This window comes from Sinohyriopsis cumingii, chromosome 11, assembly GCF_028554795.1.
Source record: "Sinohyriopsis cumingii isolate HCF-2022 chromosome 11, ASM2855479v2, whole genome shotgun sequence".
NCBI lineage: Eukaryota > Metazoa > Mollusca > Bivalvia > Unionida > Unionidae > Sinohyriopsis > Sinohyriopsis cumingii.
This window is the reverse complement of record NC_142971.1, coordinates 102638981-102783159: the sequence shown is the minus strand read 5'-3', so window position 1 is coordinate 102783159 and position 144179 is coordinate 102638981. Positions and strand designations below refer to the sequence as shown.

Genomic DNA, 144179 nt, shown 5'->3' with positions numbered 1-144179 from the left:
AAATGGTACGAACAGCTGCCTCGCTTGGCGCTCAGCATTAAGAGGTTAGTGTTAGGACTGGTTGGCCTGGTGTCAGAATAATGTGACTGGGTGGGACATATGCTACATGTCTGCGGCATGATGCCCCAGTGCTAGACATCACTATAAACTGTCACATTGCAGACATCGTAGCGATATGACTGAAAATTTTTAAAGTTACGTTAAAAATCCAAATCACAACACATTTAGAAGTTGAATACATTAATAGTTATCTAAACAAGAAGCCTTTTACCTATTAACCCAAAACATAGTCAAGAGGACTTTATGCTAACTTTATGATTGGTTTGGTAAAATTTACATTCCGATAAATACTCATTTAATCTTTATTATTCCAAATTTCCTCCTTCCTGTGATCTGATCAGAGGATTTCATGAAGAAATTTGATGTTAGGCAGCACGTAGTTTAATTGCATTGGCCACTTCTTATGTCGCCAGAATATTAAGCCACAGCTTCACTAGCGAAGTGTAGTCTCTCAACTTCGTTCATTGTCAATGTGGGACAAAGTACATCAACGACCATTTAATAAGACGCCATTGGCTGAACAGAATCAGAACAAGACTTCATGAGGGTAACAGTTGCGTTTGTTTTTATTTAGCAACTTACTGTACATGTTCAGCATTCATTGTGTTCGCTTTTTTACGCATTTCGATTTTTATAAACAAAAATCGTGTCCACATTTAGTGAGATCCGCTTCTCTTAGGTCATATAACCATGCCATTCAATAACAGCTGATTTAAACATTTTATTGAGACAATAATGCAATATCAGAGAAAAGACATAGTTGCTCGCAAAGTGTGCAATATGCATTTTTCGGCTACATAGATTAGCATTTGAGTCGATAAGGATTATGCGATTACAGTGTTTGAACTGCTATTCCAAGATTTTCGTTAGTTGAAAACATTGGTTTGAAGTCACTGGAGGTGGGTGGGCTGCTTTTAAGTAAAGGTAGAAGCCAAGTCCGATAGACGTTGGAAGCCTTAAGTGTACTTTACTACAAAACAATGGCTTCGTATTCTGAGGCTACTGTTTCGCTGTTCGTTATAGTTATGGGCAACAGATTACGCTTCTTCATCCTTCCTTAGTAGTTTTGTTTTCGTTTTCTCGCTTTGACAAACCCATAAACAACTTTGTGCGAAAATACATACATTCCATGATGCCCATCAGGTCGACAGCCAACCTTTAACTGTTAAAGGAATGAAGTGCGTATAGTTGTTGTCAGTATTTGTGAGGAACAAAACCCAAAATAACTTTTGATATAAGGGAGTTAGAGCATATCCATTTAAATTAACATGGACTACACTATGATAGTTTAATGTGAGCTTATGTGACACCGTAACATGAAATCCTGGAATTCAGCGTGACTCATACTTGATATCTTATCGGGACGCTGACAAATTTGTATCCACTAATTACATGAGACACTTCCTTGCATCCAACAACGACCAATGACAGAACAGTAACTATGAAAGCAATTATAAGAAACAACAGCTCCAGTCGCATTATAACACTCGCTTTGGTACATATCTTAAATTTACCATGTCATTACATAATCTTGATTGAAAATACCTGAGACAATTTTGCCATGAACATTTTAATTGTACAGCTCTGAAAATTATGCCTAACCTAATCTTTAAGTAACAACTTTCCAAAAATGCTCTCAAATGTTAACATAACATTCAATCAGAAGGGAAAGGTGTTGATTCCTTGTAGTTTGGTTAATTTATCGTCTTGTATGCTCAAGGATGGGATCAATTACATGTTAGTTCCATTAGTTACCAAACTATGTTGAAAATAAAAGAAGAAAGAAAAACGCATGAATTGCCTTCGTTCAAATGACCGCCTACGTTATTGGTCTGGTACCTCCATTATAAAAACTGGCTGCACATTTTGGGTAATAAATCTTTACTCCAACCTTGAAAATCAAATTCAAAATGTATAACATGTAATATTTTGATTGGTCAGAAAATTTTCGAATAAGATTTGAAGTGTAACAAGATTTATCAGAGAAGAACCAAAAACATTTTGTGACGACTGAAGATTTTATTGCCACGATGAAACTATTACGTTGTATTTATTCATATCCCGTGAATGTTGCACATATATTTTGAATAAAATAATAATATTAAAAATGACATTGAGTAGTGCTCACATGGTGTACGGCTGTTCCTGAACTCGTGGTCTGGATGTAGCCTATACGGCTCTTTACGCATATGTCCGGTCTGGTTGCTATATTTGTTTTAACTTACATTTAATGTAGATATAAAATTATAGTCTTACCGAACACTTTTTATATGAATAAAAGAATGTATTCGTTTGGTCAGGTAGATTTTATATGAATAAAAGAATGTACTCGTTTGGTCAGGTACATTTTATATGAATAAAAGAATGTACTCGTTTGGTCAGGTACATTTTATATGAAAAAAAAGAATGTACTCGTTTGGTCAGGTACCTTTTATCGCCTGAAAAAATACAAGAAAACTACATACGTACAAAATAAACGACCTGGGCCGAAGTTCTTTAGCCTTAAAATTCCCGAGAGAAAGTAGTGTCGTTCCGCGGAAGCCTAAAAAAGAATAGTGCTTTCCTGGTAAATTAAGAAAAGGGGACAAGGTGGCTGTCATGTAAGAAAAGACAGGGTTTAGTGCTAGGACGCACAATTTTTGAAAGAAGACAGCATTAAGGTACGCAATTCTATTTTTGATTATTTGTTTAAGCAAATGTGATTGATATGACTAAGATCCATATTATGTATCGTTTATTCAGTTTCATGGAATTCTGTTGATTGCAGAGTTGTTATGTATATCTTTAATTTTACGGTTACTAGTTTATCGATAATATTGACGATTGGATACTATCTCAATTTTATATGTGTAGGATTTCATAGGTTTATACGAAATAATTTTCTGTGTCTGTTAGGACGATACTGAATATCGTGAGTTAACGATAATCGCATATTTATATCTGATTTTGTAATTTTTAAATAATCTTGTATGTTATGGATTGCTGTGAGCTAGAAGGTTTTGCATTTTATGCAGTAATAATCGAGCATGTGGCAGAGTAGGTAAAGAGATACCGTAACATTAGATATACCGCTAACGTGTTAATTATGGCCTGTCACTGTGAAGCGAGGGTGTTGATCTATCGGATTAGTTCAAAATTTATGCAGTGTGGATAGATAGTATGCTTCTGAGTAACGTAAATGAGGGAATTTATGTACGTGTAGAAAGTGGTACATATAGAGATTTAGGGTTAACTTTGTCCTTTAAGGAACATCTTTCTGGGGAGAGACGGGACAGTCCGAAGACAGAAGTCTGAAAAAAGGAGTGACGGTTTCGGAATAAAGGACTATGAAGTCCACGAGGTGTGAAGCGTAAAGAATATGAATGATCGAGGAAACAGGAAGACGTTGATACACGATCAAGGAAGGAATGTGATGCAATCAGTCGTGAACATTGCGCTCTTTTTTTCGCTCATTATTATGATGAAATAAATCTAAATTAGACACTGCTATTAAATTCTGTTGACATAACTTATACTGAATTGGAATTGCCGCTATTAATTTGTTTTGAATAAATTTGTTTATTTTTTTGTTGTTGTTGTTGCCTAAGGTGGCTCATATTGCATTATTTCTTCCCAATAATCTTGCTCAGTTCTCTGTTGAAATTCTATCTTTCCGCTCCCACCGGGCTGTAATATTGAGGGAGGTCATCCCCTAGATAACGCCAGCCAAATCCAATTAACCACCCCTCTTGCTAAGAGGGCGACGTTACAATTATTTAGTTAAAGGGCTATATGTCTGGCACGAGGAATTGCTAGCAGACTTCTGAAAATGTTCAGAATAATTACATAAAACCGAAATTAAATATCTGGATCTCTACGTTCTGGTCTCAGAGGGGTATAGTTTCTATATAGAAATAACCCCAATGTAAACTTAATGGAAGTAATGGAAGCATATTCTAGAAACATAACGTTACATAAAGGTTGTATGGAGTTTGTGTCAAAAATTGTGAACACGTTTTTTAATCACATCTTCCGTCCAGATATCAGTAACAGTTTCTTCAAAAAAATAACATTTGCAAGAGAAAATCAGGATAAAAAAACAACAAAAACCAAACAAATCAGGTCAATGTTAGGGTGTTGATATGGTCACATTCGTATGAAACTTTTGATCCACTTGAAATGAAAAGTGATACAATGGTAAAATTTCATTTTATGCATGATATGTGCAATTTTTGTATTATGTACTAAATGTCCTTGGGCAGACAATAATTTGTACACCATAAATGATCATGTATTAATTTGTACAAAATGCCTTTAATAACGCTATATTTTGTTTCATTTGAACTAAAAAATACGGTGAATTACCAGAATATGTACGTAAAAATTGTCAATCATCATGTATAAATATTTTGTAATCATAACATGTTTTGCCATGCCGATATGACCCTTCGTAGTGTTGTGATATAAGTAAATGTGAGAATCGTTTTCATCGCATATGTTCATGGCCGTGTTCATGTTGTGCATTAACCCATCACAGTGAGCTCTAATTAGAATTATGTTAAATGAGTTAAATGTATGCCTCGATGCCTTTCACTTATTGCCAAATAACAATCGTCAACTACTACTACTACTACTATTACTACTACTACTACACCTACTACTACTAATAATTATAATAATAGCCGGCGTTAAGACATTATTGTTTTAACAGTTCTTATTGCTGTGCAAACCTGCGTCTAATACATGGACAGCTATATTAGATACTATACATTAATTCATGCCCAGGCTATAATAGGTATTACTACACTAATTGATGACTATGGTATAACTAATTGAATGTTCATGTGTCACGGAATTGTATAAATGCTTTATCTATAAATCTTGGGCTTGCATTAGTATATGTCTGTCTCTGCCTCTGTTGTGTTTGGCCCTCTACCATCCTTGTCCCTAGACAGGACCTATACAATTTCCCCACTGTCCCCAGACAGGCCCATCGATGTTCAAGGTCCCCTTGTCGCTAGTTAGTCCCATGTTCTATTCATCTAATAATAATATTAATAAGGACTTTGTATAGCGCCTAATCTTTAGAAGCTCTAAGCGCTTTACAACATTAGACAACACCTATAAGATAAAAAAAAAAAACATATATTGATATGATTACAAACACAAACACCATGAAATTAGAAAACATAGAGAAAAAACATGCTGAGAATATTTAAGGTAGAAAAAATTATTAGGTCTTTAAGTTTGTTCTTGCAGTCGAAATAAGTGAGTTTTGAGAGCACTCTTGAATGTGATCACTATGTCTTTGTGTCTAAGTTCAGTGGTCATTACATTCCACGTTGCTGGGCCTTGGTATGCAAAAGAACGCTGTCCATATGACTTTGTTTTCACAGTGGGAATAATGAGTATACGATTGTCAGAAAAGGAGCGTAAGTATTTTGCTGGTGTATGCACATGGGTGCGGTCGAATAGGTATGTTGGACTAGAGTCCGACAGTGAAACGTAACACAGAGAACAAATTTTGTGTTTGATTCTGGATCGAAATGGATAGCCAGTGTAGGTTACAGAGCAGTGGGGAGGTGTGTTCTGATCGTGTTACTCTAAGTATGATCCGAGCAGCTGTGTTTTGAACCTTTTGAAGTTTCTGGAGCAGATATTGAGTTACAATATTGATATTGAGTTACAATAGTCCAGTCTTGAAAGTACTAATGAGCACACAAGTGTTTTAGTGGCATCAACAAAAAGATATTTGCGAATTGAGCTGATGCGTCTCAGCTCAAGATATGCAGACATGTTGGTGCAATGTGAGAGTACTGTCCAGAGTAACACCTAGGTTTCGTACTGATTGTGTGAATTTAATGTTGGTGTTGCTGATATTTATTGTTTAAGGTATAGGATGTGAATGAGAAAGTCTTTGTGTTGTGATTAGAATGGCCTCAGTTTTATCATCATTCATCTGCAGCTTGTTACATGTCATCCATGATTTCACATCAGGAATGCACCTCTCTACACCTTGGATGGTAGCATCAACTTCAGTTGGATGGCTAGATTTGTATATTTGGGTGTCATCAGCGTACAATTGATGAGACACTGGATGATGATCTATGACACCTGAGAGCGGCTAAGTGTATAGAATGAAGAGAACAGGTCCAAGAACAGTCCCAATCAATTATCTCTATACATTCCTTACCTTCGATTACCCTTGTCCCTATACAGTCCCAGCCTATGTTAAACGTTCCCTTGTCCCTCTATAGCCCCACCCATATTAAATTTCCCCATGTTAAATTCCCATTGTCCGTATATCGTCCCACCCATATTAAATTTCCATTGTCCGTATATAGTCCCACCATGTTAACTTCCCGTTCTGTACGTTCTGTACAGACGACCAAATTTGACATAGAAGTCCCATTGTCCGTATATCGCCCCATGTTCAATTCCCCTTGTCGCTAGACAGTCCCAATCCCTTGTCGCTAGACAGTCCTTTACATAAATTTACATACAACAACAGATGTTATGGCTCATCGATTTCTAGGACAATAAAAATATTTTCCAGCATCTGCAACAAGTTGAATTAAACTAGTTGAAAATTAACGAATTTAAAGATTTAAATCCTGTAGAAACAGCCATGTAAAGTTTTGCAAACACAACGGTTTTTGTGTTTTATTTGTCTTGTCTATTTTTGTATTTGCCTTTGAAAAAACTCATTAAGAGTCGAAAACGCTCAGACTAGTTAGATACTAGTTTTGCATTGTCTGTTGTCAATTTATTGCATTTATCTTAATCAATCCCTGACACACGTGATCCCTTGTCGGATCCAGTGCACTTGAATGGACTGCTATTCGCCATATGATTTGCATTATATATACATATATGACAGTTCTTCAACCAGGGGCTTTCTAATTATCATGTATTTGCTTTATTCAGTGTTTGCTTCATCTTAGAATGTAGAAATTTGTTATAATTCCATACGAGTTGATTTTCTTCTTTTTTTCTCTCGACTCTATTCAACCTGGTTAGTTGCATATCTTGCACGTGAATAGATTTCTTATCATCCAGTGCTTTTTGGCCTAATAATAAATAACTACTGACTTTGTTAAACACTATTTTCTGAATTTTAGTTCCAGATAATAATATTATTATCTCATTTTTTCTCAGACTTTTAAAGGTTTCTTGTTGGATGTTAACTACTTCTGAATTTTTTCAAATATGTTTAATTTTTGCTTAATAATTTCAGTTATTTTTATGTCAATTGCTGCGTTTATTGTTCTTTCCTCGTCTCTTATTTCATTGTGGATGTTAGACATTTATGACTTTTCAACCATATTTTTGTGTTTTACTTTTTCTTCATAATATTTAAATTCATGTTAGTGCTTCTTGAACATCTCCCATTCAAATTCGCCACATTTCAGTTTTGTTATTTTTCAAACCACCAGCATTTTTTTCCAACATAGGTTTGCTGACTGTTTAAAACTTTACTTTCCTAAGTTGTTATATTTTTCATTTTTAATAAATATTTATATTTCATTTTCACCTTCTGTATTTATTCATACTTTTGTTCATGTCAAGTTCTCACATCCAGCTTCATTTCCTTACCATCTTCCTTGTGGAATGATTGACAAGGCAGTGGTAGTAACGGTTGACTGACCCTACTGAAATTACATTTTCCTTCTATTAACTTTTTTTCATTCTTCCATGAAATTGCTTTTGTGTCCTGTATTTGTACTTTTCTTGTTCACTAATAAAATAACAGTTTTCATGGAACCTTGCGTCACTAACACTTCGAGTCCTTAACGAGAAAAGCTTTGTTGCTTTTATTACAATATATTTCCAAGCTAAATGATCTTGGTTGCCTTTCACTTGAACGCATTCTCCATTAATTGTATCTAATTTACACAAATAAAACAAATGACCAAATTGCATTTTAGCAAGAATTATCAGACTGATAATATTTTTATAGCGTTATATATACGCAGTTATAGGGAGTTTGGTGCAACTATGAACATCTATGCTACCTAAAACAAAATGTTTTAGTTCGCCTTTGTTGTTATATGTATGTGACTGTCCGATATGTCCGATATAATCCTATGTCATGCTACTACTTGCCTTTTGACACGATACGCTATTAGAAAACTGAGCAATGGATAAAATGTAATGATGAAACGCGTCAACGTTTAAAAATATCAAAACTGAATACGAAAGTGCACAAATTGTTTGGCTAAGAAAATGGATGATTCTGGCAATTTAAGCTCAAAACTGATACCTTCCGTACGACACATTTATTCGTCATGATACTCACCGATATGGATTGGCATGGTTGAAACTGAATCCCAATATATCATTATCAGGTCAGCATAATCTATATTGCTAAAAACAATAACGTGATCATCCGTTGTTTGTAGCGTCTTTTTGAGAGCCTTTCCCTTTTAGGCTCCACCAGAATTATACTGGTTTGACTCGTGTACCGTTTCCTAATCTTACCGGTTCTGGCCGTTTAGGTACCGTACCGTCTGTGTTTCACAGTCGTATTATTTCACATGTTCAGAAGGCGTTTCATATTAATTTAGTACTGTAACTTTACCGTTCCATCTAAACGCGAGCGAAAGTGAAACAAAATTATATTGGTACTCTACGTAAGACCTTCATCCTTTCATCTGCTTACTAGATTGAAAGAATAAAATATGGAAGATGATATTCGTTACTTCTTCTCTACAAATCAGTTCCAATTTATTATTATCAACAACCCTCAGAATTTCAACCGAATTAGCAATGTGCCCATAAGTATGACAATCTTTTCCTTATGCATTTCGCAAATTCGATTTATGGTTTGGAGCCAGTTGTTAGTTGTTGTTCTCTACCAATGACCCTAAACTTTTCGAAAGCTCTGGGGTTAAAATAAAATTGTGTAAGAGTCCTCCCTACATTTTTGGAAGCTCTTGGGAGAAGAACATATATCTCAAACCTACATCAAAGACATCAAACATAAAGTGACGTAATTTTTAATTAGCAAACCAACCTGTGCTTTTCAGTACAATATTGAATTTATTCATTCCTACACAAAGTCATATTCTTGTTATGGACAAGAAATTCTTCAGATTACTTTGTTTTGGGTAAATTTGATTCTTAATTAATATTCCTCCAGCAAAACTTATGGGACAGAGCGCATTACATGCACGACCATGTATTTTTTGTTTTCTTTGGTTTATGGGCAGTCAAAATACATTCTCCTATAATCGATTTTGCCTGAGTGTGTTCGTTAACACGTGTTAAACACGCAACCGAATACTGAAAAGAATACATTGTAGAAAGAAAATGATTCCCGTTGAATATGCTCGGGGTTAAGTTAATCAAACACTATTAGACAATAATCTGAACGCAAAAAATACAGTAGCAGAAACGAATCTCTTAATTGTACATTATTCTCACTTAAAGATGATAAAAAAATTTAAAAAAAAAACAAAGGTGAAAAGATGTTTTATTCGCAATACATTATCAAGGTTTACCCAGTTAAAATGCTCAGAGATGGAAGAAAATAAATTCAAGCCATGTACATTTTTATGGTCCAAAACAAGCCATTTACACCCGTGGATACACTTTCGAACAGTTTATCATAATGACAATGACAAATTCCTTATTACACTCAGTTTACAATTCGCAACATACGAGGAAAATATTAGTCTCTCGTTTTGCATGTATGTACACCAGCCATTAACGATGTAACAAAAATTCCCCACAGTAAATGCAGTTTAACTTAGATAGACATGATTTTTACATTATTACAGTTATTACTTAATGGAATAAGATCATGTCATCAGTTTTCCATGCAAAGCTCACATTCTTTTATGTATATGCAAATGTTCTCATCTTCCCTCCACTATAGGTACGCAGTACGAAGTGATTACTAAATTCTATTACACTGGCCATATCTGTATGTATGTATGTATGTATGTGTATATATATATATATATATATATATATATATATATATATATATATATATATATATATATATAATTATAATGACTTTGTATAGCGCCTAATCTTTAGAAGCTCTAAGCGCTTTACAACATTATACAACACCTATAAGATAAAAAAAACATATAATAATATTATTACAAAAACAAACACCATGAAATTAGAAAACATTATAAAAAAACATGCTGAGAATATTTCAGGTAGGAAACATTATTAGGTCTTTAAGTTTGTTCTTGCAGTCGAAATAAGTGAGTTTTGAGAGCCCTCTTGAATGTGATCATTGTGTCTTTGTGTCTAAGTTCAGTGGGCAATTCAGTCCACGTTATATATCACAAATAACGTTCTAATTTTAATTCTGTTTTAAAAGTTCTATGAAGCAATCATATACTACAGGTCAACAAATGGGTATCAGCAATAACGCTTTCTTCCCCACTGACAGATCGTGATAATGAAGAGTTAGCGTTGTTATGGCATCGTGGTTTCGAGATAGTTTGATTTGGCAATGTACTGTTGATATCCGCTACCGGCAACAGTTTAGTAAACATTTCAGGATTATCAAGCAAATTCAGATTTTGAATTTCTGACATTTGACAAATGTCTAGGGGAAATTAGGAAACCAAAGTATTGGAGAAAATATTTAACTTAGCAGCCTATGATAATCAAAGCAGGCGGTATTTTGAACATGTATTTGCGCAATCAAATACCTAATTCGGATACTACTCTTTCCATGCATTCAAACTATATACCCATATTTAAACCACCCAACAGGACAAGATGTTCTCGACCAATTTACACTTTGCCAATTAGAATCAGGACAAGAGTTTATCGACCAATTTACACGTTGCCAATTTGAATCAGGACAAGAGTTTATCGTCCAATTTACACTTTGCCAATTTGAATCAGGACAAGAGTTTATCGTCCAATTTACACTTTGCCAATTTGAATCAGGACAAGAGTTTATAGACAAATTTTTAATATGCCAATCTCAGTTAGTAACTACAAAATAGTGGATAGCTCCTTTTTCATTACAATGACTAAAAGCAGTGTAAGAGTGACTGCATACATCATTACAACGACTAAAAGCAGTGTGAGAGTGGCTGCAGGACTCACGATACTAATTCAGTTCCCATAGTAAACCTATCAATAACTTAAAATTTTTGATTGGTCATGATCACCCCTATGTTTATCAGTATAAATGAAACCTGGATGTCAGCTTCAATGTAGAGGAAAGGATGAGCCGCGGCATTTTCTGGACCAGCATGTGTTTGAAACCTGTGCTTTCAATTCCGCACCAAAGAATCAGGTGCTAATTTTAGTAATGAGTGTTCAAAACTCAAGAATGTTAAAGGAATGAAATTCCATCAATAAAACAATGTCTCTATTTTTTCACTTACAACTAGGATAAGCTATCAAAAGATTCTTTTTCCTACAACATAACTTACATTATTAACCAATCCTGGTCAGTGTAACCCATATTTACTCTATTTTATGTTTACCCATTTCCAGGCTGGTTCCCATTTTTCCGTACCATTAGTACCGTGTGTCCTGCATAAATCATTACAACGACTAAATGCAGTGTGAGAGTGACTGCATAAATCATTACAACGACTAAATGCAGTGTGAGAGTGACTGCATAAATCATTAAAACGACTAAATGAAGTGTGAGAGTGACTGCATAAATCATAATTTCAGGAGTTCAAAAATCATCTACTTTTTATGTGTTACAATTCACAAACTTTTATAAGCAAACGTTTGTTTCAGCGGCTAGACTTTAAATAAGACAATAATGCTCTCAAACTTGACCCTTGTTACTAGTAATATTTGGACTGCATGTTTCTGAGCCAACAAATTCTCACTCTCTCCGACTGCGCAAAACAAACCGTCTGCTATATAACAGATTGACGGGAGCAAACCGCAGATTCTCAACTTTGATCAAGCATTATTATAACAGTCACTTAAGAAAGCACAACATGAAAAGTGAAACAGTCATATGGATAATAAACATGCCCCATTCCATGTTACATTCTTTATAAATATGACTGGCGTCGTAGACGAATGAGCATAACATATTTGCGTGCTCCATTAAGAACTTCCCTCAGTGGAAACTGTCTGTATTGCAAGGATTTAGTACTGGTTTTGAACATGTCTGCATAGGCAGACGCCTGTTGAAACTTAATCAGACTATAATCTTTCAAGTTTGTTTATACATTTAGAAGATGGTCGTCTGTACTAAATCTTAAGATCAATCAGGAGATTATAATGTTTTTCAAAAAAGCTTTAAGTATGCACTTGCAAGCAATTGCAATTACGTGCTCTTTAAATGCAAGGCACCTTTCTCAGAAGTAATTTGTATATTCGTTAAGCGGATGCGTTGTGTTTCTGGTCCTGAGTTATAATTTCCTTTTTGTTCCAATAGTTAGTACAATGAATATCATTGTTTCGCTCTGATACATAGTTCTAGTTGGGGTAAAACTCTTTCTTATCATCAGAATTCAAAGATAGGTTCTCCCGAAACGTCTTAAATCAAACCTCTTTCGGACACATAATTACCTCGAGAAACACCATATCACTCCAGTCTTAGGCAACTCATTACTGTAAGTGATATGACACAATGCTATGTTTGGTTATATATTAAATACCATATTTAAAGAATGAAAGTCACTGTTTGACTGTGAATAATTACCGGAAATAACAACGTAATTTTTCAGAAGAACCTAAGTACGAGTATGTTTTACGCAGTTGAAGGCTTACACATAACACCATTTTCATTTTATTGATGTCGCTACCCAGGTACTACTGGAGGTAAAGAGGGTGATCTCACCGGGCCAGATTTTTAAAGTGCTCACTTGGAAAGAAACTGTTTTAAAAAACGAGAACACGCATCATATCATTCTCAATTTTTTAAAAGTCTCCATTTATATTGTTCATATGAAGGAAGCACGATTAGTTGTTTTTACAATGAAAGTGTAGTAATTGGGCCAAACATCAACATAATTTCTACGAAAATTGAAAAATGGTCGCCTCCCTGGATTCATTTCGACCTAAGTTCTAGACATCAGAATATGCTAACAATGAAGTACAAATGTTATCCATTCCCAGGATTAATCTCGAGGTTTCTCTTTAATATGCATTTTAGATTTCACTGAGCTATAATTAATCTTCCCACAAATCGATCGATCGAAAGATGCTGCTGACGATGCTGATAGTAGGGTATTTAGCAGGAACGAATGGATACAACCCAGACATAGAGTGTACAGGGTACACAATACAACTGAGTGGCATTCATTCCCCAATCAAAGTGTTGTACTAAGCAATAACATACCCCACGTCAAGTACTAACTGGCAGGGCCGGCACGCTCTCACGGAGGCCCCGCGCGTAAGTAATTTTTAAAGATATGCTATAGAGAGAAAGTAATTTTAAAGTGAGATAAGAAAATTTTAAGTTCGATTTCATAACAAACTTATTTAAAAGTTTTTTTCCAAATGCCGTGCTAACAGGAGCCCCACGATTAAATCCAGGGGACCCCACCAAACTGATCTAAATTAGAGATTTTGCCTAAAATGTAAGAATCCATAACTTTTTGAATTAGGATCAATAAAATAGATTTACATTTTAAATATTTTGAAACCTTTGTTGTAATTATTAGCATGGTAAACAATTGTGAGAAGTTTTGAAAAGCTAATTATGTAAAGTTTGTAAGTTTCCGGCTTAAAATTTGGATCATCTCTATCCAATGCATTATCTTTTTTAAACTTTCTCTTATTCAAGATTTAAACATGAATAACATGCCTGCTTTGCTACAGTATAGCATGGACAGTTCGCAGTGTACTACAATTGGTTGATTAATAATTCTTAATACGTGTTACACATGACATTTAGAGATTGAAATGTTAGGTACCAACTGCGTCAATGATGAATAAATCGTTAATGTGGAAAATATGTTTGCACCTTTTGAGAAATTGTTGAAGGAAATCAAAACTTTATTTTCATAAACTTTTTTCATTTGACACAAGTCAAATATTTCCCGGTCTGATGGCATGCTGAACTGCGAAAACGTAACCTTTACCCTTTTGCTCATAATAATGTATCCATGTTCATATCTGGACTTTATTCATTAACTTATGTTAACATATGGTCGTTAATGCATGAATCATCACCGTATCAACAACTGCTCCAAAATTCTGAACCTTTCGTTGAACTTTGCACACAGAACCACAGGAATCAACCTTTTCTGTCTACACCACCTTTGTGGGATGGATAATCTGTTTAAAATCTGGTAAAAGTAATATTGCTAGTAGTGCAATACTAGACATGAATCTTATCCTACAAATCATAAAAGACAAGTCTTACCTTGAGTACCGTGTCTCCGTCTCATCCTGGCTCGCCACACCCACTCAAGTAGCACTCTGTATGACACGTCTGTCATAATTTGAGTCTAACTGAATTCAGTATTCCTGAATGAAGTCAAATGTTTCCGGTTGCGAGGCACAAGCAATTAAAATGTATTTGATGGTATCTTGATTTGTACGTACTTGTTTAATCCATACGAAAGTTTGCTGCAAAAAAGTTTCACAGTAATTAACAGATTTTCAGAGAAACTTGGGGACATCAAAACGGGTGCTTTAAGAACTAAGTGAAAATATTAACCGACCAAAATATTTTGAAGTGTTTACTTTTACTGGCGCCAGTTGAGAACATCAGTGTAGAGTTCTTCAAGAACACTAACTAAACAAATTCACGTATTTATTATTCTAGCTAATAGAACGACAAAGGTGTAATCAACGAATGAACTGTTTTTATTGCCAAAAAATTAATAAGCTGCATATAATAATAGATTTCGTTATCATAACCTCCATGGAAGAATATCTTGTTTCACTGCTGAAATCGTGAGAAAGCAAGTTTGCTACAACTTATTAAAGCAAGGAGATATGAGTAATTCTTTCAAAAATAACAATGCGGCAAGTCTGAAAACTGGCCAGGTGCATTACAAACAAATAACAATTACAAACACAAATTTTCTAACAATATATATATTTACATAGTCTTGATATTGATTCTAAAATAAAATATTATATATTCGAAGTATATCGCAGAAAAGAAGGAAAATGTTTATTTTGAACTATTTACACTTTGGTAAATCATTTATTTTACTTTGTCAAGAAAAACTTGCAAGCAAGTCAATTATTTAAGTGACTGGAACGGAGGAAATGTGACATGACATGGCAATGATACCGATGTGTGGCAAAGCCAACTTTTTACCGGTTAATATTCATTGCGCAGTTTTCATCCAAAGAGAAAGATCATTCTCTTAGATAGTTTTAAGACACAGAATCCTAACAATATTATTAACAGTATTTATATATGTCTCTAAATTTGCAAATGACAGGTAATGTAAATTGGACATTAAGTAGTATGAGAAGGATATATATATATATATATATATATATATATATATATATATATATATATATATAATCTTTCATCTTTTTTTAACTTTGTATCTCGTTATATGTTAGTGTAATGTAACATTCTGTGTTGGACTTGACCTTCTCCAAAATTAAGTTCATTTCCTAATTGACATGAATCCTTGCTTTTTTTTGTAAACAGCTAATAGGTAGGTAAAACATTCTCTTTGCGTACGGGTTTAATATTAGGATCATTGCTAATAGAAACATGCATATTTATTTGAGTACGAGTCTGGGTTATTGTATTTCCATCATAAATATACCAGGTCTACCTGACATATTGCGTATTCTATATTAAAATTGTAGTAACAGACCTTCTGTAAGTAAGATTTTATTTTGTAACCATTAAGAAGTTTCTAGAATGTTCTTTTTCGTTATGTAATAGTTGTTGTTTTAGAACATGATAATTGTGACCTGAGGTCAAGTTGATGATTATATAGTCTTGTTAATGGAAATATATAATTCGTTCGTGCTTTAAAATCATAGAAAATCAATTGTATTGTTGTTGTGTCCATAAATTCATTTGGGCTGGAATTTTATTTATTCAAATTGTTTACTTCAAATGATTCTAGTCTGGAAATACAAAATGCTCTTCAAAATTAACGTTCTTGGAAATAGAGACCTGAATTTATAGCGAAATCTCAAGTAAGAATGAATTCTTGAATTGTATTAGTGTGATTCAACAAAAGACTCCTGGCACATCAGCATTATACGGGCCACCACAGGCACATCAACACCTTTTGCGTTAGATTCGATTTGGATTTCCACTAAATTTTATTCAGAACATTAATTATTAGAACTTGTGTCTTTTATTGTAGGCTTATTTGGGAATTAATTCGCAATGGCGTAAGTTAACATTTTCGCTTTGTATTCTAGGGAGATAAATTATTTGCTGAATTTTACAATGCTCGTTGATTCTCACTCTTTTCTATTAAGACCATGTGTGCGTGTCTGTCTGTGTGTGTCTCTGTGTGTGTGTGTGTGTAAAAATAAAATCAAAACCGTTCATATCTAAAAATAGATAGTGTGACGTTTGCTATTATTCCTTTGAAAATGTCTAAATGATAAGTGGTATTGCATCAAAATATTAGATGACAATAAAATTTCAATTTTTAACTAATCACGGAAAGTTTGAATACTTTCGCTAAGACATTTACAAACAGAATGTGATAGATTTAAGAAAGAACGATACAACTCTTGAGTCGGAGGGAAGAATTCTTTTGATATGCTTATGAATACGTCGCGGCCTGGCGGCATTGACGTACCCCTACGCTAAAACAAACATAGTATTTTCCGCCGATACAGATCTAAACACCTAAGCAGTTTTGCATATTTGTCCGGTTTATATGATAAACGCACTGTGGTGTTTTTCTTGTTTATAACGAATTATGTATTTAACACAGGTTTCTTTTTAAACTGAGTCTACAGTTTCTCTCTGAAATTCTTTTATTCTGTATCGTGTCTGATCATGTCTTTATTTACACCGTTCAGATCAAATAAACGAAACAGTTGTCACATAACCGTTAGATATTTATTCTACGTATGTTCGTATGTCTCCTGACAAGCTGATATATGTATAACTGTCAAATATGTTCACCTACCTGTTGACCATTATTTTTATATCAGTTAATCAACTTTAAATCTGAGTACGTGTGTCTGTATACTTTAGCGTAAGTGACTTTTAAATAACATACATTGTAAATACGTTGAGGGCCACGTCGACGACAAAATGTGTAATCGTCATTCACTGAAGACTTTTTTAAAAATTATTATTATTATTATTATTAGTAGTAGTAGTAGTAGTAGTAGTAGTAGTAGTAGTAGTATTCGTAAACAGAACATTCTGCATAATTTGGAAGGTAGATTCCATTCCTTCTCTGCTTCTGCAGAGTCAGTACGAGATATGGTTCACTCAGACTGTCCTCTATTTTCCAAGATTATCATCATCTGCAAAATATCTTTCTACGGTTTTCTTCGCGAAATGACATCATTTTCATTACTTTCTCCCACTGCTTTTTTTCCTTAATTTAAGGAGAATATTGGTTTCACATGGAACTATGCAATCTCTCTCTCTCTCTCTCCCAATGTATCTACTCTCTCTCTCTCTCTCTCTCTCAATGTATCTACTCTCTCTCTCTTAATGTATCTATGCGGTTTCTGCTGGTGACGATGATAATGATGATAACGACAACGATGATAACAGCATTGCTTTAGCCATTTCTGCCACTTTACGACCAATTTTTATTTTAAAATGGAGTCACGTTGTTTAAGTTACTTTTTAGGTTATATTTTAAAATGGAGTCACATTTTTCAAATTATTTTTTAGGTCATGCTTTGTACGAAAATGTTTCTGTTCATCTATAATGTCACACATACATATATGTATCGATGAATACATGCTTGGTTGAACAGTCTAAGTCAGAAAAACGTTTCTTTCGTACAGGAAGGCATGCATCTATCCATTTTTGTATCTCTTCCTTCGAAACAGGTCACAGAAGGTATTCTAGAAGGCTTGATGTGTCACCTCGAAATTAGAAGGGGCTGAAATGTAAATGATTATAAATTTTGCTGTAGATAGTCATAAGCAAATTTTCAAACACTTTGATCAATGCATACATTGCTACTGCTGCTGCCACTGCCACTACTAAGAATGCCTAAGACACATTAATCCTACTTCTTGCATCTTTGTCATCGCATTCTGGAACAGTATGTACTCTTGCTCTCAATACAACTAAAACTGTTGAGTTTTGGCTTTTGTTAACGGTATCACCATTTACATTCGTAGTAATCGTTTATTTTTGGATTAATGCGAACTTCTTTTCAAAAAGAATATTTTAAAATTCGTGTAAATTATAATGAACATAATATTCATCTTAAGAGAGAAAACATGATCATATCACAAGTCGTTCAAGGACCTTTAAATTTCCGATAGGCTTCCAATGATCTTAGATGTATAGTGTTTATCTCCCAGTTGCCTCACATGTAGCTCATAAAGCATGTTAAGTGCTTCGTTTGAAAGAAAGACGCTTTGATAATTCAAATGTAACTCGCGTATCATTAAAATATCTTCGAGGTCTTGTCGGTCAAATAGAAAACAACTGTCACGTTAGATGAAACTGAAGCAAATATCAAAATGAAATTTAATTGAAATGTTTCCACATAGGGGCGATTATTTATTTGAATATTAATTTAAGAGTCCGTTTCCTTTGTAAAAGTACTAAATACAGGAAGATACAACTGTAAAGATAGACAAACATGTCGATAAAAAAGGAGGCGGAAGGACAACAGATGTACATTTATTATGTAACGTTTTAAATAAAACCCTTGATTTTCAAGAAAATGATCGTTATTGTCAACTTTAAATTCGCGACCGTAAAATTGCGTCAAAAATGATTGCAGCCTTTGAGACTGTGTTATGCCATATACAAAATCGCCCTTTTTATTTATATCTATCAACGCTAGACAACAAAATCAGTAGTTTTACGGGTCATAATAACTTAGGGAAGTGCATCTATGCTTTGTAAGATGGAATGCGCAACTTTATGGGCCGTGTAATGAGTAGAAAATGGATAGCAAAAAATCAAGTTCACATCAAATTTATAGAGTTCGCTCTTTCAGGACTCTTATTAGGTTTGTCCTTTCATAGTTTTTTTTCGTATGGTGCATGTATGGATTACGCTAGTGTACAGGATAAATAAACATTCTCTCTGGAATATTTACTGCTTACGACCAAAGTTCTAGACGTTGTTTGAGGGAGTTCAAAGCATGGTATTACATTTACTTGACATCATCCTTTGTTTTAATCTCCCATTCAATGTCTCGGCCTGGAAAACAGTTCAGTCAGCAGCTCAATTCTTTCAAACAGCTAATTGAAACCATTGATGTAAATCGAAATTTGGCATCATTATCTGTCGACCAGACACAAATGCTGAATATTCTTCTCCTCAACATTGCTGGAAAATGTTTCATTTATACTCTCTATAGTGAGTACACATAATTTATTTTCATATCAGTCACTAAATTTCCCTCCATAGAGTGCGCATTTAAAATATTTATCAATGCACTGGAATCGTTGTTTTCTTTAAAATGTTAAATTCACATTGTTCTAATACTGACTTTGATACAGTAGGAACGAATCAACATTTGACATAATTCACAATACATAGTTAAAGTAATTCAAGTAGTAGAGGCATGGATATTAATCAAACGATAATCCAGCCTCTAATGACATGTTTCTGATCTTAAATCATAACACGCTGCAGAACATTAAAACATCGTTGAAAAAAGACAACCACCACCCAAATGCAATTTTCAGGCATAGATGAAAACAGTTTGTTATACTCTTTTAATTTCCTTGTTGTGATCCATGAAGCTGTATTTCTTTAAGGATATTATTTTCTTGATACTTTTTCACGCATTAAGGTCGGAATTTCAAACTTTGAACAAATGTTCTCAATATCTTTACATTTCTCTAGTTTACCTAGGAATAAAGAAAGACCGAGCGCAAAGATTATTTCTAAAACTAATGAAAATAATAATGACGAATAATCATTGTCTTTTCTTTTCAACTTTTTCAATAATAGTAGATCACCTGTAAACATGCAACGAACACACCGTTATTATCATTTTTCTTTTTTTTTTTTCTCTAATGGATTAAATTGTTTGTCTTGGATATAGTTGGATAAATATCTCCTCACTCCAAAAATTTAATCTAATAATGTGTGAGCAATCTAGAATTCCCGTATATTTTGACTTTCTGTTTCCGTTTCAATGGTTCTAGTGAATAATATTCAAGTGCAAGCCTATGCCACACAGTAAAGGCCAAATAGTGCAATTGCTCTATACTGACGTTTGTACCAGGTTCAGAACACAATGGCTGCGTTCGACTCCGGGAAAGGCAAACATTCTGAAAACAACGTAACCATTGAACAAGATATAACAAGCCATTCTTTTTCCCAGTCCAACCATAGAAAGAGGCATTCATTTTCGGATGTTTCTCCCATACCATTAGGTAGTAAAAGGCCAACTAGCAACGTTCAAGAGTTTGTACTTTCCAATATAAACTCCTCTGTTTGCATATATACTGTCGGAAGTAACCTCACTGTACTACTCATGCGAGAAATGGAAGAAACGCTAACGCCTTTGATAAGTTTAAAGCGTGAGAACGGTCGTAACATCTTTTTCTAAAGTAATTAATAACAGTAATTAATAACACAAAAGGGGCAAACAAGCCAACTTATAACTGTCCCTTGTCGCGATAAGATTTTAGTCCATCTAACCGTAACTACTATGTTATGATCTTGTGTTCATTGGAAAGGCCAGAAAAGGCGAATCCAAATGACTGTTATATTTTGTGCCTTATCGGAAAAAGGCCTAATTTTATTTTGCACCATATAATCCAGAGAAGGATCATGAAAACCTAGCAATAATACAACATTGTTTGTTGCGATCTTGCTAAATTAAAAGAGAGGGAGAGCTATTTTCCTAAATGATATATAGCCATGTATTTTCATTCAGTAAACGGACAATGACAATGCAGATGACATTAAAATGGAGAGAAAGAGCTAAAGAACATTTCGAATGTTCAGTTCAAATTTATTAACTACTTACAATATGATTAAAATCAGATATCCACTGTCCTACTTGAAGATCGGACAGCAACCGCTTAGGGGTCATGTTCTGATGACCTTTGTCATAACCATAATCGCTAATGGTATCAACCAATCAGATGAAGTATTATAACTTCGCGTTTGAAAGTGTAGCTTAAGAGCGTTAATGTGCACCGAACGATTTTATTCACTTTCAGAGTTCTGAAAGCTGCATTTCCATTGGCTAATCCAAAGGTCACCAGAACATGACCCCTAAGATGTCGTTGTCAAATTTTAACGTAGGACAGTGGAGATCTGACTATAATGAGACTTTAAAGACTTACAGAACATTCAGCAGAGGCTGATTCAGTGTCTTATAAAACTTACAAGAACCACAAATGCATAACTCTCACATAATTCATAAGCCATGGCTTTTGTTTTGTTTGTTTATTTTTTGAATGTCGGGTGTATCAAACATACCAAACTGTAACCATAGAATGGGATATGTGGGTTTCTGGTGGGTCTATGTTGTTCCAATTAATAGTCTAAGAAAGCGAAATGCACTGCATGATCAAACGGCCCCGGGTGGCTGAGTGGTGGTAGGCTCTCGCCTTTACAGATCACCAATATCTATCCATTTTCAACGTAGGTTTGAGTCTCAGGTTAGGTTAACGTGGGTATGTGAGAAAGCTTGCCAGCAGTCTCCCGTGGGTCAATGGTTCTTTTCCTGGTTGTTCCGGCTTATTCCTCCACTAGATATACTGGCAGCAATGTATAGCCTATCATTTACTGACAAATAGCGGTAACCTACAACAACAAATGTATGAACAAAGGGAAACAACCCACGTCTTGATCGTTTCCACATTCCATCAGAAAAAGTTCACCACAACGAAATCAACAAATCATGATTATTTTTCTACCTTTAATTATTTTTATCTCTGTTTTTCATTTGTCTCTCTTTTGCGCGTACCTGGGTAATGTTGTCATTAAAAGTCTTTGCTTACAGTTATCTTTCTCTAAAACAACAGTTCATAAAGTGTAAAGTGCATAAAGTACTTTTGTTATTGCCTAGTAGGGGATAATTTAACGTTACATATAAATAATAGGTGATCATTTAATAGTATACAGTGCCACAAAATGAAAACTTAATGTTATACTGTGCTAATAGGTGATAATTCAATATCATACAGTCATAATTTAATGTTTTACATGAATATTATTTGACGCTTGTATGTGAAAGCTTGTGTATTCTGGAAATAATAATAATAATAATAATAATAATAAACATTATGGTTTTTATCTTATTACAGGCAGTATGCAGAATAAGTTCCAAGTAATCTACGATCTGGCCAGAAATAATTTTGTCACTCAGTGCGGTAACTATGGTGTCATCCCCATGGATCTACTTCCTGCACACAAATTCAAAACTTTTATAGACAGTCATGTGCGGTAAGTCATGGTGTCACCTCCATGGACCTCCTTCCTGCACACAAATTCAAAACTTTTATAGACAGTCATGTGCGGTAAGTCTTGGTGTCACCCCCATAGACCTCCTTCCTGCACAAAAATTCAAAACTTTTGTAGACAGTCATGTGCAGTAACAACAAAGAAAATTGTTACAGCAACTGAGGCGGCTCAAAAATCTCTTGAGACATTACCTATTGATATTGTTGGTCGTCTTCAAGCAGCTCAACCACCACCTCAGAAACATCCTCAACCACAACCTGACCCACCAAAAGTTATAACTAAAATTATAGATAAATTCACACCTGAAGGTATTACAGCTAGCAAAGACACAGAGATATCGTGATAGAGATAAATATGTAAAACCCGAAGCAGCAGGGGGGGCGAATCGGACATTTTGTCCAATCGTCATTTGGTTTAATTAATACTTTCTGCACTCAGCGGATCCGGTGTCGTCAGCGCCCGGTAAAAAAAAACGACGTCGTCGTCGGGGGTCGTCCAATCGTCATTTGGTTTAATTAATACTTTCTGCGCGCCGATCCCAGCGTCGTCAGCGTCCGGTAAAAAAGCGCGACGACCGCGTCGATGTCATTGCCCCCCCCCCCCTGCTGCTAAGGGGCTATTTACAATGAAAATTATTTACAACTAACCGAATATTTGGTCAAGTCCGATACGATATCGTGTCCGAGGATCATGTAAATTTATCGTTACAAATCCATGTGGGGTCGACTGAGCATGACTAAAAAAGTTTCGAAAACCATTAAAGTCCATATCACCGCCGCACCATGTCTGCCAAATATTTCGTAGCGTGTGTGTATCAACGCCGTTGAATACAGCAAGAATATTACAGTTGTCTCTGATTACTTTTGGAATCTGAGTGTATCGTTGAGTGACATATATCACGTCGGTGTTTTTATGCCTGCCTCTGGAAAATATCCTAGCTGGGTTTTTTTGATTGTCTAACATAACATCATCGTACACGACTAGATTGTTAACGTCGCCATCAATATCATCAATACCTGGTGCATCATTGATATCTGTAATAAACTCAATAACATTTTTTTCAGCGATCGCTGATGCATTCTCGTTAAAATCTTTCAACACCTCGTAGCATCGTTGATCATCCACGCTAGGGGCGATTAAATACAACTTATCCCACTTCATCCATCTCATTATTAAATTGAGTAACAATTGCGTCTTGCCGGATCCAGATGGTCCGATGATAATCATCCGGATCGAGTTTGGTAACGCTGCAACATGCTTAACTGGTTCTCTTGTTTTAGTCGCCGAAAAATCAATTATATTCATATCTCTATACATAAATTATGGATTTATATTGTGTGAAGTGTAGAGTGCGTACTGGCACAAATGATATGACAACCGTTACAACAAGAAATAACAGATCGGCAGTTACTGGTAAGTGTGCACGATGCGGTACAAAAAAATTTAGATTTATTTCTATTAGACCCGGGGATGCTTTAAAAAAAAGCGAGGAGGTGATATTGCAGCCAAGTTATCAAAACTCCCCGGAACACCGTGGGCAAAGTATCCAGGAGAAAAGCACCTCCCAGGATATAGCTACTGTGGCCCCGGAACACGATTAGATATCAGACTCGATGATCAAAATCAGCCCAAACCCGGTGAGTATCCAATAAACGCTATCGATAAGGCGTGTCATGCTCATGATGTTGCTTACTACAAAAGTAGCGATCTGCAACAGCGTCATATCGCGGATGTAAAATTAATTCACGCGTTAAATGCTATTCCTGATAAATCATTCAAAGAAAAATTGGCTTCATGGTTGGTAAAATCGGCTATGAAAGGTAAATTAATGATTGGAAGCGGAGCTTCTCGCGCTGGTAATTGAAAACGCTAGCGTTTATAATAACAACATGGAATCCATCTATTATTCTCCGAGAGGATACTGGAAGGGGAAGGCCGCAATTGGTAAACTCGCAAGCGCTGCAAAAGTAACAAAGGCCACTGCGGCTAATTGGTTATCCAAACAGGCTATATGGCAAATCTATCTACCGCCACCTAAACAAATCAACTTCTCGCGCTTTGATGTTACCGTACCCAATGAAGTTCATCAAGCTGATATACTATTTCTGCCGCATGACAACGGTTACAAATACGCGCTAACCGTAGTTGATGTTGCGAGTCGATACAAACAAGCAGAGCCGTTAAAAACAAAGTCAGCAACTGAAGTAGCCGATGCGTTTGAGCGGATTTACCGAAGGGGTCCTCTGCGCTGGCCAAATCTATTACAAGTTGATCCTGGCAATGAATTTCGCGGCGCTGTTTTATCAACGCTGAAACATCATAGCGTCGCGATACGACGAGGTCATACTGCGCTACATCGTGATCAGGCAATTGTTGAACGATTCAATCGGACTCTTGCTGAACGGTTATTTGGGTATCAATACGCGAAGGAATTCATCCAAGAAAAACGATCTCGTGAATGGGTCAAAAGGTTGCCAGGCGTAATTTCAGCGTTAAATAACGAGATTACCCGAGCAATCAACATGAAGCCCAGCGACGCGATTAAAAAAAAGTATATACCCGGAAGATCAAAAATAGATAGCGTTTCCAAGCCGATTTTCGGCGATGTCACTGTTAGATATCTGTATGAACCAGGAGAGCTTGAAGGCGGTAAAAAAAGAGCTACTGATCCTATTTGGAGTGTTACCACACATAACATATCAACGATAACACGATCAACTGGTAGACCACCGATCTATAGACTGGATTCAACTGCCCCACAGCGGGGGTTTACACGCGAGCAACTACAAGTGATACCTGACGATACTCAATTGCCCCCGCGTGGTCTTAACTAGCGCCGTTGCGTCTATTGCACTCAAGACAGGTCAACCTCACATTGTTTTTGACATGACCGAGACTGTTATCGATCCTGTCCACGGTAAATTGGCGAGCGTCTTTATCCGAATAACGCCAGCGCATTACACAATTGCAACTCGCGCAGTGATTATTCTGTTGTTGTCGTAACGCAATTATTAATTCGGCATCAATATCAAAACGCCGCTGTTTTTTTTTATCCTGTTGGCGGTAACCCGAGAGTTTTCTATCAATGACGCTAGCATCAATAATGTCATCGTTGTCACTGGCTTCGTCAATAACAATTCTTCGAAGCTGATTCATTCTCCGTACTCTGGACACTGCAAGATAGACTAGATTTGACCATTCGATGCGATTATCAACCATCCAAACAATTGTGTCCGTGATGGTTAATCCCTGCGAGGAATGTATTGTCGTTGCGTATCCTAGCGTCCACGGGGATTTATCAGCACGTAGCGCGTCCTCGACGAAGCTGATATCAACGAGCACAATATCATTCAGCACAAGAATTTGTTTTTTTTGTCCCTGACGCTGTCGGGCCCGGGATTTCAACTTCAATGTTCTGCCGCCGTGTGTCCGCGGGTCTATAACATAACGGCACTGGGCGCGTTGGAAACTTTTCCTTATGCAACGCAAACAACTTCCGCTGAAGTGTGTCTCTGACTATCTTTCTACTCGCTACAATCAAATCGTTTGGTCTCCATATTTCCCAGAATTCATTTAACGGCGTTTCCGGAATCACCTCGCGGATTATTTCACATTGAACTCTATCCGGCTGTAATCTGATTAATTTTTTAACCTCGCGCAGTTGTTCATCAAGTGCTCGGTAATCAGTATCGGTTTCTTCATAATAGTCCACAAAACCCTTTAACCAATCATGTGGACCCTCGCCGACAAATGGTGGTGGTTGGCCATGATCTCCGCACATTATCACCGCTGTATTCGCGCGCAGCAACCACTCAAGAAACATTTGTAAAACATCTAACGAAACAGTACATATCTCATCCCAGATGATAACCTCAGGAATAAATTTTTCCCCCATTCGATCAGGAGTCCACTCACCGCCGCTGTATCGAAAAAAGCTGTGATAAGTAACGGCGTCAACATTTCGTTGTTTTATCTCTCGCGCTAGTCTATGGGTCGGTGTAAGCACGATTATACTTGCCCGCGTTCGAAATAATTCAATTGCCCGAGTCGTCTTTCCTGACCCGCCACAGCCGCTTAAATAAACTGTTTTATATCTACAAATTGGATCAGAACACGGTGGTGCATTAGACCATTCTGATAGATTATCACCGCGTAAGTAATTATTTTCAACGGTGACATCTGCTGACGGGGAATAATCGCGTCGTATTTCATTTTTAATTCTCCATATACCCCAACTCTCGTCCGGACTAGTAAACTCGGCTATGTTTCCCTTATACTTTACGTCTATATAAAATGAATCAATCGCAACTCTAACCGCGGTGTCGGGAAATCTATTTATCATCGAGAATAAATTGATAGCGGCGTAACCCAGCATAGACGCCCTCAAATGTGGATATGCCGGGCTGTCTCCATCGCTGTAGGTAACAACTGTATCCAACCTTGTTCCATTGGACAAGAAAGCTGTTTTGCAGTTCACGTATCTATTTTTTGCCACTGCGTCCTTGATTACGAAATCATATTCTGCGTCATCTATAATCAGCCGTGAGCAATATCGTTTGTAGTCGCAGTTTTTTCCACCTTGTGTGAACTTACCAATTATTCTTCTACCGAGATCTTTTGCCTCGCGGTTTCGTTGGTTGAATATCTTTTTGGACCATTCGATGATATATTCCTCGTCGGCATCAATGTGTTTTCTGGATTCGTCAATTATGCTATCTAGACGCTCTGGTTCTGGTAACCAGACTTCAGTCTGCGCCCGGTATGATATAATCGCGTCACTGACAATCAACGATACAAGCATGCTACAATCAATCATAAACCGTAGCAGCGCTATTGGAAGCCATCTCTTTTCAGCCATGTGTCTACCGATCCAAATATAACAACAGCGATGAAGTCCTGCTGCGAATTCAAATGATACTATGCGAGCGAATCCGGTTAAATCAAAATCAGGCAGTGGTCCATTAATAGCAACACGAGTCATTTCATGTCTGGGGTGTCCAAATCGTTTAAAGTACTCAGCGGCGGATCCATACCCGAGAAAACTCGCTGGATAACAGGCAACCATATCAACGGAAATCATAGCGTCGCGGTTGTATTCAGTGTTCCATAGTCCACCGTGATAGTATTCCAAACAACTGGATTGTACATCCGGTAGAAATTCCTTGCGCGTTGGTCTCCACGCATTTTTCCTTGCTGCAACATGAGCCGCAACCGATGGAATCGTAAAACAATTTGTTAGCAGTTGTTCATCATGCTCTTCAAATTCCATGGCGGTGTTTTTCATCTTGTTGTGAAACGCTTCAGTGCGATATAATTCACCGTTTGGTCTTACAAACTGATCAAAGGTATCCACATCGTTTTCAGCGCTGCGAAGTAACCACACTGATACAGGGTCGTTTTTACACAAGCAGGCAATAGCATCAAATAGTTTCCTCTCCGCGAGAAAACCATCCTCTCCCAGGAATTCCCCCGGGATATACTTTACTGTTCTATCCCGTGGAAATATTGTGACCGCGGGCGTCCACGCGTGTTCGTTATGATCAATAATTTTGATTGGGGCTCCCTTTGATTTATACTTTGATTCGTATAATACTTCACCGGTTATCGTTGTAACGGTTATTGGAAATCTCAACGACGTTTCTAATCTCGCTATGTCGCTGATGGTTGCTCCTCGCTCGCGCACTGTCTCCTCCCATTGGTTTATTTTGCTACGTCGTAAATCGGTCAGTTTATTTCCTCGACACGCATTTGTAAAATGCTCTATTACTCGTTCTGCTACACAATTTATCCCCGTTGACTGTTTCATCGGCGCTAGTTTTCCGATATCAGGTTTCTTATTTAACGGGTATATTCCATAGACAACTGCTGTTTCAGGATACGCTCGTTCATAGTATGGTCTGTCAATTCCGGTTAACAGCCCTGGCTTGGAGTCGCGGCTAACAATGACTGATTTCTTGTCGCTGAGAACCGGTTCAAATTTATCACGTATGATCCAATTACCTGATTCCACCCGGACAATGAATTTTACTCTGAAAAAATACTTTTTACCGTCAAGGTGTGATATTATCGTTGCCGCGCGTTTGTCGTTCATGGTAGCATCAACAACGCCATCAATTCGAAATGTTGACCAACTATGAGATGCACCATCACGCTTGAATTCATTGATACAATCGCGTATTTTATTCAACAGGGTTCTATCGTTTATTAACGCTTTTGGTGCGTCCTTGAGGACTCTATCGAAAATTAAACCTAATATTTTTCCAGGGCTTAATTGCTGCTAATCTCTCGAACTCCTCCATATAATTAAAACAAGTATTTAAATGAAAGAATATAGTATAATGAATCACTGCAAATGGTTGATGATTGGGTCGACAACCCCGTGCAATAAATCATGTAGAGGTGAATTCTGCGGGTATCATTTACAAAGCGTTCGTAATGGTTCAAATGGCCCCCTCCCTTGCTTGGTTTGCCACGTTGGGGTGCGTGGTAAATCACAATTATGTATCAACTGTGGCGGCAAACGATACAGGGAACTAAAACGCTATTATGACAAGCGAATAAAAAACGCCGTCATTGACTCCGTCAAGGACAAAATCATCAAAACTCCTCAGGACTACATTGAAAGGTTTATAATTAAACCAAATAATGAATTAGACAAGTAGTATTATTATACAAATGAACCAAGAATTTCAGCCGCATCCTGTGCTCGTTAATTACGAGGCATCTCGCGACGGCGTTGTTCGAAACCGCAGACTAAAAAAACCAGTTGGATGGAAAAATAATCACGGATATTTGATATTTGGTGCTGGGAAAAAAATCTATCTTGTTCACAGGGTGGTATATGAAACGTTTAAGGGGCCAATCGAGGATGGTTTCGTTATTGATCACATTGATTCTGATTGTCTAAATAATTCTCTTATAAACCTGCAATCCATTACTCAAAGTCAGAATAACAAAAAAGGTAAAACAGGGAAACACGCAAAAAAAGCAAAGAGTGTCAAATCGTTTGATACAATAACGCACGAAGAAAAAATATTTCACTCTATGAATGCGGCTGGTAGGTACTTCGATATTTGTAGTAAATCAGTTCGAGATGTTGCAGAGAATATAACTAAAACAGCGATCTCAAAAAAGACCGGACACAGAATTCGATTTTCATATATAACATCAAAGGGGAATAACTCGTGATGGTATATCACCGAGTGACGAAGTTACCGACAGTGTGAATGCTACAGTCTATTACAATTAATAAATTGTCTGTTTTAAAGAAAACTGATGGAATAAATTGTCTTTACAAACAACTGTAATATTCTGTTTTATGTTTCATCGAAGTATTTAGTGTTGTTTAAACGCTATTGATAGTGTTTTTTAAGTAATTTAACAAAATACAATAACACACCTTGTGACTGACGCGGTTGTATTAGTCACCTTATATATAAGACGACTCGTTATAAGCCTGGGGGTTTCGAAAGCCGATTCGATCAATCAAAACTAACCCACGCTCTTGACCCGGGCGTGTGGTTGTCTTTTGTTCACAATCATGCAACCGGGTTAATTTAATTGGGTTGCTTTTGATTGGTCGAATCGGCCGTAGAGTTCCGCCCCGCCGTTTTATGTTTGTGCTGTCTTGTGCCGTCCCATCATTTCATTGTAAATATATCCATCCTTAATTAAGTACATGTAGTGATGTCCCCCAAGCATATCTTCTGGGCGGTCTACGATGACGTTTGTCACCCTAGGCCTCCCTCCCGGAGATGTATGTTTCGGGGTTCCCTTGGGCTCAGATGGATGCGAAGGCACCCAAGGGGTTCCAAGATGTGAATGTCACCGATGGGCCTCTCTGACGTCATAGGGCGCCAGCGGGGTTGCCAAACGGGTGTGCCGTTCATTTTTTTTATATTAGAAATAAAGATGTTTATAAGAATATGAATATCGAAGACATCAATAACATTTTAACCGAGATTTCAAAATTAAAAAATCAAGGAATTGTATTATCTGATAAGCTTGATAACCAAAAAATATTGTCCGATTATGAAATTATTAACGAGCAATCAAAGAAAGGTCGATATACCTTGCCACGTGAGTATTCTTTTATAAAGATCAATGAAAACCTGTACGGCAATGACGTAAATGCATTTATTGGATTGTTTACTACCGTTGAAAAAATACGACAAAAACTCGGACAGGCTTTTGAACGACGGCGGGAGATTTCTAGTAAGATCAAAAACATTAGAAGGATTATAGACGAAAACTCCGTGGAGCCTGGCATGTAGCGTACGGAAGTGAATTTTTACGTTGTATACATTTTTTTTTCCCCGATAGGTCGTGGTAACGTGCGTCTGACGCTGCCACAGGGAAATTAGAAATTACGGAGCAATTTGCAATAATGGTAGGCGAATCACTTACTACTCGGCTAGCCAGAGAGCGGCTAGCAGCGTTTAAAAAGTTCATACCGTTACGAGACAGGGTCCGAAAACAACTTCAAACGCGGCAACAACTACAAACTGATTTTGCTGTTGGAAGTGAACAACTCTTTGCCCCGGTAAAAAGCGCAACTGTGCCCGTCCTCGGTGCGCTTGAAAAGATAGCGGCTCAGACCGAGCAAACAAAAGAGTCTCTGGAAACACTTCCTGCGAAAATAGCGGTTGCTACAACACACCAACGGAGGGAGAGGCCGCCACCACTCGCTATAACGGACCCACAAGAACCTTATGTTACAATGGCCGATGAAGAAGAACTAGGCGCCACCGCAAGAGAACCAGAAGAAGAAATACCGGAAGAAATACCGGAAGAGGGGAATATACCCCGTAATGTACTTAAAAAGAGCACAATAGATAAAATTAGAGCCTTCGACAGCTACGAAGGATTAGTTAATTTTACTGCCATAAATTTTGATAAGGATTCACGAGATGAGCATATCAATAGCGGCTACGAGAAAAATATAAAGTCGTTAAAGGATTGGACAAGAATAGTGTATTTGGCAACTAAACATAAAAATGTATTACCACCGCGTGATAATAATTATATAATATTCCACGAGAAAGTAAAAAGTAAAAGACCAAAGCACGGAAAAGGATACTCTGTTGGTAAAGACGTTACTTGTCCTGGTAATGTTCTCAGTGATATATCACGGCTGGAAGTACTAATCGGAGGAAAACGAGCCGGAAATAACTCTCCGGAAATAATCAATGAGGCCTCTGATATTTGCAGGCGGTTATTTGCCGGTGGTATCATGGACATTAATGTATATCGAACGCTCATAGACGAACTTGTGGACGGTTTTGATGACCACGGTCATTACAGCGATTGACCAATCACTAATTGGAAAACACTGGTGTTTTTATAATAAAGATGATTATACACTACAACCATGATAAACCAGTCAGCGTCTACGTGGTAAACTCACGATTGCCTGTATACCGCGCGTGGTACGGAGACGGTCTCGGTAGCACCATTGCGGGGTTATTTACAAGAATGGCTCCAAAAGTGGCGCCGTTAGCCAAACAATTAGGAATGAAGGCTATTGATGTTATTCGTGATAGGGGTATTAGTGCTATTGGAGATGTCGCCGGAAGGGCGTTTTCTGCCGCACGAGATAAACTAGCATCGTTGGTGAGAAAAAGAAAACAGAAACCACCGGTGATGCCATCAACGACAGTGATGCCTGAAAATGTCAGTAAAGTAATAAATAACGCCGTGGAAGAAAAACTAGAGTCGTTGGCGGCTCAGTCATCCACCGATGCAACAACCAACGCGCTCATGAACGCGATAGCGGGAAGTGGCCTTAAACAAAATTTAAAGAATTTACGACGAAAACGACGTTGATGAAAATCGTAGATTTTCCACTCAAAGAGTTTCGCAATTGAAAACATCAACATGATAAATAATAAAATGTTTGCGCGAACCGCTGATCCCGCGTTTGATATGGACGCCCCAGTGCGCAGGGATGATTCTGTCCGTGATTATCAATTTTATTCCTATCAACCACCACAAGCCGACCTACGATCGCGAATTGAACTTCAAGTCCAAGATACCAGTAAATACTTTTTGCCGTGTGAAGCGTTTATCGAAATTGAGGGAGAACTTGTAACAAATGCTGCCGATAATGCACCATACGCAAATGACGGTCGTGTTCGAGTTGGTTTTGTCAACAACGGTATCATGGCGTTATTTGAGAGTGCCAGATATCTTATTGACGGGCGAGAAATTGAATCAATAGAACGCGAGGTTGATGTTGCAACGACGATAATTGGGCTAGCGAGATACTCAGATGATTATACAAGATCGGCGGGCCCATCTATGATGTTCGCAAAGGATACCACTAATAACGCTGATCATATTCAGTACATTAACGTGCTGATGAAAGAAAATACCGTAGTTGATAATCAAGCTGAAGCAGCCAATCCAGACCGCAGAGCAAAACCAGGCGCTGATTTCACTGTTATAAAAAGTACTAACGATAATTTTAATCTAGGGTTTGCAACACGAGTAGCAACATTACAAGGACAACGCCGACAGTTTTCATACGCGATTCCACTCCATCACATATTCGGATTTTGTAGAAATGTCAGAAAAGTTATCTATGGGGCTAAGCATACAATCGCTCTAACGCGAAGGGGCGATGATAACAATGCAATATGGCGTGCTGCTGGTGTCGCTGCCGGTAAAGTCGTTTTAACTAAAATAGCATTGTGGATGCCGGTGTTGACTCCATCAGTTACCACGGAAGCACGATTGTTATCATTTATGGAACAGGGGGGAAAATCGTTGTTGAGTTGGCTAGCGGTAACAACTGATGCTAAAGAGGATAATGTCGCTGATACATTTACATGGCACCTGGCATCAAAACAAGGCGTTTCAGCCCCGCGTCATATATTTATAGCGCTACAGAATAGGGATCGATTGGGTAATCAAGAACGCAGCCATATGATATTTGATCGATTAGGAGTCAGGGAGGTTTCGCTGAGAATAAACGGACAACAGGAACCATCCGAGGATATACAGCTTAATTACGACAACAACCATATTGCTCGCGTGTATCATCGGATGCTGTCATATATGGGTCGTGATCAAAACGTCGACACCGGTTTGCAAATATCACAACTTGATTTTAAAAACCTGTATCCGATTTATTACTTTTCGCTGGAACATCTTGATTTAACGAGACAGTCCGTCGTTGATATACACTTCCGAGCTCGTATAGCCCCGGGTGGTGTTGATTATAGAGCGGTTGCTGTCATTCTCAGCGATAAATCAATGCTGTTGGAAGGTGTTGGTGGACGAATGAGAATCGTTGATGCACCAGTGGAAAACATGTAATTGAAAACACAAACGCGTTTACAATAAAAATGTCGTATAGTGTTGTCGGTGTAGAGTTGACCGATGGTCAAGTCAAGAAATTACGATCAAAGTCGGCTAAACAATGTGGAACCACAATAACGTTAAAGCCGTCACAGATGGCAGGTGGTAATCATAAGATATCGTTGACGGCGCGTCAAATAAAACATTTCAATGATGCGATGAAGAATAAAAAGGGTGTTCAAATAGATTTTTCGGCCGCAGCGATTAAAAACATGGAAAAGACCGGCGGGATATTTCCGTTGTTAGCTGCGATTCCAGCGTTGATTGCCGCGGCGGCCCCAGCAGTGGCGAAGGCGGCGGCGTTAGGAGCCGTTGGTACCGCGGCGGGAATGGCATTGAAGAAGGCAACCGGGAAAGGCTATAAAAAAAAGAAACGAGGACGACCCGTAGCCGGAAAGGGTCTAAGACTACCGGGAACCCCGTATTCATGGTACTCGGGGAAGGGTCTAAGACTACCGGGAACCGTTTATTAACGCAAGAGTCAATGACTCCTATGTCTAATTTTGATTTAATAGATGCCGCAAACGCGTTAGCGATAAAAAACTTCAGAGGTGTTTTTATGAGGGATCAATTACCGACAAAACCAAGGAATATTGAAACCGGTATAATTAACCTCGATAAATCCTCCGGAGCGGGAACTCATTGGGTTGCATACGCAATTGATCCGCGTGCGATCGTCTATTTTGATTCATACGGGCTAGCCCCGCCAAACGAGTTCATGCGGTATATCCGGGCGTGTTCAGCCCCGGTTTTTTATTCCACGCTGCCAACACAGCAATTAAGTGACCCACCGATATGCGGACGTGAAGTATTAAATGTACTCGCGGAGATTTCATCATCGCGGAAACCACCTCATGTGGTTGTAAACGAATACACTAGTGGGGTCGTAGAGGCCCGGCGGGTTAATTAAAAACACTGTTTTTTTTACAATAATAATGATTGATATCTGGGGACGACCGGTTTCGGTGCTGAAAGAATCCACGGAAACGCTCGCCACCGATGACATAAAAAAACTAATCGAGGATGAAATCGCTGATACGTTAAATCTAACCAGTGTTGACCCGGGCGAAATAGTTGTATTTCAAGATCGTCAGGGTAAATTAAAATCCAGTAATGTGTCGCTGGATGACGTTTTAACACGACAGCGTAATGCCGCCGAGAACACTATCGCGCTATATACCGGCGACGGACGACTTAAATCAGGTGAATCCATCTTGACGATAAATGGAAAAATAAATACACTGGGCGACAATTATATATCCATGTCGAATTCGTTAAAAAATTTCTATGATAAATTTAACGCGCAAGCAAATCAGTTCGAGGGGATACAAAAGTCTGTCACCGGTATACAACTCACTACTGCTAGTTTTTTTGGGACCCCGACGGTGACCGAACCGAATCTTGTAGGGATAAAAAATAGTATTTTGGAGTTTACAACGCTGTCGGGCCAATTTACCTCGTTACGAAAAAATATTAACAGGGTTGATGACGCCGTTGATAAATTCTTTGGTAGAAAAAATGTCAAACCGGATGAAATTACAATAATTATAAATGATATCACTGCGTATGGACAGGAAATAGAAACAATCAAAACTGATGTTGCAACGAACAAAAGGAGTGTAGACGTGCATGAACGGGAAATAGAAATAATCGGCGCTAATGTTGCAACGATCATAAATAATGTAGACGCGCATGGACGAAGAATAGAAACAATCAAAACTGATGTTGCAACGATCATAAATAATGTAGACGCGCATACACAGGACATAGAAATAATCAAAACTGATATTGCAGCAAACAAAAGGAGTGTAGACGCGCATACACAGGAAATAGGAACAATCAAAACTGATATTGAAGCGAACAAAAAAAATGTAGACGCGTATTGGCGGGGAATAGGAATAATCAAAACTGATGTTGCAGCGAACAAAAAAGGTATAGACGTGCATACATATGAAATAGGAACAATCAAACTTGATGTTGCAGCGAACAAAAAAGTATGACCGAGAATACACAGGAAATAGAAACAATCAAAACTAATGTTGCAGCGATTAAGGGGAATATAGACGCGCATACACAGGAAATAGGAACAATCAGAGCTGATGTTACAGATATCAAAGACAGACTACCGGAAATGACAAAAATTAAAATCCCTCATGAGAACACCATCAACACAGTATACACGATTCGGCATGGATCATTCACTTGGACTCCTACACAGAATATAGTAAATATTACCGCAACTGTTAAGGGCATTTATCGATTGACACTGGTTTCAATGATGCAGTTTAATATATTATCGTCGAGTTCATTCGGGTTTAACAATACAATATCAACAATTATAGACAAGGACGCAACTGAACCGTTTACAATTAGAGCCGTTGACAGAAATTTAACCAGGGCAAACATTACATGGTATGTGGAATTTGTAGCGGATCTAAGTAATTAAAAACACTAGCTCTTTTAAAATAAAAATGACCACCAAGGTAATTGAATCAGAGGTATCACCGACGTTACATCAATATCGATTCAATACCGTAAAAGAATTCTCCGCGAATTTGAAAACACTTTCCGAACAATACCGTGTAAAAATAAAAAAATACCGTCGAAAAATAACCGCCATCGACGCGGTCGTGTACTCGGTGTCAGGTATAGTAGCCGGTACCGGTGTTATTTTATCCACGGTGACCATGATGGCCCCGATCGCTGTTCCAATCGCTATCTCCGCGGCGACAACAATTGCTGGAGTCGCCAACGCAATCACTAGAAAGATATCATCGTGTTCTCAGAACAAACTCAACGAGTATACAGTAAAACATCAAATAGTATCCGACGCGTACTCGAAATTATCCGGGTTGATCTCGTTGGCGATAGATAATTCGTTTATATCCGATGTTGAATTCTCCACGATGGTCCAGTTGTATGACTCCGCGATGTCAAAAATCGAGGATTTTCAACTGGAAGCTGGAAACCACGTCGCTGAAACCACTTCAATGGGCTCAAAACATTCTCCTGAAAACAAGCAGGTTGTTAATATTCGGTGTTGAAATTAAACACTAGAAACAGCGAATAATAATAATGTCGCTGAACCCCGAAGGGTTTCAATTACTTCAACGGATCGCGGAGAACACCACTCCGGTACAAACAAGTATGATATCGATAACATCAACGAAGCCAGAATTCAGTGTAAACTTCCCTTCTCCGATTCCAGTGAAGGAAATAGCGCTGGAAAAATTGCGAGTATATCACAGTTGGCCTAATATCCGAGCGGAAGCATTTAACGGACAACAACCTAATAACTCGCTGGTTTTTGCATGGACAAATAAACCCAATGGGACCCCAGACTGGAAGGAGGTTACAATACCAACTGGGTCATACCAAGTAGAACAAATCAATAAAGAATTTCAACGCAGGATAAAATCGATCACAGGAAAAGAATCAAAAATCGCTATTACGGTTCATGAACCGACGTTATCGTCGACGATTGAAATAAGCACACCGGGGTATATGGTTGATATTTATAACAGTTCAATAAGAACCATACTAGGTTGGCCCAAAGTCCGCGGGAATTTCACACGAATGCGCAATCGTATCATGAAATTAATCCCAGTTATCGAGATAATTTGTCTATTATGAAAAACGCGTTCTTACCCAGCAGGTTTATATTTCAAGACAGGAATACCATTGAATGGTATTTTATGTATAAGGAAACTCCTGAATCGCTCGTCATGGTCACAGTTAATTTAAATGATATCGATAGTTTTTTTTATCGAGATTAATCGTAATTACCGATTGCAACTAGAACAACTACGGAAAACAAAAGCACAAAAACACGTTGAGGTGTTAAATCAACTTATATCAGACATGGAATATATCAATGAACGAATCCTTAAAATAATATCCGATAGCAGCGATGATAATAAACAAAAATTCCTAACCGAGTATAATATCACAGAAGCCGATTTACCCGATTTCAAGTTTCCAGGATACAACGCGCCAGAACTAAGAAAGTCTCTTAATGATTTTTTCGGTCCATCAACTATCCTCAGACACGATAACGGAGAGGGTGGTAGGCATATTGCCCCATACAACGTAAATATCGCATCGGTGATAGCAATCAATCTAGTGTGCGATGTTATCGAAGGGAGTTACCAGGTAGATACCAAGCAATCAAATCAAGCTGAACAGGGGTATATCCTTTATTCATTTTCACCAACAGCCCCTCCCGGATTCTTAATCGTTGAGAGCCCGATTAATCCGGTCTATATGCGATGCCATAATCGGTTTTTAACAAGAATTAATTTTAGACTTACCGATCAGTCAAATAACCTAATTGATCTACAAGAGGAGGAGTTAGTAATCACTCTGTTTGTAAGATCATTGTAAATAGCCCCTTAGCAGCAGGGGGGGCAATGACATCGACGCGGTCGTCGCGCTTTTTTACCGGACGCTGACGACGCTGGGATCGGCGCGCAGAAAGTATTAATTAAACCAAATGACGATTGGACGACCCCCCGACGACGACGTCGTTTTTTTTTACCGGGCGCTGACGACACCGGATCCGCTGAGTGCAGAAAGTATTAATTAAACCAAATGACGATTGGACAAAATGTCCGATTCGCCCCCCCTGCTGCTCCCGAATATGTTAGAACGATGATATATGTCTATTTAACTAGGGATGTATATCGCATCGCCACTGATACTTCGTAAATCAGACCTGAGGAAAATGTTAATCAGTTTAACATTTTTAACCAGAAAGTAGGTGAGCATGTTTGACAAGCCATGCAGGAAAGGATACAAAAAGAAGAAGAATAAAGTCGAAACTTAATGAATCTAAACAATTAAGAAAACGAAAAGAAAAAGAAATAAAGTCGAAACTTAAAGATACTGAACGAGCAAGGAAACAAAAAGAAGAAGATTTAGAATCTGAAGAAATTAGACGAAATAAGAAGGAAACAACTGGAAGTGGTCTGAGCGATTGGGTCACTCGATGGTGCTAACCCAGAATTCAAAGTCGGTCAATGCTAAAGGATGGAAGCAGAAGATTTTCATTTGCAATTCCACTGTCATATATCTTGTATTCACATGGCAGATAGCATCACAGCAAGGTGTCTCTGCACCGCGACATATATTCGTTGCTTACCAAACTACTGAACGAGTAAGCTCACAAACATACATTATAATGATATTTGATAAACTTGGTATTACTGAGGTTTCATTGAGAATAAATGGACATCAAGAACCAGCTGAGAATATATTATTGAATTTTGAAAATAATTGTGTAGCACCTGCATAGCATCGTTTGATGACATTAATGGGACGTGATCAAAATATTGATTCCGGTCTGCATATATCACAACTAGATTTGACAACGCTGTATCCGATCTATTACTTTTCGCTGGAACACCTTGATTTATTTAGACAAACAGTCGTTGATATACATTTTCGAGTTCGTGTGACAAGAGGAGCTATTGCTAATTACAGAGCAATCGCTGTTATACTCTCAGACAAAACAATGATGCTTGAAGGTACTGGTGGACGAATGAGAGTTACTAATTGCCCCAGTAGAAAACATGTATTTGGATCGCGAGAGATCAGTAACTAAATCGCTCATGATATTATAATGTAATATCATCATGTTTGTTGTTACTCTGACTCCTGGTTAAATTAAAAAACTACAATCAGTATCAAAAAGAACTGTGGAATAAAAATATCACTAAAAAAAGAACAGATCGCAGGTGGTCCAAATAAACTATCACTGACTGAACGTCAACTCAAGCACTTCAATGTCGCCAAACGATCAAATAATGGTGCTAGACTTAATCTTTCTGCGGGTACCATTAAAGACGCAGTTAAGACGGGTAGTATGTTTTCACTTTCGCAGCTATACTAGCGTTGATAGCCGCTGAAGCCCCAGTTGTTGCAGAAGCAGCTGCACTTGGTGCTGTTTGAACTGCTGTCGACATGGCATTAAAGAAAGCAACAGGACAAGGAATAAACGCTTCCAAAAAAGGGAAAAGTGTAAGACTGCCAGGAACCCCTCAGTCGTGGTATGGTTGCGGTATAAGACTCCCCGGGACACTTCGTTGATGACTCCCATAACCAATATAGATTTACTTGATGCTGCTAAGCGATTAAACATCAAAACCTTCAGAGTTGTTTAGTGCATGATCAATTACCAAAACAACCAATCAATGTTGAAACAGGCATCATTAATCTTGATGGAAGTTATAGTCCGGGTACTCACTGGCCTGCATACGCGGTTTGATCAACGTGCAGTTATTTATTTCGATTCGTATGGGTTGTCGCCACGAAAAGATTTTTTAAAATATGTTGGCGGACTTTAAAACACTCCGATCTGGTATTCAACGTTACCAACACATACAATAACTGATCCGCCAATACGTGGCCGTGAAGTAATTGCTGTACTCGACGCTGTATCAAGGTCCCTGACACCATCTCATGAAGTCGTACACGCGTATACAAGTAAACAGTCCAACGTTTAAAAAAGGGTCTTAGTGAATAAAGAATGGAAGATATTTACGGAAGTTCTTCCCGCCTTAGTAAAACTCAGGAAGGCGACTTATCAAAATATGCAACTCTTAACGAGGTCAAAAATCAACTCGCTGATCTTCAGAGTCTCGCACATTTGGACCAAAATGAAGTACTTGTTTTTCAGAATAAACAAGGACGATTAAAGACGAACAATATTCCGTTGACAGATATAATTCTGTGGGTTTCAGATGCGACCGTAGATAACTTAGCCGTATTTACTAAAAACGGTAAGATTAAAAACTCTGATGAATCTTATTTAACACTCATGGGAGAGATTATTGGACGCATCAGAATAATTGGAGATATTATGTATGGCGATTTCAACATGAGTAAAAATACAATTATTACTGTGAGAGAACCAAATCAGACGATGATGTGGCAACAAAAAGATACGTAGACAGCTACAACACCACGATTAGAACTGAGATCAATGATGGTTTACTAACTACCAGTAATACAATGACTGGTTCTCTCAATATTGCTGATAAAATTACTGGTCTTAGAGAACCAGAACCAAACGATGACACTGCAACGAAGAATTACGTCGACAATAACAACATCCCGATGATGACATAGTTAATGACAATCAATGATGGAATGACCATATTTAGATCTGAATATTCTACTCACGCAAACGCGTTTACAACTTTTTTGCAAAAAAATAAATGGAATCGTTGATGATTTCTTTAGAAAGGCAACAGTTATCGGTATTAAACTCTCCGAAATCAAAACGATTGCCGACAGTGTAGTATATATAGTAGCGTCTGGATCAGTATTATGGAAACCACTCAATAAATCCATCAAACAGCGCGCTGAGGTTACTGGTATATACAGGATCTCCGTACTCGGCGTTACAAGATTTACGATATCTACTACAATTTCACGGCGTTATCCACTAACTGGATCTTCTGTATTGTTGGTAGTACTAGATCAAAAAGATGAGGTAACATTTGTGGTGGAACCCGAAGACAAGAAGACAAAGGCATCCCCGTGTTGTAGTATTGGTGTCTTGAATAAATAGTTAAACTACCACCTACTTAGAATATAATAAATCAAAACCCAATCGACGTACAATATTTCAAATACGAGCAAGTGTGTTCGTTTCATAAACAACTGAAAAATATCATCGATGTGTATACAGAAAAACAAAAACACACAAAATAGGAATCGGTGTCACCGTTATAACCAGTGTTGCTGGTATTCTTAATATCATCTTCAAAAAAATATCCTTTTGCGCAGTTGATAAATTATACAATAAATTTGCATACAGCGACTCTAGCATACTCCAAATTATCTTCGTTAATATCATCAAGTCTCAGCGATGGAATAATATCAGATCCAGAACACACAGAAATTGTTAAGATTTACCATGAGGCAATGGCTGTGTCAGGATCTACAAAAAACGATATTAGACCTCCGATTTAACAAATAATAATAATGTCAACATCGAACGAATTATTACAACAGATCGTCGCTAATACAACACCGTTGAAACCCGCGGTGATATCAGCAAGCTCAACCAATCCTGAGTTCAGCGTGGTTTTTCCAACTGCGATTCCAGCCAAAGAAATTGCACTAGCACAACTGCGAGTATATCACAGAAGGCCAAATATTAGATCAATATTAGAATCCAAAACAGTTATCACTGTTCACGAACCAACACTATTAGCGCCGATAGAAATAAATTCGCTGGATTATGCCCTCAATATATGTCAGTCATCGATCAAAACTGTGCTAGGATGGCCAGAGGTTCCACCGGTTTATCAAGGACTGCCAGAACCTAAGCGAGCTGATTTTATCATAGATAAACGAATAATTTTAAAACGTTCAGAATATCGAATAGACAACTATGGTTGAAAATTGAATCACGGGTAGACAGTGAAATGCCTTTTTTTCACTACAGCTGATGGTGAAAGACTTCCTAATTTATCAGAATTTATATATAACTTTAGCAAAGAAGAAAATTATTACATCGATGAAGAGCATATTAACTCATTTTCCAATTAGATTAATTCTGAATATAATAGAGTACACGGCGATCAACTAAACCAGTTTTCCTCAATATCACAACACTAAAATGATGAAAACAACAGATCATTGAAACAATACAACATCAAAACCGGGTTGCATCAGATCTCAAGTTTGTTAATAGATTAATCATTGAAACAATAATTTTATACCGACATGTAATGTTGGTTTCTTATCCACACAAAAATATTATCACTAATGGAACTATTTCTCGTTCTTAAAGGATTTTATAAATTCTGTTACTGAGCCTACGAACTCACAAGCAGTTATTTATGTGGTATTATATATGTACCAACACACGAGAGTTTTTGTATACAACATGGAGGTACTCGGAAGTGCCGTCAAGACAATATTGGCACGATCCACCCTTGACAAAGTCAAAACAGAAAAAATTAGTGTTAATATAATTATTGATGAATACGGCAATGAAGAATGTTTTATAAACGCAAGAACAGTAAAATGAGCTGCAGCGAGAATGCATTATTACAACTGTGTGCGATAGATATCAAATTCTGAATTATGCACATTCTTGCATTGAATTTGATCAGCTTAAAACTATTATAGTCTGATTCTGAATAAATATTAATTGCCGAATAAAAAAAAATATTGCAATCTGATTCAGAATAAAAAGAAAGGCTAATTTCATCAAATTGATGGGTATAGAATCCATAAGTATTCAGATTATCAAACAAATTCATCAAAATGATGGGTATATTACCCAAATTACATCAAATTATTAGTCGAATTCATCAACGATTTTATATTCAGATTTTAGAATGATTTTATCGTTGTTAATAATATTTCAGATTAATGGTTAATTTCACAGATTTTATAGGTATATTGCCCATAATTTTTTAGATTATCGAACAGTTTCATCAAATTCATGGGCTAAATGATATTAAAATAATAAAAAATCTCATCCTTGACAAAGTCAAGGCAGACACACACAAAATTTCATACAATAATAATTTCACAAATAACAAATAAATATATTATATTTTGATTCAGTATAAATATTACACGCGTTATTATTATGTGTTAACACTTTCACTTTCACAATCGATAATGATGTTGTCACCGCTTTTACAATGGATCGTTTCACGATCTTTCTGAACTGCCTTACGCGCGTATTCACAATCATTTTTGTTTCGTATTCGTGAGACAATTCTGATCTAATCTTCTCAATCGCGTGTGCGCGTGACACGAATTGTTCAACTTGTTTATCTTTATCGCCAAGGATCGTAACATAGACTGCTGGATCAGCTTAATGAATCTGTGATCAGCTTAATGAATCTGTACTCTGCGGGTAATGTGTATCTATCTTCAAATAATCGTTATTGTAATGATTCAAAATCACAAATAATTTTTTCAGGATTAAGTTTATAAGAAATTTTTATACCGTAATGTTTTCATTTTTGAATTGCAGAAATAATAGCATTAATATTTTCGAAATTCATTATATAATAAATATCTGTTTAAAATTTTTAAAAATATTTACACAACACATATTTACAGTATACATAATCTCAACTATAGTAGCATATTAACATCATTATATCGTATCAGCATTATATACAAGTTTAGCTCTAAGGACGGCACCCCCCTTCCCATGCGAAGCCATAGATTGCGAAACGACATTCTAGCAGATTCAGCGGGTAGATATATAATCTTAATTCTAAGGACTGCGCAGTATACAATCTTAACTATAGTAGCATATTTACAGGAATATATAAAATCTTAGCACAACACATACTCTTAACTAAAGTAGCAGATTTACAGTATATATAATCTTAATTCTATAAACGGCACAACACTAACTTAATTCTTTGGATGGAACAATATGTACAAACACACAGATACAAACGGGGACCTTCTCTACATTCAAGAAATTTGCACACCCTCAGCCATAATCAACCCCAAAAGAGCACCCACCACGTGGTGACATGGTGGGAGAGTGTACTTGTTTCTGTTGAGCTTCGAGCAAATGGGACGATCCCCCACATTTTTAATCAAAAATGGCGAAATTTTCGCCACCTTCGACATTTGTCAGTAACGACATTGGAACACCAAACCTGGAGTATGAGAATTCGCCACGCTAACACTGCACCACGGACCATTCTTATCATGAAGTTATCTCTGCTGGATTCCTATAAGTGATCATTATACTGAATAAATCATAATTGTTCTAAACTGAAGCGTGGATTTAATTCAATTTTTGAACACACCGTATAAAATATCTGCATTTAATAATAGCACATACATTTCTGCCGGATGTCATTGGGAATTAAAGTACATGTAGGTCTGTACAGCTATATTACCTAGAGATCTAAACATAACTTAGTTGTATTGCACGCAGCTGATGCATGCTTCTTGTTTTTTTTTTTCTGAATTTATCAGGGACGAAGTTAAAAGGTGTAAATATCTTTCTACTAATTTTCACTGTTATAAATTACGCTGCTCCACTGACAGCTATTTGCCACACTGACAATTAAGTTACTGAATATAACACTTACGATGACACAAAACAATAATCGCGACAGTTATATAATAATACGCAGCTACAAGAGGGGTAACTGCTTAATAACTCTACCGGAGATAACTTTGCTTGACAGAGCTATCTCCCTTCACGATTCTTACTGTGTGTAACACTGAAATGTTATTTTTTGTTTATATTTCTTCGAAAACGCCGGTTTGTATAATTTATCCGAGACGCGTTGTTAGGCACGGAGGATCATATGATCATAAACGACATTGTACAAGATTATAATTGGCGATACAACAAAGAGAAACACATTTATAAATCAAAGTAATGTTAACTTATCGGATGGAACTAATTAGGTACAGTTGTGAGTTACACTGATGGTGAGTCACCACAGTTTACTCATTTAAGATCTTGCGTACGTTGCGATAAATTTGTTATCGATGATAAACATATTTCCTGATACCGCAGTTACAGTCGCCACAGATTCATTTTACATCAATAAAAAATACAGGATTGTAGAACAACTACATATAGGCGCCGATGTATCATGGGGCGAATGGAGAATATAACGAGAAAATATACTTACTTATTCGGAATCTGCCGACGTTGAATCTACGGAAATATATTACAAAAATAAACAATTGTCAGAATTGTCATCAGTACCATCTGTATATGATCCTGTGACCAGACATAAAACAGTTTATCTCAGTGAGCCTGGGGGTTCTGGTGAAACAATACGTGCAATCAAATTATTTCGAAATTTTGATATGGTTGCTTTGACTCGCACACATAGGCTCGCCAGAGAAATGGACGAACGAGGAGTTAAATCACATACTTATCACAGCTGATGCTGACCTGTCTTGAGTGTAATCGACGTCGGGGTGCCAGTTCACTAACGTGAACGCGGTGGTATTGTGTATCCTCAGGAATTACTTGTAATTGTTCACGTACAAATTCATGTTGAGGAGCAGGTGAATCTAGTCCATAGATTGCGGGTCTACCCGTTGATCTTACCACACTGAAAATTGTATGTGTCCTCACACTCCAAATAGGATCAGTTGCTCTATTTTTAACAACTTAAAAGTTAACCAGGTTCATGTAAATATCTTACAGTCACATTAACTAGTATTGGTTGTTTTGAGAAGGAGTCATGTTGTTGTATGTGTATATGTTTTGTGTGATCGCGCGGATGGTTTTCATTGAAGTTGTACGAGTAATTTCATTATATAACGCAGCAATCACACTTGGTAGTCTTTCAACCTATTCATGAGATCTCTTGTTTTTCTGAACTTTGTTTAGGGATATTTCCTGCGCATACTAATATCCAAATAACCGCTCTGCAAGTGTTCGATTAAGTCGTTCAACAATTGTCTGATCGCGATGAATTGCGGCATACCATCGTCTGATCTCTACGTTATCAGACATGATATTGCAGCAAAGGTTCCTTGCCAGGATGAACCTGTAGCAACTATGGCCATCGCAAGGGTCCTGGTTTATAAGTTCGTTCAAAAGCAGATGCAACTTCAATTGCTACTTTAGTTGAGAGTGGTTCTGCTTCTTTATACCTACTTAAAGCATCAACGACAGTCAACGCATATTTGTAAGTACGTGATTGACGTCTACCAGTTCTAACGTTATCGTCTGGTAAAAACAAAATATCTGCTTGATGAACTTCATTATGAGTACTGACATCAAAATGTTCGTACTGAATTTTTTAGGTGGTGGTAGGTAAATTTGCCATATTGCAGCAACAGAACGTGTGACATTTGCTGCATCAGCAAATTTACTAATCGCCGCTCTACCCTCCAATATCCTGTTAGGCTATAATAAATCGACTCCATTATTATAATAATAATCGGCCGACTAATTATCAACCCTAAGCACTAGTTTTCCTTTCATCCCAGATTTTACTCGGAAGCTAGCAAGTATTTCTCTTCTCTGAGAGTATTATTTTTTATGGAATTTACCGAGTGAATCAGCTTCACATCTGCAATATGTCGCTGTTGTAAATTCTTATTTTTATACGCTACATCATGAACGTGAGACGCTTGATCAATCGCATTTATTGGATTCTCTCCAGGTCTTGGTTGATCTTTCTCGTCACGTCGGATATCAAGTCGAGTTCCAGACCCAGACTAATTATATCCAGGAAGATGTTTTTCTCCTGAGTATTTATTTAGCCCATGGAGCTCCTGGTGATTTTCCCAGGGAAGCAGCGATATCACCACCTATAGACCACCTGTATATGTTTGTACCACATTTCATACACTTGCCTGAAAGTGCGCTCTTTTTTTTTTGTTGTTTTATTATTGTTGTTAATCCACTGGTGGGGGTGGGTGCACTGCATCAAACACAATTTAAATCCATATTATCTATTACATTTGTACAAAACTGATATCATTGATTCCTCAGCGACGCGTAAGCAAGAGCCAGTCAAGCATCACCCAGCGCTACCAAAATTATATCAGAGCAATTATCATAGGTTCGTCTGGGTCTGGTAAGACGCAATTGTTGCTTAATCTAATATGAGATGGTTCAAGTTGGAATAGTTATACTTAGTGATACTATCCGTAGATGATCAGCGATGCTACGATGTACTTAAAGATTTTAATGAAAATACAAAAGTGTTGGACGAGGATGGTAATGATATTATTGATTTTATCACCGATATTGATGAAGTCCCATCTGTGGATGACCTCGATGGATTTATTAATAATTTCGTAGTATACGATGATGTGATGCTGGTCAAACAATCAAATCCCGCTCGGATATTTTCTGTGGCAAACACAAAAGCATGGATGTGATTTATGTTACTCAGCAATTTACACAAATACCTAAAGTAATCAGAGATAACTACACTATTTTAGTTGTGTTTAATGGAGTCGATACTCATACTCTGTGAAACATTCATCAGACTTGGTGTTAAGGGCATATGGATATGATTAAGTTCTAAAACTTCTTTTCAAAAGCATTAGCTACCCCACACTGATTTATCACTATAAATTTACATGATCCTCAGTCGCGATATCGTGTAAGTCTTGATAATAATTTCGGTTAAGAGACAGTAACATTGAGGGTGACTACTAAAACTGAGTGTCCGAGTGGGTAAACTAACACATATAAACATTTGAAAACACAAACTTCAAAAATAAAATAACAAATTGAGCTTATCCCATTACTGAAATCCCAGTCGGTTAGAGGCTTTGGTTTGGTGTTATTGACCTTGTATTTTCATTTTTCGTAGGAAGCTTTATTTTCGCGAATGGGCCCTTCTAAATTTTGTAGGGTTCACCCTTCTTGCTACTCACCCCCATGGACAAAATTTCGAACATTTTATAGACAGTCATTATGGTGTCACCCCCTCTGATGGTGTCACCCGGTGCGGTCCGTACCCCTTAGTGACGCCACTGGTGTCATAATTACCCTCTGAAGCGACAAAATTTTCAAGAATCAGTCTGATGCAGTAGTAAACGATCAAGAAATGATTTGGATCGAAATATTGTGTAAACATTTATTATTTCTATCATTGTTACCGATCATTCAACAACCAGCTGTGCATGCAGTTTATTTTTTAGTGCTTGTATGACTGATATAAACCGTGTTACCCACATTCAAATGAATACGGATCTGCTCACAAAGGCCACGAACGAATTTTGAGAAAGAATTTTTAAATCTCATGAAAATCGATGTGTTCTGCAAAATCATGGAGAATCTTTAAAAGCGGAATGGTGTCGAACTTCTCCTTTGTAGTGAACTAGATAAACTTTGAAGGCTAATTGAGGACCGGGCATTTGAATCCTGGAAGCTCTTCGATGGTGGACTCAGTGCTAACTGTGCCGAACACAGTAAAAAATCGAAACTGAAGCTAACAAAGCCTGTCTGCGTTGTGTTGGACTTGTGCAAACTGCTGATGTGCGGGTTTTATTATAAAAAGACCAAACCGAGATACGGTGACAATCCTGAAATGATATACAGGGATATGGACTCGTTGTTGACGCATACAGTGCCGGATTACCCATTAAGGACACTAAGCACGTGCTTAAGGCACCAGCCCAACAAGGGCACTAGAAAAAATTCAAATTAATACTCGATGATAAAACTGAATGAATTATATATGACCATTTCGATCTGCATGTACGAGTATTTTGATTTGGAGTGATGGCAACACTGTAATGTTCCCACTCTTTTAGCTTTTAATACTGTTGTTTTTAGTTTCACATTTTGTAGAAGGTGGATACCACGATATTTTCAGTGCTTAGGGCCCTGGAAGGCCTTAATCCGTCACTGGATGCATATTGCTGTCAATGATGTGTACGCTGACATGGATGAGACATAGCTGGTACGTGAATTTTAAACCAGCGAGTATTTCAAAGATCATTCACTGCTTAGTAATGGATATAAAATATTGTTGGTAAAATATAAGATAAGTTCTCGTGTAAACGTATCAAGAATAACGTGGTACTGTGCCCCAAAACGTACTCGATTGTGACTGGATCCAGTAAAAACACCAGGAAGGCGAAAGGAGTTTCGTATGCAATAGTGCAAAAAGATGTTCGGCATGATACGCATGTGTAACAGGGAATTACTCCATACAGAGTTAATTTCATTTATGAATGAAATGGATGTCCTGCCTCTAAAAAGAAGAGATTAACTTCAACAACATTTTAGCCCTTTGTGGAATAATTCTCTTTTACACAATTTTGGCAGAGAATGAGCACGTTCGTGCTTTACTTTATAATGTATCGTAACAGTCGTAAAGTCGCTTTCGTTCGTGTCGTCTTTGTCTACAGTGCTACATTCGCTTATTCATTCTTTTCGCATTTCACTTATTTGTTTTAATCAGTCACAGCACGTACCTGTATTAAGCTATTTTTAGTTACAATAACTCAAAACAGTTTTTATCCTCATTTAAACTGCACGTGCAGTCTATACCTGCACCGTAGTTTGCCGGTTGCTGTCACAAGGAAAGGACTGTTCGCCCTCAACTCCTATTATTCTTTGAAAATGACAAATCTTCGACCGCTTCGGTGGCCTAGTGGTAGAGTGTCCGCCTCGGATGCCAGAGGTCACGGGTTCGAACCCCGGCCGAGTCATACCAAAGACTTTAAAAAATGGTACTAAAAACTGCTTCACTTGCCGCTCAGCATTAACAGGTTAGTGTTCAGACTGTTCGGCCTGGTGTCAGGATAATGTGACTGGGTGGGAAATCATGCTACATGTCTTCGGTATGATTCCCCAGCGCTAAACATCACTTTAAACTGTCACACTGCAGACATCGTAGGGATATGACTGAAAAATTGTTAAAGCTACGTTTAAAATCTAAATTACACACACACACACACACACACACAAATCTTCATAATTCCAAGTTGGCCATTTGCTGTTGCGAAAGAAAGACTGTTTGCCCTTATTCTCATATCATGCACTGAATTTGATATATTCCAAGTTTGCCATTTTCTGTCACAAAGGAAGGATTGCTCGCCTTTAATGGTTATTATGTACTGAAATTAATAAATATTCATATTTCCATCTTTGCCTTCCTTCTGTCAAAAAGGAAGGACTGATCGTCTTTACATTTTTTATTATGTACTGAAAATGACAAATTTACATATTTCCACTAGTATGCCACATGGTGTCAGAAAAGTCATATAACCATGCGACTTGCTTTCCGTCTTCTTTCGAATGTCTCCAGTAAAGATTTGATTTCGCAAGCAGAGAAAATCTTATTCGGTCAAAGAAACATCGGATGGGTGTATATCGTTGCACTAAAGTAAGTTTGTCTCCTCATGAAACAAAACGGTTGATATTCCCTAACTGATTTGCAACTTACGCGTACGTTCACGCGCATATCCCAAAATAAACTTTGGCGGTAGGTCCGTGTTTACGTCAGCGACTCGCAATTCCTCTCATGTAAATGCTTTTGTATGTGGTGCTAAATGGTAACGTGTTGGTTGTCTCTGAGTATCGATCAGATCCGAAGTTTTAAATACATCAATTGACCATACCAATAGAAAGGAAATTATACAAAGTCGGCTGGCCTGTCTATGATGTTTTATTAGCCCTCATCCCATAATGCATGTCGTAAACCGTATAAAATTGGGCAAGCTCGAAACCGTGCACATACTGCAATATAGATGTATATGATTTAGTCGCTGGTACCAAAATCATTGGATTAGCACAGCGCCGACTACAACTTCATGAAGGCTAGTTGATATTTTGTGTGCGATGCCTTTCAGTCATATATTTGGTTCGTACAGTGATATTAGCAAGGTTAAATTTGGAGCCAAACACAGTCATGTTAATCCATGACATGGCCTGATGGATGTGCTGCTAATGATAAGGCTGAGTCGTCAACATTATCATTGTGGAGTCCTGCGCATATCCCTTCATTGACCACAGCCTTACATATTTATCGTTGATGAGTTAATGAACGTCGTCAGCGCTGTAGTTTCTCGCGCACACCAAAGACCCAAAGGAACACAATGTTCAGGGACAATTTGCATGACGTATAGCCTCAGTGCACATGTTAGTGGCGTTTCAAGCCTACGTCAATACAGAAGTGAAGCAATAATTGATGCAAATAATGTCAAGGTGCCCCCCAATAACACTGGACAACAAATTTTTACAAAAGTCATGTTACTGAAATAAAATTAGTCAATTCTTATCAATTTTTATGTGCTGAACACGAATATGACAGTCAAATTGCAAAATTGGCTCTAGTTTTTTTGTAATCTGCAAGAAATTAATGTTTACATAACGAAATGCATTCCAATAGTAAAAGGTCAACTGTAATAGCCTACCTATAAAAAATCAAGTCATTGACTACATCTTAGATTTCTTCGCCTGTCTCTTGTACAGCTGTTCGGGAGCATCTCTGAGGAGTGTCCAGCAGTAGTCAGCCAGCATTGTAGTGGACCATTTTCCCTGGTATCTTTGTTCCATTGTTGCGATATCTTGATGAAAACGTTCGCCGTGTTCATCACTAACAATACCACAGTTGCTAGGAAAGAAATCCAAATGGGAATGAAGGAAGTGAATCTTTAGAGACATATTGCAGCCAAGTTTCTTATACTTCATCAACATGTCTTCTACTAGTTCCTTACAGTTTTCTGCCCTAACATTTCCGAGGAAGTTTGTAGAAACTAGGCGAAAAGCATTCCATGCTTGTTTCGCGTCACCTTCCAGCAAGTTGTTGAACCGGTCATCTTTGAAAAGCTCTCGAATCTGAGGACCCACAAAAACTCCCTCTTTAATCTTTGCTTCGCTGAGTCGAGGGAATTTTTCATGCAGGTATCGGAATGCTGGCAAAGTCCGGTCAATGGCTTTAACGAAGTTCTTCATCAAACCTAGTTTGATGTGAAGGGGTGGTAGCAAGATTTTCTGAGCCTCAACCAGAGCTGGGTGTTGGATATTCTTCTCTCCAATGGCTACATTCTGCCTGTGAGTCCATTCCTTCCTCATGTAGTGCATTTCCCTTGCTCGGCTATCCCACTCGCATAAGAAACACATGTATTTTGTATATCCTTGCTGCAGTCCCATTAAAAGGGCAACTACCTTCAAATCACCACAGAGGTGCCAGCTGTACTTGTTATACTCAATGGAATTCAGTAGCTGCCTTAAGTTATCGTATGTCTCTTTCATGTGGACAGCATACGCTACTGGAATAGATGGAAGAATGTTTCCATTGTGCAAAAGCACAGCCTTGAGACTCAGTTTCGAAGAGTCCACAAATAGTCTCCATTCTTGTGGGTCATGAGTGATTTTTAAAGCATTCATGAGGCCCTCAATATCGGAACAGAATATCAGATTACTTTCCTTTCTGAAGAAAGGCTCCAATTGCTGGTGGCGCTTTCGATATGCAGTAATTGTGACATCTTCTTCTAGAAGATTCCATTGTTGGAGTCTTGATCCTAGCAATTCTGCCTTGTTCTTTGATAAGTCCAAATCACGAATCAGGTCATTTAGTTCTTCCTGTGTTATTCTGTGTGGGGTTGATGATGCACCACAGTGAAAATCTGGATCACTGCATGCTGATGGACCAGGAGAAGAACAGGTCGACTCACCTTTGTCTTCGTCAGATGAATCAAGAGAATATTCTGCTGGAGGTTCTGGAATAGGAAGTCCCTCACCATGTGGAACTGGTCTCAATGCAGACGGAATGTTTGGGTAGACTATTCTCGACTTCTTTCGCTTCGTTATTCCGCCGGAAAGAGGAGGAACCAAGCAGAAGTAACAGTCATTTAGGTGGTTGCTTGGCTCTCTCCACACCATTGGGACTGCAAACGGCATTGATGACCTTTTGCAATTCAACCACTGTGAAAGCTGTGTTGTACATGTAGCACAGCATATATGCGGAGCCCAAGGCTTGTCTTGGTCACCAACCTTGCATCCGAAGTAAAGATGATATGCCTTCTTCACTTGAGAATTGATACTTTTCTTCTGGTTGGCAAACGTCACTTCCCCACAAATATAGCAAAAATTGTCCGCGGTATTAACACACTTTCGAGGCATTACTGTTCTTTATTGTACGTAAATGGATAAAATAATAAGTTTTATGTAACAGTAGCTTGAACTGTCTCGCACAACGTCTAAAATATTTTAAATGCTGAACCTATCTGATTGGGCTTTATATAGTACACTGCTTACGTCAGCTTCAGCAGCCGCCTGGCATTAGTATAAAAGGCCTACACATGTATAGTACACTGCTGACGTCAACTTACTTCAGCAGCCGCATGGCATTAGTATTGCATTGCATCAGAAAATGATGCAATCAACTGTGGATGATGTGAGCATGATGGTATTATGCAATGTTACATCATTATTCCGGATGTTGCTGCAGTCCTACTGGAGAAATTTACACAGTGAAACATAGAAAATGAGGTATATGAATATCTTCAAAACGAGAGCCAATACAAATTTTTCACGGTTATATTCGTGTTCGGCACACCAAAATACTACAGATTAGGGCCTTTTCAAGTCAGTAATGATTTCACTGTTGACCAGTGTAACACTTGTAATAAGTTCATGGAGAAGAAAAATACAAACAAATCGATGGCTTATGAATTGCAAATGTTCGACTTGTTTTCGATTCTCCTGAAAATGGTTTTGACCAACCGAAACTTCACAACTTAAAAGTGTGCAAGTCTGGATGTACTTGTTCTTCATAATCGGAAGTAGTAGCGGGTGGAGGCAAATAGTGATGTTAATAATGATTAATCGGTGTCGAAATGTGTTAACATAAGTAATACTAATGAATAAAACCAAAATTTGTATTACTTACGAGTTTCTCACATATACGGAATTAGCATCATTAATTGCCTGAGATAACATTCAGTTTGAAGGAATCAATCTCTATCCATACGGACACTTAATTGTATTTGGTGTTCGCGTTGAAGATTAGATTTATCATTAAATATAAGTGATGGATTCTGACCACGAGGATTTTTTCAACAGAGTGGTTGATGACCTAACAAAGGATATGGATAAATATATGCTTCAGATATATGGTATCAAAACACCATGTTAAACGCTGAAATATAATCTTTATAATGGCCATATAGATAAATATGTGGGACCATCCTGAGGCACCAATACCAACTTGAAGCAAGTTTGAACCCACGCATTATCACACTAAAACGCTTAATCACCGTTAAATCAGCCCGGGTTGCATTCCTCGTTGATTATTTTAAACCAACATTGACGCAGACAAGAAGAGACAGATCTTGGACAGTTGTTGTTGTTGTTGTTGTATGATTTAACGCCATTTTTCAGCACACGATAGGCTATACATGGCGGCCAGTATTAATGGTGGAGGAAGAACCCGGGAACACCCCGGAAAGAACCAAAGAACCACGAGAAGCTACTAGCAAGCTTTCTCACATACCCACACTGGCCGAATCCGAGACTCAAACCCACGCAGACAGAGGTGAGATGGCAGTGATCCGTAACGGAGAGCGCTTTAGACTACTCCGCCACTCGGGGCCCCGACTGTTATTCAGTAAGGACGCACTTATCCGTGTAAGCAGTTCTTGTAAAAGGCGAACACAGTCGTTTCAGTCACAAACCAGGGGCACAATCAAAATAATTCTTCATGAACTTGGTGTTGCAGAACTCACAAGTGCCCGAGACCTAAATATTGTCAAGGGACGTATTTTTTATAATCATGTTACAATTGTACAATTAAAAAAGAGTATTGCTTAGAAGTGAGCGTGCGTGTTGCACCTGATCAAGGCCATTTGGCCGAGCAATCATACTTCGTGATTACATCAGTAATAGAAGAAGACAAAATTATGGAAGACTGCTACGATTCTGCGGTTTTAAAATAAGTAATATAAAAGAATGAGAAGCAATGAGTTTTGTAAAATTCAACAAATAATTGATTTGCCTAGTGTTATTTTATGAGCACTTTGTATTTCCAGAGGAGAATATATTAAGTTAAATAATCTGAACAAATAAAATTCAAGCCCTACTGAAATAGTTGACACAACAATAATACAATTGATTCTGCTCAGATCTTAAAGCACGAATCAATAATTTCTAGAAAACAATATTTGACCTAATAGAAAATAACCTTCTAGAATATTCCTGTTTTTCAAAATAAAATCTTAGCTATAGTTAGAATATAAAATGTGGTACGCACAATGTGGTGCGCACAATGTCCTTGCCTGAGGCCAAGATAATAATAGCAATAGTAAACCCATACACATAGAGAATAGTTTAGTTATGTATTCATAGTTACAGAATTAAAAAAAAATCAGTGATTTAGGTGAAAAAGAAAATGACCTTGATTTTGGGCAAGGTCAAGTCCAACATGTAATGTTACATTATAAACACCATATCATGAAATTTAAAAACAACAAACTAAAATAACCTAGCTAAAGAGTAATGCAAATTATATATATATATATATAACACAAAACTCGTTGTTATCAGACGTGACAAAGTAGAACAACACCTACGATATGAAATGGCCAAAAAAAGTTGCTATTTGCGGAATCGCTGCCGCAACCACTGTAGGTCTGTATGTAGCGGAAATTACGACTTCGTTAACTATTATGGGCCCACAATTTGGAATTGTTGTCAATACTAACCAGTGTGACTAGTTGCGCTAGTCAAATGATCTCGGCTACACTCGTGAATACGTGTCTATTCAGCACTTATCGTGGTGGTACAAATTAAGTATCAATACAATTGCTAAGCTGTGCTCGGAGACTATATGCCGACAGTTGATGTTTTCACATAGGCAGGCATTCCAAACATCTACACGAGTGGTTCTCACACTTATCCAAAATGCTCAACAGCCCGCCAGGGAGAGTATTCAGTCACGGATGCCTGGAACCGGTTAAATGGAACCAAAGCTATTAGATCTGGATAAATGAATATTAGAAACGGAAGACAATCTTTCAGAACCATTAAATAAGTTCGTACTTCAGCTGTATTATGACCTTTATTTTAAAAGTCATAGAACATTGTATTGAACAACGATATGGAAATGAAAGCAAGCAAATTGCAGACGACATTGTAAATCAAATCCTGGAAGAAACGGAGTTTTAAATAGCCAGCCAACAAACCGGTCAATCCACAGATTACGTTGTTCTCGGTCGGTGTCTGTAATACATTTCCAATAATAGTGGTTGCTTCGTTTACAACACAAACGTTGATGCAAATCGTGACAATGACCAGTGTATGTCCTTAGAATTATCATAACGTAATATCGTCCACGGCTTTAAGGATAGTTCAAAATTACTATCATTTATACGCTGGTCACAATTATTACTTCTGGTTATGTACCGTGAATGTAATCCTCATCTTTTTTAGAGCATTTTTCCTCTCTCATTTAGTTGGTGATACGCGATGTAGATTTAGACCTTCTTGGTATTGCTTTAAAGGTAATTGTTTGTTCGTTAGGATTTGAGCTTTACGATATGATTGTCCGTATGTATTTCGGCGACACTTTACATTGAATAATAAGGGGTCGATGCTGAACCGGAAGTGAAGTATGTGCTCATTGAGTAACAGGAAGGGCGAACAGACCGTTTTATAGAACAGTATATTTTTCAAAATAAAGCTTCCTACGAAAAATGAGGCAGTGGTGATTCCGACAAATATGTTTCAGCATCAACTTAGCCAAGGTGGATGGTAAACAGACCAGTTTCTGGAGCAGTTATTTCGTAAAAATAAAGCTTCCTACAAAAAATGGGGTGTTGGTGGGGATGATTCCGACAAATATTTTACATCATCAGCTTAGACAAGGTGGAGGGTGAACAGACTAGTTCGTTTTTAAAAATAAAGCTTCCTACGAACATGAACCGAGACCTCTAACTTGTGGGTCAAATTTATTTACCCGGGGCTGTTACCCTGTGTTTGTAAACAAAAGTAACGGTCAGGTGGTGTAATTAAATCATTAAAAATATCAAATAATAATGAGCAATCCAACGCTAACCATGGTATCTTGCACAACTAAACTAGCTCGACAGCGACTAGAGGCATTTAAAAATATATTCCAGTCCATGATGCTGTCAAGCAAAAAATACAAGAGCGTCAGGAGTCTCGGGTGGCATTTACAGAAGGTGCAGAAGAGTTGTTTTAACCGGTTACAAAGGCTACCGTGTGACTTCTTCCCACGTTGGAGCAAACCGATAAAGCAACTGGAAAAATAGCAGTACGAGCTAAACTAACAAAAAGGATATTAAGAGAACTACCAGATGAAATAGATGCTACTTATCAACCACACATGCAAGAAGTACTTGAAGGTATTGACCGAGCTCGTGCTGAAATAGAAGATATTAGGGATCTTATACCAGTAGCAGAACCAGAACCAGAAACAGAAACAGAGCCAGAAATAAAATTAAAACAAGCGAGAGAGAAAACTGAAGTGAATGATAAATTTACTGAAAAAAGTATTGCTCTCATAAAAAAATTGACAGCGGGGAAACATTATCTGCGTTTGCCATGGCAAGGTTTTATCGTAGAGAAAAAAAAAAAAACTTTGAAACCCGAGTACGCTGATGATGTAGGTCTTGAAACCTGGTACAAATGGATATATCGCATACACTACGGAGTTGTTCAGGCCCGACACAATGATACGAGATATATTGCATTAAATAATGGAATAGATAACTATCTTGCACAGTTACAAGCAACAACGACAATTACAACATCAAGCACAGGCATTATTACAACAACCAGGCAAACAAATCCGGAAACGAACTTGCCACTGGCAGTGTAAAAACGAAAACGTTGCCCGATAAACTTTGTCCCAATAATATTCTCTCCGACGCCGAACGACTAAAAATTCTAATCGGTGGAAGACGAGCCGGCAATAATTCCCCAGAAATCATTAATGAAGCAGCTGATATTTGCCAGTGATTATTTATAAGCGGTATCATGGGCATTACTGTTTACCGGTCCCTATTCGATGAAATCGTTGATGATTACCGCAGTGATTGAGAGTATGCTATTAGATCAGTGACAAGGAAATAAGATGATCATATATTATACTCAACGTGGACCTGTAATGGTCAGGGTGATACATTCGCGATTACCAACATATAAAGTTACCCACAGAGATGGATTCAGCGATGCTGTTCAGGATGTATTAAGAAGATTAGCCCCAAAAGCAACACCGATTGCAAAGCAACTAGGAATTAAAGCTATTTACGTTGTTCGTGATAAGGGTATTGATGTTGTTGGTGATGTTGCTAGTAAAGCATTCTCAGCAATCAAAGATAGACTAGATTAATACCCAGCCCCCAACGGTCCGACCTCAGCCAGTAAAATTGCCTAGCACCAAAGTTGTGCTTTTAAATGTCAGTAAAATAATAAATCAAGCTGCAAATGAACGGTTGAAAGATTTAACCGGTGAAGAAGGTTTGAATATGACTGCAAATCTGGTAGCGGGTAGTGGGTTATCTCGTCGTCGCCGATGTTAAACGTTGATAGGGAATTGTTTTAAACAACAGCAAATAAACATATAATGTTTAAACATGTATCCGATCCAGCATTTGACGTGAACGCGCCAGTACTCAAGGATGAGTCTGTGCGTGATTATCAATATTATTTTTATGAAGCACGAGAACCAAACCGGCGTGGACGAATCGAGCTACAAGTCCAGGATACATCGATATATTTCTTGCCCGCCAAGGCATTCGTTGAACTTTTAAAAATCGATGCTAATCATTATGGTGATGAGCAGGGTGGATTTGTTAATAAAGGAATTATAGCATTATTTAACATTGCACGATATATTATCGATGGTCAGGAAATTGAGGTTCGTCATAATGACGTTGATGTTGCTACGACGATATTGGGGCTATCCTGATACAGCGATGATTATTCACAGTCTGGTGGTCCGTCAATGATGTTTGCAAAAGATACTGTTGATCGCGCTGAAAGCCGACCATATACTTTTCGGCGCTCCCAAAAAGATTCTGCTGCGGATGACGATGCTGATTTTAATCTGGAATTCGCAGCACGTAAAAATCAAATTGATGCTCGTGGGAGATTTAGCTGTGCAATACCACTGTCACATGTCTTTGGTTTCTGCTAAAATGTTAGAAATGTTATATTCAGGGAAAAATATATAGTTACTCTCGTTCGAAAGGGCACGGATGACGATGCTATCTGGCACGCTGAAGGAATTGATCCAGCTGCTACCCCGACACTTCATGGAAATGTGACACTGACAAAACTTTCGTTATGGATGCCAGTAATATCACCATCACTCGCTGAAGAACAACGGCTGATCTCTTTTATGGACAGCTTCGGTAAAATAAACGCTGTCACGGTTGACGATGACTACAGACTCGATCACCACAAGTACAACTGCCGCCACATTTGTATGGCAGATCGCATCACAGCAGGCAGTTTCAGAACCACGACATGTATTTATAGCTTTTCAAGATATCCGACGACGGGATTCTCAAACACGAAATCATATGGTATTTGACCAACTTGGTGTTAGTGAAGTTTCTTTGAGGATAAATGAACATCAAGGACCGTCTGAAGAAGTGTTACCAAATTTTGAAAATAATCACGTTGCACTTGCTTATCATCGTTTGATGACATTCATGGGGTGTGATCAGAATGTGGATTTTGTTTGCAAATATCTCAGCGGGATTTCTCGACGTTGTATCCGATCAACTATTTCTCGCTGGAACATCTAGATTTGTTTAGACAGTCAGTCGTTGATATTCATTTTCGAGCTCGAGTAAGTGAACTACTAGCCTGTACTGCTGATTATCGAGTAATCGCTGTTCTACTCTCAGACAAAACAATGCTGCTTGAAGGTGTTGGTAGACGAATGAGAATCATTGATGGCCTAGGAGAAAACATGTAATTAAATCGTCTATGATATTAAATTGTCAGATCATCATGTTAGTGTTACTCTGACTCCTGGTCAGATTAAAAAGTTATAATCAGTATAAAAAAAAGAATTGTGGAATAAAAATATTGCTGAAATCAGCACAGATCGCAGGTGGTCCAATTAAACTATCACTGACGTAACGTTAACTCAGGAACTTCAATGACGGCAATCTTTCTGAGGGTGCCATTAAAGACGCAGTTAAGATGGGTTTTATATTTCCACTTCTTGCAGCTATACCAGCGTTGATAGCCTCTGAAGCCTCAGCCGTTGCAAAAGCAGCTGAATGTGGTGCTGTTGGAACTGCTGCTGTGATGGCATTAAAGAAAACGACAGGCCACGGACTAAGGAATTCCAAATTGTGTATTACACTAAGACCTATTTAAACCGACCACTGTTATACTCGTGCACGACTTTATGAGGCGGTATTAGGGACATTGACACAGCGTCGAGCACAGCAAGTACTTCACGTCCACATATTGTCGGGTCAGTTATTGTCTGTGTTGGTATTGTTGAATACCAGACGAGAGTTCTGTGCATTCCGCCGACATATTTTAAAACTTCTTTTGGTGGCGTCAACCCATACGGATCAAAATAAACAACTTCAATCGCATATGCAACCCAACAAGTAACTAGACACAACTTCCTTCGAGACTAATTATACCGGTTTCAACACGGTTTGGTTGTTTTGGTAATTGACCACGCATAAGAACACCTCTAAAGTTTCTAATATTTAATTTTGATCAGCATCAAGTAATCAAAATTGGACATAGGCAACATGTTTAGCGAAGTGTCCCGGGCAGTCTCAGACTTGAGCCGCTCGTGCCTTGGCTGTACCATGAATGAGGGATGGGTGGGTTCCTGGCAGTCTTAGACCTTTCTCCTTGGATCGACCTTATTTAAGATCTGATAAAGACAAAAACAAAGGTGACTTATCGAAATATGCAACTCTTAACGAGGACAAGAATGATCTTTTGCGTCTCGCTGATGTGAATCAAAATGATGTAGTTGTTTTTTCCAGGATAAACAAGGACGATTAAAGACGAACGATATCCCTTTGATAGATATTATTATGCGGGTTTCAGATGCGACCAAAGATAACTTAGCCGTATTTACTAAAAACGGTAAAACTAAAAACTCGGAGGAATCAATTCTAACACTCATGGGAGAGCTTATGGACACATCAGAAAAATTGGAGATATTATGTATGGCGAACTCAACAAGAGCAAAACTATAATTACTAATGTGAGAGAACCAAAATCAGACGATGATGTGGCAACACAATATACGTGGACAACAGTGGCGCCACGATCAGAACTGAGATCAATGATCATTTACGATGCACTGGTGATTCAATTTCTGGTTCTCTCAATATGGCTAATAATAAAATGACTGGTCTTAGAGAACCAGAATCAAACGATGAATCTGCAATGAAGAAATACGTCGACAATATCAACATCCCGATGATGACATCGTTAATGACAATCAATGACCATATTTATATCTGAATATTCTAACCATGTAAACGCGTTTACAAATTTTCGTAGAAACACAAATATAACCATTAATACATTTTTTAAGTCCAGTAGTCATCGACATTAAGGTCTCTGACATCAGAAAGATTATCGACAACATCAAAGAGATTACCGATCATGGAACCCTTGTACACGCACTAGCCTCTGGATCAGCACTGTGGACACCACTCAATAAATCCATCATAGATCGCGCTAAGGTTACAGGCATATACAGGTTCTCAGTACTTGGCGTTACAACATTTACAATATCTACTAAAATTTCACTGTTTTATCTACTAACTGGATCTTCTGGATCTATGCTATTGATACTAGAGCAAAATGACGTGGAAACATTCGTGGTAGAACCCGAATAAAAGGGTTTCGGCGTGTTGTACTATTGGTGTATTAAATTCGTCACCACTATACCACCTCCTTAAAGTGGTCCTATTATATAGTAATAGGAATCTACATAATGAACTCCCCAATGGACGTTCAGCGTGTTAGATACGAGCAAGTACGCTCATGGCATACCCATATGAAAAATATCATTGATGAGTATACAGCAAAGCAAACAAGATATCTCAGACGAGTCGTTATTACCGACATAATTATATATTCCGCATCTGCGGTCATCGGTGGGACAGTAACGGTCATCGGCGCATTATCAGCCACATACGTGATAGCACCAGTCATATGAATTGGTGTTTCAGTTGCACCCGGAATTGCCGATATTCTTAATATTATCTAAATTAAATCTAGGTGCGCTGTTGATAAATTACACGAATATTTGATAAATTACACGAATATACAAATAAATTATCAACGGTTACACAAGCACACGCCAATATCATAAGGTCTCAATGATGGAGTAATATCAGACAAGGAATTCACAGAAATTATTAAGATTTACCACGAGGCGCTAGGCAAAGTAAAATCTACCTTGCCGTCATCGATTCCGCCATCGCCTAATTAGACCTCCCTGTTGAAGACAAGGATTTAAATAATAATGTCACAATAATTGCAAGAACAAATCGTAGCTAATACAACACCAGCAACAACCACGACAATATCAGCGAGCTCAACCAAGCCTGAGTTTGACGTTAGCTTTCCAACGGCGATTCCGGCAAGCGAAATAGCACTAGCACAATTGCGAGTGTATAGCTGGCCAAATATTAGATCAAAGTCATTCGGTGGTTTGCCAGCAAATAATTAATTGGTATTTGCATATAAAAAATAAACCAGCTGTAACACCAGACTAGAATGTTGTGAGTATACCTACCGGAAGTTATCAAAGCGAATTGATCAATGACGAATTCCAGCACAGAACCAAATCTATCAAGATAGCAATCACGGTTCACGAACCAACGTTATCATCGGCCATCGAAGTATATTCGTTACAACACGCCGTCGATATATATCAGTCGTCGATCCGGACTGTGTTAGGATTGCCGGGGATACATCCTCCTCCACCTCCAGTACCACCGAGTCTACAACGATCTGATTATGTTTCAGACAAAAGAGTATTTTACAACGACAAACTTCCAGATTATCGAATAACTGAACCGTGGTGGTGGATTTAGCCAAGGGACAAAGGAACAGGATTCAGACAACCTGATTATGTTGATTTTGATGGTAAAAAAATTTCTAGACTAGTAAGAGCAGTATATGATATTAATAGAGATGATGGTAATGCATTTATCGATGAACGATGTATTAATTTATTCGCGGATGCAAATAAAAATGAACATCAAATTTCGTTAGCGACTTTACGGTGGTTATTTAAAAATTACGTGCAAGAGTATCCCAACAACAATCGAAAAACATCAAATCATTGAAATGCTACAACATCTAAATCAGGTTGCATCAAACCTCGATGATGCTAATCGGGTTATTATTGCAACAGTGGTTACCAATAAATATCGTACAGACGAACAAACAAACGTTCAACAATTATTTGCTACACATTATAAAATAGACGACAAAGATATGCCAAAATTTGTATTACCCGGATTTAACGACGAAGAATTAAAGAAAACCATCAGTGATGTCATCGATGAAAACTACCCCAAAATTATTGCCGCATGGACAAAAACAATGCCACCGGCAAACATACTCAAGTACAAGACTGATCCATACGGTGGAGGTTGTCATATATCGCCAGATGTTGTCAATATCCCAACATATCCATGAATCTTGTATGTGATGCTACGGATGCCAGCTATCCAGTAGATCTTGAAAAATCCAGCCAGGCCCAGCAGGGATATATTTTATACACATTTAGCCCTCAAGCTCCACCTGGATTTTGATTGTGTTATAACCTATTAATCCGGTTTATCTACGATGTCATAATCCGCTGTTGTCACGGATACATTTCAAACTTACTGACCAGCGCGGATACCTTCTTGATTTAAGAGGAGAATCTATTACAATAAGTTTATATGTGCGTTCGTAATATCGTAGATCTTCAACGTGGAAATCTGAGAGCGTCATCCTGACAGAGTAAACGAGTAAAAATCAGGATTATACAATATCTGTTTCTGAGTGTCGAATAATTATTTGTGTGGTATTATATAATGTACCAACACACGAGAATTTTTATATGCAACAAAGAGGTACACGAAAGTGCCGTCAGAACAATCTTGACACTTCCCAGCACAGAATTGTTTACTGTTAATATACTTATAGATGATTATGGCAATGAATAATTTATGTTAACGTAGGAATAATGAAATGAGCTGCAACGAGAACATATTATTACGATTGTATGCGATAGAGATCAAATTCTAAATTACGCACAATCTTGCCTTCAAACGTCCAAGCTAGAGGAAATACTCTTTCGGTTGTAGCTACACAACTGTGCGACACACAAAACTATCATAATCAGAATAAAAATAAAAATAAATATTATAATCAGAATAAAAATAATCATTATATTTTCTCTGTTAAGTCTAGACATTTTTGTTTTTTACCTGTTTTTTATACCAATTTTGTCATTTTTCAGGGTAAACAGGTAAAAATATCGTTGTTTTCAGTCCACAAAACCCGACCCCCTTCTCATTCTATCAGAGAAATTAAAAAGTCGTTGGAAAATCAATACAATTTACTGGATTTTCACCGATTTTTTAAAATCAATATTCGCTTCTGTATTTTGATACATTTTTATCGATTTTCATTGATTGTTACAAAGACATTTCAGTTTCGAAATCAGACTAAACAAACAATGAAAAAACAGTGAAAATTGATTAAAGAAATCAGTGAAAATTGGCCAAAATCCAGTTTTTAAAAAAATTCTCTTGAAGTTACAAAATTATAAGAATTTTAAAACTAAGAACATTTTCTACACTGACAAAGAATATTTTTAAGATTCATAAAATAAATAACAATAGAATTCTCGGAGGAATTCCTAATATCTGATCTGTGTCATAACTTTCACTTTTTATAGATGTTACCAGCAATTTTGTAACCACTTTCACTTTCATAACGTTCACCCTTGACAAAGTCAAAGTGCTTACGACCATACATAATTTTATTCAGCTGTCTCGCACGAGCATAGTCTTTTTGTTTCGTATTCATGTGACAACTGGACTTTTTTCAATCGCCGTTGCGAGTGAAACGAATTGTTCAACTTATTTATCATTGACGGTTGTAAGGCGCCGTAGCGGACAAAAGCTGTTCCCATCAGAAAGTTACCGTTTACATTTTAATGCCATGTGTCCGGGATTCCAATTTTACGTGTTGTATCAAAAAATGCCTGTCCTTAAAGTTCTATTTTCTAGGTCAAGATTTTAGACTGTATCTGTAGAATGGTGGTAGTAGTGGTTGAAAGTTATATTTTCTAGGTCGAGGTTTTAGAATGTGTCGTTTGAATTACACTGAGGTTGTTTAAATTTCAATGTCATACGTCGAGAATTCCTAATTTACGTATTGGTTCAAAGAGTTATGTTGAAAGTTCTATTTCATATGTTAAGTATTAGATTTCATTGGTTGAATTACACAGAGCTGGTTGAAAAGTCGATGTCTGTTGTTGAGTTTTTAGATTGTATCCTCTGAATTACACGGCGGTTTTTGAAATTTTAATGTCGTATAGCTCGACTTTCAATTTAACATGATGAATCACATTGATTGTGCTGAAAGTTCCATTTCGTATGTTGAGTTTTTAGATTGTATCTGTTGAATTACACAGCGGTGGAGGACATTTTATTGCGCTTGTCGGAATTGCCATTTTTATATGGTGAAATGAGCTGTTGGTGTTAAAAGTAACACTACACAATGTCCACTTTAACAATTCAAAATAATAGCGAGAATTAAGATAGATTATTCGTGTATTCAATTATGAGGCGCCATTATTTGTCATGCATTTACAATTTAAAATTACCATTCACAGGTCGAGAATTACTATGAACTTCTTTGCTTGAGGTCGCTCTCATGAACGGGTCGCGTTATTTTTAAACAAAGAGGCTGCTTCTCGATGCTGTGAAATTCAACAGTTGAAATCTAAATACTAGCCATATCAGGTGGAACTTTCATCCAAAACAGCTACATGCAACTTGTGAATTAGGGATTCTCGACATATGATACTGACATTTCAAACACTGCTGTGTAATTCAAAATATACTCTGTAAAACTTCGACATAGGAAATAGATCTTTAAACCACCACTGTATCATTCAACACAAAATCTAAAATATCGATCTTGAAAATGGAACTTTAAGGACATGCAATTTGATCCATCACGTGATATTGGATTTCTTGACATACAACATTAAAATTTCAACTGAGACTTTCTCATTGGACCAGGTTTTGTCCTCTACAGCGCCTCATAGACGGTCGCTGGCGATTGTTTCATTGCCTGCTGGATTAACTTGATAAACCTGTATTAGGCTGCTAGTGTATATCTACCTTCCTTATTTTCATTCTTGCAGTGCTTCAAAATCACTTATGACTTTTTTCAGGATCAAGTTGATCAGAAAGTTTTATACCATCATCGTGTAATTTTTCAATCGCAGAAATAATAGCATCAATATTTTCGAAATTCATTATATAATACATATCCGTTTAAAATTTTTTAAAAATATATATTTGCATTCAATATGAGGAAAGCAGGACAGCACAATACACATATTATTTGCAGTATTTGCGGTATATACAAAGGACGGCACATACACATATTATTTGCAGTATTTACATACTTAATTCTAACATTCCGGAATGTATGGACGGCACATACATATAATTTTAGCATCCTAATTGGGGAAATGGAATCTCAGGTGTTTTACACCCACATTGACTTACTTACAGTGCTAAGTCCTCGTTAACCAATCATTGTCAGAGCAGTGTCACTGCTTCATGATATTTATTTTCTTTCATTGGTACCCTTATCAAAGACTCTCACTTACAATGCTAAAGTTCTCATCGTCAGAAAAGTACGACTGCTTCATGAGGTTTACAATCTTAACTCTACAATAATTGCAGCATTATATATACATATTTACTATATGCATATATACATATTTACTATTTACATACACCACCATTAGGGGTCCTTCTCTAAGTTCAACAGATAATTGATTTTTTTTTAACATCCCCCCCCCCATAGTCGACCCCGGGGAGTGCAAAATGAAAATCACCATGTGGTGACATGGTGAGAAGGTGTACAAGAATTTTCAGTCATCTGTTGAATTTCTAGCATTTGGTGGAATTATATGTTTTAGAAATTACATAAGGTCAATAATACCTGGAAATCCAAAAATAGCTCACCTAAGGGGCGTGGCTTATTTTTATTCTTGTTTTTCTCCTTTTTATTAACTATTATCCCTTTCAAGGACGGAAGGGGGCAAGAAACCTGACAAAGTCAGAAAGCAAAGATTCTTTTTCTTAGAAAGCACAAAAAACAACCCAAAAAATAATTAACTTATAAGTGAATGCTTTTTATAAAATACATGTGAGGTTACTGTTTAGTGGAGAAAGCGTTACCTGTTTGAGTTATCTCCCTTCACTAAGTTCAAGAATATTTGTCTGTTTCACAATGGAGTGGGGGCGTCTACCCCTGACACAAGCAGGAGATACTTAAACATTATTCTTTGTTTGGATTTTTTTTTGAAAATGTTGATCTGGTTATTTTATATGCGACATGTTGTACCGAAGCTGGAAAAATACAGAAATGTTCACCAATTGCATATATCGATTGAAATTCTATTTTTCCCAATTTTCTACATTCATAAATATAACTGGTCTTCATTATTTGTATTTATGCCAGTATTTTCAGGTTTGCGATTCTGACTGTGTAATAACCTGAAGGTAAGTCAAAGAATTATCAAGTTTTCGGCAGCTAATGTGATCAATCACAAGACCTTTTCGATCAGAGCATAAAACATTCGTAGATGAATTATCCCCCAGCAGTAAGTCCAAGATAACCAGCATTATCAACTGAACCGACCGGGGTTGTTTTAGCTTCAATTTCTGATGATACCAGCACGAGATGCCTCATAATTTTCAACGATAGGCTATTTACAAATTATCCTTGTTCCATTTATTTGTCTAAATTCTAATTTTATTACTATCAAAGAATATGGGGGATACTAGCGCGAAAATGTAGCGAGATAGTATTCAGCGGTTTTTATAGAAGATTCATTGCCATTATTTTTTTTAATCATAATGCCGTTTTATAGCTCTGTATTTTCTGCCTCCACCGTCTACACAAAATCGTGTTTCCCCTTTAGCTCCTTTGTAACATTTCAAACACGGCTTTGGTCCTAGACCCATTCGTCGCATACTCTGCAGGTGTCATCCACAAAAATCATTTACGCAGGACTTGTTACAAGGAATTGTATATCCAGACATTAACCACTTGCAGTTATTCTTTGATTTAATCATTGTATATTATAAAGTAAAGTTTAATTTAAGTATATATTTGTCTTAATTATAACATGGAAGAATTTTCGAGATTATCTCCGATCAAGCCTTTTCAGGGGAAATTCAATCTTTACAGAACAACCCCTGACTTGCGGAGGCGAGCTTTGACGAATCAGAATATAAATGATAGTATCCGTAAAGCCAAGAAAGAGTTTCGCAACGATGGTACAGCTCATGGTGGTCAACATTTAGAAATAGGCAAGACGATAACCCCTAGATTGATGATACAATGAATGACAAGCGAACAAGAACAATCGTTAACTATCTCGACGAATAAAGAAACATTTTTAGAATACAATTTATCTCAGCGTGGCCACCGCCGCGGTGGACGACGCCGACGCGGTGACATGAATTATCCGTGACAAACGTGATCCTGTACGAGAACTGCACCGCGCTGGGTTGTTGTAACGTTAAATAAAAAATTCCAAACCAGGAATGTTGACTGGTAATGACTAACCTTGTTATGAGCGAGCATATCCTGTGACGGCAGTTGTCTATGCGATGTATATCCTCTGAATGATAAACCTAGTGTTGAAGACCTCCTGCCGATAAAACTTTCGACGGTGAATTGTGTAGCTAAGTGAGTTACAGAACATTTCACAAACGCGACACGTGGAAATAGCTTAACGGATCTGAGACGTAAAAAATAAATGAGTGGGATGAACACATAAGAGAATGGCGCTACGATCAACAACGTTGCCGATCTTGAAAAGTAATTAAAATTTCCAATAAGGGTGAAAACAATAACCGGCTATATTTTGTACAAATCAAAATATAAATCAAAGGGAGCTTCGATAGAGATCGTTGATCATAAAGCGCTCGCGTGGACGATAGATGTAACAATACTTCTACGAGATAGAACTATTACAATTTATGACGCTGATATATTTGATTTTATCATAAATATCAGTAAAAGCGATCCTGTATCCGTGTGGTTGTTTAAAAATTCCAAATGTGAACATTATGATCAGTTTGTTTGACCTAATGGAAATATTCATCGTGCAGAATCTCTTCAAGTCAAAATAAAAAAATCTTGCTTTGAAATATACAGATGATATTGAACAATTACTCGGTAATTGTTTTACCGTTTTGTCATTTGCTGCTCACTTTGCTCAGGAGAAAAATTCATGGAAACCGACAAGATCGGAATTTCTTGTCGATGTGCAGCCAAGCTGCTGAGAATATAGACACAGTGAATTGTAGAATACTAAATAGATTATAAGGATGTTATCTCGGTGTATATGGTTGCACGTTATCCTGAGAGTTTTCTAGGAATGGGAGAATGTTCTAATTATTTTAAAAGATTTGGACATCCAACACACGAGATGACCAGAAATGCGATAAATGGACAGTTACCAGATTTTGATTTAACTGGATTTGCATCTATTGAATCGTTTTAGTTTACAGAAAATCTCCATCCGATTGTTTATGTTTGGTTTGGTCTTCATTTTAGCTAACGTGGTTGGGTTCCAAAAGTGCTATTACGATATATGCTTAATGCTGTAATTTTAGCATCGTTAAACGTAAGTGAAGCAATAATATTGCATCGTCCATAGGAACAAAGTTTGACTGCCTGTCTTGAGAGATCTGTTCTCGACGAAATCATTGAGTGTAATCCCGATAAAATTGAATATGAAAATAAATTTCCGAAGGATCTCGGCACAAACATAATTGGTAAATTAACTCAGGGTGGTTCATTTGATCATAAACGACATTGCACAAGATTAATTACCGACGATGCTGAACTCGATTTTATAACTGCTGATACAACAGAGAAAGGCACATTTATAAGTCGAAATAATGCTTACTTGTCAGACGCAACTAAATTAGGTACAGTTGTTAGCTATATTGACGGCGATTCACCACAGTTTACTCATTTAAGATCTTCGATGGTATCCTATGTTTCAATAAACTTATTACCGATGATAAACAGATTTCCTGATACCGCGGTTAGAGTTGCTTCATATTCATTTTATATGGATAAAAACATGCGGATTTGTTACAGATTGGTGCCGATGCATCATGGGGTGAACGAAAAATATAAAAAGAACAAATACTCAGTCATTCCGAATCTGCTGATTATATTCCCGAGGATATTTATTATAAAAATAAAAGTATGTCAGAGTTGCCATCACCACCGTCGGTGTATGATCCCGTAACATGACATAAAACTGTTTATCTTAACGGGTGTAGTGGTTCTGGTAAAACAACGCGTGCGATTGAATTATTTCGGAATTTTGATATGCTTGTTTTGACGCCTACACATAGACTCGCCAGGGAAATGAAAGAGCAAGGAGTGAAATCTCATACTTATCACAGCTTCTTTAGATGGAAAGGGGATGCATGGACTCCTGAATGAATGGGCGAAAAATACATTCCTAAGATCATTAATTGGGATGAAATAGGCATAGTTTCTTTAGATGTGTTAAAAACGTTTCTTGATTGCTTATTGACTCGATAGATACTGCTGTAATAATGTGTGGCTATCATGGTCAACCACTACTATTGTCGGTGAGACGCTACAAGAATGGTTAAAAGAATTCGTAGACTGTTATGAGGGAATAAATAATATCGGAGAGCTAATAATGAATCGCTGCAGGAATTAAAAACGCTAATTAGACTGCAGCCGGATAAGATAAACTATTTGCCATGATCAACCTGAAGCACCTGTGGCCATCGCAAAGATCCTCGTTCATTTGCTTTCTTTGTTGATAGTGGTTCTGCTTCTTTATATCTACCCGGTACTTGCAACGTCAACGACTGTTAACGCGTATTGGTATGCGCGCGATTGGCGTCTACCAATATCTGGCTGATGTACCTCATTGGTAGTGCTGACATCAAAATGTGTATATTGAATTTTTTTAGGTGACTGTAGATAAATTTGCCATATTGACTGTCGTGCTAATCAGTCTGCGGCAAGAGAACGTGCGACATCTGCCGCATCAGCAAGTCTACAAATCGCGTTATCTATATTTAAATTAATTGTTTGTCTGTTAGTCTTAAACTATTTTTATTCCATTGCATGTTATTATAATGTAATATTGGTTACTAGACTTGATTTATTTTTCAGAATGAAGTTCAGTTCTGTTTGACTTTATTGATTTTGTTTCTATTTATTTCATTGACGTAAGTACCTAATAATTGAAACATGGTATCTTGCTGCTGACTTTTATCATGGATTTACCACGATAAATTTATACGATCCATGGTCGCGATATTGCGTAGGTCTAGATAAAAAATTTGGTTGAGAGACTTGCCACTTTTTTTGATACACACACACAGATCAACAGCAGGGTCGGTGGGTGACAACCCCGGGTAAATAAATTTGACACACAAGTTAGAGGTCTCGGTTCATTTTCGTAGGAAGCTTTATTTTTTTTAAAACGAACTGGTCTGGTCACACTCCATCTTGTCTAAGCTGATGATGAAAATTATTTATCGGAATCACACACACCCCTCCATTTTTTTTGTAGGAGACTTTATTTTCACGAAATAACTGCTCCAGAAACTGGTATGTTCACTATCCACCTTGTCTAAGTTGGTGCTGAAAAATATTTGTCGAAATCCCCCCCCCCCCAATTTTTCATAGGAAGCTTTATTTTCAACAATAGACTGCTCTATAAAATGGTCTGGTCACCCTCCCAGCTGCTCGTTGCTTTGTGTTGGGCCCTTTGTTTACAGACCAGCCTGTCAAATAAATGCCGCATAGCCTATGACGAGAACTTCATAGTGAATTCATCTTTGAAAGTATTTTAGATTAGCATATGCTTTATTTTTATTTGGACACAGTGGAAAGTTCAGTGCTGAGAAGCAAATAGGAACTATATGGAATAAGGTCACAATTAATACTTCCAGTTCAGTACCCACGAATGTAGTTCTAGTCTATTTTTAAAACATTTTTTCCTCTCTCATTTTGGTGGTGATCGAAGAGTTATATATATTATGCATTTTTGGTAGGGATTTAAAGGTAACTGTTTATTCTTGATAATATGAGCTCAGGGTGTTGTTGTTTGTGTGTATTTTGGCGACAGTGCACAGTGAGTAATAAGGCCTTGGTGATGAATATGGAAGTTAAATCTGTGTTCTGTTTACATGCTGCTATGTTGACAGTCCAGCATCTCAAAAAAGAGCAGGTCAACATTTGACAAGAACTTCACCGTGAAGTCATCTTTGAAGGTATTTTAGATTTACATATGATTTGCATTGATTGTCACAGAGTGGAAAGGTCAGTACTGAGAAACAAACGTAGAGAACATATAGTGAAATTAATTGTGTTATATGTTCATATAGGAAAAACAATTTTAATCAGTCCGTCATGCCGAAAAGCATACGGAATACCTTGGTCTCTTTTTGAATGCTTCTCGGCTTATTTCCTAATGTGAAATGGAAAATGATTGGTTGAGCAGTTTCTTTCTTCATGGAATAGGCTGAAAATATTCCGATCGAATGTTGGTGTAATATATGCATAAGACCAGTCTGTAGCAGAAATATGGAGGGAAGTTCAGAAATTGACCTAACTCCGGTTTACCATCAAATAAACAAGTATTGCCTTCAGTCTGGATTAATTCCCATTTAGGCGATGTAGAAATTTTCAGTGCATATTTTCTTTTTTTACAAGCTACAATTGTATTGCTTTATTGATTACGCTGTTTCAAGTACTTTTCTGCTTGGGTGTAGGGTTTAACGCCATTTTTCAGCACAAGATAGGCTTTACATATTTCTACATGTAAGACCTCGACGCTGATATTTATGTTGTGGGCGTCAAGGTCTTACAGCCTAACTAACAGCGCTGTGTAGCGTGTTTTGATGTCGATTAACATCATTACGAAAGTCAAATTTTCAGGAATATTTCACACAACTGACGTCTAAATTAACGACGCTTTTCTACAAAGTAAAGTCGTAATGTTTTAATCAGACTTTACTTGCTCTGATGTCTTTTCTCTAATAATTTCAAATTCACACAAGAAATGGACATGTTTTCAAGTTTCGTTGGCCTACATTTCAGTTGGCTAAAAAGCGATGAAAGCCGGGAATGCCGAAATCGGGTTAAGTTGAAATTTTAGAGAAAAGACATCAGATTAAGTAAAGTCTGACTAAAACAGTATGATTTTACTTTGTAGAAAAGCATTGTTTTAGTTTTGAATTTCATTACAATGTTTTTCGAGATTAAAACACTAAACAGTGATGTTAGGCTGTAAGACCCTGACGCCCAAAACATAAATATCAGTGTCGAGGTCTTACATGTAGGACTAATCCATAACAGTCAGGGCTTTAGACCACTCAGCCACTCGTTGGCCCTGTATGTTGTATGTATGTATGTGTGTACGTACCTATCTATGTATGTATATATATATATATGTATGTGTACTATTTATTACATGTGTTCTGCGTGGAATAAATTGTGTAATGTGTCTTCAAGGAATCTGTAAACATAACATAGGTACTATTTGGCCCAGTCAGTTAATGGGGACAATTCTTCTTTGACTTTAGATTTTTAGCAGTTTGAGAATTATAAGTCATGCTGAAATGTTGTCCAATCTGCTGTTATTGGTGCTATGGTGACCAGTAAGTTCAGCTCTACTTTTCTTTCTGCCATGACTATGGTAGAAGTCACATGGGTCATGTATGTGCATTTATTCATTTTAAATTGAATATAAATTGTACTTTTAAAATTTAACACTAATTTTCTTTAACCAAAGTCTTCTCAATCCTGATTATTAAATGCTGTGCACCTTAACTGTGCCAAGATATTTCCAAAAGAAAAATTATCGCTATTGACTGTTAGAGTGGTGGCCGTGTACTAAACTTAGGTCAAAATAAGAGCTCATCGAGTGGATTTGTCAGAGTCGAGGGTAGTATGAATTTGTTTATCAATATGTGTAGCTTTCATTAGGACATCACAGCGTGCGACATTCAATCCAGATTGTATTGGATCACACCTTTGTGTTCTCCATGGTATAGCAGTGTTAGGGACCAGCTTCGCACTGCTAAAAGAGACCATCGTAAAGCTGAGAGGCTCTGGCTTTCCACCAGACTCACTATTCATAAGCAAATCTATGAAGTCGCTAAGAAGAATGTCACAAATATAGTCCATGCAGCGAAATCAGCCCATTACACTACTAAGATCATGGAAAGTTCCAGCTGCAAAGAGCTCTTCAAGACTACTGACAAGCTAATGTCAAGGAACAAATCAACACCACTTCCAACTACCATCTCTCCAGTCTTCCTTCTGGACATATTTGCAAATTTCTTCGGTGACAAAGTACAAACCATTAGAGATAAGCTTGACACCACAGTTTCAATTCACTTGTCGTCACCATACAGTTGGGATACAGAATTTGAGCGGCAACCATTAGCAGCATTTGAACCTGTCTCTATGGATCTTGTACGTACAATCCTAATGAAGAGTGCACCAAAGTCATGTGAACTTGATCCAATTCCAACATCACTGCTGCTTGAGTGCTTAGATCCAGTATTGCCTTCGCTAACTGATGTTATTAATACCTCTCTCTCATCCGGGGAATTCCCATCATTTTTCAAAACTGCCATTGTAAAGCCTCTGCTGAAGAAACCAACACTAGACCATAACGATTTAAAGAACTACTGCCCAATTTCTAATCTCCCATTCATATAAAAAATCTTAGAAAAGTTTGTTCTATCCCAACTTGTATCTCATCTAAATTCAAACAGTCTTTTTGGCAATGTACAGTCTGCATATCGCCCTTGCCACAGTAGTGAAACTACTCTTCTAAGAGTAGTTAATGACATTCTCTTTGCATTGGATAGCGGAAAGATTACAGTCCTCACCCTCCTTGATTTGTCTGCAGCATTGGACACAATAGACCATGATATATTACTTCACTGTCTCCAGCATGTATTTGGCATTCATGATACAGCCTTACTGTGGTTCAAGTCCTACTTGGTCAACAGGACACAGATTGTATCTGCAAATGGAATACACTCCAGCCCAGTTGATCTATGTTGTGGTGTTCCACAGGGGTCTGTACTTAAACCTGTTCTCTTCATTCTGTACACTCAGCCGCTCTCAAGTGTCATAGATCATCATCCAATGTCTCACCAGTTGTACACTGATGACACCGAAATATACAAATCTAGCCACCCAACTAAAGTTGATGCTACCATCCAAGGTGTAGAGAGATGAATTTCTGTGAAATCATGGATGACATGTAACAAGCTGGAGATGAATGATGATAAAACTGAGGCCAGTCTGATCACAACACAAAGACTTTCTCATTCACATCCTTTACCTCAAACAATAAATATCAGCAACACCAACATTAAATTCACACAATCAGTAGGAAACCTAGGTGTTACTCTGGACAGTACTCTCACATTGTACCAACATGTCATGAACATATGCAAGGCTGCATATTTTGAGCTGAGATGCATCAGCTCAGTTCGCAAATATCTTTCAGTTGATGCCACTAAAACACTTGTGTGTTCATTAGTACTTTCAAGACTGGACCATTGTAACTCAATTCTGTCTGGTTCATCTCAATATCTACTCCAGAAACTTCAGAAAGTTCAAAACACAGCTGCTCGAATCATACTTAGAGTACCACGATCAGAGCACACCTACCCACTGCTCTGTACCCTACACTGGCTATCCATTCGAGCCAGACTCAAACACAAAATTTGTTCTCTGTGCTACGTTTCACTGTCGGACTCTAGCCCAACATACCTGTCCGATCTCACCCATGTGTACACACCAGCAAGATACTTCGCTCCTCTTCTGACAATCGTATACTCATTATTCCCACTATGAAAACAAAGTCATATGGACAGCATTCTTTTGCATACCAAGGCCCAGCAACGTGGAATGAATTGCCCACTGAACTTAGACACAAAGACACAGTGATCACATTCAAGAGGGCTCTCAAAACTCACTTATTTCAACTGCAAGAACAAACTTAAAGACCTAATAATGTTTCCTACCTAAAATATTCTCAGCATGTTTTTTATTTTTTAATGTTTTTCAAATTTCATGGTGTTTGTTTTTGTAATAATATTATTATATGTTTTTTATCTTATAGGTGTTGTCTAATGTTGTAAAGCGCTTAGAGCTTCTAAGGATTAGGCGCTATACAAAGTCCTCATTATTATTATTATTATTATTATTATTTCATCCAAAAATGTCAAGGTACTTTAACAATTTCATTTTGCCATATGCACTTCTTGGGGCATCTAAATAATGACCTTCTAAAGGAATATGGATCCAAATGAAGTGAATACTTGCCACTTAAAGGTATGTAGAATCAAATTCTAAAAAATGACACCCATTACTGAAATAGTTGGTGTTAAATGCCTACATGACCCATGTGTCTTGTTTTATTATGGTGGGAAACAACCGTATTAAGACATAGTCGAGATTGGATGTTCTGATCCGTTAAAAATACAGATCAACAGACCACTCATTGCAAATTAATAAATTTATTTTGACTGATCTTTCTATCCAGATGAATATTTCCTCACTGGTTAATCTTTAATGTTAAATCCTGTAAAGCATTCTTTTTTTTAAAAAGAATTCTTATCAAAACAGAACATTTGTACAGGGCTTGAAATTAATGCTATACTGTCATCCCACAGTTAGTGATTTTGCAAGCAGATCACTAAAATCCAGCCATTACTAAGCCATTGGAGAGCAGTGAAAATTACTGCCAGTTGCTGTTATATGGTACATACAACGGTAATGTATTACTATTTGTGTAAATTGTATTACCGTGCTTTTTTGTGAAATCTTTTGGACACTATACATAATTGAAATGAAAAAACAATCTTTCACTGTTTGATAAATAACCCTTTATTAAAAAGTGTTATTAAGAGAACAATATTGATTCTGATGAACACTGTTTTTAAGACATTATGGAATCACACTTGACAGTGCAAGATCATATGTAAACATGTCGAGGTGCACACTTAGCGTTGTCTCCAGATAGCTCATTTTAGCTAAAGTGAGTGGGTTCAGTTTTATGGCAGGGCAGTATGAAATGGGTGTTTCATGACTACACAACCTATAGCGACATCGAGATATAAAATCACTGAACACAAAAGCTCTAGGTCCCAACTGGAACAAATTATTTGTTTTCTTATCATGAATGTTGACAAGCTGCCAGTTCCATCTGATGTTGCTACTGGACTTTAATGCTGCCATCACATTATCAGTTGGGCACCAGTTGGTCCAGGGAGGTTGGTTTTTGCAGTGACTTAAATAGTATGTGTACCCTTTCATCAAAACAAACCAGCTATGATCTTTTATGAAAACAAGGCACCCTTCATCAAATGAATTTGGCACCAATCTTGTATAAAAGCAATGAAATCTGATTAATTGGATTGTCCAAAGTTATCAGTGACAGGAATAAATGTTTGTCATGCAAGTTTTCTTTTCTGCAGGATAATCTTAATTCCTCTATTCTGGAACTTGTCCGTGTTTTACAAAACTACAGGTTTTAATTAGCCTCTTTCATTTGGTAGCCTTATTAAGAAATTTACATTTGTTGTCACATGCACTGATTCAGCCCAAAATCTATACCAGTTTAAGTACATGTAGCATATAAATACTGTAACAACTAAACAACCAAATTCTACTGGTTGTAATGCATGTCATAGTTAATTGTTTAGTGACACATGTTGGTTGACAATAGATTATACAGTTCATAAAATAATAATAATAATAATAATGAGGACTTTGTATAGCACCTAATCTTTAGAAGTTCTAAGCGCTTTACAACATCAGGCAACACCTATAAGATAAGAAACATAATAATATTATTACAAAAACAAACACCATGAAATTAGAAAAACATTAAAAAATAAAAAACATGCTGAGAATATTTCAGGTAGGAAACATTATTAGGTCTTTAAGTTTGTTCTTGCAGTCGAAATAAGTGAGTTTTGAGAGCCCTCAAAATGAGGCTACCATATTTTTTACAGATGTGTTTATACACTGTATATTCTGATGGGATGTGACTGATACAGGAATTTTCTAACATGTGACTAATACCCAAATTCATGGATTTTTCATGTATATGTACTGTACTTCATACATTATGGACTGTATAACACAAAGGTAACACACATGTAAGTTGTCACTATACAAGTATATTTCAAATGGTTTTTCTTTTCATCTTCAGTTAATCAAAATTTTCATTCTCTATTTTCTCAAACTGTAAAACCTACACATTGATGACAAGTTACCCCATAACAGCTGAATTTCAATTGCATAGTAAATTTTGATTTTTTTTTTTATCAGCCCTCCCCGCTCCAAATACTTATACTGACAGCCACTTATGTCGACAGTATTACCTCAGACCTGAGGATGTCGAGATATATGTGTGTGATTTGGATTTTTAACGTAGATTTAACAATTTTTCAGTCATATCGCTATGATGTGTGGCAGTTTATAGTGATGTCTAGCACTGTGGCATCATGCTGCAGACATGTAGCATACCCACCCAGTCACGTTATCCTGACACCAGACTGACCAGTCCATACACTAACCTGCTAATGCTGAGCACCAAGCAAGGCAGCTGTTAGCACTATTTTTATAAGTCTTTGGTATGACTCTGCTAGGGATTGAACCCACGACCTCCCGCATCCAAGGCGGACATTTTAACCACTAGGCCACCAGATCGGTGATGTCGAGATAAATGGGTAGTGCCCTATAAAACAGTTGCTCTATGTTCAGAGAATCCTTACTGAACCATGACTGCAAGTTTGAGATGAGTGCATCAGGGGGTCACACTTCCAGGTAAAGTGGGTGACTAAGTTGCCTAAAAATGCAGACATTGCCTTTGATTTGGGGATTACTGTGACTGTTCTTTAAGATGTTCTGTATGTGATAGTGCCCTCTGTTGATAATGTTCACTGTATTTACCTTATGTTTCAAGACTGGTATAGATTTTGGGCTGAATCAGTGCATGTGACAACAAATGTAAACTTCTTAATGATGCTACCATATGAAAGAGGCTACTCAACGAGAAATGAGAACCTGTTGCCAATTTTTTTTGTAATTAAGCATAATTAAAACCTGTAGTTCTGTAAAACACTCAAGTTCCAGAATAGAGGAATCAAGATTATCCTACAGAAAACAAAACTTGGATGGCAAACATTTTTTTCCTGTCACTGATAACTTTGGACAATCCAATTAATCAGATTTCATTGCTTTTATACAGGATTGGTGCCAAATAGTTCTGGTATGATTTTCAGTGAATGTTATCTGGTGCCAAATAAGTGGAATGGCCAGTATTCAGAATTTAAAAGAGAGACCAAACTGAATTATTTTGTCATGTGCAGAGAGTGCAGTTTCTTCATTGCGGTTAAGATATAGAATTGATGGAACAAAGGTGGGAAATAGATTGTGCTGTATGCTTATTATAAATTATTTCTCCCTTTTTTAAAGTATGCTAATGTTAACATTCTTTATCTTCAGTTTCCCAAGTAGTGAGACCGACCATTTTTCAGAAAATATACAACATTCCCTTCAACCTACAATCCCAGAAGTTAAATCCCTTGTCAAGAGGTTGTCTGAATTGGCCCAGTTAGAGGCAGATGTGAAACGGCTAGAAGCCACTATTAAAAGAAAGGAGCATGATAGGAATTCTTCCTGTGCTCAGAATATTGAAACTTCACTGTAAGTACTGGACATGGATAATGAATTTATACAATTTTGTTAGATGCCATTTTGGCACTGCCAGAATTTTGCTTTAGGCTGTCATCATTTTGCAGAAAATGTTTAAGCTAGTTAGAAAATTTTAGCACCAACCTATCAAATGAAAAAAACTTTACTTTGCATGTTTGATGTTGAGAGTTCCTTAATTTATATGGCACTTTCATGTACAAGGTTTAACTTTTTGTAATGATGATTCAGCTTCCTTCTTCTCACACATTGTATCCAAGCATAACTCTTGCCTTGAAAGCAATTTTTTTTCTTCCCATTTCCCCTGTTCATTTATACATTATTTATTTTAGGAAAACGAATGAATTAGCAGCCGCAGAAAATAAAGAAAAGAGTATTGATGTCATATATGCTGAGACTGAAGTCTTGAAGCATAAGGTAAATAAGTGAACGTTATCACAAAGGGCACTATCACATACAGAACTTCTTAAAGAGTAGTCACAGTAATCCCCCTTGACAGTCATGTATGTATCCTGCATTAGGAGATGACAGAAGATATGACTTATGGTGTTTTTATGAATTTAAATTTGTATGGTAATATTGCCACTTTTTAATAAAATTAGCATTGAGTCATTTTCTGTAGAGTGTACTTAAGAGACTTGCCTTGCCAGGTTCCAAGACCAAGGTTACTTCTTGTAGAAAAGTCTTTGACCATTGTCTGTAGGCTGTTGTAATTTATAGCTGACAGTCATTCATTGATTTATATTTACCAATGTATTTATATCCTGATAATCATGTATTGATTGAAATGTGTGTTTGTGTGTGTATATATATATATATATATATATATATATATATATATATATATATATATATATATATATATATACATACATACATATCAGGGATGGTCCTGGCTTTTGAAAAGTTGTCGCCAAAAAATTGCCAACCTCAAAATATTGTCGCCAATTTTCAAAAAATGTCTCCAGAACAAGTAGTGAATATTTTTCCAAGTCTGTTAATGTAATAGGGACTGAAAAGTGAAAAAGATGGGAAAGTTATTACTTTATTGACAACAAGCAATACAGCTATAATATTACAAAAAAAATCATTAGATGACTTTTTTGCTCTGTTGAAATGTTATAGAATGTCACATGATGATCAGTTGCGATTGTAGTAGGTCGCAAAGAAAGTGTTCCTCATGGAATTGATAATGACATTTCTGCGTTTACTAAGAGCAGTGATCTTACAACTTCCATGGTCTTTGCATCCTGCATCACTGTTAGTACATAGGTATGACTGTTGTCACATGCAAAAAATGCATTATAAATGTCAAATTTCTGCTTTCCTGATATCTACAGTGTCTCGCTATTTTTTTAAAATAGAAGCATCGGGTATAAAGCAAATCTATATTATGTATATTATTTTCCAAATAATAGTTTTGTAAGGAATTTTAGTTAATGACATTTTAATACTAAAACCCTATGATTGTACTTTGCAATGTACGATAAGCGACGTATAATGCGACCATCGATTTAATGCATTCATTAATTAAATGCACCCCTCCCCTTTTATGGCTAGCTCTACATCAACCAGGAGTTCAGAAAATAATTTTTGCCACGCTTTATGTTCTTTGCTTATAGTGAATTGCTTCCTAAATCCCAAGATAGATCACTGAATGCTGTAGAATTTTTCTCGACAAGCAAACTAGGATCTCCATTCCCACCAGTGACACTTACACGAGTCAACACCTGTGATTAATGTGCCTTGTATATAAGAATTAAATACCATCATTAAATTAAAAGGAGTGAAGAAACATATCACAGAACATGTGTCCCGTCCTACCCCCACCCCCCAAAAAAGAAAAAAAAACAATTCGGAAAATATTTGTTCATGACTCAACAGTGTTATATGCATATACTAGTTAACAATAAGTAAATAAGGTGGGATATAAAATGTGGGAAATAGTTATCACCTGTATGGTAGCTTGAGACAACATTTGAACTGTTAACATAAATTCACACCCATTTTAGACAATGTTAGTTATAACAAAAAAGAGCATGGTTTATTTGTCAATTTGCTAGTGCTTTCACTCACTGTAGAACAGGCAGTTTCTTTGAAGTATGTCGAAGAGGCTTAAGTCTAACCTTCAGCTATTGTATAGAATATGAAATGGAGTCATGTTGTGGGGGTGGCAAATAATGCACTCCACGGGGAGAAACTGCGTGTCCTTATTAGGACTGTCAACGGGTAACCGGGTATCCGTAGTGATAAACCCGGGTATTGAAAATTAATGACGAGTACCCATTCACAAAAATAATTTGTCGACAACACTATCAAAATATCGTATATCATCAGCAGTACACTGGTCTGAGTTGCAACTCCAGTCTATATTTTGGAGTAGGACCACCCGTTATATATCAGCGGCCCACTGCTAAACGGCTGCTGCATGCTGAGCTGTGTGAACGGCTTCACTGTTCAAAACAATACTAATATGTAAACTATGCATGTTAACATAGTACTTACTCATCAGTCAGCGAACGAACAACAAGCTGTGGCTGACTGCGACGGGGGGGGGGGGGCAGGGCCAACTAATCTACTGCTGCTATATGCACAGCTTATACTACAGACTCCCAATGCCAAGAGGTCTAGCTTGCCCTATTAAATTGTTACATCGCATAACAAGTAGGCCAAGTGGTCCACTAGCAAAAATGAATCAGCCACTCAGCCAGCACCACATGCAGCATTTCTAATATGGCAATAGCAAACAGGGCGGCAGCAACTGCGTGGTCATGTGGTGTCACTAGTACATATCAGTGACCACCATGCAGTCACTGTAGCCTTGTTTGGTATTGTCATTCTAGAAGCGCTGCATGTGTGTCTAACAAAAGACAGTTATTATAGGGAGTGATGTTATTTTCTATTTAAATAATTATTTTACAAAGAGTAATGGGCAAAGTTTCTAAAGTGTGGGCGAATTCTGAACAACGAACGATAATGGTGCTCGTTGCAAATTGTGTGAACTGGTGCTTTCTGCAAAAGGTGGAAACACAAGTACTTTGCGGAACCATCTCATTGGAACACACCGCATCGACGTCAATAATAACGGCAGCACAAGTAGTACTCCAAGCATTGCTTCATTCATGATGGGGAAACCAAAATTATCAAAAGTCAGGGCCTTAGATATTGATCGGAGAATTTCAGCCTTCATTGCACAAGATGGGCGACCGATAAATATTTTGGAAGGAGACCGTGAAAGTGCCAATTGGTAAAATGTGAAATAGTGGATAAAGTGTGGTAAACAATGTGCAAAATGATGTAAAAAGTCCGTTCGTTTCATCACCCTACAACAATCCAGGTTTGTGAAAATTTGACAGTGGGGTAACTAGGGTTGTACATGTCTTTCATGTTCTAACGGGTACCCAGGTGAAGTTTTCCATGGTTTTTGACAGCCCTAGTCCTTACTGAGAATTTCACGTGTATTATATATATATGAGATTTATTTTTTGCATGACACGCTAGAATAACTGTACAGTATTAAATGAATTTATTCAACAACTATTTGAATTCTTTGGACATTAATTCTTTCTGAACATCTGAAGCTTCAACACAGAAGTGGCCTTTTTTGTTGGGATGTATTCGGATTTCTTGGATCTGATAGGACTGTAAGTTAATTTAATTCTTTCACCTCTATATTTTGAGAAATAAATCATTTTCAATTATGCCAAACTTGTTTGTTTTGCTATTTCTTATTGCACAGTTTAAGTCCATGCAATCGTAGCACGGGATTGATGGCAAAAGTAAAATATCTTAATATATATGTTAATATTACTTGCCCTGCCTGGATTCATGCTTGGTGACACACTCCTTCAAAATATCACAGCCAGTTGTAAATGAATTGACTATTTGTGCCTTGATACATATATCACAGAACATCTGCTTTAACTTTGTATTATATCTTGGCCATGGACGCCCAAGTTTCCAGCTGTTGAGAAATTTTCGGGTCCTTTTGACCTGTTCATCATGATGTGGTGTTGCGCTTAAAGCATTACTACCATCACTACATTTAGATGATGTTGGAATGCCAGGTATAACATCAGGTTCATTGACTCTGTTGTCTGATGAATTTGCATTAAATCCAAATGCTGTTAATTTTATTAACTTACTCTTAGGATGAGATGATGAACATGCAACGTTTAACTTATTTTTACCCATGTTAATGTTGCACTGTTGACAGTATATAATTCTGATTGAGATTTTTTCCATTTGCTTTGTATTTATACACAGATATCGGTACTTCAGAGGTAATCAGTTTTCTCTTATGTTTCAGCAAAACTATTTTATTGGTATATTTTTTTTAAAAACAACAGAAGGATTAGCCATCATTCAGTTAATTATAATTGTTTCTGTTCATATCTTCAGAGGTCGGTCGATTGTAGGTATAGTCCGGTAGCATGATTGAGTGTATCACAGCATACAGTACTCAGGCCAGATGTCAACATAAGCGGATTTTGATGTAACAATGCACTGTAAAGATGGATTTGTCAATACGAACAAAAGATTTGTTTATGTAACTGATAGATTCCAGTGCATTGTGTATCCAAGTTTGTGGCTTCCTTTCATGGTCCCTTTGAATTTCTCCGCTCCAAATCCATGATTTTATGTACAGATTAAACAGCCCCCCAAAAATTGCAATTTTGTGACATTGGTGAAACCCAGGACTATCCCTCTCTCTCTCTCTCTCTCTATATATATATATATGTATGTATGTATGTATATATATATGTGTGTGTATATATATATATATATATATATATATATATATATATATGACAAGTATGCTTTGATTAAAATGTTCTAATGTATTTATATTTGACAATCATGAATTGATTGCTGACAGTCATGCAGTTATTGAAATGTTCAAATGCATTTGTTTGACAATTATGTACTGATTTAAATGTACTAATATATTTATGTTTGACAATTGTTGATTTAAATGTACTAAGGGATTGTCCATTAAGGACGTCTGCAGATAATACCTGTTTTCCTACCCCCTCTCCCTTTGTCAGCATGTGGCTTACCCACCACACCCCTCACCCGAGCTGTGGACATCCCAATCTAACATTATACACTGCTCTATGGTCTGGCAGTGTAATAGCTGGTGCTTTCAAAATACAACATTCACTGATCTCATCACAAGATTTAGCTCAAAACAAAGTTCTTTCTTTAAAATAGTCTTTATTCAGGACATAGAACTAATGTTGTCATCTCACAGAAAGCTGAATTCGATAGATTGTCAATGTCTTACTCCACGTCAACAAACACAGACTGTTGGCAGTCAAATAAGTTGTAAACAACTGGCAGACCATCATCACTGCTTTCAGTTGTGGATGTTGATGATGCAGTTGACAGAATAGCGCTAACAGATTCAGGCTCCACAGCGCCGACGTATGCCACTTCAGCCTGTGTGCTGACTGCTGCATACCTGTGATGGAAAGTACAGGCCACACTGATTACAAATGCACTTCTCAAGATCAGCAGTCATTGATGGACAGTATAAATCAGATGGCATCCTCAGGAAGTCATGTGAAGGCTGCAGATGTGAAAGAGCCAGTTGTTGATAAAGCGATCCAAATGTTCCACTGTTGCTGCCAACTGGTGCATAGGTAATCCCTCTATCTGTGCTGTAGTGTGGAACAGGTGGAGGTAAAAATCGTCCAGGAAATATGTCATTGTAGTTAGTGTGATGCTGACCATAGCATTATCCACTGTTGCACTTCACAATCTGCAAGCAATACTGCAGCTGTTGAATGTGCCGACTTGACCACTCATCTGACAGTGGACTGTTGTCCAATTTTCACATGATACAAAAGATGCTACCACATAAAATCCATCAATAACCGTTGAGCTCCAGATTTCTGCCAGCACTTCACTGGCCTTCTGGATATTGGCCCTTTCCAACTCTACCTCACATGTCTTGCCATTGCTGTCCAAATGAGATCCATAATGATTGTAAGGCAGGATGAATCCTGATAGGTCACGTGACAGAGGAGCCATGCGTCGTTTGACGGTGTTGTAGGCAGGGTGCCCTGGCACATGGCACGCAATGAAAATTGCATCCAGGTTGTTGTAATGTAAGACTTGATTGGCTACGGCTAGTGTTTTTGGAAATCGAGGGTTCTCATTCGGACCACCATCTGCTGTTATGACCACAATCAGCTTCACTGATCCATTAATACACATAACAGGCCGAAAAGCAGGAAGTTGTATGAGTTCTTCATAAATCAGCAGTGTGTGTCATTAGTGTGCTACTATTATACTTCCCACTGCGAATGAAGGTAGCAGTCGGACATGAATACAATACAGCCCCTGGTTTTATAACACATGCAGCATAGACTGAAGAGATCAGTTTGTGGTGTTTAGCAATAACCCAGTCGTGATCTGGCAGCTACACACAATACTCAGGAGCATCAGAATGGGCGCCTGCTTATTTGCTGCCAGTGATCAGTGCCTTGTTGTCTTGGCTCAAGAAATAAAAAACATGGTGTTCTCCCATTGCAACAGCCAGATGCAAAATGAGCCACGTGATTGCGCATTTCACTGTTTGCTGCCTTAAGCAGCTTGACAGGCACTGTGGTCACATGGTGCTTACCTTCAGTCGTCGCCAAATTATGTGGAAGTAGACATATATATGATCCTGCTCAACTGATGCTGAAGCCATCTTGGATGAGGGCTTCATTCAAGGCATCCAACATTTTGCAGCTACTAAGCTTCTCAGATCATCGCCGCAGATCAGCAGCTGCTCCACATGATTCAATGTCCACGATTGTCTTTAGCAGCTGTGGTTGGTCATCTTCTATGCGAGGCCTCCCTACTTTCTGCTGACAGAACGTTTTGAGTTGCTGGCCAGTGACTGGATGTTCTTCTGTAACTTCAGTCAGCTTTCTCTTTAAGTCAAGCCTGGAGTTCTGATTGCATGCTAGTTCAGCTGCAAGACATCATAACTTTTTCTCCAGCTGCACCTTTTTACTGCTGAGTTCATCAGACTGTTTTCATATCAGCTGTCCACAGTCCAGTGTTTTTTACCTGTAGAAGACTAGCCATTAGTGCATTGATGGATTCTAACTCAATGCTTGCTGCATCTTGTGCTGGTGTAGAGCGTTGTTTTTTTTTTTTCTTCACTAAACATGCTACTGCTGTCATTTGTGTCTTGGCATCCGTCTCACTTGCTCATGAGACACCTTTTTCTTTCTGCTGCTCTCGCATGCCAAACTCGAATCAATATTTTTTTAGTTATTCCACTGCTTTTGTACACATTTATGTGCCAGATCTGCCTTCAGATCAGGGTGTGCAGCAATGAAAGCATCCTTAAAGTCGCTATACAGCTTATTATGCACATCCATTATTAGCATCAATAGTATACAGAATATTTTTTAATAATATGTAATATTAGCTGGAAAAATATAGATATTAAAAAGTTAAACAGTACATTGCCTATATCATTGATTAAAACGTGTGTGGAAGGCAGCTGCAGTCGATGCTTTCAGATGTACTGTGCAGTGGTGGCTACTGAAGCCAGCTGCCTGCTTCAGGGCCAACCCATTCATATATATTTTGTGGCATGAATCGTACAAATTGAAATTGACAAATAATTTTTACTTATGTTTGACAATCATGTTATCTCATTCTTTTCTTGAGTTTTTTGTGCTTTTTCCAGCTAGAAATAACAGAATATATCACTGGCATTACCTTGACACATTCAGAATACAAAATCACAGAGAAGGGTGAGTTTAAAGCTTTTTCAAGTTTGCATCATAACTGTTATATTAACAACCAAAATCAAGCCTGTGTATATTGATCTTTTATTTAATTATTGAAACTCTATACAGGAGAGATATGAATTTTTATTTGCAAAATCCATTAAGTTTAATTGTGCTCTTCCATTTTATTTCTCAAATCATAATGAAAATGAGCACAAATATTAGTTTTAGAAGCATTGAAACTGGGAATGTGTTAATTGAATATTTATTATATAAATGTTGGCCATCTTCAGTCAAAGCTGTCTTACTGGACATAATCATTGGGTAGGTGGGTAGGTAGGTAGTATTCCAGCTTAGGGTTTCTTACAGAAGGAAGGGGAACACTCTGAGTAATATGGTTGAAGGAATGGGCACTTTTTGTAACAAAGGCCATTTTTTGTGATTAGAAGACTTGATTAAATTTAGCATGTAATCTTTGCAAGTAGTGAAAGATAAAAGCAAATACATAAGTTTATCCTATACAGTCCTACCCACATATACGGACATCACTTATGTTGACAAGCCACCAATGTTGACATAAATGCAGAGTTCCAGGCCTATGGCCTGTTGTTACCACCAAATTTGTCATGTTTGTTTCAGCATTGAGATAAAACAATAAATGTATATGTAGACAGGAGCCCAAGGTCACAAATCGAACAAATCAAATAAGCTTCTAGAAAAGTGTTAATAATCAGCACAGAAGAATAAAAAGGAGTATTTAGATTCTTGCGAATAAAAGCTGGAAAGGACACAATTACATTTATTGGACATTACATCCCAATTTGAGTATTTCTCTTGGCGGGAGATATGATTGCTGTCGTCATGTGACATGGAAAAGAGTTTGGAACTATAGTTTGTGCAACTGTACTAGTGGTAAATAAAGTCTACGCGTACTTTACAAACTTTTCAGTTGAACAAAATGTTTATCGTCGATGCATCAAACTTTTAATTACGTTTTCCAGCTTTACAATAGTAGTTATTGATATTTTGTTACACCTTACTGAAAACTGGTCAATCTTACGGAAAAAAATCAACTCCCTTACTGAGACTGACTCGTCAGGGTTGGCAGGTCTGAAAACCTCATGATATGACTAAACTTCTGTCCTGATGCCCCAAAGCCCCACATGATTGCACCTCTATCCTGATGCCCTAAAGTCTCATGAGATGCCTGCACCTCTATTATGATACCCCAAAAGCCTCACATGATGACTCCACCCCCGTGCCCCAAAGCCCCATGAAATCTTGATGACCCAAAGTCCCATGAGATCACTGCACCTCTTTCCTGATGCCTCAAAACCCCATGAGATAATTGCACCTTTACCCGCATACCCAAAAAGTCCCACATGATGACTGCACCTACACCAACATGCCCCAAAGCTCCATGAAATGATTGCACTTCACTGGCTTGCCCCAAAGCCCCATGGAATTATTGAGCATCCATCCCAAAGCCCCATGAGATGACTGCACCTCTGTCCTGATGCCTAAAGTCCCATGAGATTACTGCATCTCTGTCGTGATGTCCCAAAAGCCCCACATGATGACTTCACCTCCATGCACCAAAGCCCCATGAAATGATTGCAACTCCATCCTCATTCCCCAAAACTGTCATGAGATGATTGCACATTTACCCTCATGCCCCAAAGCCACACGTGATGACTGCACTGTGAACCCCATGCTCCCAAACCCCCTGAGATGATTGCACCTCTACCCACATGCCCCAAAGCCCCATGAGCAAGTGTCTTTACCATTCTATTCTATTTCAAAAACGATAATTAACAAATAATTATTGTTCATCACTTTATTTTGAGAAACCTTTAGTCTTAAAAACATAAACATTATTGCAGTAAAGAAATAATTCATGCATTTTAATCATAATTTCTCTTTCAATAGTGGAGAACTTTCTTACGTATCTGAGAGTGATCAAAGGTGAATGTGGAGAAATTCAGTTTCAGCTGGAGCTTGAAGTCCTAGAAATGCTGGTATGTTAAAAGAAAATTCAATTTGTATTATTTTTTCTGCAGACCTAAACTAGAGACAAGTCTGTCATACTATGTATGTGTGAAAAAATCTTTTTTGTTTATTTCTCTTGTCACCTTGTTTCTCATTGTAATTTCCCATCACTAGGAACATTTTGGATACATTTCTGGGAGTTTATTTGGCTAAGAAATAGCGAATAGATACTTTCATCATAATTTTGGTTTGATAAATAAGGGGGATAATCACAGTTGAGTTAGAGAGAAATCAATTAGACTATCTTCCTTACTCATCTTGTTAATAGCCCTTGTAAAATAAAATATCCATAGAATATGTGGCATACACAGTATGTTGTTGATAGTCTTATCTCAGTTTTTTCTTCACTTAGCATGTGGAATCTTAATGCAAGAACATTTTAGCTGAACTATTCATTATTTGAAATGACAGGGCTGTTCTAGTAAAATAAACTTAGTATATAGGGAAGCCACTTTCAATATGGAATAGTCACCCAAAGATACAGTTTTGAATGTTGTATAATTTTGTTATGAACTCTTTATAATCAAAGTAACCTGGCTTTCTTTTTTTTTTTAAATACCTGGGCACCATGTATGTTTAAATGGGAAAAACCTGAGATATTGTTACATGGTGACGTACATTTCTACTCCACCCATTAGTAGGTGGAACCTAAAATCAGCTGTACAATTGTAAATTAGAAAGTAGTAAATATAAATAGCAACTATTTTTGTTTTCCCATCTGTCAGTCCCATTCCACTCCGAATTCATGATCATGAAACTGTGTCTCAGAATATGTTCTAAAGTGATTAAAATGAACACTTATGTATCAAATGATCTTTTGCATTCCTTAATATATTTCTGTGTAGTCCAGCAGACATCTGTAAATTTAGGCAGCCAGTAGTCCTTCAAATGCTTCCAATGCACTGATGGTTGGGATAACACACAATCTTGAATGCAAAGTCTCGAGTTCCAGATCTATGTGGAATGTTGTCAGAAATATTTTATGTGAATAACATCCATTTTTATGTAAGATTCTTTCTGGATACAATTTACACATTCCTTCAATAACTTGTGAGCAAAATTGTGCATACACAGCAACCATATTATAATCAATTGCTTGAAATTGCAAGAGAGACTTTACTTTTATTTAAAAATTTAGTGGGCCTTAGGGTGGTGGCATTTTTCATTGGCACATAAAAATTATAATCTCCATTGCCCTACACAAATATTCATCCAATCCAATTGACTTTAATAGTTAGATATTACATCTGAAGAAGTAACTTAAAGTGAGTAAATTGCTGGCAGATGTTTCGTTACAGATCAAGTTGACATGCAGCACTCACAGTCTTTAGTACTGGTATAGTTGGAGATCCTTCCCTTTTATGGTCAGTAACATTCATTATCCAAATCAGAAAAATGACTTGGCTATTTACATCAATTAATAACAATGGATGTGGTTGTTGGAATACACATAAATTTGATTGGTTTGATGATTCACTTCCTGCAGAGTGCACCACATATATTGCAACAGAAAAAGCAGACAATGTTCCGATAGTGACTTTGTATCTATCCACTGCTATATTGTGCCATGTGAACAAAAGTAGTTATGAATATAGTTCTCAATGGTGGCAAATTACATCTGAAATTTGGTGTTCTGATTGGTGTTATCCATTATAATCAAATACCAGTTAACTGAGCTGTCATAGCTAGAATTTCACTCCACTAGAACCATACCCATAAATATTTTTGATTAATTCCTCAGGATGTATTTTTAAATGTTACTTCACTTATAACACGTGACAATAACTGAGTTTGACCACATATTTTTGGTACAAAAAAACAGTTGGCACATGGCTGTGCACAGTTCCAGAACAATAGATCTGAACTGAGATTTAAAAAAAAACTGACCATAATGAAAGAGAAAAGACATATTTTTGCTTGTATAATTAGAACTTTATTGTATTTTAGAATGTGTCACTGCAAAGTTTGAAGAACTATCCACCAATAAGGCAAAAGCAACAATATAGGACTTATCTGTGGTGTTTAGTTTTAACAAGAAAACATTATGACCCTTGACACATTGTTATTGTGATGTGGTCATCATTATTGTAATGTAATTGGCTGAGATAATCAATCCTGAGTTGCTTGTGTCTTGCAAACACCTAAATCTCAACACTTGAGTACTAACCACTTAAATAGGTTCTGACAGATTCACTAATGGGCATCACCGTAAGATTTATATTCGTGTGTAAATAAAAGAGGGAATGTCACTTTTATAATGATTAGTTTGAAACTAAATTAGAACTAAAATTATAAACTGAAGTTCACCTGAAAAAAGACTTATCATCAGTATTTATTTTAGTGTTGTCACTAGAAGACATTACCCAATATTTTAGTTGACGGATATTTCATTGTATTAATATATTTTTTTTAGTCTTATGCAAATATGAGCCTACTTTTGCTTTTTCATTAACAAAAACATGGGATCCACATTATACACGAATTTGAACAAAGTAACTTAGCATTGATTGCAGACTGGCAGTATTGGCTCTAGTTCCCAGGACATACATTTGTTTTTTCTTCTTCTTTTATCTTCAAGATGTCACTTTGAAATTAATAATTGAGCATGTACCTTATTATTTCATCAATTCCTTAGCAGTTACAACCGTAGCTGACAAATACAAAGGACAAAAATGGTACTAGTAGTAATGTGCAAGGAAGTGGAATGGAGAATATGAAATGTCAGTAAATAGAACTGATTAGAATATTATTGAACATTTTTGATAATTGATTCCTTGATTTGATTTCCATTCTGATCCTTTTGCTGTCACGTAGTTGTTTTCAAAAGTAGCTTGTATACAAAATCAATATAATTTATATTTTTACATTATTACATATTTTGTGAATGTAATGCTAGATAATTGTTCATTGATATATGCAGTGATTGAATCCTGCAAAATAAGTACAGTGAAATACTGTAACTGACTGTCTTTGAGACTCGCAGCTACGTTCAGAGTTCCCAAACTATCGGGAAAAAGTCAGGAGAAATTATATTTTTTCCTGATCGTGAAATGTCCATGAATTTCACAAATATTGATGAAAGTCTGGGGAAAACCCCAGGAATTTTCCACCACCACTTGACGACCGAAACAATCACGTAATTGAGTCTTAACTAATCTGATCATGAGTTAAAGTTATTGAGTTCTAACCAAAATATTCGGAGGGTGCATTATGGGTCATTTACGTGCTTGCAATAAATATATATGCTGAGTCAATTAAAATGCACAGTGGATTAGATTCATCTAATAGACCTTTTTTTCACAGTCAGCTCGGTATCCATATCGTTCCTTACATCAAAGATATGAAAACCAGGATAAGAGGCCAACATGGTGATGGCAAAGCATAGCCGCTTACCAGATATCCTAGCAAACTTAAACGTTGTTAGATTGAGTCATACATGCATGAAATTGATATGAAAATGACTTATTTTCTCAGAAATTGTATTAAAATTGTTGTCTTTAATCTGCTGAAAGACAAGATAAAACTACAGCATTGATGTAATGTGACCTGGTATTTGCATTACTAGTCGTATGAGTAAAGACCTGCCAACTCTTACGATTTTGCCATAAGTCTTACGAAAATTACCCTTAAAATATGGACTTACGGCATACTAGCAAAAACTACAGAACAATGATGGTTGCCAAAAAAATCCAGATAATTGGTTCATCCGTGTTTTATTTGGATCCGGGTTTCATCTTAGAATTAGGGAAACAGCAGCACCCCAGATGCTTTAAACTGCACCTGTTTGTTAATGAGAAGTGTCTGCATGATCAAACTGTTGATTATAGAATTTTTTAAAATGGCATCCAGAAAGCAATGAATGTTTAAGATGAAAGGGAAATGAAGCTTCTAGAAAAGTGTTAATAATCAACACAGAAGAATAAAAAGGAGTTTTCAGACTCTTGTGAATAAAAGCTGGAAAGGACACAATTACGCTTATTGGACCTCAATGCCAATTTGAGCATGACTTGTGGCGGGAGATTTGTGTGTTTGTTGTGGGGTTTAATGCCATTTTTCAGCACAAGATAGGCTATACATGGCGGCCAGTATTATGGTGGATGAAGAACCTGGGAAACCCCCGGAAAGAACCACAGACCCACGAGAAGCTACTGGCAAGCTTTCTCACATACCACATAGGCCAAACCTGAGACTCGAACCCACGCAGACTTAGGTGAGATGGCAGTGATCTGTAATGGTGAGCGCTTTAGACCACTCGTGGCAGGAGATACGATTGCCATCTTGAAATGGAAAAGAATTTCCAAGAATTATGTCAAGTTGAAAGATAGCAACATGCCATTTAGCTGCATAGGGTTTGGAACTAGAGTTTGTGCAACTGTACTGGTGGTAAATAAAGTCTATGCGTACCTCACAAACTTTTCAGTTGAACATAATGTTTATCGTTGATGTGTCAAACTTTTAATTACGTTTTACATCTTTACAGTGGCAGTTATTGACATTTTGTTACACCTTACTGAAAACTGGTCAATGTTAGGGAAGAAATCAACTGCCTTACTGAGATGGACTCATCAGGATTGGCAGGTCTGCGAGTACACAAATTTCACAACCCACATTTTCAAATGTAGAGAAAAAATTTTTTAAAATAAGTATTACGTGAAAGTTGTATAGTGGTTGTAATAAAAATACAGAAGGAGCCCCGAGTGGTCAAAACCGCTCTGTTATGGATCACTGCCATCTCACCTCTGTCTGCATGGGTTCGAGTCTCGGATTCGGCTAATGTGGGTATGTGAGAAAGCTTGCCAGTAGCTTCTCGTGGGTCGGTGGTTCTTTCCAGGTTTTTCCCTGGTTCTTCCTCCACCATTAATACTGGCTGCCATGTATAGCCTATCATGTGCTGAAAAATGGCGTTAAACCCTACAACAACAACAACAAAAAATACAAAAATGAAAGTACACAAAATTCTCCATATTTATTCCGCGAACAACTTTAGGAGTTCTGTTGTATCATGTGTTTACCACGTTGACATGTGCTCTCTGCTTGATGAATCAGACTGGCCAGATTGCTGCGACAGTGACAGGCTTCTTGAAGTTGTTCCATAGCTGCCAACCCTCACAATTTTAGTGTGAATTTCATGACTTTTTCAGTGATTCACGTCACATGGAAAAAAATCACAATTCCCCAATTCTCAGTTATTTTAAATCTTTAATATTATAACCAATTTCCCGTTTGGCGCTAGTCATGATATTGCCAGTTGCCGAAACGGTCCAGTACTGCTAGACGTGATATTAGTGCAACTGTAGCTGATTGGTACAATTGGCCTGGTAGCAGGCATTTTAGCATATTACAATCTATATGTAAAAGGTAGTTTTACAAATGTGTTTGAGAGAAACTGGCCTAACTGGAATTTTTGCTCTGCGCATGCGCTCCAAACACCAATTTGAGTTACCATTCGGCACCACATCTTAAAAATGTCTTAACCAACAAGGAAAAAGAAATTTATTGCACAAAAAGTGAAGTGTAGTTTGGAATATTCCAGAAATTGGCCGTGCATCTGCCATCAAACACCGATATACATCATGCTTTTTGCATGCAGTGTGCCACAAATTTTAGCATTGGGCATGGTGGCAGAGATGATGTGAGGAAACACATTGGTAGTAAAAAGCACACTGAGGTTGGGAAAATTAAGAACTCGTGCAAGCTACCAACACTGAAGCATTGTTTGAGTTTTGTTGAACACAATCTACCTTTATCAGCTGGAGACCATGCTAAACATTTGTCCTGACAAATATTCCTGGTCTCGAAGATCGCTTCACGAATTCATTTGAAAATTGACTCGTTTTTATCCTAATTTTCACTAACTGCGAGCCTGGAGGTTGGAAGCTATGTTCTCAAAATAAATACGTTGAGAATTGTTCTTTCTGCTTTTTCCGTACAACAACATTAAAAAGGAGTGTGTTGTTGTTGATATCACATGACTATTGGACTTGTTTGATATTTATGAAGTCATGTGACTAGTAAATAGCAAGTACTGGGTCAGGTTTCATCTATGCTGTAGTTTTGTCTAATCTGTCAGAGGATTAAAGACAATGATTATAATACTTGCCATTTCTGAGAAATAAATCATTTTCCTATCAATTTCGTGCAGGTATGAGTTGATATAACCTAAGTTTAAATTTGTTAGGCCTGCTGGTAAGGGACTACCATATGCCTCTACTGCATGGTGGTAGCAAATTTCAAATTTTCAATATGCAATTGCAATGACCTCACACTCCAGCATAAATGTAAAATGTGAAAACCGGGGTGGGAATATTCAGAGGAAATCCAGATTAGAAAATGGAATGCTATTCATTTTAAACTAAAGGACTATATTGAATAAGGGCCATTTTCTGCCCCTTTTATGGGGGAAAAGAATTCTTGTAAATATCACAACTTATTGTATTATTCGATGTATAAATCACCCTATTCTGCATTAAATATGCACATAAATTTCTTTTTCATACCACCTTTGAACATGGTCTGGTATGGGAAATTTACGAGAAAATGCTACAGTTGAGCAACTTGAAACTAGAAATAAGATATAAGCACAGGCTTGATCAGACAAGGTATTTACGCTGATTAATTTTTATTAAAATTTTTAGGTTCTCATATTAACTCGTGTTGACGTTTGAGGTAATCACTAAAAATTAAAAAATTATTGAATTTTGCTGTCTTGTATCATTGTCGTTGTTTTCCCTGTTGCACCGTACCTGCCAAAGTATCACTACGCGTGAGCAATTAGACCCGCATTTCTAGAGTGCGCTATATTATTTCCTTCATTATTATATTAGAAAAAATTCCAGGAACAATAAAGATTCAGATATTTTAAAAACAATGTTTTCCATTCTTTCTCTCTTTCTTCATTGCATCTAAATTGCCTTGGGAACAAGATTTTTCGAAGAGGCGCTGAAGGGGCATTTGGACCTATATATAAACAAAGACTACGTGGAGTAAACATTAAATGAAATTGTATTTTTATGTTGCCAACTTTTGACAAAAGGATGTTTTAAATAGTAGGGTAAGTACATATACACCTCTCCCTCAATAACTCGCGCACAACGGGGTCCACAAACATAGACCTCACTATAAGCGAGGTGCGAGTTACCAAGGGACCTCCAAAATTGAAAAAAATTGCTTTGACATCAAGAAAACGGGGGGGGGGGGCATTAGGGAACTGGGCTGTTTAATGACTGAATCCTCATTTTACGATTACGTCGATAGTAATTTTTAATAATGCTCTTTTTCTAATGAAGTTGTTCGTTATTCTGTTTAAATAACATTATTTTTCTCTCAAAATATCCAACATATGAAAGATCGTTCCAACTGGTTTGAACAACCATCACGTGTACGTGAAAAATCTGTGTATTACGTCACTGCTTTTTGTTTTCTTGATGGGTCTGGTTCCCGTACAGGTATTTAATGGTATCTTGCCAAATCAGTAGTCCACAATTTTGGAACTAGACTGTTGATACACCATCAAACAAGATCCATTTTTTTTTCAAAAACACGCGACATTTATTTTGTGACATGTCTACGTCGAAACTCAATTTTTTATTGTTCAATTAGTACACTGTTAATGTCGTGATTTCATTGGAAGTAATAATGAAACTTCTTATCATCCCTGAGGATATCTCTTTTTGTCACTTCAAGAATTCTCTGAAACTTGCTTGCCCACAATGGTCCGTATCTGTGAAATCAAGCTCTTTATTTTATGAAGTATTCATTTCGCTTTGCTGCCTTGTTATCTTTGATCACAGTTATGAAAGAGTCTGTTAATTTAAGGTAGTTTCTGTTACAAACACAATAACGTTTATTACAGTGTTCGATTGATCAAATGAAGTGAGTTCACCCAACATATGACCGAGGCCACTAGATTTTAAGTTAGTCTGATTTTTGTACCTTTTAATGTTTCTTTTATTCCACCTCCTTTTTCATTCAAAAGACATAATTAAAGTGATAATATAAAGGAGGCCAGCTTTTAATTCAGTGCAACAATACAACAAATACTTCTGCAAGTCAGTTATCAAAATACGGTCGGCATTTAATTAGGTTCTCAGAGAAACGCTTGCGGACATAGCTGTTACAGTAGATTGACGCATTTTACATTTAATTACAAGAGGACACATTGCACTTATGATGATTACACTTAAAAGGAACTAAAAGATGGAACTAGAACACAAATTTCAATTGATAAAAATATTATTTAATTTGTATTTATTTATTGAAGTACTGCCTCCACTCGGCATAAGTGACAAATTTCCAGGTCCTATCTACTGTTTTCAACAATAAAACAAGTGATGCATCAGTTTCCATTACCAATTTTGATCGGTATTTTCTTCAAGTTGAACAAATAGGGATACATTTTTGGGGTATTTTTGGGTTTAAAAAAAGGGATCCACGCCTGACACTGCGTTACAAGCGAGTTATCGAGGGAGTGGTGTATATTATTTAGTTTATACATTAATAACAAGAGTTTTTCTTCAGTTCCATCACAATATCGTTTGTTATGTTTAATTCACTATTACTGTGCAATTCAGTACATGTCATCTAAATTAATCTGTCAGTTTTCTGCTGGAAATAATGTTTATAACCTGCGTACTTTTTCATTAAATTTTGCTGTGTCTTTCTTCATATAGTAACAGTAATAATTCTTTAAAATTCAATTATTAACTGAGCAAACAACAACTAATAGTCTGCGGTTATAAAAGGCAGCTTGGAAAAAATGTCATCTGCATGATATACATATATAACAGCACTAGTTTCAATAGCTCAAATGGTAGAGCATTTATTCCTCAAATCTGTCGCACCAAGTTCGAATCCCCTAAGCTCCTTTTTTTTTTTTTAAGAATTAATATTCATAATATCAACAGCTGTGAATTTAGTTTGAACAGTGTTTCCCTTTACGTACTTTTGTGCATCTGGGACGGACGCTGGAGAAAATTGACGCACACATTTTTTTGCCGTGCGTTTTTCTGATGCAAAGGATTCGCATAATGCGATCAGGATTTATTTAATATCCAATGCATTGGACAAGGGTGGCCTCGTGTATACTTCCAGCATAGGCATTGACTGGTTACCTGCTTTGTTTACTGCCTGCATTGCGCTCCTCTATTCGTAAAGCAGAGTGCAGTGCAGGGCACATACGAAATAAGGAACCAGACTAGCATAGGCAATGTTATGACGAAGTAGTTTCCCCATCTCTCGCGAGCTCTCCCGTGATTTCCATCAAGCTCAGCAAAATGTCATCCTTATGTTTAACCTCAATGCTTGTTGCACTAGAAAGTGACCTCCAGATTAAAACGTCGTGCACTAAGAATCATTAGCAAAGAAGTGAAAGAAACAGAACACAAAAGAGTAACTGTGAATCTAACTTTAATGAAAAATGGAGAAAATAATTCCCTTGACTGGAATACAGCACATACATTAGGATTACCAGTGTGACTTATGGTCGCATCATTGTGAGGACTGCAAAAGTGAATAATCCTTTTGCCTTCGTTCGCCACAAGATATCTGAAGAACACATTATAACCCAAGACATTCTTTCACAACAAAGAAATCAGTAAACTTGCCGAGAAAAATGTGTTTATTTGGATTACAAAGTCAGGGGGTCAATGCAGATTTTGTTGGTTTTTAACTTTCCTGCAATAAAATAGAGATCTTAAAGTTCAAGTGTAACTTACTAGAAACAAGATGAATCATTAGCCTCCTTGACTTTTGGATAAATTTGTTCTAAGACGAAGTACAATGAAACCGATGATAGTACACATCTTATGACGGGCAGTAAATAAACTGCCATCTGGTTACAAAAGATTTATTAGGCTTTTTGTATTGGCTTGTATATAATGTGTTGGTCTATAATATTGCTTCAAAAAGATTATAAAGAGACTGTAAAAAATACGACTTTAAAAGAAAAATGAATTAATAAAATGATTCTTTGAATGGACAATGCATTTGTTAATTGTGCATATAGGTTTATTTGTATGTTTAGAGAGTGAGAGCAAGAATGCTGCGCAGGTTGCATTATCCTATTTCAAGCTAAACAAAATACGAGTCAGAGGAACATTTGTCAGTACATTTTTTGTACATTTTTTTACCCCCACATTTTTTGTTTGACCCTCAGTTCTGACACCAAGGTTTTTTTTTTTTACCCTCAGTTTTACCCCCCGGGGGATACACTGTTGAATTAAAATTAGTAACAGCTCAGTTAGCAAAACCAACAAAATATAATGCACAATTGGAAAATCGTTTTATTTTTATTTCAAGCAAGGTAACATTTTTATCAATATGTTATTCATCTAAAATCCAACATTACAAGGGTAGACAATCATGTCTGCATCAGAAAATAATAGTAGTGGAACCAGTGTTGTGAAGCGGTTATTCTTCCATAATTAGATAGTATAACTTTCATACAAGTATATTTATATTCAATTTTTTCATACTGAATTTTTATCACATTTTCCGATGCACTCATCCATATCAAGAATAATCGTTTAAAGAATGACATCAAAAATGTTAACTTGCTTACTATGCTAATGATATTTTTAACAATTGCTACAATTTAAACTTGTCCAAACAGTGGAAACAATGTCCACAGTCCCGATGGAAGCCAAGTAATTATGATTTTGTAACTAAAAATAATATTTGCATTACTTCTACGCCAAAAACCTATTAGTTCAATCTACTTATCTAATTACTGCATATTTATTGTAATGACATAATGTCTTTATTTCATTAAAAGACTCCCTCAAAACTTTATAAACTTACTGATCAGGTATAATAAAACAAGAAACTATAATGCCATAAAATTCATAGGTGAAAATCTTTTATTCAAAGTAGAACTTGCTTAAATAAAAGTAATATCACTAATACCACTACTAGTAATAATAAATAATAACAGCAGTATTCAGATAATAATAAAATGTAGCCCACATACCTTTTTTGTATGGGAAATAAACAAAAGAGGGGTGGTACTTACTAACCATAAAACATATAGCATAAAATATATTCAGACCACAGTGATTTAAAAGTACAAAATGTTGACCTCTGGTATACGTCATAACTGAATACACAATAACTACATGTACTATGTGGGTGGAATTTGCAGGAATTGAGTACCAATATATAATAAATATGATTGCCTAAGTGAATAGTTAAAAAATAATGGAAAGTAACCATAAATGAGTGTTATATAAGATTTTATGTCATATGTGACAGTTTATTAAATGGTCTGAAATCAAAATGTTCAATTAATTTCTACAAAAATCTGAAATGCCTAAAGCATATCAATGTTCCTGGTGCTACAAAAGGGTAAAACCATCAGCTAGAACAAAAATACTTACAGGCATTCTAGAAAAGCATGCAGAGGAATTATTGCAAAGGTCTGTAACACAAGATGATGTTGTTTGCTCTAGTTGCCATAAGTAAATATTACAGAAATCTGTCGGTCACAAGTTCACCCAGTCCACACCATGATCCAGATTTTGAGCTGCCAACTACTTCAACAGCTGCCTTAAAAAGCCCACAAACAATTCAACTTCAAATTCCATCAACACCAAGATCACACAGACATTGTGTTGTATGTAAAAGACCACATGGGCATCGAAATCGTCTTGTCAATGTCCCAATCTGTGCCATTACCCAGTCTTTTGTAGAGTGTGGTATATTTATAAAGTCATATAGTAGATGCTGCAAATTTCATTTGGAAAACTCATACTTTAGCAATAAAGCCTTACAATCTATCAGTGCAACAAAAGAGTCTGAAGACTTTTCAAGAACAGATATTACCTTGCTTTTACAAAATGTGCGCGAGTTGATTAAAACAAAGTCATAATTTAACTTTGATGTTCCTTCTTCCTTGTCTGATGATGACTATTTCCATCTTACTGGCTTGAAAAGAGATCAATTCCAGGAAGTGTCTTCTTTCTTGAATACACTGCGTAATACACATGGTAGATCTCCACTGACATGCCTGGGTGTTTTTCTAACAAAGCTGCGGGTAGGCCTTCCAAACACCATTTTATCCACATTTTTTCATCTAACAACATCACAATTGCAAGGAATAATTAAAACAGTGCGGGAGTCCCTTATGGTTAACTTTGTTGGTCAACACCTGGGTTTTCAACACATCACACATGATGTATTCTCATCTGTCCACACTACTCCAACTGCAAGGGAGATATTTAATCATGGAAGCAACAAGGCAGTCCTTGTCCTTGATTATATATATATATATATATATATTATATATATATATATATATATATATATATATATATATATATATATATATATATATACATATACACACACACACAGAAGAGCTCTGACTGTAACTTCAATGATGTTCATACAGTTTACATAAAGATCGACCATTAGTTAAGCCATTGATGGATGTAGGAACTGATGGCTATATTTTATCTGTTCTAGGCCCATATTTAGCTGATCATTATAGCAACAATGCAAGCATAACTAAACACATTGTAAGAACAAATGCTGAAGATATTACAAATTGGTTACATGAGGGTGATGTTTTTGTTGTAGACAGGGGGTTCTACGACTCTGTCGATTTCCTACAGGAACATGGATTTAAAGTTGAAATGCAGTTTTTCTACATAAAGGACAGAAGCAGCATTCAACAGAAGATGCCAACACTTCAAGACTGGTCACAAAAGTATGATGGGTAGTAGAGAGCATTAATGCACAAGTCAAACAGTTTTTTGACAAAGTAGTGCCAAATACACTTGTTCCTCATATAGGTGACTTCCTTAGAATGATCTGTGCATTAATGAATAAATTTCGACCACCCCTGGCCAACATGAATCCAACTGCTGAGATCGCAAGAAGGATGGTTGAAAAAGCAAAAGAAACCAAACAGTGTTCAAATCCTGGTTCAAGAGAACAACTTGCTGAATAAGTGCAAAATCTACTTTAAGATTGATGCATCCACTGATGAACTGGCTGATTTCCCCAGGCTCTCAATTGATTACCTGTGTTACATCACTATGGGCATTTATCAAGTCAAACAGGCTCTAAGCCATACAAATGAACATCTCACAGATGAGGGGCCTTATGATGTTACGGTATGCATGGATTTTCCAGGCCTGTTACATGCAAAAATCTAGTCTCGCCACTCCAGAAAGAAAACACATTCACTGTGGATCCAATAAAAGCCTAACGATTACACCAATTCTGTCAAAGGATGGTACTATACCTGCATGGTTGGTGCTCAGGATGTAGGGTGTTGTACACACTTGTCAAGTGTCATATTGTTTCTGGGCTGCAAAAGATGGGAAAATGATGAGTTGACGAGAAAATCACTAACTTGTCATCTTAAGGATGCATCATTTATTCCAGAATGTGAAAATAACAATGGAAAACCAACTGAGGAGTGATTGCTACACCATGACCACTACCTTCATCAATAATTACCTGGTTCCGTTTATATATATATATATATATATATATATATATATATAAAATGTCACAATGTGTGTGTAAAATATTTTTTTTATAATCTGAATTGTCATCCATATTAAGATGTTTATATTATTATGGCATGTCATTTGGGTGATAATGAGAAAGCGAGAATGATAATACATTGCACATTTAAATGAATATAAGATATATTTTTAAGACATGTTCTTCAATTATTTTGACTTTTTATGTTTGTGTTTTACTGACTAGTTTGTTTTTCAGTACTTTTTATCTTTGATGACTGTAGTCATGGCAGGTTCGGTCTATAGAACATGGCAAAGGTGTAGCTGACTACATCAAAGTGTCTTGCGATGTGTTGCCTGTTTAATAAGCATTGGAAACAGTATTACTGTATAATTTTTGGCCACCTCCATGTCTCTATGAGGGGTCAAAGGTTAAATGGCAAGTACAGAAACAGTTACTCATCTCAACCTTATGATGGTTCGAGTCTAGGATTCAGCCAATGTGGGTATGTGAGAAAGCTTGCCAGTAGCTTCTCGTGGGTCGGTGGTTCTTTCCGGGGTTTTCCTGGGTTCTTCCTCCACCAATAATACTGGCCGCCATGTATAGCCTATCGTGTGCTGAAAAATGGCGTTAAACCCCACAACAACAACAACAACCTTATGATGGCAGGTGTATATCACTCTTACTAAGTAATATTGTGGATGTTGCAAACATCAGGATTTGCGATTAATTGTGTTTAACTAGTAATGTTAGGTACAAATTATTTATTCAGCGCATTTCATCTGAAATCGACTATTGTGCTTCACTGGCATATTAATAAAGTGTTCGCGCCATTATAGATTTCGCAGCAACAACATAACAATAAGATGCATTTTTGGGGTGGGGTGGGCGTGGCCCATTTACCCATTACCATTCATGTTTTACAAAAGTATGCAAAAATGACAAAAGTGTTGGTGTAAGGGATATTAAATATTGCTTGACATTCGCATTAATATGCAGACAGATATATAGTTCATAAACGGATCATAGATTGAATAGAGGCTACATCAATGGGTATGGACGTCAAGGTATTTATATTAATTTCTGCTATATATTGAAACACGTGTGTGTGTGTGTGTGTGTGTGTGTGTGTGTGTGTTATATTGCCATGAAAGTATAAAGATATAAATACATAAAGAACACTTGTCGTTTCCAGTGAAGGTAACAAACCAAAATATTCGGTGAAGAAGCGAACATATTGGTCCCTGTTAATGCCTAAATATTTTCATAGCATTCAGTGATATTAAACAATAATTCAAATAAATCAATAACATTAAACATCGTTCAATAATGTTAATCAATATTTCATATTGGAACATTTTTTATTATTTAATGGTTAAGTACCTCTTTTGTCAACATAATTTAGGTGTAGTATTCAGTGGATATACGTTATATATATATATATATGTTTTTGGCTATGATAAATCCATATGGAATAGTTTTAGAAATGAAATTTTATTTACAGAGCTTTATAACCCAAAAATAATAAAAATGCATATTGCAAAATTTAAAACTGATTGAATAGTTCTTGACAAAGCAGTATCTATGAGAAGTAAATGGAAAAGATGACTACTTTTCACGTCTTTTTTTAAAGTGTTTTGACACCCTGTAACCATGGCAATGGATTTGCTATTAGTTTTGGTTAACTGCTACCGTTAGGTAGTGTGTTTAGTGAGTGCATTTCTTTTATCAGATGTCGTGTCTTGCTTGCATAGATTTCTTTTTAACACATCCCTGAACCTCCAGTTATATAGAAAGCATTACGGTGAGATATTTGCAATATTTTTGCGTAGGAATACGGAGAAACACGTCGGCCTACATGTATTATAGTACTTACAATATTTAGGCACAAAAATTGCCTTTGAAACCATTATCAGCTTATAAAAGTCAATGTAATAATGTGACTAGCTTTCCTTTAATGGTCTATATGAACACTTATTCATATAACGTTATTTTTTCGTTAAAATGTTTCTATATGTTTTTGAATTTCTTCATTGCCCCCATTGAGGGCCCCAGTTTTGAGTCTACAAAGACTTGAATACAGGCATACATGTGCATAGGAGAGAGAGAGTCTTATATAGTTATTTTAAACGATGGAAAGGTAGAAAAATACTTACTTTGACTCATTTATCATCGAAGTTTATGTGCAAACTTATCCCTAAAAATTCTTTAAAGTTGCATTCATTCTATGAATCCCAGAATCTTGCACGATGTAAATCACCATCTTTGTCAACTCTAAGTGCTGGTAATAGCATTTGCACAATGAATAATAAAATGATTGTGTTTCCATTTGTTCGTTATAGGTATATGTTCTTTATAAACGTGTACATCCTCTCATTTCACAGACAACAGCATGCAGTCAGTGTAATGCAGTATTCCCGCAGTGTTCATTAAAAGTACTGAACCAGTAGTTTATTTCTTTCTTATTAATGTCCATATTATATCTTTACGGATGAATATATAGTTTATAACTAGATTATAGTTTGATTATAGATGACCTCAAGGGGTGTGGGAGACAATTTATTGATTTTTTTCTTCTAAAAATAGAAATACAGTTGTGTATGTGTTATATAGCCATGAAAATATAAGGATAAAAGTACATAAATGTATAAAGAACACTTGTCATTTCCAGTGAAGGTAAGAAACCCATGTATTTGGCGAAGAAGTGAACATACAGGCCCCTGTTAACCTTTACCATCATATTCAATAATATCAAACAATCATTTAAATAATTCAATAATATTAAACATCGTTCAATAATATTAAGCAATATTTTAATGAGGAACAGTTTTTGTATTATATGATTAAGTACATTTTTGTCAATGTATTTTAGAAACAGTTTTCAGTTGACGTATAAGTTCGATATTCTATTTTTGTCTACGATGATCCATTCTGGAATAGTTTTAGAAACTAAACTTTATATATACAGCTGTATAACCTCTAAAATAATAAAAATGCATATTGCAAATTTGAAACTGCGTGAATAGCTCACGGAAAAGCAGTATCGATGAGAAGTAAATGGAAAAGATGACTGTTTTTCATGTATTTTCTGATAGTGTTTTGACACCCTGTAACCATGACAACGGACACATGAACACAAAACTGATGTACGAAATAAAAGTGAAATACCTCATATATACATTATACATAATATATAGACATTTGGAGAGGGGGCAGAAAATGATCCTTATTCAGTATAGTCCTTTGTTGTCCAAGATGTTGAATCTCAAAGCAGAAATTATCATCCCTTGTATTATATATTAAAAACTTATATGACCCCTTATATCAATACAGGCTTTGGGACTGGTTTAACAAATTACAAGAAGACGTGTTGATTTCACAGAAAATTCTGTCCTTGTTTATACAACTGTATATAATTTTGAAGGTCTTTTGTCAAAATTTAAATCTATCCTTTTGAAAATGTTTTTTAAATGACGGGTTTTTAACTAGATTGTCAGATTAGGTTGTTTGGGATTTTATTGGCACATAAATTCAAGGTTAAGCTCTTTTCGTTACAAGACAAGATTCTAATTCTTTGTGTTTATTGCATTTTATACTGTAATAGGAAATATTTACTTTGTATAAGATGCATTTTATATATATATATATATATATATATATATATATATATATATATATATATATATATATATTGCTTTAGAATTCTTTAGAAGTAAAGGTTTGAAAGGAAACAAAACTAATCATTATGTTCCCACTTAGCAACATAATGCAGGTCAGCAAAGTAAAGTTGGAATTTGTATTCTGTAAATAGAAATCACTTTACATGCCACTTTATTGGAATATAGTCAAACAATGTTTTGTGTCATACATTTTGTGGTTTTGTACATGATCATCTTTCCTGACTTAGATGTTTTGGAGTCTTGAAAGGGAAACATCTTTAGATTTAGAAAATGCATGTTTCATAATCTAAAGTGTTTGTTAATTCCATTCAGTAATGGTTATATGTGAACCTTGAAAAAATTAATTTCATCCAGGAAATGACCTGGAAATTTGTCTTTAGAAAAGTGGGGGAACCATGTATATTGGTACATATTAGGGGCATGAGATAAGGTGATAGCATTCTATATCACTGTTTAACTCTAAATTTTGATATATCAGCTAAAATGTTGTGATTGCATTGATTTTACTATGTGTTGTAAAACAATTTTGTGCATATTGCTTGATTTTGAACCTTTCACAAATCATTTTGTTACACTTAATAGATAAAGATAGTTTGTGTGAAAAAGTTTTGAGTTCTGCACAATTTTGAGCTCCACTGGTCATAGACAAAAAGAGCTTATGGGATGGCCTCTTGTCTGTCATTCATCCATCATCTGTCTTGTCTGTCCCTCTTTTAGCACAAGTTTGTTATCACTGCTTATCCTAAATTACTTTGAGGATTGCATTGAAATGTTTATCCCATGGTCTAGTTGGTCCTAAATTAAAATATTTCAGCTTGGAAATATAATATTGAAAATCTTGCTGTTGTTACTATTCCTGAGATATCAACTTGACGATTTCGCTATGAGACTTCTTATGATACCTTCTTGGTCCTGAAAGGATGGACACATCAACTTGCGATTTCGCTATGAGACTTCTTATGATACCTTCTTGGTCCTGAATGAAAATAATGCTGATCTGATGCTCAATATGACCACCATGGCAGACAACTCAATATGACCACCACAGCAGACAAATCAATATGACCACCACGACAGACAGCTTTAAAATTGTTATCATTACTTTACTTGAACAGAAAGTCATATCAACATTAGGTTTTCACCAGATGTCTTTGTACATCTAGTTAGTTTTTAGTGAAAATGGTGCCACTTAAGTGGGATTTTTACCAGAAGATGTCTAGTTGATCCTTTCTGAACAGAAATTCATATGAACATGATCTGTCCAGATGACTTCTTATAATTCTTATTTGCCTTAAATGAAATGGTGCCACAGATAATCAATATGGCCAACACTGTGGCCATCTTGAAATTCTTGTAATTGCTAATCCTCTTGAATTGAAGGTCATATCAGCATGAAGTTTTTACTAAAAGATTTCTTATGATGATGACGTCCAATACAGCAGCCTTCTTAAAAATCGTTTAGCTATTACCCCTGTACATAAAGTCATTGACTTGGGGTTTTCACAGGGAGACTAGTTATGATATACAGTTGGTCCCAAATGAAAATGGTGCCAATCTGACCTCTGTGATGACCACCACAATGGTCATCCTGAAAATCTTGTTATTGCTACTCCTAGGTGGATGGTCATATTGACAGGGTGTTTTCACCAACAACCTTGTTGTTATGTCTAGTTTATCATAAATGGAAATGGTGCTACATTTCATCTGATATGGCTGCCATCTTGAAATCATGTTTTCACTGCTGTTCCTGAATGGACATTCATATCCACACTGAGTTTTCATTAGAATATTTCTTATAATGTCTACTCAGTCATCCTAAAGAAATTGGTGCCAATCTGACATCCAATATAGCCACCACATTGACCATCTTGAAAGCCTTGTTATTGCTAGACCTCATATTCACTTGAGGATGTATAGTTGGTCCTAAATGAAAATGGTACCACTTTAGAATGTATAGTTGGTCTTAAATGAAAATGATGCCAATCTTTCATCCAATATAACCACCAAAGTTTTGTTACTGCTTAGAAATATCAAAGATGGCTTAAACACATGGTCTATTGAGCATCTGTCCCATTGAGGGACTCTTGTTTTATATACAGTACTTTTTTCAAAATTTTGCTTGACTGCTCTGGTGGCCTAGCGGTTAGAGCGTCTGCCTCAGATGTGAGAGGTTGCGGGTTCAGATCCCGACTGAGTCATACCAAAGACTTTGTAAAAAATGGTATTAACAGCTGCCTCTCTATGCCCTCAGCATTAAGAGGTTAGTGTTAGGACTGGTCTGCCTGGCGTCAAGATAATGTGACTGGGTCGGACATTGTGCTACATGTTTGCGGCATGATGCCCCATGCTAGACATCACTATGAACTGTCAAACTGTCACTCTGCAGACATCATAGTGGTATGACTGAAAAATTGTTAAAGCTACATTAAAAATCTAAATCACACAGTTTTGCTTGTTTTTTTTTTTTTCTTCTTCAAGTTTTGTCTTGAGTTAAAGACAGCGGCATTTTGTTTAATAAGGTTGTTGTTTTCAGAAATCAGATACAAGTTCAACTGCAGAAATTGTGGAGCTGAAAGTTAATGTAGAACAACATTTTTATTATTCCCTGAAGGATGCAGTAGACAGGTATGGCAAATACATAAAAAGACTTAATTTTTTAAAAATATTTTCAAGGATGGCTCAGAAAAAAATCAAATTTTTTCTCTACAGTCATATCTGATCATTTAATTGAGCAATCATTTGGGCTGAATGCCAGTGATGAAAACATGATTGGAATTTCTCCATGTAAAATTTGTTGACATATTTCCAGGGATTGCAGCAAACCTGTGAAAGCAACTGGCACAAAATCTGGTACAGTGCCATTGTGTTTTAAATAAGTTGGCAACATCTCTGTGTGATGTACTTTGAATATATTAAAGATCGCTATTGCCTTTTGATCACACCAAGAGGCAGCAAGTCACATAAAGAGATCACATGGGATCAGAATCCAGTTAACAGATAGGACTCTATAGCATCAGGTAGGCTCACAAAATTTTGAGTTCATTGTGATAGTTGATAGAGTGAAACTCAGTTTCAACTGTTTATGTATATAAAAGATTCAAGATTTGTTTTGAAAAGGTTTAGTGCAGTGTCGTTGGTATTATTTAAACACCTGAACCTTAATTGTTGAGAACTTTATGTTTTGATAGCATACGTTAAGAACATTGAAAAACCTTATTTCAGTCTTAATTAGAACAGTGGAATTAAACTTTTTTGCTTGTATATGTATGGAAAAGATGTCAGTATCTTCTTTTGATTTAGATTTCCATATTAATAGTGCTAGCAAAGTGTAACTCACCTTAACAACCTAATTACATCAGTATGGATTGAACTTGTTTACTGAAATATAAGTGGAAGTGTATATTGGTATTATCTTTTATGGAGATATATACATTGTTGCTTATTTTTTCCCTTCAAATGACAGATCAATGAAATTAAGTACCAACAAATATGTATTTTTTCACCAAGCATTGAACTTTAATTCCTGAATTGAAATTGGTTGACAATAATGTATAAGGAAAATGAGATACACGTATGTAAATATTGTATTGAAAAAAGTGGCCATGAACTTCCAGAAATGCTCTCATGACCTAAGTGGTTAGTGTGTCTGCCTTGGATGCAGGATGTTGCAGGTTTGAACCCAAGCAAGTCATACCAAAGACTTATAATAATGGTACTGACAGCTGTCTTGCTAGGCACTCAGCATTAAGAGGTTAGTGTTAGGACTGGTGGGCTTTGTGTCAGAATAATGTGACTGGGTGGGACATGATACATGTCTGTGGCATGATTCCCCAGTGCTAGGCATCACTATAAACTGCCACACTGTAGACATTGTAGTTATATCACTAAAATTGTTAAAGCTACAGTAAAAATCCAAGAAACACAAACATATTATCTTCTGGTGTTTTGCACATTCCTAATTACAGAAAAGAAAGACTAATAAGTATTCATCATAATCATATAATGTTAGTCTTCTTATATATATATATATATATATATATATATATATATATATATATATATATATATATATATATATATATGTACAGCCTCGCTGCATCTCAAACATTTGTACTTCCTTGTGGCAGAGGTTTCCTGGGGAGGCTGCTTTGTACATGTATATTCTTTATTCTAAGTTAATGTTTTGCATTTAGCACATGGTTTTTTCAACATGTATACGATTTGTTATTCCTGGAATCATGACATTTGATGAGAGGATGAATCTTGATTGGTACTACACCCTCATCACAAACATAGGTAACACTGACCCATATTTCACACATCACAGACTTCAGTTAAATGTTACGCTTCGTTTATATCTCAATCTCTAGTTGTTGTGTCTTCAAACTAAATGATTGTATTCATCTAAATGAGTACCAGATCCTTACAACAAAAGAAGGATACAGTGACCTACATTTCAGATTTTACTGGTGTGGATTAAATTTTAGCATTATGTCTTAATCACATAAGCTTTTTGCATGCTGTACATATAAACTGTTCTCCCCAGGAGTGTTTTATAGCAATGAGGTATTCACTTAGTAATGTTATTGTTTCTTAAAAATGCATGTTTTCATCAAAGTGAAAATAATGAAATATAAAGATATTACAAGTTGTTAGATAGCATTCATTATTTCCTAATACTTATCATGTTTTAATGACAAAACTCATGGTCTTTCAATTTAAATAATATATAACTTGTTTTTTTCACAACTGCCTATCTCTTCACTGTAACATTAAAGTCCAAGTCATATATTTAGGATCAAGAAATTCTGTGGGGAGATGCATTTTGTCAAGTACAACACCCTCATGACAAAAGTAGACATGAAACTTAAATATGCTTCATTGACTTTTAAATCTTGTGTTTGATGATAATTTCATAGGCACAATTCATGGTAGGATTGTCAAATTCATGATGATATGCATCTCTGTTACTATTATGCCATACAACAAAATAAGCTGATTGTGACCCATATTTTTTCTTCAAATACATTCTGTATTCCAGTTACTACTTCCGTTTGTGCTAGGTAGCACACTCAGTTAGGGACATTGCATTACAGCTTTATCATAAATATACCTGTTATGTGACCTTTTTGTAGTTAACCTGGACAGGTCACTAGCTTCTACATTCAATAATGTCTTTTTTACTTTTGTGTTTTCTGAAATATAACTTAAAAACTTTTAAGTTGTGCAGACCACTCTGGTGGCCTAACTGGTTAGAGCAACTGCCTCAGATGCAGGAGGTTCTGAGTTCGACCCCTGACTGAGTCATTTCAGTGACTTATGAAAATGTTACTTCCAGCTGCTTTGATTAGTGCTTAGCATTAAGAGGTTATTGTTAGGACTGTTTGGCTGGTGATAAGGACATAATACCACAGTGTTAGACATCTCTGTAAACTGCCTCACTGCAGATATTATAGCAGTATGACTGAAAAGTTGTTAAAGCTTTGTTAAAAATCCAAATCACACAAACACTTTTAAGTTGTGCAGGTAGCTTTTTTGTCTATAGAAAACTTGAATTGTTTCACAGCATTCACCTGTGTAAGTTTAAATGATGTTGCATGCATGTCTCTTTTATAACATTCTGCTTATGTTCAAATACATACAGGTCAGATTTCTGTAGCTAGTGCACAGCCAGTAGCATTCGTTTCAATAGTTACAAAGCAATGCTTCAATGACATAACTTGTCAGGGTTCGTACAGTCTTTGAAGGTCTTTGAGTGTTTGGGAAAAATGAGGTAGCATTTTCAAGGCCTTGAAAGTTTGGAAAATTCAAGCAGATTGCCCTGAGGTCTTTAAAAGTCTTTGAAAATTGAAATAAACCCAAACATTTTAATTTCTTTCCATAGTCAGAAATAAAATTGTCCAAGGTTGTTAGATTCAGATGTATAGTCGGACTATACCAACCCATTTGTTTGTACCACCACCCACCCCCACCCCCCAATTTCAATAATGGAAACCTTTAATGTGATAAAAAGTGCAAGGAATTTAGTCAATTCTTTCATTGGTTTATAATTTGTAACCTGACTGAGTAGAATGGCCCTAACACCGTCGTCATATGCACTTTTGATGCTTAATGGAAGTTTTCAATATAATAGATGGACAGGCTTGAGATCCATTTCCATTTCCTGGCAAGTCCGTTTTCAGCAAAGGGGTGTGTGCACAACTACAGATGTACATACATATGTCGTCTGCTTCTGATCTTTACAATGTCAAATCAAGGAATGAAAGAGAATGACTACAACAAATTTGCCTTTCACATGGATTTAAGAAGCAGTTTAATTTCTATGTTCGTGTGTGCAAAGGGATATAATTCCAAACTCTCAGCATTATGGTAATTTATGTAATTATCTGGCAGTTACCGAATACAATGAACTATGTCATTATGTTGTCTGATTGAAATAAAGTAGCCCATAGTGTATGCAGTATGGCACCATGTTAGTATGGAAAGTCCATTAAGCATGAAAGGTGCAGGGGATGCCTGTATTAGTGCCATTCTGGTCACAGTTGGGTTATAAATTATGAATCAAATCAGTGATTCAGTTCACTTAGTTCTGAGCACTTTTTATCACATTAAACATTTTCTTTATTGAAATCAGTGGGGGGGGGTGGAGTTTACAAACAACTGGGAATGTATCATGAGACTATAGTCGAGTTTTCCTGGTTTCTTTCTTTTGGTGACCCGTTCAGTTTCATTGCCACCACAATAACAATTGAGCATTTGTTTGGTCATCCAAAGTTGGCCTTGGCAGCGACTTCAATAACACATGCATTCTTCATCAAAGCAAGCCGGCTACACCTTTCATCAAAGGAAGTCAGCAGCATAACTATTTTCAGCACTTTTTTTATTTTCTAATTTCATGGTGTTTGTTTTTCGTAATCAAATCATTAATATATTTTTAGGTGTTGTCTAATATTGTAAAGCACTTAGAGCTTCTAAAGATAAGGTGCTATACAAAGCCCTCATTATTATTATTATTATTATTATTATTATTATCACATATAAAATTGCCTAAGGTCATTAGATTCAGATTTAGTCAGTATTCCTGACTTCTTTCTTTTAATGAATTGTTCAGTTTGATTGGACGAATGATAACCTTTGGCCAGTCAAAACATTTATTACACTAATTCTTTATTTTTTTAAACAAGACTGTTCAGCCAATTGAATTTTGGTTACATTGAACAAGCGCTCACTCTGTAGAAAGTGCGCAAAAGTAACACTTGAGGATTCAAAATTTGTTCAGTCGATTTACATCTTTAGTTTTGTTTCACCTCATGTTTAAAAATGCAGGTCTTTGCTCTTTCAACGATATCTGGCTTGAACAAGAGAAATACAAGGAATGGCTGAAAAAGGATAAAACATGAAAATGAAAGGCATTTTGTACATTTTCAGATAAGGAAAAGGGAAAAGCAAAACTCTGTAGGGTCCTCAGAATTATGTATGAGGCAGGAAGAGAAGTAGAGTCCCAATGTGATTTTTATGTTGACTCAGTATGGAAAATTAGTGGATGAAGTTATCCAATCAGACAACCATCCCTTGAAATGCTTGAATAGAACAGATGGCAGCTTTGATGAAGTGTTTTATTCCGTCCTTTCCAAAAGAAAAGAATATGTTGAACTTTGGAATATTCTCCAGAAAATGTTGCTGTTGTCACATGGGCAATGCAACAGTGGAGAGAGGATTTTCTGTCAATAAACAGGTATCTGTTGAGAACCTCGGCAGAGAAAGCCTCAGAACTAAAAGGCTAATCATTGACATGATGAGAAAAGCAGGTTGACCTTTGGAAATTGTCATTAGCAATGAAATGATGACAAATGCCTCCTCTGCAAGATATAAGTACAATGCCTACCTGGACAAGAAGAAAGCAGAGGATGAGCATGAGGAGAAAATCATAAAAGGAAAGAAACGAGTTAGCCATGGATGAAGTGGAAGAACTTAAAGCCAAAAAGCTGCATCTTCAAGCTGACATTGCCAGCCTACATGCTTCCTCTATTCAGAAGGCAGAAGAAGCATAGTTGAAAGGACTCATTGTGCTTGTCACAGAGTAAAATGCTCTTAGGAGAAGAGCAGAGGAAAATATGGCAGCGGTGGCTTCTCTTTCCAAAATGATTGAAGAGAAAAAACAGCAACTATAATAATGCATTTAAAGCAGTGCTGATGTCTGTTAGGATAACAATTTATTTTGTATTAAATCTGATGCACAAGTTACATATTTCTGAAATAACAATGACTATTGACCTATCTTCCAGATCATTATAAAGTAATTTAAGGAAATTAATTATAGTTTGAATTTCATTTTTCAACAGTATTGTAGTATTTTGCATTCGTTGTTTGCTCATATAACCTGTATACAAAATGTTAGTGAAAATAGGTCTTGGAAATCTGTGTTTGTGGTCCTTGAAAGTTTGGGAAAACTCTTTGAATTTATCATTCAGAGTTCAGTATGAACCCTGCCTGTATAGGCCTATGCTTTACAGGCAGTTTTCAATGAAAAAGGGAGGCTGTTCTATAATGTCTACTGCACAAGTTCATAAAGTGATGCTTAGCTGGCCTATATTACATTGTCTGCTCAGTTTCTATTTACAGAGTCCAAAATATGGGCAAAACTAAATGCAGGCAGTATAAATGCCTGAGGATCATGGGTGATAACCATAATGCATATTTAGCAAATATGGGTTGCCAAATGGAAAATACATGTTAAATTTGTGTTGTATGGACAGAAATTCAGTGGACTAAATAGACAATCTAAACAGAAAACGGAATGTTTAGAAACAAATCTAGGGAGGCAAGGGAGATAGAATCAATGCTGCTGCCACCTTGGTCAATGAATTCCTGACTGGCAAATTGCAAAGCAGCAGCCAATGGCTACAGCTACAACCCCAGTTCCAGCTTTGCCTCCAGAACTTGATAAGCATTTTTACAAATGAGCCTTATGACTCAAGTGTTCAATGTCTAGTCTTCTCTCCCTGCTGGATATGGGCTGACTTTAGAGCATATCTGTCCATTCTTAGATGCTGTAACAAACAAAATGTTTAGAGACTAGTTTTGTGGATCACGTATATCCTAACACATCTTAACGTCAAGAACTTGACAGTCTTGTGAAAGATAATATGTGACGGTACTCTCATGATATTTACTCTTTCATCTAAATCAGATTGCAAGAGGTCAACATCAAAGTCAGTCTCACCTTAAATGTCAAAGGAGGGAGTGTGTGTGTGTGTGATTTGGATTTTTAATGTAGCTTTAACAGTTTTTCAGTCATATCGCTACGATGTCTGCTGTGTGACAGTTTGTAGTGATGTCTAGCACTGGGGCATCATGCCGCAGACATGTAGCATGATGTCCCACCCAGTCACATTATTCTGACACCAGGCCGACCAGTCCTAACACTAACCTCTCAATGCTGAGCGCCTAGCGAGACAGCTGTAAGTACCATTTTTGTAAGTCTTTGGTATGACTCAGTCGGGGTTTGAACCCACGACCTCCCGCTTCCGAGGCTGATGCTCTTACCACTTGGCCACTGGTGTGTTCAAATATTTAGCTAGGGAATTTGTGGGATATTGATTGGGAAAATTACCCTTTCATTTTATGTTATGTAAAGCTGTTATGATGAACTGATTTACCATTGATAGAAGAAAAAATTATAATGAATAAGTTATTGTTTTAATTAATGTCCTAGTTAATTATACATATACATGAATTTATTGAGGCAGAATATAGAAGAGATCTGAGGAATTTTGATGATATGAAAATGTGAACGTTGCAACCACTATTACCAAGGAGATGTGATGGTATGATGTCACCTGAAGAGAAATAGAGTTACTTTAGTTTATGTTGGAGTGCTTGACCTGATTGATTATATTATGGTCCTGTGATACCGATATTTCTGCCTATATACTTTTTAGTAAAACCTCGCTGAATTGGTATATTAGCTTAAAAATTTATATGAATTATTATAGTGATAATCTGTTTTTAGGGTGGGATTTTCCCCATTAACTCCTGTTTATGGCAGTACAACGAAACTTTCAAAAAGGAAACGTACTTGCAGAATGAACTTGATGAAATTTCCTTCTGAAACTATATTAGCATTGTTCTTTATATAAAGGAGCCATTGTCTAATGAGAAGAAAGAACACATTTTCCCAAGCGTCTTTTTTTTGGCTGCATATCAAGGAAAGTTTACTTTAATTTTACACATTAATGTATTCAGAAGATATATCATAAAAATAAAAGCAGTTTGTAAGCATGATATTGTTCCTCCAACCCCTGTTAATGTTGCTAAAAGAAGTATTTTGAAAATTTCAGGTTGTCTGCTGAAAAATCTGTCCAAGGTTTTTTGAGGTTATTGGAGCCATATCAGAGATGGTGCAGTGTCAGAGACAAGACATTCTCCCATTTTCAGGAAAAATATCCGGATATTGTGAAACTGCACATGGATATGCCATATCAATCTCTGATAATCTCAAACCATAGAAAGAACTGGTAAGTACATTCAGATGATTGATTTGGTTTCAGCCTGTTTGCCTGCCAGTTGGTGTTTAATCCTGTGAACCATTAACCAATCTCATATTGAATTTTATGTTAATTATTATGCAATAATACCTGGATTAAATGGAATTTAGAATTAATGAGTTACTAGGTTCAACCGATTGGCTACTACATGTCAGTCAAATGATGCATATTCAAATGGACTACTAACAGTGTTGTATTATACGTTAATGGTTTTGTACTCAGATCTGGACATGAAGGTTTGTCTGACCTTGGGCAGCATGATTAAGTACCCTGTTTGTTTTAACTGTATGGTTATTTCAAAATTTCAATTGTCATCATTTAAACATCTTTCATTTTGATTGTGTGGAATGTTTTCAAGAGGAAAAAATATTATTTCATGATAGAGGTTGCGATGCTATTGCACAGGCATAGCTTTATCACCTCTGGCAATAGATATATTGTAGGAGAAATATATTAGACTTAGGAGTAATCAAAGACATGGAAATTTGTAAAAAGGTTCCAATGTTTCAGACATTAGTTACATATGGTGCAATCTCTAAAGGACGCCTCTTCACTGGGACACCTGTTTATAATGGCCACTTATACAGGTATGGTTGTCCTTTGTGTGTGTGTCAAGTATCTAATTGGATTTATTAGTGCCACTGGTCTTAGACCCAGTAGAGCTTATGGGGTGGATTTTTGCCCATCCATCCATTTGCATGTTATTATTGCTATTACTCCTAAGCTTATTAGAGGATGGCCACAAAGTTTTACACACACATTCATCACAAGGTCTAGTTGGTCCAAAAATTAAAATGATGCCACTTGGACATCTAATCTTGTTATTGCAACTCTTCCTAAATGGATAGTTATATGAACATTGGGTTTTCACAACAACAAAAACTTATGTGTTGTTAGTCCTAAATGAAAATGGTGCCAGTCAGATGCCTAATAGCAGCCATCTTGAAAACAGTTATTACTAAGGTTATATTGACATGGGGGTTTTGCCAGGACTTCTTTTGTTGACCCAAATGAAAATGATGACCTTGCACTTCCATTATTCTTGTCTATGCTGCCATTTTTGAGAATCTTGTTATCGCTACTCATCCTGAATGTATGGTCATATCAGCAATTCTACAGGGTTCCCGCATGGGTCTGGAATTCTGAAAAAAAGTCTTAATTTTGAAAATTGCTTTTCCAGGCCTTGAAAGGGTCTGGGAAAATTTAAAAATTACTAAAAAGTCTGGAAAAAGTCAAACATTTTTGTTGTTCCCTTTCACATGATGTCATTAACACTCTTTCCCTTCACTAAGTTTAATTGTCACAATGGGTCCTAGACAAGACATTCTGTCGTTGTTCGAACCCTGCATTGAGGAAGTTTTACAAATGCACGTTTAAAATACGGGCTAGCTACATAATCCTAAAGACCAAATCCTAGCATGTTTCATATTAGATGATTCAGTTTGGCAAATAGGCCTACTGGCAGATGATAGTATTGGCAGTTTATTTTAAAGCTATGAATTACATCAAATTATTGGAGCTAGAAAAGTGTTAAAAGCAAGAATTTTAGCTGATGCAGTTTTACTAAAACTGAGCTATTAACTGAGTGGGTCACACATGTAGTCATTTTGAAAGCTTAAAAATGTGTTACACTGCAAAAATATGCAACGTTTTGACCAAAATCAGCACACCATATAACAAATTCATAACTTTTCAAACACTGTACACTGTATATGTAATTTTAATATGTCTGATCACCAGCGTAAGAGGTGTAAACTTCTGAACTATTCATTTGGCGATTGTTAGCAAATATCTCTGGACTTATAAACAGGAATTGACTCTGCCTTATTTTTAAGGAGTGTTTTAATGTATTGCATTGATATTTTCTTTACTACTTAGCTTACAGGTAAAAGAATGAGTGCAGTTTAAACAATGAATAGTAACATGGATTTATATTCTTTGATTCACATGGATTATTTTTGTTTAAATTGGAGTAAATCAGTGCGAGGTGAATTCTAATGTACAGTTGGGGATGATTTACCGCCAAATTATCCTAGATAGGAATAATATGGAGATATAATGTTTTCACTTCCTTCTGAATTCACTTGAAGAAATGTAGGAATATTAAAAATTTATTTAATTTAGTGTACTATAAAAAGTGTTTTTATTTTTAACATGTTTGCAAATTCCAAAAGTCCGGAAAATTGCGATTTGAATTTTTAATCAGCTTTTGGCATAATATCTTAAGGTTTATGGGTGGAAAAAGAAAACAAAAACATAAATATGTTGTTTTTATGGTGTTTAACGCCATTTTCATAGCTGTCAACCCTCACGAATTCTCCAATTCTCAATTATTTTAAATCTTTAATAAAATAACTGATTTCCCGTTAAGCACTAGTCGTGATATTTGCAGTTGCCGAAACGGTCCGGTACTGCTGGTCGCGGTATTAGTAGAACTACAGCTGAGTAGTACAGTTGGCCCGGTAGCAAACATTTTAACCTATTTTAATCTATATGTATAAGAGTAGTTTTACAAATGCTTTTGAGAGAAACTGGGGCCTAACCGGAATTTTGCTCCGCGCATGCGTCACCAACACAGATTTGAGTTACCGTTCAGCATTGTGTGTAAGATCTTGAAAATGTCTTCACCACCAAGGAAAAAAAGTATTGCTCAAAAAGTGAAGTTTAATTTGGAATATATAAAAAATTGGCTGTGCATTCTGCCATTAAACATTGATATACATCATGATTTTTGCACACAGTGTGCCACAAATTGTAGTACTGGGCACGGTTGCAGAGATGATGGGAGGAAGCACATCGGTTGCAAAAAAACACGTCGAAGTTGGGAAAATTAAGAATTCACAGATTTCAGCTCTAGAATATTTTAAGCTACCGGCGGAAGACCTGCAAGCTACCAACGCTGAAGTATTATTTGTGAGTTTTCTTGTCGAACACAATTTACCTTTATCAGCTGGAGACCATGCTAAACATTTGTTCTGACAAATGTTCCCGGACTTGAACATTGCTTCCAAATGTTCCTGTAGAAGAACCAAAAGTGCTGCAGCTCCTGTGTATTCCTCACAGCAACAGTGACAGCGAAAGAGTATTTTCTCTAGTGAGGAAAAATAAGACAGACTTTAGGGCCTCCTTAGCTGCAGAAAATTTGTCAGCAATTTTAGTCACCAAGATCAACCAGCAGGCAAGAAGTCTGAACTGTTTAGAAAACAAATTTACAATCAAGCAGTTGAGGAAGTTCAAGTCTGCTACAGTATCATGTTTTGATAAATAAATGTTTCTTCATATATGTAGTGTTTTAGTTTTATATTGCGATCTTGATATAGTGTAGTATTGACGGTCAGAGTGGATGGAGTTATTGTCATGGTATTTTTCACTATTTCGTGTCCAAATTTACGACTTTTTATCCCTATTTTCACTAATTGTGAGGCTGGAAGGTTGGCAGCTATGCATTTTTAGGCTATACATGGTGGCCAGTATAAATGGTGGAGGAAGAACCCGGGAAAACCCTGGAAGGAACCACCACCCCACGAGAAGCTACTGGCAAGCTTTCTCACATACCCACATTGGCCAAATCTGAGACTCAAACCGGCGCAGACAGAGGTGAGATGGCAGTAAACCGTAATGGAGAATACTTTAGACTACTCAGCCACTAATGTCAAGTACACCTTTATTTAATAAGTATTGTGGAGCTAGTCTTTACATTTTTTTGAGTTGTAAGCTTAAAATTGATGAATGTTTTTAAATAAAAGTTTACCCAAATTTTGTGCAACTTGGCATTTGGTTTATTTCAAAATGAAGTAAGCAATAACAAATTGGGCCAGACAGAGCTTTCCTGAAAATTCTTGTTTTAATTCCCACACTTTATTTTTACATTTATTATCTCCACATGCCTCTCTAGTCCAGAGTTTATCCATCTTCCATTACCACATGGACCAGATTTCATAAATTCAGTTATATTGGGAAATAACATGCAAGAGTTTTTGGTTTATAACTGTCTTGTGATGTAATACATCATGAAAAGCATGAGGATTTGTAAAGGTGAGCCATCAGTGTTGCTCTAATTGATTTTTCTTTTTGTGGTAATGTTTGGCATGTAATCTTTTATTAAATCAACATTTATGCTTTTGTCATATTCAATGTTTTATTTGCAGCTTTTTTTTATTTCTCTTTATTAATTCTATGCAGATATTAAAGTTCATATGAAATTGATGTTTCTTACTCTTTTTGCACAGGCACTTCTCTGTAAACTGGGGCTTTCAAGTGAAGAACCAATACATGTTAGTACCAGATATCAACCTTGGAATAAAAGTACCTGAAACAGGTGATTTCCAGTTATCTTGTCAATAAATGAAGAATTTTTGCATTTGTAGATGTAGTTTATTTTTTATTAACTTTTCTAGCTTAAAAACATGTGTATGCATTGTTATTTTTTGTATTCCATGTGTTTTTTTAATGAAATGCATTTTTTTATAAATAGAATAAAGTGAAAATGTAGAAAACCACATTATGTCATAATTAACCACATAGAAAATCATTATTCAGTAAGTCTTACAGAGAAATCAAGGTTTCTTAATGGCTTTCATGTATTTTTTAAAAGAATAAAATAAAGCAGCTGAAACACTTGTTGCATTTCTAATTTCAGTGCTGGGGTCCAATCAGAAGAATGCCTTGACCTCATTCCCAGCAACCTTTGACCTGATGCTACATGAATATGGAATTGAGAGAGCAATAAACTCAGTGATTCATTTGGCACGACTGTGACAAATACAGACATTTGAAAATCTGCAGTGCTTTGACAGATGTACAGACATTTGAAAATCTGTAATACTGTGAATGTATTATCTGAGACACTTACATTGGACAATTGACCATTGCCATGCTTAACCATACCCAGAGAGAAGTATGGCTTAAAGAGAATCTAGTCTCTACTTGCAATGCTACTTTCAGAAACTGTTATGAAGAATTGAAGCCAAATGATGATTGCTTTCTAGTATAATGTAATGCCTTAAGGAATGATGAGGTTGTCCTTCCAGTCTTCTTGGGTGGTCATGTCACCCCTGGTCCCTGAACTGTTTAGATATTTTTGTAACTCAATAGATGGAATAGTTCTTGTTGATTCATTTGTTCAGCATGTTGGTGAAATGTTTATAAGAATCACATTCTTCGATACTATAATATTTCATGAAAATAATAAAATATCTTTTGATTTATATTGGAAACCCACTGATAAACAGTTATCTACTGAGATGTGGCCAGGCCATGGGCTTTTGGGTTTCTCACAGAAATGTTAGAGAGTCACACACCTTTTAAAATGAGAAAACATCGCACAAATTATCTGAGGTTCTCATAGTTTCTCATACCAATTAGCGTTTCAGCTTTTGTCCCCTTCCTCTGAAAAAGTGGGGCCAATGGTGTGATCTTAATGGGTGAACCTCATAATAAAGCAAGATCATTTACATGGTCTATTTTACCTGTTGTTGGCATGAAAAACCAAATAAATTACCATATTTACTTAAAGATTCTCAGTTCGAGTCTCAGGCTCGGCTAACATTGGTACGTAAGAAAGCCTGCCAGTAGCTTCTCATGGGTCGGTGGTTCTTCCCGGGGTTTTCCAGGGTTCTTCCTCCACCAATTATACTGGCCACCATGTATAGCTATCTTGTGCTGAAAAATGGCGTTAAACCCTACAACAACAACTTAAAGATTCTCCTCTTTGATCACTGATGCCTCTGACCATGCACTAATAGCACAGAAAAGTCATTCTTCTATTGTATCACCCTCCATCATTTATGGTCATCAGTCTTTGCAATGTATCAGCTTTCAAGTGATTTCTTGAGGTTGTATGAATGTTTTGGCAGATAAAGCCTCATTCACAATCAGCTGACTGCAAAGGGGTCAAAAGGGCATGTCTTGACAACATTATCAGGTTAGGATAAGTGACATGATGGTACTTCTTTATCATTTTCCATAGGTCTGAAAAGCTATCCATTGGGTAAATTTTCATTTAAGACCATCTTTGTCACAATTCCCATCTGCTGCCTTTTACACCCCATAGATTTGAACAAGAAGAGCTAAGTCACAATTTCCAAATACTTCTTTTTTCTTCCGCAGGAAGAAGTGACAGTGTATGCATTCCAAGAGATTGAAAGCAAAGGCTATTTCTGTTGAATTCTTTGTGAATCTCTTGTTAGGTTTGCTGCAAGTTCTTTTAGTAAATTCTGTTCATGTTTTGGTACTGTTCTCTTAAGCAGACCTGATGTTGTTTGATAGTTTTGTATCCTTAAAGTCACTACCTTGTTTTACCAGTTTCTCCTGTAGTTCTGCCAGATAGTGTGATTTACCACTTTTGGCTTTATTTGTAGTCTCATGAACACTTTCCAAAAGCAGCAGGTACAACAGCTATAGCCAAGTTCTGCTTTTGAAAAACAAGGTTCTTCTTCAAATACGTTACCCAATCATAATACCTTAGAAGAATAGGTAACAGGTGGAGAGAGGTACATCCCCTTACCCTGGAGATACCATCTCAAATACACCTTCCCGGCCTCACTGCAGTTACATCCATAGAAAGCATGCCTTCCGCTCTAGTAGTAAATGATAGGTTCTTAGGCTTTTCAGCCAAATCTTATACCTAAGGGGAGATCACTATGACCAATTGCCACATAGGTCTTCAGTCAACTTTTAGCTCCCTTTTGCTAAAAGTAGTATCAGGGAGGGCTGGATTTGCGAGGTAGTAGTAGTTCTAAGGTATTGTGATTGGGTAAGTATTTTTGAAGAAACATTTTACTAGGAAAAATTGGTTTCTTTTTAGTACGTACTGGTACATCCATGAGCAATGTGCATAGTGGATATAAATCTAAGATAAGTTAGTGTTTTTAGAGTTCTCTTTTCCTTCTCATCAGCCTTTCGTAGCTGCCGGAAATATGCAAAAAGTGGTTTCCATGGCAAGTAAACGTCCTGTAATGCCTCATGAAAAGCAAACCAATGAATCTCATAAGACATCCTTTATCTTCATGTTCTAAAAGTTGGAAATTGACTTCAAACGGATACTTTGTAAGTTAAATATAGAAAGTATTACTATGTACCAGAGAGAAGCCATTACAGGTGTATTTGTAGGAACAGTGTTCAAATTTGAACTGCTTAATTTTGACTGGTTGCGGTGGCTTGCAGCTGCATCTAATGAAATTTACAGTCTTGAAGCACAAGAATATATTATTGATCCACCAAAGTGTAGATATGGTCAACATATTGGAACCTTGGCTAGTGAAGATGCACTTTCAGATTGGAAAAGATCAGTAGATGAAATTTGTTCATTTTTATTAAAGAATCATTGATAAAACCTAAAATCAAGATATTTAATGATTGATCGGCGCAAATATGTCTAATTAAAGATAAAAAACCAGCCCTTTCCAGTTTATTTGCACCACATTTGACAATTTCTTTTCTTGGGGGGACATATCTATTTTTCGCTAATCCTGCAAGGGTGCATCCTGGCTGAAACACTGCCCAATGCAAGATTTGTTAATTTTGTTTTTGTTTTTTTACTTTTGGTTGATTAGATCATCTTGTTTGCTTTTTCCAATGATCACAATTAATCCTATATCTGCAAAGAATATTGGATATCGTTTGAATACAAGCACCTTTATGATGGAGATCTGTAGTATTGCAGAAGCTATGGAGATATTCTGATTAAATTCTTTCCAGGAGCAATATAATAAATTAATCCATCAAACAGCAATTGTGTAACTGTCTAAAACAAAAGTGTGTCATGTTGAAACAAAGGATAACTGATTTCTTTAGGAAGGTCAGCGAGATATAAGATCATTTGTTAACTATGAAACTAGGAAGGATGAAATATCAGTTGGTTTGCTGGTAACTACACATAACACAGACACAGAAAGTGGTGATAACAGACATAACCATCACTTACTATTATTTAGTCCTTGCAGAAAAATTTATACATCAAAAGAAATATCTAAAGAACAACATCTGTGAATTGTGGAAAATAACCAATTCCCAAATATACTTATACTTGCCATAATTGTAGTGGTTCTGCCTTTATTTAAGAAAATGATTGTGCATGGGGATTCAGTTCTCAAAGCAAAATTCACACTACTGTGAGGAATACAGTAACCAAAGACATTTGAAACTCTATCAATGTAGGAAGGAAATGTCAGAATATCTGAGAGAATAAAACTGAAACAAAATCATAAATGTATTTACATTGACTGACATTTGAATGTGGATGGTATGTAAAATTTCTCTTCTTTTCACTCAGAATTAAATTCTTCAGAACTCGCATTTTATGTAATAATCCCTGTCATCAGACCAGAACACCTGTGTCCCTATCATCCATTGACCCTTTGTTTAATTTCTGATGCATGTTTGTAAGGCAGCATCACGTTGCTACCACAAATGTATAATAAAAAAAACATCTTTCTCACTGGTTTATTCAACATCCAGTAACTAGAATAGACCAAACAATGGCCAATTCCTTTTTAAAAATGTACTCGGATAAAATAGTTTGCTGAAATTTCACAGGAAACAGACTACCTTTGAAGCACCAATTGTTATGAAAACGTACTCAGCAGATGGAAAAAAATCAGTCTCAAACATGCAATGCAATTATTTGATGTTGCTGCCACAAGAAGAAATGTGCATGTGACTGGTTCTCCAAAGCTGTCCTTTAACGGTGACTTCAATAACGCATGCACTCTTTATCAAAGAAAGCCGACTACAATCTTCAATAAAAATAAAAAAACTTCTCTTCAAACGAAGTCAGAACCAAATTTAAATAAAAGTAATGGAATCTGATGGATTATTACATTTTCCAACATGACTCGAGCACGTTTACTGTGCCATAAAAGTTACCTATTTGCAGGGGAAATATTTATGGTTACGAATGCTACCAACAGCGGCTTAAAATGCAAACTAACTTTTTACTGACTTGGGATGTACTGAAAAGTAAATGTGCTTCGTCATTTGTTACATGATTGTGCTATGTTTTTCCACTAAATTCAGACCAGTATGACCTGTGACAAAATTATTGAATATTTTAAATCTGTGTGTGCATATTTTCGATGGAATCACTTGTATTGTAGATTCACTGTATATTATGAGATTCGCGGGTGAGTAGACATTAGATATGTATATATAAACAGTATTCACGTATATGTACCAATTAGTGGTTCTCTATATAAAGTAAACTATTATATATGCCTTCTCTGTTTTCACTACAGGTATATTTCTCATTTAATATGCATCGATTTAAAATGGTAACTGTGCCGATGAAGCACATATTTTACCGCCCGCATTTATTACACACACACACTCATCCAGCAATTTTTGGGGGGTGGGTAAATGCATCATTTTCTTCAGCTAACTGACCTGGTTCCTTATAACACAGCTCGGTCTATAAAAGTTGGATTCTACGGCTCCCAACTACCGTGTTATAGCGGGGTCACACTATATATTATAGGATTAAATGATCATGGTTGGGTATTTATCGATGTGTAAATTTTACCTAATCACTAACAAAATAAATAAATTACAATTTCATCCTTCATCAAATCAACTTATTCCATCAACAATGCATTCCAATTAAGTAGCGCTTACTTTCCTTCCATTCTTTGCTTCACATTGCCCCATAATACATAACCTGTACAGAATCACACAAACATTTTTTGACTACTGTCACAGTTACATTTATTCAGAAATTTCATAATGTACATATTAGGCAAAGGCTACCAGTGGTTTCAACACATTTAATTTATTTACAACATTCTTTTTCAATTTTAGTCAGTCCCATCTGCTGCGTTTAATGACATGACCTTACATAATAACAGCTGTATACGGAATGAACTGGTGTGCTAGGTTAAATTTGCAATCAAACCTTAAATCATTATGGATTTTATCAATGAACAACATGGAAATATGAACAAGATGATGCTATCCCTTACTAACATAAAGGTAACAAATAAATTGTATACAGGAATAACATTTTATATCATTCTCAACAGCGCTAAAATTTGTGAAGACCTGTTCAGTGAGCTAAGGTCAAATGAAATGTAACTACTGTCATAGTTGTGTTTAATCGGCAACTTCATACTTTACATCTTAGGCAGTGGCTACCCATGGTGTCAGTACATTTCTTTTCATATTAAAAAAATGACATTCTTTTTTAATTTTAGTATGTCCTATACAGGAATAATATTTTATATCTTTTTCATCCGCGTTAATACTTAACAAGACCCTTTCAGTTATCTAATCTGAAATTAAATGTGCAGTTGTTAAACGTAGAGTTGCTCGCAAAAACGGCCACTTGTTTTGTTTGGTTGCATAGTTGAGTTCTGGTAGGAATTGTTGACTACACATCCAAAATAATTTAGCAAAACAATCACCTTTATGGATTATATATACAATCTTCAATGGTGGTAAGTCACATTTGTGGAGATGGTAGTTTTACCACTTAATAACTTTATTCAGTCTTTGAATAATGGTCTCATAAATATTTGTTTTTATTTTTGTGTAAGTGGTCATATTCAACAAACCACCAACATCCACACACGTTTTTTAAATAAGCAAACAAATTTAAAATAAAAAAAATAAAAAAATTACCACTGAAAATGCCAGTACCATATTTTGTGCATCATTTAGTAGCCTCTGAGATTGATTTATTTCAATAGCTTTTCAAGTCCTCGGATAATTTCTCAAATGTTGGTTTATATCCCTCAGAGGCCTCAAAATTGACTGGCCCAGTTCCCATGCTATTATTGTTGTGTATGGCTAGGGTGACTGGGGCGCTGTGTGAGGGAATTTATTAATCTCTGTTGTTCTGTTTCATTTTCAGCATTAGTAACATCCATCACATTATAGTCAAATCCCACTTCATCTGCTTCAATCGCTGCTATTATTTATTTTAACTCTGTGTCATCAAATTGTTTCCAAAAACTTCACAGAAAATTGCAGTGACAAATCGCCGTAATCGGCCATTTTGCGCGACTATGTAGCAGATGAACACCAGATTGTAAACTATGCATTTCAATCATAGAATATTTGAAAAAGTATAAAATGGGTAAAATTTATATTTATTTGCTGAATAAAAAGTTTAAAAGATGAAACGATCGTTTCATAATGTGTCTGCAATGTTTATTTATATTGCAAACAGTACAAAAACCAAAAATAGTCCCAAAATTTATTGACGTGTAAAAAATTCCAGATGAGTGTCACGCGACTGTTTACAGCCAATCGTATTGCAGAAAATCTGTTTCATTAATAACAATTGGAATTATATATATATAAAAAGGATTTTTTCCATTTTTAACACACGATTTCTTGCTATAGAGTTTCAAAGGCCAATGGGCTAAATGATAAACAAAAATGATGACTAAACGTGTCTGTGGTCCAGTAAATTATGTTCAGTTTGCAAAGGGTGTTTTTTTTTTAAATAGGAGTGATGAGAAACAAGAATGAATATTTACCAACTGAGCAACAATTGGGTATGCATATACCTTGTACATTTATTGTCAAAGAAATGATACAAAATCATTAAATGCTTGTTTTAAATTAGGCATTTATACACCTTATAATAATGCCATCAGCCACCATTCTGCGTAGTTCATGACCACCACCACCCCTCAATCAGTGTGGGGGACCTCTCCCTCAAGAGCAAAATGTCTGGTAGTATCTCTGTATCTACAGTATGATTCCTACCACCCATTCCATTGCAAGAAATCAGGTACATGCAGTCAGTTATTACAAATTAAATGCATCTGTACTAAAGAGTCTGAGAAACATGCATCTAATCTTGTCAAATTTGATGAGAAAATAGGCTACCCTCTTCAAGCTTGAACAGAAGCTTTAATTAAAGCAAGAGATAAAAACCTTTCAGATTTACTTAATCCTGATCAGAAGGTCTATAAATCTAGTGTAATACCAGTTATCTTTAGAGATGACATAATTATTCTCCAACTGTTTTCTGTAGCATACAGTTAGATCTCTCTGGCCTATGGTCAACCTGATACTGCCTGATATGTTCCAAAGTCCTCCCATTTTTGCACAGAGAATTGATTTGAAATTAAGCAACCATTTAATACGAACAATGTTTTCAGGTAAACACCTGGGTTTTACGGGTAATTCATTTGCAAAGTACTAGATTGTGCATCTCTTAATTGCACCTTTTTTTGTGAAAATAATGTTGAAATATTTTTAAACATAGAATCAGTGTAAATAATTGCTTCATATAAAACAATGTTATACATTTCAGGACCTTTGCATAGTGTATTTTTACTTGCTTGAAAAAAACTTTATTTTTTTCTGTCACTCTGGTGTAACAAAACTTTTTAAAACTCGTGGACAGTGCTGCACATTAAACACCATGCTGGTTATTGAGTTCCTGGGATGCTTCAAATCAAATAACAAAGTACCTCAACAAACCTGAGTTAACAAGCATTGGTGTCAGTTTCGTATCATTTAAAAAAAATGAATAAGTTGAACATAGATCTGAAAATAAAATTGTGCATCATAATCTAAATTAAAAGTTGACATCAGGACAACTGATCTTACCTGTGTACAAATGAACAGAATTTGATTAAAGTCCCTAATTATATTTCTCAGACTAACAAAACAAAGAGCATGTGCCATACCCGAAATCCCTTGGCCAGATCCTGTAAATCTAAATAAATTTATAGAGACACATCCTGCAGGTTTGAATGGCACTGAAAGACCCGTTTTCTGCTCAATAAAAGTGGTAAACCCCAAACCTTTACCTTGCTGATGCAAAAATACACCATGGGGATAACAAGTTAATATGAGATCATGACACCCAAATTCTCCTAATGAGGCACAAATCAATGTCACTCACATGTTAACTTATATACGTTTCATGAGTGAAATGATGTCTGATGCAGGTCTTTCTCTGAGAAGCGTATAACTCCTTACAGGTTAATTCGAAATACAGCTGAACTTGTTGATCACATGTAAATTTCATAACATTTAAACAACCAATTAAGTAATCCTCTTAAAATATTGAAGATATCCTTTCCTAACCTGAAATTCTCATCAAAACCTTAGCATAATGTGATGTAATAAATTTCCAGCAAGGGAAAAAAATAGTTATAATGCAGTATACCTGAATGCAGGCACATGTGTAAAACTAAGAATATAAAGAAAAATGTAAAACCACTGTAGTGTAACTGTAAGCTATGAACATGTACATACCACTGGCATATACAGCTATGTATGTCTAATGTTTACAACGCCTCATCCAGAAAGTAAAAGGAATTCCCCCAAATTAAATAGTGCAAATATTCGGACATCAGAACTTTCAACTCGTTAAATAGCTGTAGCAACTTAAAACCTGAGCAAAGTAGAAGGATTTCAAACATTTTCCAACACACCTGCATTATCATCTGTCCTCTGGTCTGCCACAAGTGAAACAGTCCCATAGGCGATTGTCAGCTCTTCTGCTAGAGAATGGCAATCAAATAACTTTCCCTATGAATTCTCTTGTTTTTCACAAATGCAATGATTCAGGGTGAAATTATTGTACATCTTCACCAAATAAGTGAAATGCTTGTCACTGTCACAAACTGCCCAATATGTCAGCAGTACACATGCAGGGCAGAGGAAATGGACACGTATTATTTCTAATGACTAAAATACACTTGAGATTCACTCTAGATTTTGTATACAGGTTTAAAAGTTTCATATGTACATATTGTTACATTCTGGCTCTTTAAAACAGTAACAAGAAAAGAGTGAAGACAACAAGCTTTGTAAAATTTAACAAATTATTTATTTCCCTAGAAAAACGAGGTAAAAATTAGAAAATGAACTTACGGTTCTACAAATCAAATCCAAGAATAATGCAAGAATTAAAAAATATAAGTCATAGTAATAAAAAGTCCTAATGCAACTGAGTTCGAATCCCGATGAAATTCAAAATGGAAGGCGATGAGTTATGATGTGGTCAGGGTTGTACTGATGTGTCAACAGTTCTTTGTTGAATCACAGAAAATAATATTCCAGTGTTTGAATTCTGTGTAAATTTCTATAACTTTCTTTGTCCAAGAAATAATTTAGAGTACAAGTATTTCCAGGGAAAAATCTCTTGGAATCCTAATAATTAAAAGAAAACAAAATTATCCACACAAAAAACTGGTCACAACATAAAACACTTTGACTTCTCAAGTGCTAAGGCAAGAATAACTATTATTTCTCAATACATCAATAATAAATCTAGCTACAGCACAAAATAGATTCCCGGATGTGGGTCAGTCCACTGGAAAAACCAGAGTGAAACAATTGCTAAATGTTATTTGTCACATACTCCAAGTATGGCTCGATTTCACTTTTATGAATTTTAGTGTGAGAAAAAATATTTTAAAATGTTGTTTACTTCAGCTCTCACTGATTTCTGAATCGAGGTCAGCATTAGATACCAAGCTTCTATTATTAGTATTTTTGAAGAACTCTGGTCAAACTGAACTGAATTTCTGGAAAATGTCAAATCCAGTAAATAAAATTACAATACAATAGCATGTAATGGAATTTAAAAAAATGTAAAAGTAACAAACAAACAATTTAAATGAAATATAAATTAAATCAAATATACATAACAATATATTCATTTCATAGCTTCATGCACTGGCTATTTCCACCAATTTGAATGTTAAATGGCATCTTGTCAGTTTCACTTCAGTTTGACCTTTTGAATATTTTCTTGTCCACTAAAAAGAAAAGAATTACACACTGATAAATTACTTGTGTATCTCTTATTAATAAACCATGCTATCCTGAAAAGTGTTGTTTGTTATTATTGTCATTGTGGTTTATTCCTATTAGTCTGATGTGAACTAATTTGGTGCACAGATACTCATTACATTAACAGAACATGTACCATAAAAATCGAACATTACCTAAGAAATCTGCAATACTGCTTATTAAAAATCTAACCTAACCAAGACTTTTAAGCATAAAATAAAATTAAAATTTGCTGCTGTCAAATGAATGACGCATATATTTCATCTAATGAGTGAAAGACTGGATTTTCACTAGTGGCTTCGTGGGTGAAAAACTAATATTTTTACACACTCAAGGAAATATGTTATTCTTTCGATACCATTAAATATCCTCTATATCATCAAGAACTTTGATAATGCTTTATTAATGCATATTACAAAGGCCACAACAACCTTGGAGCAAGTAAGATACTAAATAAACTTTCTTTGAATATTTTTTGACAAATATTTCAAGTGTAGCCATACTGTATAGTAAATTGACAAGTGCAGCCATGATGTATAGTAAATTGACGTCATGTATTCACCTTACAATAATGTCAGGTGAGCCTTATGGTATGAATCGGTGACTGACGTGCATAATCATCCATCAATAGCTGCTTGTTACCACTCGGGAATCTACATTTTTGATTTGATTTCAAACAAATTTGGATTATGGCTATACATCAATAAAATCTTGGGCAAATTTGATAATAAGCAAGAGCCATACATATTAATTAGGTGATAGTGCATCTGACTAGCAGAACCTATAATCACTCTGGAAGCCATATTTTTTTCACACAGTGATAAATAAATGTGTCATCAGAATGTTTTATTATGAGCAAGTAATGGTTAGATTTTGACTATGGGCTTAAATTTTCAGGATCTCACAGGAGTTTGATAATAAAGGGAATCCATGCATTCTAACCAGGTGGTCAGGCTTGGTTAATTGGCTTAAATCAGATCTTTGACTAATGTGGTTAGGAGCAAGATGTATTAAAGAGGTAATCTTGTCAACACTAAAGTGACTCCATTTCTGATCATATTTTAATCAGTCTTGATAAATAGGATCAAGATATATACATGTAATTACCAAGACATGTGTATATTAATGAGGCAATCTTGGATATGATTAGCTGAGTTTCATACCACTTCAGAGACGACTGAGATCTTAAGTTAAAAATTGCCTGGACTCCCATGTAAACAGAGAATCCCTGCTGCATGACTTTGATATCATTCGAAACCCAGATGCTTCATTTATAAGCCTCATCAATACAATTGTCACATGACCTAACATGTAGCAATACTGGCTATATCGGCAACAAAGGAGGATATAAATCTCTCACTGACAAGATGAAGTGACTAGTTAAACAAATGGATCAGCCAGATTAATGCCCTCTAATGAGATACAATAGTAACGAAACTGGTCAGGGACCGGGGATGGTCAGATCACCTCAGCAGATGGGAGGGTATGTGACTCCACATCCTTTCATTCATCACTTTCTACCTCTGATACCTTGTTGTAATCACACTTGCTAAATAAACTAATATTGTCAACATGCTGGATGATTTTTATTACGAATGAGAGCTATGCATATTTTTATTACGAATGAGAGCTATGCATATATATGAATTGATCATGCATCTGATTTTAGCACACTAAAAAACTATTTTTGGTAAGATTTGATCCAACATGGTAAATAGGCCCTTGTCATCAAAATTTTGGTTGAGTACGAGTATTAGTGACATTCATGCATATTAATGATGTGACCTTCCATCCGATTAGCTGAGCTTGTCAACTATTTTATAAGATTTGAACAAATTGGTAATTGGTTTTATATGATGAAGATGTTGGATGAGTCTGATTATGAGTATAATCAATACATATTGATGAGATAATCTTCTTAAAGTTAGGCAGAGTGAATTCCAACTGGATTTTGTATATACTGGTAATTGTTGCTGACATAGCCATGGTCAAGAGATATTAATAATATGCCCTGCATTTGATTGGTTGGACTTGTTACCTTTCTAAATCAAAAGACTATATTTCTCATCCAATATGTAATAATGTGGTTATGGGTTTTTATTATTGAGATCTTGGGATAATTTGATTACTATAATATATATATATATATATATATATATATATATATATATATATATATATAGGTCTAACGTGGATGAATCAATGTGATTATATATTCATATACTTGACCAATCATAATAAAACATGAAATGTTGGCCGCAGTGACCTTCCTTGGTTGTAAGGGCGTTTTAGTAGTAATGTCATCATCATCACCATCATCATCAGTCCCGTAGTCTGGAAGACCATTGGGGTACCACACAAGACCTAACAATCAGCTTCCTCTATTCCTCTCGATTTTCCGTCTTCTCAGTGAGTCACTCAGTGTCAAGCCTGTCCACTCTCGAATGTTATCTTCCCACCTCTTTCTTTGCTTGCCTCTCTTTCTTCTTCCTTGTACAGTGCCTTGTAGGATTGTCTTGGCAAGTCCTGATGATTGTGAGACATGCCCATACCACTGCAGTTTCCATTTTTTCACTATGATCAGGAGGTCATCGTGAGGCCCAATGGCTTTTCTTATCCTTTGCCGTATTTCTTCATTGGTGATATGGTCTATGTATGTAATGCCGAGGATCTTTCTGAAACATCTTATCTCTGTAGCCTGTATCCTTTTCTCCAAGTCCGCTGTTATGGTCCATTATTGGCAGGCATAGAGAAGTATGGAGATCACCAGTGATTGCATCAGTCTGACTTTTGAGCTGAGTGTGATGTTTTTGTCCTTCCAGATGGGCATCAGTTTTGTCAGCGCTGCTGTTGTCTGTGCAATTCTGAAGAGTATTTCAGGCTTCGATCCTTCTGGTGTTACAGGTGCCCCCAAATACTTGAAGCTGTGGACTGTTTCTAGCTTTGTATCTTGGACCCTGATGTCAGTGCTGATACCCTTGATGTTGTTGATCATTTTGGCCTTCTCTTCACTAATTTCCATCCCATAGACTGCAGAGGTTTTGTCAAGGCTCTCTGCTAAGTTAGCTAATTCTTGCTCTTTTCCTGCTAGTCCATCAATGTCATCAGCAAAACGTAAGTTGGTGATTGTTCTGCCTCCGATGCTGACTGTCCCTGTATGCATATCAAGCACGTTTGCCATGATTCTCTCCAGAAAGATGTTGAATAATGTGGGAGAGAGCAGACAGTCTTGTCTGACTCCGACTGTCGTTCTGAACCAGTCCTCTATGCTGCCGTTGAAGTATACTGCACTGGTGGCCTTGTCATAGAGGTGCTTTATTACGGTGATGAGGTTGGCATTGATGTTGTACAGTATCATGGTCGCCCACAAGGCTGCATGCCCTACCCTGTCAAATGTCTTCTTGAAATCCACGAAGAAGTGGTACAGATCTTGCTAGTGTTGGAGGTACTTCTCACACAATATCCTGAGGTTGAAGATCTGCTCTGTTGTGCTGAACCCCGCCTGCTCCTCGGCAATGATCTTTTCAGCCTGTGTGTTTAGCAGTATCCTTAACATGACTTTGCTTGGATGGCTTATAAGACTGATTGTACGGTGGTTCTGACACTGTTGCAAGTTGCCTTTCTTGGGGAGGGTGATGATCAGTGCTTGGGTCCATGGTGATGGCCATACTTCTGTTTGCCAGATGTTGTACAGTTGCAGATGTTTGTGAGGGTGCTAATCATTGCTTCTGCCCCAGCTTGGATTAGTTCTGGTGAGATGTTGTCCACTCCAGCTGACTTGCACGTTTTCAGTGATCTCACTGCGGCTTCTACTTTTTCGCGTATGATAGGGTGGTTGTCGTTGTTAGTTGCTGGAGGGACGTTCAGTACCTCTGGATCTATTGTGGCTCGGTGGTTGTAAAGTTGTGCGCAGTACTCTGTCCATCTTTTCAGAATATCTTTTTCTTCTCTGATGCAGTTTCCGGTCGTTGCTGTATAGAAGGTGGTGATCAACGTGTCCATGTCAGTATTGTCAGCATCGAGGATAGTGAGCGGTGCAAGTTTCCCACCAATCATTGCCTGGAAGGCTTTTGCTACTTCGTGATCGTTCAATTTATTGAGATGTACACATCCAATTACCAAGTTTCATACCTGGAATATCATCAACGCCGAAGAAATGAACATATAACACAAAGTTTGAACAAATTGTTTAAGCAAGGAAATAAAGGTCAAAGAGACTTTTAGTAAAAAGGATATAAAACTTCCCAAGACTAATAGGCATCCACTCTCCAAGTTTCAAAGTTCTAGTTAGTTAGGATATTATGAATCTCTATTGTTGTAATAGAGTGGTAGTAACTGGAATATATAATTAATTTCACTACCTACTACTGAAATTAGAAAGCAGTGCTCACGAGGAGGCATTCCCAAATTTTATGATTTTATTTAGGATGGTATGCACAGATCATGATAAAAATCCTTTCAATAATGAGCACATGTAAATGAAACAAGTTAGTAAATGTATAATATAGGCTACTGACCTTTTTTGGTATTGAGTAGTTCTAAGATGTATAGAATCATCTAACTTTGTAAGAGTAACAAATATCAGTGAAATGTAACATATAGATCAGTGACTCACTTTCAAGATGATTGTGTAGACCTTCCCAAGATGAATCCTCCCACAATGTTTAATGATTCCAGAAATAGCAGTATTATACACTAAATACAGTAGCGTACTAACCGGGGGCAGACGGGGTTGTTGATTCCAGGTGCCAGATATATTGGGGCTCCTAAACCCCTTAGCGTGATCATCGTCGCCCCGTGCGCCATTTACCTTTGGTACGCCACTGAGTAAATAAAACACTAATGTGGTCGTAAACTAATTGCAAAACCATAAAGCAGTTAAATATAGGCCACAGTGATTTTTTTTGTAAGGTTGTGGTACTTATAGGGATACATACAGTTGTCAAGTTTGATGATTCTGGCGTAAAAAGCCTGAAAATAAGACAGTGAGTGGGTGATTTTTTTTTAACGTAGCTTTAACAATTTTTCAGTCATACCGCTACGATGTCTGCAGTCTGGCAGTTTATAGTGACGTCTAGTCCTGGAGCATCGTGCCGCAGACATGTAGCATCATGTTCCACCCAGTCACATTATCCTAACACTAGGCCAACCAGTCCTAACAATAATCTCTTAATGTTGAGTGCCAAGCGAGGCAGTTGTTAGTATCATTAATATAAGTCTTTGGTATGACTCGGCCGGGGTTCGAAAGCGCGACCTTCTGCATTCGACGCGGACGCTCTAACCACTTGGACCACCGGAGCGATTCAAAGACAGTGAAGCATGAAATAATTCTCTGAAAAGGGGTGATATGGATTTTGTATAAAATTTGGAGACATTGCACAAAACCTCTAGTTCCTAAACAATATAGGGAGGCGAGTACTGGTCATAAGCAGCATTTTTTGATAATGTTGTTGTTGTTGTTGTAGGGCTTAACGCCATTTTTCAGCACTAGATAGGCTATACATGGCGGCCAGTATTAATGGTGGAGGAAGAACCCGGAAAAACCCCGGAAAGAACCACCGACCCACGAGATGCTACTGGCAAGCTTTCTCACATAACCACATTAGCCGAATCCGAGACTCGAACCGACGCAGACAGAGGTGAGATGGCAGTGATCCGTAACGGTCAGCGCTTTAGACCACTCGGCCACTCTGGGCCCCCCATTTTTTGATAAAGGAAATGAAACAATTGTATATGTACTTTAGTAATAATGACTATATACTTCTAAGTCGCAACAATATGACGATGCCCAAAATGAACAGTGTTGATTATTTTCAAATTCACTGCTCACATGTCTTTCTGTACTTGCTACCGATCTAATTATCTATATATTCTACCAGAATTTTATATTAGTTTTCTATACTTTTTAATTCATATATCGAGTTTAAACCTCCAATCACTTTCTTCGTATTCTTGTAATGGGTTCAAGGAAAAATGTTAAAAAGTGTAAGACTTTGGTCTAATATTTCCCCTTTATAAAGACCACCAGCCACAGTAAGCTGCCTCACTGCATCCTGCTTTCTAAAGCATCGCATCATCCCATGTCATTGCGAGTAAATACACTGTACAACAATAAAAACTTATTTAGCTGTTACAAATGTCACACAAAACAATATCAATAACTATACATTACAAATACCAAAGTATGTCACTAAATCGCCACCAATACGTGTACATGTATAACTAATTTTACAAATAAGCGTGAAGTCTATCCCTGTCACGTGGCCTATTCAGCTCGTAAGACCAAACCAAAACAACCAGCAGAAAACCTACATGTTATATTCAACATGACTAACCTTGCTGCGTTCAATTTAACATTCACAGTTAGCGAAAATTGTAACATCCAACATAACTAATATTTCTTACCTGATCAGTTTGTTATTTTGTTATAATTTGCCTTTTTCTTAGTTCGAACCCCACTCTTGCTTTATGGGAAGTGGCTTCCCACACATTAGCGGAATTATACTGGTTCGCATGCAATTCAAATTCAATCTACATTCTATTTATGCATACATATAATGTTTATCTCGCATAACTGACATATTTCCGGTACTTTTCGTTTATTTATACAGGTATTAAGATTAAAAGACTGATAATACTCCACGATATTAACTTCGGCGGATTAATATTTACTGGTGAATAAAGAGAGAAAAAGAATTAAATGTAAACAAATATGTTAAGTCATTTCATGGTATGCATTTCAGGAAATTTAGGAAGTTTCTTCGCTTTTAAAAGTATCTATCACGACTGTACTTTAAATGTGGTAAGTTTGATAGCCATGGGGCCACAGGTATGCGTGCAATATAACTCAGTTATTGGACCATGTCCACTATATTAAAAAAGACCATTATGGCAGCCACCATTGTATGGCATCGTGCTGCTTTCCACATGCATTGTACGCACGGCCCACTGTATATTAATACCTTTTCCGCACACCAGATTGCACCTGCACATTTAATGGACTTTTTCTACGTTAACAACTACGTACTCTGTGATATTTGGCTATACCACACCCACCCACCTTGTTAAGCCTATTCGCTTTACCAATAGTCCTCAACTTATTTAGTTTCAAGCTGTGGCGTGGGGGGGGGGGTTACTTTCAGTCAAATGTTGACTTCAAAGGTCACGCCAATTTTCCGTTTCATGCAAACATCACGAAATACACAAGGTCGCATAATTTGAGAAGCTACTTATTTTATATATAACCACGAACTCAAGGCCACGTGCTTCATGATGAGAGCATGTGACACGTGATTTCAGTTGGCTATTCAGAACGCCTTATGGAATCAGTTCACAATTAATACTTCCAGTTCAGTACCCACGAATGTAGTTCTAGTCTATTTTTAGAACATTTTTTCCTCTCTCATTTTGGTGGTGATAGAAGAGTTTTATTTATGCATTTTTGGTAGGGATTTAAAGGTAACTGTTTATTCTTCATAATATGAGCTCAGGGTGTTGTTGTATGTGTGTATTTCGGCGACAGTGCACAGTGAGTAATAAGGCCTTGGTGATGCTCCGGAAGTGAAATCTGTGTCCTGTTTACATGGTGATGTGTTGACAGTTCAGCATCTAAAAAAAGAGCAGGTCAACCTTTGACGAGAACTTCACCGTGAAGTCATCTTTGAAGGTAGTTTAGATTAGCATATGATTTGTATTGATTGTCACACAGTGGAAAGGTCAGTACTGAGAAACCAATGTAGATAACATATAGTAAAATTAATTGTGTCCTATGTCCTTATATAAAGTTCTTAGTGCGTGCATCCTGGAATCTTATACAACCGCGCCTCGTTGGAAGTAGGAGCGACATACCGATCAAATGATGTTTACGACCCACCTGTCCATAAATCGAGACAAGATGAAGATTTTTCTGACTGTAATAGTGTTTGTCATTGCAAAAGCCGATGCCAGTAAGATATGGATGCAAATGATTTCAGACGATATTGTTCAGGCCTCCAATTCTGCCAATAATGCTGATCCCATACCTGTATTAGCCGAAAGTCTTGATCTTACAAAATTGGTGGGACTGATCAAAAGAGCAGGACTGACTGATGCACTATCAGGGCAAGGTAAAGTCCACTTTTTCTAATATTGATTTTGTAGTAAACGGCCATGTTAATGTGTCGTAGACAGAAGAACGATTCATTGTTTTATCTCGCGCCCTGCACTCTTTCATGTGTAATTCAAAATATCTGGTATCCAGTTTTTGTCTTTCTCAACTACGAAATTCATCTTTTCAAATGAAATATTAATGAAATTAGGCACTGGGGCTAGTTACCAAGGAAATTAAGAGGATCCGTCGATGAATAGATGCGTGGGTGGGTGGTGTGTCAACACGTTAGATCCTCGCAGCCCTCTATTCATCGACGGGTACAACTAATCTTGATGAAGAGACCCTGCGGACTCGGTGATAACATGCCCAATGTACTCCTGCCTGTGGAACCAATCGCAACATCATCGACCTTTTCCATAAAGTCGAAAGGGGTCTTCAAATGTAATTCGCCGCTATTGGAACACTAATTTCCTGGGCTATGTAACACGAATATCTTGGTACAGCTGTATTTCCGTATATACCCCGATATGCAAACCGAAAATTTGTGAAGCTGTATTTCTGTACATATCTCGATATGTAACACCGTTACAGCTCACTTATTAGGGACCAACAATTTATTGTCCTAGAGTAGGAGCCTGACAATTGGTTCTTGAAATTTCCGTCTGTCAATAGCTGGAAAGAACGTCTTGTAGCAGAATTAGCGCCGCATTACATGTATATCCATTTTGTAGACTCGAAAGAAAATCGCAGCCAGTCCCCGAAAATTGAATGGTCAGTACCTTGAAGTAGATTTATGTACTATGTGTATATATTGTTTCATATGTTGTAATCTAAAACCTGTACTGTAACTAGCGGTTGATGAAGCTTGTTCTATAGCTGACACCCTGTGAAAGGTGTACTGTTATTAGATAACTTGTATATCCAAATAAGTGTTGACAATGAAGCATACTTGTATCTCCAAATAAGTGTTGACAATGAAGCATACAATTTACTTGGCATACTATTTATGTAATAGGCTGTGAATCTTTTAAATGGGGTGCCATCACACGGCCAGGATATTAATCAGAGGGTTTGTAGATAAAAAGAACCGCCTAGTCAAGTAAAAAGTATTTAGTGGAGTTTAGAAATTATGTAAAATTCAAACAGAAAACAGCTGCTCTCCTGAAAATCTTTGGATGATTCGCAGTCTTTAAAAAGGAATACGTGTACTTGTCACATTAACAAGCACTAGCAAGTAACAAGATTTTCCTAATACGAAATTTTTGCAAAACTTGGAATTGGCCTGAATATTTTTCACATCCATTTGTTGGCATACGAGACTCGTGTCAAACACGTGGTTAATAGATCATAAATATTTGTAATATTTAAAATGTTGAAATACATTTTTTTCATAGACATGTCTTTGAAAAACGCAAAAAACACGGTTAATATAATTAAATTTATAACAAAATTCGGTAATTAACTGGGTTTTTTTTTACTAAACTACCGGTACTTTGAAGAATCACCAAATCATCCTTTTTTGTCAAGTCGGATAAACCTCGGATGTGATTGGTGGATACTGATACTATAATCGTTAACTAGTCATATGTAACAATATGGCGGAGGAAGGAGACGAAGTGCGATCAGAACAACTTAAGCCTTTGCTCGTTATAACATGCGGTGAATCAAATACATCTAAATGGCGTGTATTCCTACTACTTCCGATGTTTCACGACCTGGCGGAAATGACCAAGCAATGTTCGATCGAAAAAGTATCGTAAAACGTATCACCGGTAAAATAATACCGCTGTAAACCGGTATACCGCTTACCTCTATCACTGCAGACTTTTGCGGATATTATTACGATTCTTAGTCTTGCTAAGTGACAGAAGTAAGCCGGCAAGTTAGTAAGAGTCAACATTTATTTCGTTGAATACAAAAAAAAAAAATCAAAATTTACAGTCTTGTGAATTAAATCCCAGATAATCCTAAAAGTCCAAATTAACCGTTCCGAGTGAATTGCAGTGTTGAATGTGTTGATGTGCCAACATTCTTGAAGTATCACAATATAATCAAGAATATCCTTGAATGAATTCACAATAATTCCAAGAGTTAGACCAAGGTTTCAATGAACACTTTGTAATTCAAAGAATATTGAAAATTCTTAAATTATTTCTGAGCACAACAATAATTTTAGATCTTAGAAATGAAATTCCATGAAGAATCTGTTAAAATTCCTCAGATTAAAATGACCAGGATGTGAGTCAGTTTGCTTCCAGAACCATCTAAAAAAATTAATTTAAAAAAAACTTTGAAATCAAACATCAGAAAACAAACTATAACTTGCTAATACGATAAACAACCGTTACACTTAAGTCCTACCGCCATGTCAACATGTTTACAAGTCCAATCGAGACTGAAAAACCTTAAAAACAGTATAGATGTGGACAAACGTTAACCACGCAATATATACACATAAATTGGTACTGTAAGCTGGTGGAAGGAGACCAAAATCACAATCGGAACATGTTCGACCTTAAAACGATGTATAATGTGGTTCAACTCGGCCGGAGATGAATCGCCAACACGTGAACTGTTGTTGTTCCTAGTTACATCCAGAGTTATTTCTTAAAGGAGCAATGTCCGGATTATAATGGAATTTTATAACCTTGTGTATGTGCGGCATACTAGTTGAACTCTAGTTGAACTAGTGCTAACAGTATACCGTTACTTCGTGGATGGGAGTACTAAAACGAGCCTATATGAATTGATGGAACAGCCGGAAGTTATTCAGACCGGACACTTTTTCAGCATATTGTTAACATGTTTAAAGATATTCCATACATGTACTAAATTTTTAAAATTCTTTGTAATTAATACATTTTTTTTGTTGAATTGCATCGTAGAAATTAATAATAGAATTGCTGAATTCACTTGTAAAATTGTGTTTACCTTTATACGGTATTTTCTTTTGGATTGTTCGCCATATTTCCATTTGAATAACTACCGTTTTCGTCCCGTTTTGTGCGCAATACAAGGACAGTGCATCTTGTTTCGAAACATAAAACAGGTCACAGTAAATTGCATGCATCGAACAAAATGTCGTAGAATAGCAAGCCTGATTTGGAAAACGAATTACCGCGAGAATTTAGCATTGTCATGACAAGCAAGTTGTTGTAAGCGTATCCATACCAATCAGGGATGGTCCTGGCTTTTAAAAAGCTGTCGCCAAAAAAATCGCCAACCTCAATATTTTGTCGCCAATTTTCAAAAAGTGTCGCCAGAACAAGTAGTGTACATTTTTCCAAGGGTTAATTTAGTCTATTAATGTAACAGGCAATGAAAATTACAAAAGATGGGTTACTTAATTCTTTAATTACAACAAGCATTAACAAAATGTTACAAAGTGTTACATGAAGATCCGTCGCAATTTTAGGGCTGCCCACTTGTTGAATGCAGTTTCAAAGTC

The 144179-nt window shown here is 36.6% G+C and overlaps 1 protein-coding gene and 1 pseudogene across 3 annotated transcripts in view; both read left to right on the top strand.

The window, feature by feature from the left end:
• Positions 1-73204: 73204 nt before the first annotated feature.
• LOC149789185 (centromere protein P-like) lies at positions 73205-127095 on the top strand. 2 transcript variants are annotated; one of them, XM_089975329.1, is made up of 9 exons: positions 73205-73286; positions 80194-80394; positions 80733-80817; positions 88097-88163; positions 90069-90157; positions 109872-109963; positions 117679-117855; positions 122115-122203; positions 122525-127095. In XM_089975329.1, the coding sequence occupies exons 1-9, from the start codon at positions 73234-73236 to the stop codon at positions 122641-122643; spliced, it is 972 nt and encodes a 323-aa protein (XP_089831455.1). In that variant the 5' UTR covers positions 73205-73233; the 3' UTR covers positions 122644-127095. The 2 variants fall into 2 exon arrangements, with proteins under 2 accessions (XP_089831455.1, XP_089831456.1); XM_089975330.1 differs by lacking the exon at positions 73205-73286 and adding an exon at positions 73845-74066.
• A 13325-nt stretch (positions 127096-140420) lies between these two features.
• Positions 140421-144179, top strand: part of LOC149789184 (transforming growth factor-beta-induced protein ig-h3-like) — a 16531-nt pseudogene continuing 12772 nt past the window's right edge. The window contains exon 1 of the transcript XR_016424319.1: positions 140421-140747. The product of XR_016424319.1 is annotated as a transforming growth factor-beta-induced protein ig-h3-like (transcript). The remainder of the gene's footprint in view (positions 140748-144179) is intronic.

Bases quoted from the DNA above. Each gene is read 5' to 3' on its own strand.
- LOC149789185 (XM_089975329.1), top strand. From the start codon at position 73,234: ATGGAGGGAAGTTCAGAAATTGACCTAACTCCGGTTTACCATCAAATA. The intron at 88,164-90,068 runs GTGAGTTTAAAG...CTCTTTCAATAG, and splicing joins ATACAAAATCACAGAGAAGG to TGGAGAACTTTCTTACGTAT. The intron at 117,856-122,114 runs GTAAGTACATTC...CTTTTTGCACAG, and splicing joins TCAAACCATAGAAAGAACTG to GCACTTCTCTGTAAACTGGG.